This window comes from Bufo gargarizans, chromosome 4 (genome assembly GCF_014858855.1).
Source record: "Bufo gargarizans isolate SCDJY-AF-19 chromosome 4, ASM1485885v1, whole genome shotgun sequence".
Classification (NCBI taxonomy): Eukaryota; Metazoa; Chordata; class Amphibia; order Anura; family Bufonidae; genus Bufo; species Bufo gargarizans.
The window spans coordinates 37772247-37916425 of record NC_058083.1 but is presented as its reverse complement, the minus strand read 5'-3'; the positions used below and the strand labels follow the sequence as shown (position 1 = coordinate 37916425).

General features: G+C 44.1%; 1 protein-coding gene across 1 annotated transcript; it reads right to left on the bottom strand.

The window, feature by feature from the left end:
* Positions 1-37678: 37678 nt before the first annotated feature.
* Positions 37679-143806, bottom strand: LOC122934372 (cytochrome P450 2C14-like). Its single transcript, XM_044289784.1, has 10 exons — positions 143459-143806; positions 136096-136295; positions 118425-118587; positions 117774-117923; positions 99255-99415; positions 72031-72207; positions 67020-67161; positions 66600-66784; positions 53927-54068; positions 37679-40867 (listed from the first exon to the last, which is right to left on the bottom strand). The coding sequence occupies exons 2-10, from the start codon at positions 136261-136263 to the stop codon at positions 40689-40691; spliced, it is 1467 nt and encodes a 488-aa protein (XP_044145719.1). The 5' UTR covers positions 136264-136295; positions 143459-143806; the 3' UTR covers positions 37679-40688.
* Between the last annotated feature and the right edge of the window lie 373 nt (positions 143807-144179).

Below are 144179 nucleotides of genomic sequence, written 5' to 3'. Positions count from 1 at the left end.
TGTCCATCAGACAGGGTTCACGATCCGTAGCTGAATACGCCATTGAGTTTCGTACCCTGGCAGCAGAGGTGGGCTGGAATAATGAGGCTCTGGTCGCTGCTTTCTCTCATGGTCTCTCGGATGCCTTGAAGGATAAGGTTGCAGCTAAGGACCTACCAGTGGAGCTCGAGTCTCTTATTTCTTTCCTGATTTTGATTGACACCAGACTCAGGGAGAGACCTTCCTTTAAGGAGAGCCTGCGGAGGTCTTCTAACAGATTGGCGCCTACGTTTGCTGTCCCACCCGTGCCTCCCTCTCCTCCCACGCCTCCTGGGGATGACTTGTCTGGGGGTGAACCCATGCAGCTGGGGTTTGCTCGCCTGTCCGAGGGGGAGAGGGTACTCCGGAGACGCGAGGGCCGATGCATGTACTGTGGTCTCGGTGGGCATTTTCGGTTGGCATGTCCGAACCGTCCGGGAAACGCTCGCACCTGAGATCCTGTCGGGGGCAGATCTTGGGTGGAGTCTCCTCGTCCCCGGTTTCCCGTGTTGACAAACCACTGATCACTGTTGTCCTCTCCTGGGTCGGGGGCTCGGTGACGACCCAGGCGTTGGTGGACTCTGGTGCTGGTGGTTTGTTCATTGATAGTGTGTTCGCTGCCGCCAATTCCATTCCTCTGCAGCCTCGAGGTTCCCCACTGGCTCTTGAGGCGATAGACGGCAGACCCCTTCTGCTGCCACACGTGACTCATGAGACCCTTCCAGTGGGGATAGCCATTGGTGCCGTTCACAGAGAGTCGGTCCGTCTCCAGGTGATTTCGTCTCCACACTACTCGGTGGTCTTGGGGTACCCCTGGCTCCAGAAGCATAATCCGACTTTCGATTGGAGATCGGTCGAGATCCTCTCGTGGTCACCGCAGTGTGGGGCTAGTTGCATCCATGGGCCTGTCAAGTTGCTGTGTACTTCCTCGGACTCTCTGTTGCCTCCTGAATACGAAGAGTACCGGGATGTATTCGATAAGGTGCGCGCGGTTGCCCTACCTCCGCACCGCCCATACGATTGTGCCATAGAGTTACAATTTGGTGCCGTTCCTCCTCGTGGCAAAGTCTATCCACTGTCGGTAGCGGAGAATGAGGCCATGGAGGAGTACGTGAGGGAGGCACTTTCACGCGGACACATTCGCAAATCCTCGTCCCCGGCAGGGGCTGGATTTTTCTTTGTGAAAAAGAAGGGCGGTGAGTTGAGGCCTTGTATCGATTACAGGGGTCTCAATCGCATCACGATCAAGAACGCTTACCCGATACCCTTGATTTCCGAGCTGTTCGATCGCCTCAAAGGGGCCACGGTCTTTACCAAACTCGACCTGAGGGCGGCATATAACCTGGTAAGGATCAAGGCGGGCGATGAGTGGAAGACCGCGTTTAACACCAGGACCGGTCATTATGAATCCTTGGTTATGCCCTTTGGGTTGTGCAATGCGCCCGCAGTCTTCCAGGAATTCATCAACAATGTTTTCCGTGACCTGTTGCAGCAGTGTGTGGTGGTCTATTTGGATGACATCTTGGTATATTCTGAATCCATGGAGGCCCACATTATGGATGTCAGACGAGTGTTGCAACGGTTACGAGAGAACAGGCTGTTCGGTAAGCTTGAGAAATGCGAATTTCACCGATCCCAGGTAACCTTCTTAGGTTACATCATTTCCGCTGAGGGGTTCTCCATGGATCCTGAGAAGGTTTCGGCTGTCTTACAGTGGCCCCAGCCCAGTGGTCTCCGTGCCCTGCAGCGCTTTTTGGGCTTCGCCAATTATTATCGGAAGTTCATCAGGGACTTTTCTATGCTAGCCAAGCCTCTCACGGATCTGACCAGGAAGGGCAGTAATTTCCAGGTCTGGCCGCTCGAGGCCATCCGAGCTTTTGAGGCTCTAAAGTCCGCCTTTGTGTCGGCTCCGATTCTGTCGCATCCCAACCCTGGGTTGCCCTTTGTCCTCGAGGTGGACGCGTCTGAGACGGGAGTAGGCGCCCTTCTGTCTCAGCGTAGAACACCCGAGGGTCCTCTGCTTCCTTGTGGGTTTTACTCCCGGAAACTGTCTTCCGCGGAGTGCAACTATCAGATTGGTGACAGGGAGTTATTGGCCATCGTGCAGGCCCTTAAAGAATGGAGGCACTTGCTCGAGGGTTCGGTGGTTCCGGTTCTCATCCTGACGGACCACAAGAATCTGACCTACCTTTCTGAGGCCAAGAGATTGACACCACGTCAGGCCAGATGGGCTCTGTTCTTGTCACGTTTTAATTACGTGGTCTCCTACCTACCCGGTTCCAAGAACATCAGAGCGGATGCCTTATCACGGCAGTACTCCGAGCTGTCCGGGGAGGAGTCGATTCCGACTTCGGTCATACCTCCGAATCAGATCCTGGCCGCCATTCGCACCAGCCTGACCTCTCCCCTGGGTGAGCAGATTTTGGCGGCTCAATCTGGTGCTCCCTCTGGGAGACCCAACGGCAGGTGTTTTGTGCCTGAGGAGTTGCGCACTCGGTTGTTGCGAACCTACCATAACTCCAAGGCCGCGGGGCATCCTGGAAAGAATCAGCTGTCCTGGGCTGTTTCACGTCTGTTCTGGTGGCCTTCTCTACGTTCCGACATCGCCGCATATGTAGCGGCATGCTCCGTTTGTGCCCAGAGTAAGTCCCCTCGGCACCTTCCGTTGGGCCTTTTGCAACCCATAGCCACCGGGGAGCGCCCATGGTCATACCTGGGGATGGATTTCATTGTGGACCTCCCTGCATCCCGAGGCCATACGGTCATTCTCATGATTGTGGATCGGTTTTCCAAAATGTGCCACTGTGTTCCTCTCAAGAAGTTACCCTCTGCACAAGAGTTGGCCACGATTTTCGCCAGGGAGGTCTTCCGGTTGCACGGTTTGCCCAAGGAGATTGTGTCGGATCGGGGGAGTCAGTTTGTGTCCAGGTTCTGGCGCGCCTTTTGCTCCCAGTTGGGGATTCATCTCTCTTTCTCCTCGGCCTACCACCCTCAGTCCAATGGGGCCGCAGAACGATCCAATCAGGCCTTGGAGCAATTCCTTCGTTGCTATGTCTCCGATCACCAAGACAATTGGGTTGACCTCCTGCCTTGGGCTGAGTTTGCCAGGAACACGGCGGTGAACTCTTCCTCTGGGACGTCTCCCTTCATGGCCAATTATGGGTTCCAACCTGCCGTGTTACCGGAGGTATTCTCTCCCCAGGATATTCCGGCTGTGGAGGATCACCTTTCCATCCTACGTGCTTCTTGGGTACAGATCCAGAGGTCCCTTGAGGTCTCTGCGCAGCGCCAGAGACTCCAGGCTGATCGCAGACGAGCGCCCGCTCCTTCCTACCAGGTCGGAGACCGTGTATGGTTGTCCACCCGCAACCTCAACCTTCGAGTGCCCACTCCCAAGCTGGCGCCTCGCTTTGTTGGTCCCTTCCGAGTGCTTCGCAGGGTAAACCCGGTAGCCTATGCCCTTGCGCTTCCTCCTGGCATGCGGATCTCCAACGTGTTTCATGTCTCCCTGTTGAAGCCATTGGTGTGTAATCGTTTCACTTCCTCGGTTCCTCAGCCCTGTCCGGTCCAAGTGGGCAATCGTGAGGAATATGAGGTGAGCAATATCCTGGACTCACGCCTGGTCCGCGGTCGGTTGCAGTTTTTGGTCCATTGGCGTGGTTATGGTCCAGAGGAGCGTTCCTGGGTTCCCTCCGCAGATGTCCATGCTCCTGCTTTGCTCCGAGCCTTCCACGCACGCTTCCCTCAGAAACCGTTCCTTACTCCGCGGAGGAGGGGCCCTTGAGGGGGAGGTACTGTCATGGTCTTACCTTCTTACTGTTCTCCTTCGTTTGACATGTGCTGGCGGCCATCTTGGTTTCTGGGTTTCTTGTAGCCTCCCACCCTGCGGCTTCTCCTTCCCACTGGGAGGAGCTGGATGCCTAGCTCATATATATAGGAGGTCTGTGGCTTCAGTTCCTTGCTTGGTCCTCCTGTGTTCACATGCTTCTAAGACTGCTGCTGCTTCTGGTTCCTGATCCTGGCCTCGTCTGACTACCCCGTTGGTTCCTGATCCTGGCTTCGTCTGACTACCCCGTTGGTTCCTGATCCTGGCTTCGTCTGACTACCCTGCTGGTTCCTGATCCAGGCTTCGTCTGACTACCCTTCTGGTTCCTGACCTCTGTCTACGCAAGACCCTGCTTCGGTTTAGCCATCCGTTTGGACTTTTGCTTACAGCTTGATTTTCAATAAAGCCTTCTTATTTCCACTTATCTCCTGTTGTACGTCTGGTTCATGGTTCCATGACACTGTGGTATCTAACACTTGTATTTCACATTGACAGATGCAGCAAAGGTTGCAAATTTTGTATTTTGCCAAAAAGGTGTTTTTTAAAACCCAGAAAATTATTGCAGTATTACAAGATTAGATTTCACACTGACAAATGTAGCATAGGCCCCAGATATAGGGTATTGCCAGAAATGGGTGCTTTTTTAAACGTAGAAAATTATTGCAGTATTTCAAGCTTTTATTTAACAATGACAGATGCAGCAAATGCCGCAAATTTTGTATTTTGCCCAAAAAAGTGTGTTTTTTTAAAACCCAGAAAATGATTGCAGTATTTCAAGCTTATATTTCATACTGACAAATGCAGCATAGGCCCCAGATGTAGGGTATTGCCAAAAATGGTTGTTTTTTTAACCAAGAAAATTATTGCGGTATTTCAAGCTTGTATGGCAACAATGACAGATGCAACAAACGCCACAAATTTAGTATTTTGAACAAAAAGGGTGTTTTTTTTTTAATAGGAGAATATAACAGTGGTATCTAACGCTTGTATTTTACACTGACAGATGCAGCAAAAGCTGCACATTTAGTAGGTGCCCTTTTAAACCCAGAAATTTATTGCAGTGTTTTTAAAGCTTGTAATTAACAATGACAGACGCAGAATACCCTGCCCAAAAAGGGTGTTTTTTCAAACCCAGAAAATTATTGCAGTATTTCAAGCTTATATTTCACACTGACAAATGCAGCATAGGCCCCAGATGTAGGGTATTGCCAAAAATTTGTGCTTTTATTAAACCCATAAAATTATTGCAGTATTTCAAGATTGTATTTCACACTGACAAATGCTGCAAAGGCCACAGATGTAGGGTCTTGCAAAAAATGGGTGATTTTTTTTAAACCCAGAATATTGTTGCAGTATTTCAAGCTTGGATTTGACTGTCACAAATGCACATATGCTGTGCTGGTGCACTGAACTTGCATAAAATGGCCACTGCCGCCCACCTAACTAACAGATGGATAAAAGTTAGTTTTCTGGGTCACTGGGCTCAGGGTAGGGTAGAAAGATTGTGCACTGCACCCACAAAACTTAATCTAGGTAGATCACTGAGTTAACAAACACTTCAGATTAAAGATTATTTCCTATTCTCTTCCTCACAGCAGCGGCATCCTATCTCTACACTAATAAGAGTAGAGTGAAGTGCAGCGCTGCATGACTCCAGCTTATATAGAGGCTGGGTCACATACTACACTGGCCAATAACAGCCATGCCATTAGTATGCATGGCTGTAATGGCTTCTAAGGGCACAAGAGTAAAACACTTGTTGATTGTCTGCTCTGCAGCCTTTCAAAAAGCGCCATTAAATCACCGAACACCGAACCTGAATCCAAACTTTTACTGAAATGTTCGGGTCCGGGGTCCAAAAATCCTAAAGTTCGGTACGAACCCGAACTTTATAGTTCGGGTTCACTCAACCCTATTCTACACCGATCTGTAAATGTTGTAGATTTCAGTTTCTACGGAACAGACAGCACAAGATGTGACAACTTAAGAGGCGTGCTCCACTTAATAAATTTTGAACATTTTCCTTCAACAAACATCTTTTAAGACTGTCATATAAAAACACCAGTCTTTAGTTTATGTGCCGCAATGTGAGAAATCATCCTAAAGCCTCATGCAGACGTCCGTGGACTACGATCCGTGAGATACCGGACTGGCATTGCAGGAGCGCACGGCGTCATTGGTTGCTATGACGCCGTGCGCTCCCGCAATGCCAGTCCGGTATCTCACGGACCGTGTTCCACGGACGTCTGCATGAGGGTTAAAAGAGCAAGACCTTACATTACCTGTTAAAACGTTGCTTGGAACTCATCCAATTGGTTTCCACCTTTCTTCTATTTTAGCAACAGGATTCCTACTGAATTGTAATGCTAATGCTGTGTATAGGGAAGAGTAAAACCATGTGACATGATAACAAGAACATGTTAATAAATGTAAAACACGCAAAGCAATTAAAAAACTACCCCTCCCACACTTGCAGGAACTGTTTCACAATGAATAATCTTGTCTCATGCATATCTTTATACAGATGGGGCAGATCAGAGCAAAATTCTGTCCCATCCAAATTATAGGGTGTATTCACATGTTGCTTTAGCATCACAATTTTACGCAAAGTAATGCTACAAATGCTGCAATATGGTGGTGGGATCACTTTTGGAGTAGGCCTTGTTTTAGTGATTTAATCTCAATACAAATGTAATAAAACAAAGGAGTTTGGGGTTCTATGGGCAATTCAACTTGTCAGTGCAAATTGACCAGAGTATTTGATCTCATAAAAGTTTTAAAGAGATGGCAGGATCTAATGCTTTGCAGTAGGGCTGTAATATTGCGCACTGGCAACAGCCATCACTACACTGTTTTTAACTGAACTGTACTGAAGTCTTCAGTGAAGAACAAACAAGCCAACGTATGATAGTAGTAACAGTGGTAAGGAATAGTTTTAGGTCAGTGATGCTATATAATGTTTAGCAGGCGGTGACGGTCTGTCTTCATCGGCATGACCGTGGGCTGGGAGACTCTCTCTCCATCCATACGTGATCTAAGATCTCACCCTGTCTTTCTATTACAGTCCTTTGCACTGGGGCATTCAGTGATTCCCCTGATCTCATTGCATCGATCAACAAGGCAATTGCAAAAAGATAACAGTATGCGTGCACTCATCTAACAGTGCAGAAGCTGAATGTGCTCCTGGCCAAGTTATAGGTACTACAGTACCTCCCATTCCATGTGGTGGACTCTGCAACCAGGGGCATACATATAAATCACTGGGCCCCATGGCAAGAATCTGATTTGGGCCCCCTTGTGAGCAGTGTCGGACTGGGGTACCTAGGGCCGCCCACAAGTAAAATGTATTTTGAGGGCCCACCGTACGGATACATTCAAATATAATAAATAATCTAACAAGTTTTTTTTAATATGAACATAGGCTGGTTGAGGTGCTGTACATAGAATATATGTATATAGTGCAGTAAGTCTACTGTGTTATGTGCCACTTGTGCAGGGGGTAGGAGACTAGGGGCCCACCTTGCTCAGGGGCCCACCGGGGGATTCCCCAGTACCCCTGTGGGCCAGTCCGAGCCTGCTTGTGAGTGACCCATCACACCCCTTAGGCCTCTTTCACACGGGCGTGAGTTTTTTTGCCCGGATAAGAGCCGGGTGCGTTGCGGGAAAATGCGCGATTTTTTCTGCGCAAGTGCAAAACATTGTCATGCGTTGCACTCGCGTGAGAAAAATCGCGCATGTTTGGTACCCAAACCCGAACTTCTTCATAGAAGTTCGGGCTTGGGATTGATGTTCTGAAGATTGTATTATTTTCCCTTATAACATGGTTATAAGGGAAAATAATAGCATTCTGAATACAGAATGCATAGTAAACCAGTGCTAGAGGGGTTAAAAAAAAAATAATAATAATTTAACTCACCTTAGTCCACTTGCTCGCGAAGCTGGCATCTCCTTGTGTCTCCGCTGCTGATGAACAGGACCTGGGGTGAGCTGCTCCATTAAATAGAGCTTAAGGACCTTCGATGACGTCACTCCGGTCATCACATGGTACGTCACATGATCTTTTACCATGGTGATTCACCATGGTAAAAGACCATGTGATGACCGGAGTGACGTCATCGAAGGTCCTTAAGCTCTATTTAATGGAGCAGCTCACCCCAGGTCCTGTTCATCAGCAGCGGAGACACAAGGAGATGCCAGCTTCGCGAGCAAGTGGACTAAGGTGAGTTAAATTTTTAAAAAAAAATTTTTAACCCCTCTAGCGCTGGTTTACTATGCATTCTGTATTCAGAATGCTATTATTTTCACTTATAACCATGTTATAAGGGAAAATAATAATGATCGGGTCTCCATCCCGATGGTCTCCTAGCAACCATGCGTGCAAATCGCACGGCATCCGTACTTGCTTGCGGATGCCATCCGATTTTCACACACCCCATTCACTTCTATGGGGCCTGCGTCACGTCAAAATCGGAAAATATAGAGCATGCTGCGATTTCAACTGAACGCACAAGTGATGCGTTAAAAACATCGCTCATGTGCACAGCCCCATAGAAATGAATGGGTCAGGATTTAGTGCGGGTGCCATACGTTCGCCGCACGGATCGCACCCGCACGGAAAACTCGCCCGTGTGAAAGGGGCCTTAGGGTATGTGCACATCTACTGCAGAGGTTCCAGCAAAAGCCTCCGTTGTAGATTCTAGCAAAAACAAAGGGCAAAACAATCTTGAATGACCACATTATTGTGAATGGGATCCGGCAGGTGTCAGCAGTGTGTGGCATATGCTGGATCCGGCAATTCTGGAATTTTGCTGGTATGCTGGAACAGAATACCAAAATCTGATGGCAAGTGATTACCAAGCCTTACCCGATGAATTGTGCCCGCTGCTGCTACTTTTTATATTGTGTGTCATCCTTCTCCATAGACTGTGCCCGCTCCTGCTTCACCTCCTCCCCGATGCTGACTTACCGTTTGTGCTGCGTGCATGGGGCAGATCGTCACAGCACTAGTCTGGACTGGTGACGGTGCGGGATCAGGTCTGGACTGGTCAGTCAGGTCACAGTGTGACACGTGCTGGCAGAGGAACAGGACAGGGACATTTTTCCAAAGTGCAGACACAGAAATCTAAAGGATTTTATCCAGTCACAACTGATGTTTTTCTGACTGCTGCAGAATCTCCTAATACACACCTCAGCTGCTGCAGAACCTCCTAATACACACCTCAGCTGCTGCAGAACCTCCTAATACACACCTCAGCTGCTGCAGAACCTCCTAATACACACCTCAGCTGCTGCAGAACCTCCTAATACACACCTCAGCTTCTGCAGAACCTCCTAATACACACCTCAGCCAATGCAGAACTTCCTAATACACATCTCAGCTGTTGCAGAACCTCCTAATACACACCTCAGCTGCTGCAGAACCTCCTAACACACACCTCAGCTGCTGCAGAACCTCCTAATACACACCTCAGCCAATGCAGAACTTCCTAATACACATCTCAGCTGCTGCAGAACCTCCTAATACACACCTCAGCTGCTGCAGAACCTCCTAATACACACCTCAGCTGCTGCAGAACCTCCTAATATACACCTCAGCTGATGCAAAACAATACACATCTCAGCTGATGCAGAACTTCCTAATACACACCTCAGCTGATGCAGAACTTCCGAATACACACCTCAGCTGATGCAGAACTTCCGAATACACACCTCAGCTGATGCAGAACTTCCTAATACACACCTCAGCTGCTGCAGAACCTCATAATACACACCTCAGCTGGTGCAGAACTTCCTAATATACATCTCAGCTGATGCAGAACTTCCTAATATACATCTCAGCTGATGCAGAACTTCCTAATCCCCATCTCAGCTGATGCAGAACCTCCTAATACACAACTCAGCTGCTGCAGAACCTCATAATACACACCTCAGCTGCTGCAGAACATCATAATACACACCTCAGCCGCTGCAGAACTTCCTAATATACACCTCAGCTGATGCAGAACTTCCTAATCCCCATCTCAGCTGATGCAGAACCTCCTAATACACAACTCAGCTGCTGCAGAACCTCATAATACACACCTCAGCTGCTGCAGAACATCATAATACACACCTCAGCTGATGCAAAACTTCCTAATACACACCTCAGCTGATGAAGAACTTCCTAATACACACCTCAGCTGCTGCAGAACCTCCTTATACACACAGCTGCTGCAGAACCTCCTAATACACATCTCAGCTGATGAAGAACTTCCTAATACACATCTCAGCTGATGCAGAACTTCCCAATGCACACTCAGCTGCTGCAGAACCTCCTTATACACACCTCAGCTGCTGCAGAACCTCCTAATACACATCTCAGCTGATGCAGAACTTCCTAATACACACTTCAGTTGATGCAGAACTTCCTAATACACACCTCAGCTGCTGCAGAACCTCCTAATACACACCTCAGCTGCTGCAGAACTTCCTAATACACACCTCAGCTGCTGAAGAACCTCCTAATATACACCTCAGCTGCTGCAGAACTTCCTAATACACACCTCAGCTGGTGCAGAACTTCCAAATACACACCTCAGCTGCTGCAGAACCTCCTAATACACACCTTAGCTGATGCATAACTTCCTAATACACACCTCAGCTGATGAAACACCTCATAATACACACCTCAGCTGCTGCAGAACTTCCTAATACACACCTCAGCTGATGCAGAACTTCATAATATACACCTCAGCCACTACAGAACATCATAGTACACAGCTCAGCTGATGCATAACTTTCTAATACACACCTCAGCTGATGAAACACCTCATAATACACACCTCAGCTGCTGCAGAACTTCCTAATACACACCTCAGCTGCTGCAGAACCTCCTAATATACACCTCAGCTGATGCAAAACAATACACACCTCAGCTGATGCAGAACTTCCTAATACACACCTCAGCTGATGCAGAACTTCCGAATACACACCTCAGCTGATGCAGAACTTCCTAATACACACCTCAGCTGCTGCAGAACCTCATAATACACACCTCAGCTGGTGCAGAACTTCCTAATATACATCTCAGCTGATGCAGAACTTCCTAATATACATCTCAGCTGCTGCAGAACCTCATAATACACACCTCAGCTGCTGCAGAACATCATAATACACACCTCAGCCGCTGCAGAACTTCCTAATATACACCTCAGCTGATGCAGAACTTCCTAATCCCCATCTCAGCTGATGCAGAACCTCCTAATACACAACTCAGCTGCTGCAGAACCTCAAAATACACACCTCAGCTGCTGCAGAACATCATAATACACACCTCAGCTGATGCAAAACTTCCTAATACACACCTCAGCTGATGAAGAACTTCCTAATACACACCTCAGCTGCTGCAGAACCTCCTTATACACACAGCTGCTGCAGAACCTCCTAATACACATCTCAGCTGATGAAGAACTTCCTAATACACATCTCAGCTGATGCAGAACTTCCCAATGCACACTCAGCTGCTGCAGAACCTCCTTATACACACCTCAGCTGCTGCAGAACCTCCTAATACACATCTCAGCTGATGCAGAACTTCCTAATACACACTTCAGTTGATGCAGAACTTCCTAATACACACCTCAGCTGCTGCAGAACCTCCTAATACACACCTCAGCTGCTGCAGAACTTCCTAATACACACCTCAGCTGCTGAAGAACCTCCTAATATACACCTCAGCTGCTGCAGAACTTCCTAATACACACCTCAGCTGGTGCAGAACTTCCAAATACACACCTCAGCTGCTGCAGAACCTCCTAATACACACCTTAGCTGATGCATAACTTCCTAATACACACCTCAGCTGATGAAACACCTCATAATACACACCTCAGCTGCTGCAGAACTTCCTAATACACACCTCAGCTGCTGCAGAACCTCCTAATACACATCTCAGCTGATGCAGAACTTCCTAATACACACTTCAGTTGATGCAGAACTTCCTAATACACACCTCAGCTGCTGCAGAACCTCCTAATACACACCTCAGCTGCTGCAGAACTTCCTAATACACACCTCAGCTGCTGAAGAACCTCCTAATATACACCTCAGCTGCTGCAGAACTTCCTAATACACACCTCAGCTGGTGCAGAACTTCCAAATACACACCTCAGCTGGTGCAGAACTTCCAAATACACACCTCAGCTGCTGCAGAACCTCCTAATACACACCTCAGCTGCTGCAGAACCTCCTAATACACACCTCAGCCAATGCAGAACTTCCTAATACACATCTCAGCTGCTGCAGAACCTCCTAATACACACCTCAGCTGCTGCAGAACCTCCTAATACACACCTCAGCTGCTGCAGAACCTCCTAATATACACCTCAGCTGATGCAAAACAATACACACCTCAGCTGATGCAGAACTTCCTAATACACACCTCAGCTGATGCAGAACTTCCGAATACACACCTCAGCTGATGCAGAACTTCCGAATACACACCTCAGCTGATGCAGAACTTCCTAATACACACCTCAGCTGCTGCAGAACCTCATAATACACACCTCAGCTGGTGCAGAACTTCCTAATATACATCTCAGCTGATGCAGAACTTCCTAATATACATCTCAGCTGATGCAGAACTTCCTAATCCCCATCTCAGCTGATGCAGAACCTCCTAATACACAACTCAGCTGCTGCAGAACCTCATAATACACACCTCAGCTGCTGCAGAACATCATAATACACACCTCAGCCGCTGCAGAACTTCCTAATATACACCTCAGCTGATGCAGAACTTCCTAATCCCCATCTCAGCTGATGCAGAACCTCCTAATACACAACTCAGCTGCTGCAGAACCTCATAATACACACCTCAGCTGCTGCAGAACATCATAATACACACCTCAGCTGATGCAAAACTTCCTAATACACACCTCAGCTGATGAAGAACTTCCTAATACACACCTCAGCTGCTGCAGAACCTCCTTATACACACAGCTGCTGCAGAACCTCCTAATACACATCTCAGCTGATGAAGAACTTCCTAATACACATCTCAGCTGATGCAGAACTTCCCAATGCACACTCAGCTGCTGCAGAACCTCCTTATACACACCTCAGCTGCTGCAGAACCTCCTAATACACATCTCAGCTGATGCAGAACTTCCTAATACACACTTCAGTTGATGCAGAACTTCCTAATACACACCTCAGCTGCTGCAGAACCTCCTAATACACACCTCAGCTGCTGCAGAACTTCCTAATACACACCTCAGCTGCTGAAGAACCTCCTAATATACACCTCAGCTGCTGCAGAACTTCCTAATACACACCTCAGCTGGTGCAGAACTTCCAAATACACACCTCAGCTGCTGCAGAACCTCCTAATACACACCTTAGCTGATGCATAACTTCCTAATACACACCTCAGCTGATGAAACACCTCATAATACACACCTCAGCTGCTGCAGAACTTCCTAATACACACCTCAGCTGATGCAGAACTTCATAATATACACCTCAGCCACTACAGAACATCATAGTACACAGCTCAGCGGATGCAGAACTTTTTAATACACACCTGAGCTTCTGCCGAACCTTCTTATACACACCTCAGCCTATGTAGAACTTAATAATACACACCTCAGCTGCTGCAGAACCTGCTAATACACACCCCAGCTGCTGCAGAACCTCCTAATACACACCTCAGCTGCTGCAGAACCTCCAAATGCACACCTCAGCTGCTGAAGAAGCTCATAATACACACCTCAGCTGCAGCAGAACCTTATAATACACACCTCAGCTGCTGCAGAACTTCCTAATACACACCTCAGATGCTGCATAACCTCCTAATATACACCTCAGCTGCTGCAGAACTTCCTAATACACACCTTAGCTGATGCAGAACTTCCTAATACACACCTCACCTGATGCAAAATTTCCTAATACATACCTCAGCTGATGCAGAACTTTCTAATACACACCTCAGCTGCTGCAGAACCTCCTAATACACACCTCAGCTGCTGCAGAACCTCCTAATACACACCTCAGCTGCTGCAGAACTTCCTAATACACACCTCAGATGCTGCATAACCTCCTAATATACACCTCAGCTGCTGCAGAACTTCCTTATACACACCTCAGCTGGTGCATAACTTCCTAATACACACCTCAGCTGCTGAAGAACCTCCTAATACACACCTTAGCTGATGCAGAACTTCCTAATACACACCTCAGCTGATGAAACACCTCCTAATACATGCCTCAGCTGCTGCAGAACTTCCTAATACACACCTCAGCTGATGCAAAACTTCCTAATACACATCTCACCTGATGCAGAACTTCCTAATACACACCTCAGCTGCTGTAGAACCTCCTAATACACTCCTCAGCTTATGCAGAACTTTTAATACACACCTCAGCCACTACAGAACATGATAGTACACAACTCAGCTGATGCAGAACTTCCTAATACACACCTCAGCTGCTGCAGAACCGCTTAATGCACACTTCAGCTGCTGCAGAACCTCATAATACACATCTCAGCTGCTGCAGAACTTCATAATACACATCTCAGCTGCTGCAGAACCTCCTAATACATACCTCAGCTGCTGCAGAACCACCTAATACACACTTCAGCTGCTGCAGAACATCATAATCTGATGCTAGAGAACATAAAAGGCTTTGACCACATCTGTTTTGGGGCCTCATTCGCAGATCAGATCATAAATGCTGGACACAATTTTATAGCCTGGCAGATGGAAACCCGTCAGATCTCATCAAGATCGGCGGGATCCATCGATGTTGTCGTCCATGAAGTGCCAGATCCAAATCTGCAGTGATTTTCGTTGATTTGCTCCTATGACGGCAGAACAGTGAACATCACCAGCACAGATGTGAACAAAGCCTAATACACACCTCAGCGGCTGCAGAACATTATAATAGTGACAAGGGAACTATATGTCTCATCATCACCAGATTGTTATAATTGGAAATTAGGGAGCAACACAGGGAGAGGTAAAATGGAGAGAACTACAACTCCCAGCATTTCCAGGCTGTTATTATCGGATACAAGTAGATATTACACAGAGAGAGTATAAGGCCGGGTTTACATCACGTTTAGTTTTCCGTTCTTCTTATCTGTCAGATGAACAGAAAAATAAAGAAAAAACAGATCCTGTATTTCAAGCATCAGTTCTGCACATTTGGCATCCGTTTATGCCATTTCTGTCAGAGATCCGTTATTTTAGACGGAAAAAAGTCCTGCACGCAAAACTCCCAGCATGTCCAGATTATTTTAGGACATCATATAGTTGTACTAGGTCTGAGCTTTAAAAAGAAATAACTATAACCCCCAGTATGGCCAGAACAATTATGGGGCATCAGTATACATTACAGAGAGGGGGTATAAGGGGAGAGAACTACAACTCCTAGCATTGCCAAACTGTACTAGGGCATAAATTGAAATTACATGGAGAGGGAAATAATAGGACAGAACAACAACTCCCAGCTTTTCTAGGATGTTATGGGTTATCCCAGAACACCACTTACCTCTCCTCTAGGCCCCATACAGAAGATCCGCCCCCTCACAGGGATATGCCACAGGTCCTTCACCAGTCCTCTGCACTGGTCACATGATGATGACATCACCAAAGGTCCTTTAGACTTCTGCTGCTCTGCTATTTGTTGGCTTCCTGCACTGGTCACATGGTTGATGACATCACCAAAAGTCCTTCTCCACCTCTTACATTCTCAGGTAGCTATACAAATGTAATTAGTAGGCGGGGTCTATCCTCCACTGCAGGCCCCCTTCCCCAAGGGGCCCCATAGCAGCTGCGTGGTTTGCCTCTATTGGAGGTACGCCACTGTCTGCAACTTTCAGAGAACTGATGGTTTGTGCCGAGTCAAGGTGGAGAGTCCCAAGCCGTCATTTCTTCTCCAAAAAGGCTGTACCAGCCCTGCACACGTATGTTGAACAGGAGGATCTGTAACTATGGTCAAGGACAATATATGTCCTTTATGGTCCACTGAGTAAATGTGGTTCCTGCCCAGCACCCCAGCTATGTCAAGGATTGCTGACCCATGCACCCTGCATGGTGCACGTCTTTAATCTGGTATTCAAGCGGTTCCTGAAGTCTTCCACCCAACAGTAAGACATCCTGAAAATGGCCAAGAAACTGTACATGCACTTCAGCAACTCTTACACTGCAAAACATGCCCTCCTTGAACTGCAAAGACAGAATAGCGTTCCCCAACATCGCCTGATATGCAACGTTCTTGTTGGAACTCCACCCTCCACACGTTGAACCGACTATATGAGCAAAGGAAGGGCGTAAATGATTTCTTGATGATGGAGGCGGACAGGAGCACTCCTCTGTGTAATATGGACTTTAGCCAGTGGCAGCTCATGCGTGACACCTGCTATTTGCTCAGGCCCTTTGAGGAGACCACTTTATTTGTCAGTCGCCAGGACTACGGGATGAACAACGTCATTCCACTCCTTCATGTCCTGGAGCAGATGCTGATAAATCTGGCTGGCCAGGGGAGAGGAGACGTGGCGCCCATATCTCATGGCCACCTGACCCCTGTGGGAGGAGGATATACACACACAAGCAATGTGTACAAAATGGGTGATTTTTCTACACAAATGACAGGAGAGGAGCAGGAGGAGGAGGTAGAGGGTGATGAGGAAGACCAAGCAGGTGACCCTGACACACCATGGCAGTATGCAGTGGTGATGGAGGCAGGGAGTCCATCCAAGTCCCTTGCCCAAATGGCCAGATGTATGTTGAGTTACTTGCATAGTGCCATATTATCACCATTTGGCAGAGGGATGACTACTGGCTCTCCACCATGTTAGACCTTCACTACCGCTCCAAAATGGGGGCCATTTTTCCACCCGCTGAGAGGGAAGATAAACTCGTCTACTAGCTAGACATCCTATGTAGTCAGTTGGCCACTGCCTATATGTGCCATCACCCATCTTTATGGAGGTCTGACTGGTGGGTTCCCTGTGCCCTCACATTCCACTGACATTAATGCTGAAGGGGTGTGGGGGGCAGGAGCAGCACCAGCTCCATCAGCAGCAACTTAAGTGTGGAGTCTCTAATGAGGACTTTTCTTTGCCCTCCTACTCAAGAAACCACCCGCCAGCAGCACCAAGTCATGGAACAGCACTTGAACAAGCAGGTGGTGGCATACTTGGAATGCACCCTTCCACCCCACATCCAAGATTCCTTGGACTACTGGGCAGTCAAACTTGATTTGTGGCTGCAACTGGCCTAGTTTGCCCTGGAAAGATTTCCTGCCTGCCCAGTAGTGTGGCATATGAGTGGGTGTTTAGTGCAGCAGGGGCATAGTTACCCCAGGAGAACTCACCATTCCACCCAACATGTTGAGAGACTGACCTTTGTAAAGATTAATCAGGCGTGGATTAGCAAGGATTTCCACACGCCAGTGCCTGATGCATCATACTAGATCATTCTGGGTGCCACACCCAAACTTTGTGAAAAAAGACCTGTTTCTTTAGGACACCTGCTTCAGCCACGATTTTGATGCTGCCATCCGCCTGATGCCACACACCTGCTGCCATCTACTCCTACTGCCACCCACCATCTTGTGCTGTTACTGCCATTGCTGTTGCCCCCCACCTCCCCACTTTGTGACTGGGCCACTATGTTGACTCCTCATGCGGTTGCCACCCTCACCACTTAGTGACTGGGCCATTATTTATTTATTTATATTTTTTTTAAACAAGCTTTATTTGGAAGCTCAGCATTACAGTAAAGGTATATATAAACAATCAAAGAACATGAAACAGATGCCTCATCTGAGGTTACAGGTGTCGATTACAAAACAATCAAGTTATTTATGTGACATGGAATGCGCTCTAAAAGTATAGCATTTCAGAACCTAAATCCTCTATCCGAAGCTCTCCATTGAGCCTTAAATTTAGGGACGGTGCGGCTTTCTTTTGCCGTGATCTCTCTTCGAATCTATAGATGGAATCAGCTTTCCCAGTCTATTGATCGAAGGAGGGGAGATCAGATGAGAGCCAGTATCAAGGATCTAATACTCGTGCCGCTATGAGGAGTTTTTTTTTAAAAGAAAGGAGAGTTTGGCTGCGGTGCTGGAAGGTGGTAGGCCTAGGAGGGCTAGTTGAGGAGATAGCTGGATGCTGGTCTTGCAGATGTCATTGCATCTTTTAAAGCTCTCCACCCAACATTTCTGGATTTGGGGACAAGACCACCATACATGAAAGAAAGTGCCCCTTTCAACCCTACTGCACCAGCATGTGTCTGAATTCGAACCATCATCCATATGTAATATCAGGCATCTTATACCACCTTGTAAGGATCTTGTAACCATTTTCCTGTACTCTCACACATCTTGAAGAGGAGTGGGGCTCTATAAATAGTATATGTTCAGTTGGTGTAAAAGATGACCCCAGATCTCTCTCACAGAGACCGAGGAATGCTGGTTTAGGCATAGGTATAGGAGAACTTAGCCATTTATAAATCCTCAAAATCAATTTATTTGGTGGGGGGGAGGTCGAAAACCAGACTTTCAAACCATATAAGTAGTCTCAGGAGTACTTGTTTAAGGATATATTTGGTCAGGAAGGAACAGAGAAAGGATATCAAGGGGAGGTGAAACCTTAATCCTGGCAGTTTATGGATCAGGTCCTCCAATCCCAACACCCTCCTCTCTTCATTAAATAGTGATAGGATGGGGGCTTCCGATTGTCAAATTGAAGATGGGAGGCTCTGTCTTAACTCATGCAGAGTCAAGCCAGCTGTGTCCATTTGGGTAGTCTGTTTGGCATCCCAACTAGAAGGCTTCTGAAAGGTGACTGGAAATTCGAATCCTCCATGTCCACCCAAGATCTGTGTGGGAGTCATCTGAGCCAGTCAACTTTTCTCTATAGAAGAATAGCTCTACTGTACATCATCGGGTCTGGTAGGCCAATGCTCGGGGCCTCTGAAGGGCTGACATGGCTAAGCAAGATTTTTTCTTGTCCCATATGAAAGTGTGGATATGTTTGGATAGGGTCTGATAGAAGACCCTCAGTATTGGGATAAGTAGGACCTGTTTGTAAATAGTTTTGTGGCGGAAATAACCTTGCCGGGTTTTGGAGGGGCCTATTTGCCAGCCTTTTGTCTCAGAATTATATACTAAAACTTTGAAGGAGAAGTCTAAATCTGTGGAACTATTTTGGGCAGGAAAGCCATGCTTGCGGTCGGTCAAATGTGACTTTAATGGAATTCAAAACCCCTGCTCGAATCTGGATGATTTCTGGATATGTTGTTTGCCAAGTTCAGAGCTATCCAGGGATATAATATGTATGGGGATATGTGGAGCTTTGGAGTGTTTTCTGTGTTTTGAGGAAAAATATGTGTTTTCTGCCTGTGAGTGAATAAGTTAGCCCATTGTGTTTGTTAATTGTGTCACAGGCAGAGCCCATTGCGTTTGTTAATTGTATCACAGGCAGAGGGGGGGGGGGTTGTGTAACAATTGTTGGGAGTGTTTACATACTGTAAATCCATGTGATTGGCTAATGTAAAAACTGTCTCAGTCTTCCACAAGGTCCCCAGGGGAGTGTCCCTTGCTGGAAGACCTGCATAAAAGGCTGGCATGTAGCCCCATTAAAGAGTTCCTGTTTTACACTCAACATAGAGCCTCGTCTCATGTGTGTGGGGAAAAGGCTGCATCTACACTGGGGAATGATATACGCTGTATACTCCCCTGGCTATAATCCCTGAGCTCTTTTAAGAGCTTGTTCCTGCATTGCTCTCTGAAGGAAGAGAGGTTCACCCACTGGAACCTTGAACCCTTGTCGTAGGTCCAGGGGTGGGTAGAAGACGGCAAGATCCCAACCAAGCTGCGGCGGTCCGTGGGGTCGGCATTGCTTACAGTGTTAAGTGGAGTGCTTGGAGCCCTCGGGAAGCACTAGGAGCATCAATCAACGGAGGTACCCAGTCAGGGTGCCAGGAGATCAGTTACAAGTTTAATCTTGGTAACTAGGGTTAAGCGAACTCGAACTGTAATGTTCGGGTTCGTAACAAACTTTAGGATTTTTGGACCCCGAACCCGAACATTTCTGTAAAAGTTTGGGTTTGGCGATTTCTTGGCGCTTTTTGAAAGGCTGCAGAGCAGCCAATCAACAAGGTTTTAACTCTGTGCCCTTAGAAGCCATCACAACCTTGCCTACTAGCGCTGCATGTCACTCTGCTGTGCTTAGTGTAGGGAGAGGAGGCTGCTCCTAGGAAAGAAACTGTAATCAGAACTGCAAATGCACTCAGCGATCTACATAGATTTAGTTGTGTGGGTGCAGTGCACAATCTTTTTACACTGCCTTGAGCCCAGTCTGTTAGTTAGTCTGTTAGGTTTTTGGCAATAACCTTCATTTTTGGCCTCTGCCGCATTAGTCAGTGTGCAATTTAAGCTAGAAATACAGCTAAAATTTTCTGGGTATTAAAAAACAACCTTTTTGGGATAAATGCACAACTTTACAGCCCTTGCTGCATCTGCACGTGTGAAATTCAAGCGTTATGAACAGCTGTCATATTCTGTTAGTCAAAAAACACCCATTTTGGGCAAAAAACTTAATTTTGCAGCATTTGCTGCATATGTCATTGTGAGATAGATCCTTTAGATACTGTGGTTCTATTCTGCTATAAAAAAAAACACTCATTTTGGGCAAAAAAACTTAATTTTGCAGCCTTTGCTGCGTATGTCATTGTGAGATACACCGTTTAGACACTGTGGTTCTATTCTGCTATTTGAAAAACACCCGGATCAGACTGCCGGCGTGATGATGTGATGACATAGGACGTCACGCTCTCCCCTCCTCCTGCCGCTCGGCTACCTCGCTGACCGCCGGCTCCTGTTTGCGGCGTCTCTGCTCTCCTCTCCCTGCTTGGATCCCGGACCGACTCTCTTGGCTCGCCCGCCCACCCGGTGTCTCCGCTCTCTCCCCCAGCCTCCCAGCCTCCTTCTCGTGGACCAGGACCGCTTCTCCGTTCTCCTCTGCTCCCCTCTCCGTTTGGTATCTGGGACTGCTTGAATTTGGTCGTTTGGCGGCTCCGCTTCTCCCTTCTGCCTTTTCGTCTGGACTGCTTGTTGGCTGCCTGTTTCCACTGGCTTCTTGCTTCCCCCTGTGGCTACTGGGGTTTGCCGGTACTGCTTCCTCCCATTTGGACGGCTCCTGCTCCCACGTCCTGTGTGTTTTATGATGATATCGGAGCCTTGCTTTTCCTGGTAATCCCTCTGCAGCTTGCTGCTTAGCCATCCGGTTCCCTGAAATCTGCTGGTTTGCCTGAATGTGCTTTGCGTGTCTCCCAGCTGGGCCGGCTGATGGTCTGAAGACGAAGATCGGTGAGATTGTTCCTTTACTGCTTCTTTGATGACTAACTAACTAATTAACTAACTATTCAACTAACTAAAGGTTATTAATGTACTCCTGGTCTATTGGGATACCGTACGTAAAGAATTGAACTGCACGTGTGAGATACACCCTTTACATACTGTGGTTCTATTCTGCTATTAATAAAACATCCATTTTGGGCAAAAATCTTTAATTGTGGCCTAGTCTACATCTGGACGTGTGAGATACACCCTTTATATACTGCGGTTCTGCACCTTGATTTATCTTGTCACCCAATTTCTATTGCTTCTTTTCTGTCACTTTCTTATGCTTTCTGTTATGTTATGATGTTATGAAGCATTAAGTAATTTTTATGCTGAAGGTAAGCAGCAAATGATACTGTGAAAAATGTACTCACTTTATTGTGTGTGTCCTGGATGAACCCAGAAACTGGTGAACGCAAGTAATGGTTTTAAGGGATAATACTAACAGACAGTTGAGAAGGAAGTTGAGCATAGACATAAGTCCTCTACTCAGCTGACAGGAATTGTCGGAGCCTTTACGGTTCAGTACAGCCAGTCCTGGGGAGAGTTCTGCTCTGCCTCCGTCTCAATTCAGTTATAAGAAATGGGTGCAAAGCAAGGAAAGGTCTCTCCACCCCCTCCGAATGTAGGAGAAACATGTAAGGATTATGTAGCCCGGGTCTGTGGGACTGATTATTATTTAGTTACTCCCTGGGTGGATAATATGGCAAGATGGACAGAGGGGATGAAGAGTATAAATTTGTTCCCTCGGGAAGGGGCTAATGACACCTTCCATGTGGATATGGTAAAAGGGTTATGTTTGGGTGACACTGAAGCTTACCCACATTATGGTCCAGACCTCCAGTGGGACATGCAGTATATAAAGTCGGGAGGGGAAAATTGGCTTACTTATGCACCATACTGGTATGATAGACCAAATAAAAAGGTTAACAATCAGAAAGCAGAGAACCAGGAGGGATATAAAAAGAGACATGAGTTATAAAAAGAATTGATAAGGGGTTCATTACAGAAGCCCCCTCCTCCCTATTTAGGAAATATCCCACAGATATATCCATCCCTTTCAAAGGATGACTTAGATTTACTGGCTGGATATACTGCTACCAACATCCAACCACCTACTGCTCCCCAGCTCCCGCAGCCACCTCCGCAGTTGCCACAACCTATGCCTGATCAAAGTGGTCAGGATCCAGCGGCTGGTGCTGTTGGTGCTGGGGATGTCATAGCTCCCTTGCGCCTTAGATCACAAAAGTCTTTTCCCAAACCTGAACATATACCTCATCATGATGAGGACAGTGACCTTGAGGAACAGTTCCCTTTTATGACTGTAGGAGACACCTTGTTAAAGAAACCTATTGAAGTAGATGACATTAATAAGATTGTTAAACACTGCCCTAAACCCTCTTCATCTTCATCTGGGACATTTCATTATTTGAAGAGAGCTTGTAAAGGGAGATGTCTGACTCAGGAGGATATGCACCTTATAATAGATGGGATAGTTGGACACAATTCCCCCTGGGATTGGAGTAAGGTCCCTTCTATAAGCACTATAGAGCCTCCGAATACGCCGGTTGGAAATGATAAATTAAATACTGAGGCAGGCATAGACACAATGTGGGAAGAAATTAAGTGTGAAATAGAGAGGTGTTTTCAGACTAGGTCCTCATTGCCAACTGCTGTAGCCTGTAAAGAAAAATCAGGAGAGTCTGTTATAGACTTTTGGAAGAGGTTCAATGAAGTTTGAACTCTGGAAGCAGGAATGAGTATTCAGGATAATATGCATTCTATGCTCATTCAGACTTTCCTTACCAATCTACAGCTACATCTCCAGCTTACTGTTAAACAAATGATCTCCAAATGGCCTAGTCTTAATAAAGATCAATTCCAAAATAAGTTACTGGAGAAAGATACGGCGGGTTGTTTTGAAATAGTAAGACCTAAAGAGGCCCATTACCAAACTCAGGATAGGAATTGTCTCTCCAATCAGCTCAATAGGGAAAGTGGCAGAAGAAGGGGTAGAGGGCCATGCTCTGGGAGAGGAGGGAATAATAGAAATCGTCCTGCAGGTTGCTTTAATTGTGGTAAGACTGACCACTGGATCAGTCAAAGCCCTTACCGACTCAGGCAACCTGCCTCAAATTATACCCAAGCTCAAGGCACCCAACTTTACCCACAAGCTCAGATCCGAGATCTTCCCTCACCACTGCTGCAGCCCAGAATAATACCCCTCGTTTTCCCGTAGCCTGGGGGGAGCAGACATCACAATGAGGATGCCCGGGGGACAGTATCCTAGCATTCACTCTCATCACAAACCACTAAAAGGAATCACCACTGATTGTGTTAACCATAGAGGGACGTCCTCTCCCTTTTCTTGTGGATTCTGGTGCTACTAGTAGTACTATATGTGAGGATTATTATAGTGGTCCAAGAGAGAATGCTGAGCCCTCTGTGGGAATCAATGGGATACTGACCAGCTCTTATAAAACTCCTCCCCTCTCGATCCAACATCCATACCAGCACCAGTCAATGTTCACACACAGTTTTAGGATCATTCCAAATTGTCCTGTGAATTTATTAGGGAGAGATTTGTTTGTTCTGTTAAAGTTGCAGTTGGGGATTAGCAAGACGGGACACCTACATGTCACATCCTCAGTTATGCCCATTCATGTTCCAAAGGATAATTGTTTTTTATATTTGGAATGCCAACCTCAGGATCTGCTACTTGATCTGGTACCTCCTGAGGTTTGGGCAAATACTGCCCAAGATGTTGGCCTTATCTCTTGTACACCATATAAGGCAATGCTTAAGCCCGGCGCTGCACCTGTTTACATTAAACAATACCCCCTATCCCCAGAAAAAGAAAAGGGGATTGAGTCTATGTTGATGGAATTCCTAGAGGCAGGGGTTATTGAGGAAATTATCTCCCCCTATAATACACCTATCAACCTAGTGAGAAAGGCAGATAATACCTTTAGGTTTGTCCAGGATCTTAGAGCTGTAAAAGCACAGATCATACCTATAGCACCTGTGGTTCCAGACGTATCCTCTCTGCTATCAGCTCTTCCTGCCCATGCAGGAGTTTTTCTCTGTTATTGATTCATAGAATGCATTTTTTTCTGTCCCAGTTGACAAGGAGACACGGACACTTTTTGCTTTTACATTTAAATTTTGCCAGTATGCTTAACCAGCTATTGTTATACTGCAGCTCAATTACTCATTCTTGTATTTTGGATATTTCACACTCTTTTGGAGTGTACCCTATTAAAAAAAAATATATAAAAAAATGAAAACCAAAAACCAGTATTGGCTACCTCGTCCTCCTCCACCGACGCTTCCACCTACACCGCTACGTCCACTGCCTTCTCAAACTCCTACTCCATATGGAACTCCACCTCATAAATACATATTTTTTTTATTTGTACATATTTCATTTTATCATATTTTGTCATATTTTATATCATTTCACTACTTTTTCTGTTACATTTTCGGGTGAGATTCACCAATTTTTGGGTGATATGTACCACTGCTATATCTAGAAGACAGGTTTAAAAAAAATTGTCTGTTACATTTTTTGGTAAAATTCACCTATTTTTGGGTGTGATGTACCACTGCTATACCTAGTAGACAGGTAAAAAATAAAAATAAAAATTGTCTGTTACATTTTTGGGTGAAATTCACCTATTTCTGGGTGTGATGTACCACTGCTATACCTAGTAGACAGGTTAAAAAAAATAAACATTTGTCTGTTACATATTCGGGTGAAATTCACCTATTTTTGGGTGTGATGTACCAGTGCTATACCTAGCAGACAGGTTAAAAAATAAAATACATTTTTCTGTTACATTTTTGGGTGAAATTCACAAATTTTTGGGTGTGATGTACCACTGCTATACTTAGTAGACAGGTTAAAAAACAAATTGTCTGTGATCAGAACTAAACATGACGTACCGCTACGTCATGTGTTCTTAAGTATCGGGACATCATGACATACCGGTATGTCATGTGTCCCCAAGAGATTAAATGTGGTACTTGAGCCTTTCCTTGACTCTACATGTAAAAAACCTGCTCTGTCTTAAAGAGCCCTTTGCTTTCTCAGGAATAAGCTCTGAGATTCCTTTCTAATACATGCTTAGAGGATTTTCAATCTCTCATTGCTTGATTATATCTTCGTTTCGTGTATCCATAGCTGTTATCAGAGGTTAGATTCTTACTTGTTTCGAAGAAGCACTTTTCTCTCATACTGGAATTGGTTCTAGTCACCTCTCTGACCATTCTCCTGTAGTCATCACCATGTTCACACCACATCCACCTCCCAAGGCTTTCAAATGGTGTCTGAACAAACACCTCATTACCTCCAAAGATCTTAATGCTTGCACGCAGAAACTCTTGGATGACTTTTTCTCTCTTAATTGCCTTTGACAAATTTGTGATGCGCACAAAGCTTACATTAGGGGTTAGTTTATTAATATGGGCACACATATCAAAAAGGAGAAGAATGCCCATATGGATGTTTTGCATGTTAAAATTCAACATTTAGAATTCCTGCATAAGAAATCACTTATCGAGGTGCAGCTGGTTGAGCTTTCTGACTTTAGGGCTGAATTTAAGAACCTCCTTAATACTGCCTCTGCTAAGTACTTTCTTCACTTCTAACTTAAATACTTTGACCATTGCAATACGTTGTTTAAATTCATAATGCAATATACAGTATCAAAAGAGAATGCACAACTTTATACATAGAATATCAAGCCTCTTGGGTGGAGCCTTACTCTACTACTGCTATTGCAGACCAATTTAGGGAAGTTTACACATCTCTCTATAACATAGATGTCTCCTCCCAGACTGTCCAAAATTCTCCCTCTGACTATATCAATGTCTTTCTCCAGTCCCTTTCACTCTCTGCATTAGCAGAGACCCAAAAACATGCCTTGACGTCCGCTATTCATCAGTCTACTAAGGGGAAATGTCCAGGTCCCAATGGCCTGCCTATTACTTATTGCAGCTTGTTCTGTCACACCCCACTACCTCATCTATTAACAGTCAGCAATCATTCACTAAAAGGTACCTCCCTTTCGACTGACATGACTAGAGCACATATTATCTTCATCCACAAAGAAGAGAAGGATCCTTCACATTGTGCAAACTACTACTCCATCTCCTTATTAAAAAGTGACCTGAAACTACAGGGAGTGCAGAATTATTAGGCAAGTTGTATTTTTGAGGATTCATTTTTTTATTGAACAACAACCATGTTTTAGTTTTAGCTATTTTAGGGGGATATCTGTGTGTGCAGGTGACTATTACTGTGCATAATTATTAGGCAACTTAACAAAAAACAAATATATACCCATTTCAATTATTTATTTTTACCAGTGAAACCAATATAACATCTCAACATTCACAAATATACATTTCTGACATTCAAAAACAAAACAAAAACAAATCAGTGACCAATATAGCCACCTTTCTTTGCAAGGACACTCAAAAGCCTGCCATCCATGGATTCTGTCAGTGTTTTGATCTGTTCACCATCAACATTGCGTGCAGCAGCAACCACAGCCTCCCAGACACTGTTCAGAGAGGTGTACTGTTTTCCCTCCTTGTAAATCTCACATTTGATGATGGACCACAGGTTCTCAATGGGGTTCAGATCAGGTGAACAAGGAGGCCATGTCATTAGATTTTCTTCTTTTATACCCTTTCTTGCCAGCCACGCTGTGGAGTACTTGGACGCGTGTGATGGAGCATTGTCCTGCATGAAAATCATGTTTTTCTTGAAGGATGCAGACTTCTTCCTGTACCACTGCTTGAAGAAGGTGTCTTCCAGAAACTGGCAGTAGGACTGGGAGTTGAGCTTGACTCCATCCTCAACCCGAAAAGGCCCCACAAGCTCATCTTTGATGATACCAGCCCAAACCAGTACTCCACCTCCACCTTGCTGGCGTCTGAGTCGGACTGGAGCTCTCTGCCCTTTACCAATCCAGCCACGGGCCCATCCATCTGGCCCATCAAGACTCACTCTCATTTCATCAGTCCATAAAACCTTAGAAAAATCAGTCTTGAGATATTTCTTGGCCCAGTCTTGACGTTTCAGCTTGTGTGTCTTGTTCAGTGGTGGTCGTCTTTCAGCCTTTCTTACCTTGGCCATGTCTCTGAGTATTGCACACCTTGTGCTTTTGGGCACTCCAGTGATGTTGCAGCTCTGAAATATGGCCAAACTGGTGGCAAGTGGCATCTTGGCAGCTGCACGCTTGACTTTTCTCAGTTCATGGGCAGTTATTTTGCGCCTTGGTTTTTCTACACGCTTCTTGCGACCCTGTTGACTATTTTGAATGAAACGCTTGATTGTTCGATGATCACGCTTCAGAAGCTTTGCAATTTTAAGAGTGCTGCATCCCTCTGCAAGATATCTCACTATTTTTGACTTTTCTGAGCCTGTCAAGTCCTTCTTTTGACCCATTTTGCCAAAGGAAAGGAAGTTGCCTAATAATTATTCACACCTGATATAGGGTGTTGATGTCATTAGACCACACCCCTTCTCATTACAGAGATGCACATCACCTAATATGCTTAATTGGTAGTAGGCTTTCGAGCCTATACAGCTTGGAGTAAGACATGCATAAAGAGGATGATGTGGTCAAAATACTCATTTGCCTAATAATTCTGCACTCCCTGTATTAGCCAAAATGTTTGCCACCATATTATCTCAATTCTTACATTTATTGATACATAGAGACCAAGTGGGTTTTGTGTAGGGAAAAGAGTCCTAAATATTATTTTTCACTCCAGACACACTGTACAACCCCTAGTCCTTCTTGGCACAGGTACCGAGAAGGCTTTTGATAGAGTCAATTGAGATTTTATCAGACAGGTCATGCACAAATTCAACCTCCCAAACCCAGACCCTTATATTAGCACCATCTTCTCCATGTATTCTAATGTTTCTGCCTCTGTTATAATCAATGGAACTTTATCCTATCTTCTGAATCACCAACTCTTATTACGAGTGATTTTAATATCCCCATTGATGAACTCCAACTTTAGTAACTTATCCTTCCCATTTTTTGACCACAATCTTCTTTCATTTACCATAAAGACCTCTCACTTATGAGAATGCTTATGGAGAGAATCACGAATATCAGCAGACTTCCTCCATTATAAATTCATGCACAAAACATACAATTCAGCTCTCAACATTGTCAAACAAAAGTTATTCACCACTCTCAAATAACCCAAAACGACTCTTTGACACTTTTTATTCCCTTCTAAGCCCTAAAGTTCCAGAGCCTGTCACTAACCTCTGTGCTGATGCCATGGCCACTTACTTCAGAGACAAGATTGGCAGTATACGGCAGGAAATAATTTCCCAGTCCCCAAATAATTTCAATCCTCCTCCCTCCCATTCCTCCATATGCTCTCTCTCCTCTTTTGACCCTATAACAGAGGAATAAGTCTCCAGGCTTCTCTCTTCTTCTCGACCCACGACCTGTACCAGTGATCCAATCCCATCACACTTCCTCCAGTCCCTCTCCCTGGCTTTCATCACTCACCTAACTACAATTGTTAACCTCTCTCTCTCTCTTCCGGTATCTTTCCCTCCTCTTTCAAACACTCTACTACTAAAGAAATCATCTCTTTATCCGACCTGTACTGCTAACTACCGACCTTTTTCTAACCTCACCTTCATCTCTAAACTCCTTGAACATCTTGTCTACTCTTGCTAAATAAGCTATCTCTCTGCAAACTCTCTTCTTGACCCATTACAATCTACCTTTCGCTGTCTTCATACTACAGAAACTGCCCTTACTAAAGTGTCTAACGATTTCCTAACAGCAAAAAGAAATGGTGACTATTCTCTAATGATTCTGCTGGATCTCTCTGCAGCGTTTGATACCGTAGACCATAAGCTCCTCCTCACCATGCTCCACTCAATTGGCCTTAACAACACTGTTCTCTCTTGGTTCTCTTTCTATCTCTCTGGCCACTCTTTTAGTATATCATTCACTGGCTCTTCTTCTTCTCCTCTTCCTCTTGATGTTGGCATTCCTTAGGGCTCAGTACTAGGTCCTCTACTCTTCTCCCTCTATACAGCCCCCATCGGACAGACTATCAGTAGATTTGGCTTTCGATACCACCTCTATGCTGATGACACCCAACTATACACTTCATTCCCTGACATTACCCCTGCTTTACTCCAAAACACCAGTAATTGTCTGGCAGCTGTCTGTAACATCATGTCCTCTCTGTATCTAAAACTAAACCTCTCAAAAACTGAACTTCTTGTCTTTCCCCCATCTACTAACCCACCTAAACTTGATATTTCAATTTCGGTCTGCAGCACTATCATAACTCCTGTGCAACAGGCCCGCTGTCTTGGGGCCACATTTGACTCTGATCTTTTCTTTGTTCCCCATATTCAATCACTTACACGCTCTTGTCGTCTGCACCTCAAGAATATCGCCAGAATCCGCCCTTTTTGTTACGGTGGAAACGGTAAAAACTCTTGTTGTTACCTTGATTTATTCTCGTCTTGACTACTGCAATGCATTAATAACCAGTCTCCCTCTAACTAAACTCTCCCCCCTTCAGTCTGTCCAAATGCTGCAGACAGGCTCATCTATCCATCCAACCAACCGCTACACTGATGCGACTAGTCTGTGCCAGTCACTTCACTGGTTGCCCATCCACCACAGAATACAGTTCAAACTTCTCACCCTCACCCACAAAGCTCCCCACAGTGCTGCACCTCTATACATCTCCTCGCTCATCTCCATCTACCATCCTACTCATGCTCTCCGTTCTGTTAGTGACCTAAGATTAATAACATCCATAATTCATACCTCTCACTCCCGTCTTCAAGACTTTTCTCGAGCTGCACCTACTCTCTGGAATACTCTACCCTGAAATATTAGGTCAATTCACAACTTCTCCACCTTCAAACGTGCCTTAAAAACACATCTTTTAAAGCAGGCTTATCATGCTACCTAAACTGACTATTCCCCGACTAAACCTCTCCCCCACCAACTCCTCTGGCCTAAACTCGATCCTCTAGTAGTCCCAAACCTGAAACAGATCGGCCAGCACCACTCCTGTCTGTTCAATAATGGCTCAAATCCTACTTATCACAATCAACTACCTTATGTGTCACCCCCAATTCCTCATAGATTGTAAGCTCTTGCAAGCAGGTCCCTGACTCCTAGTGTTTCAGTTGCATATTAGCCAGTTAGTTTTGTTTTGTACATGAACCCTATGAATTTGTAAAGTGCTGCGGAATATGGTGGCGCTATATAAATACATTTTATTATTATTATTATTATCCCCTTTCCCTATCTTCAATGGTACTTGACCGGGATGCCATCTTTCCTCTTTTCTTTCCGTATTAGTTATGAAATCTCTCTTGTAAATGATAAGACAGAACACAAACATCAAAGGCATCACTCTTTGTGACCAGGAACACAAGGTGGCTGATGTCCTTCTGGTCATGACCATCAATCCAGTGATCCCTCTTTATAAAATCTATTTTTGTTTAGAGTGCATTGGCCCACTTTCAAACTTCAGAGTTAACATGAGGAAATCCCACAGAATAAGCATGGGTGTCACGGTGCGGTTCACTGTGACGTGCATGCTGGTTGCTACAGCCGGTATCGCAGCTTTTCAAGCTGAGGTTTCTTGTTACTCCTGACCTGTTCTGGTACCACCCTGTTTAGTTCTGATGGGGTTAATCTCCCTTTTTCGGTTCCTGGGTGTGTCCTTTCAGGTGCATTTGTTAGGCTGCTATTTCTGCCTTTGAGCGTGTATCGTGTGGAGTCAGTCTGTGTGCACTCTGTGGTCAGTTCTGTTAATTCAGGCTGCCCTGTGCTGTTCCAGACGTAGCTACTTGCTGGTCTGTACTGTTAATTCAGGCTGTTCTGTATCGTGCCATGCCTTCAGTCTGTCAGTCTGTCTTTGTCATGTCTTGTGGGTGTTTCACCTTTTTGTTCTGTCTGGTCTGTCTATGTTTTGCTTTGCCAGGTTTTGCCCTTTGCTACTGACTCATGGGGTCCAGCCATCTATGTCTCGGTAGGTGCCACCCGGTTCTGCATTGTTGTCTTCTGCCCCTGTTCTATACTATGTGTCGTACCATGCCTCGCTCTTGTACTGTACTATGCTATGCCTTGTCCTTGCCTGGTACCTTGCCTTGCCTCTTCCATGCATGTCCTGTTCCATGCCATGCCCTGTTCCTGTCTTGTATTCTATTGCTATGCCTTTTCATGTTTCTGTGCCATGTTCCTGTCTTTGTCTGGCAGTCCTTACTGCTCCTTGTGTTCTATTCTTGTTTGCTTCTATCGTTGTCATGTCCATGTAAATCTTTGGAAGAGGGTTCCTGTGTTCCCCGGAGGGGGAATGCCCTTTCTATTCTATTACTTGCCCTGATCAAACCTCGTCCCGGAGGCCCCCCGTATCTACGGCACGTGACAATGGGCCTCTCTCCTTCAGTTAGAAATGGTCTAGCTAGACAATCCCCTTTTAATTGGATGCCCCTTACCTCACATATGTAGGTGTTAAAATTAGATTTGAACCCTCAACTCTTTCCATCTTAATTATTTTCACGTTCGGAAATCCCTGCAGAACATATGACTACCCTAGACTTTCCTATGTTATCCTGGTTTGTTGCCTAAATCTTATTATGTGATTGCTGTTGTAGAAAATTCACATTTTTATTTGGGCTGGGAAAAAAGCATATATTTCCTCCAACAACCCTATGTAGAAAAAAAAAAAAAAAGCTGTTTGGGAAAATTGGATTGCCAAACCCTTAATTATATGGTGGGGCCATCCTCCTGTCAAGAGTTATGGACTGCCTGAGATCCCCTGCTCATAAGTCTTGGGTTGCTATGGAACAATCAAATTTTTTCAGCCAATTTTAACCACCTCCTTTTTGGAGGTGAGGATTTCTGTGTTTTTAACAAATAAGATATACATATCTATCATGCATGCACTTAATAGATAAAGAATAGTGAGCGCATACCAAACATTTTTGCCACAAAAAAACAAGAATAATAATTACCCACTTATCAGACTAAATATTTTTGGGTAAATAGAGGGAGTACAAAATCCTGGAGTCCTAATTACCGGTAAAAAAAAAGGATGGATCTTACTGGTAAGTAGAAGCTGCTTGAAGTCCTCCTATGGAGTACGGTATAAAAATACTTATACAAAGGGGGGCCCCAGAGCAGTTGAACACTGACCCTAATGTTCCCTGTCATGACTCGTGTTGATCGCGAATATTCTAATCGCAAATTTTTATTGTGAATATCGGCACTTCGAGAATTTGCGAAGATGTAGAATATAGTGCTATATATTCTTAATCACGAATATTCTAGATTTTTTTTTCATCAGTAACCTCCCTTCTTGCTTGTGGGCCAATGAGAAGGCTGCAATATCTTTGTCAGAGCTTAGCAACATCCCTAGCATCCAATAGGAAAGTTGCCTACCCCTTACTATATAAGAAACTCCCCAGCAGTAGTGATGAGCGGCAGGGGCAATATTTGAATTTGCGATATTTCGCAAATATTTTGTTGAATTAGTTATATTCTACATTCTTTTTTTAACTCGAAAATCGGCAAGGTAATTATCGCATAATATGTGAATATTATGTGATCAATACAGGCGTGGGTCAAAAACGAATATATAGCACTATAGAATATAGTGCTACGGTATATATTCGTTTTTCGAATATTTGTCATTTTTTCCATCTGAACACATGATTCCTCCCTGCTTCTTGCTTGTGGGCTAATGAGTCATTGGCCTAAAAGCAATTTAAGCAGGAAGGAATCATGACTTAAAGAGGACCTTTCATTATGATAAAAAATCTAAACTAAGTATACAGACATGGAAAGTGGCGCCCAGGAATCTCCCTGCACTTACTATTATCCCTGGGCGCCGCTCCGTTCTCCCGGTAGAGGCTCCGGTATCTTCAGATTTTCGGCTCAACCTGGAGGAGCCTGCTCCTGTTCTCCTGGGCATCTCCTTCTCCCAGGCTGTAGCTCTGGCCAATCGCAGCGCAGAGCTCATAGCCTGGGAGTTTTTTTTCTCCCAGGCTATGAGCTGAGTGCTGCGATTGGCCAGCACTCCATCCTGGGAGAAGAAGACGCCCAGGAGAACAAGAGCAGGCTCCTCCCAGTTGAGCTGAAAATCTGAAGATACCAGAGCCTATACCGGTAGAACGAAGTGGCGTCCAGGGATAATAGTAAGTGCAGGGAGATCCCTGGGTACCGCTCTCCATGTCAGCATACTTAGTTTCGATTTTTTATTGTAATAAAAAGTGCTCTTTAAGATGGAAAAAAAATATGAATTTTCTAAAAAAACTAATATACAGTATAGCACTATATTGAACATAGTGCTATATATTAGTTTTTTAGAATATTCGTAATTTTTTTCAATCTGAAGTGAACACTGTTAAAAATGACAAATATTCGAAAAGCAAATATATAGCACTATATACTAAATATTCTCAAATTTTCATAGTTGCAATATTCAAGATAAATATTTACTTTACGAATATTCACGCTGAACACTACCTAGCAGCAATTTTCTGCAGTTTTTTTTGCAGTTCTGAGATAGAGCAGTGACATTGCTGTGCTCTCTGCTTTCATCTGGACCCTATTCTTTATCCAATTACAGTACATTAGATAGATAGTTAGCTCATATACGTATATACTGTATAATACAGATAGTTAGTGGGAGATAGTCAGTGTAGGTTAGATAGTGATTTAGTGTAGCTGAGAGGTTCCAGTGCAGGGTGTAAGGTAGTGTGATAGGAATTACTGTTTCTCTGCTGTCCATACATACATACTACAGACATAGTGCTGTGATGTCACAACAATACTTATTGCACCAATCAGTAATATATACTCAGACCTGATAAAATGTGAAGTTGCATGTATTGCGCAAAAAATATGCACATCATTAGTGCCGATTTGCACAATCGCGGAAATAATGACTGGAGATCACGAATTCTCGAATTTGCTAATTTATTGCGAATATTATGCAAAAATTTTGCATAATATCGCGAAAACAAATATTGCCTATGCCGCTCATCATTAGTCAGGATTAGTATACCCCTGACAAGGGAGGCCCCGTCCAGATCCTTTCCCTATTAAGGAGGGAAAATTGTGTTAAAAAAACCAATTTGTCCAATATTTAATCTCCCAGAATCATCAAAGGACAAGGGGCATTCCAATGGTAAAGCAGTCCCAGACACATAAGTTAGGAAAAGCAGGTTAGTTTAGTGGTTTTCCGATATATAGATGATGGAGGGAAGTGTAACCCACCAGATATTTAACATAGGGGTAGTAATGTAACCCACCCTGGTTGGTCGTAAGAGCATAGGCCATTTAAACTACCATATACAGCTCTGGGGTGCTGCCAAGTCTGCAGCCTCCCAGCTATTCAAGACCAAGTCCTAATGGTTTAAATGAGCAACTAAATGTTGTTTGTTCCTCTGATTATGTGTATTCTTTATAATGTAAGCCTTCCCACAGTTCTTTATGACATAATTGTCCTTTACCTGCCCACATTTCTGTTAATCATGTTAACACCGGAGATTATTGCATACTTATTTACTTTGATGAGTAGTGAAATGAATAGCTGGGGCTGCAGTTGCTTGGCAGTGCCCAAGCTACATCGCTCTCTCTAACCATGTTCTCCTCCCTGTACCCACTCTGGACACCCGTACAATGCTAGTGAGGTGATGTCATCAGGACTGCAGGAGAGGAGGAGGAAATTGCACCTTTTATAGTTATTTACATCAGTGGAACAGCGTGTCATGCTGGCTTCCACAAGGCATTTACAGGGCTGCCATATGCACTCTTGAATAGCTGGGAGCACCCCATGGCTGTATATGGTAGTTTAAACAACCATACACTCTCACTACCAGCCAGATGATTTCTAGCTCTGCCCCTGTAACGTTATATTTCTCTACTTCGTAAGATTTCCCTACCTCGTCACTTCCGGTCGCACCAGACATGACATGAGGAGTAGGGAAATTTTAACAGCAGAGTTAGCTGGACACCAGCCAACTGGCCAGTGCGCAGGCGCGGTGATCGGATGTATGTTCTCAGCTGGACACCGGCCGACACTCCACATGCGCTGGGAGCCTCACCAGCGGTTAGGGAAGGGCCAATGCTTTTTCCCTACCCTAACCTCCCAGCGCATGCACAGTGTCGGACGGTGTCTAACTGAGAACATCCATCCGATCACCGTGCCTGCGCACTGGCCCATAATTTTTCCCTACCCTAACCGCTGGTGAGGCTCCCGGCGCATGTGCAGTGTCGGCTGGTGTCCAGCTAGCTCTGCTGTTAAAACTTCCCTACTCCGTCTTTATGCACCTGCGCGGCACACCTCCTCACTTCATGTCCGGTGCGACCGGAAGTGACGAGGGTAGGGAAATCTCACGAAGTAGGGAAATATAACGTTACACCCCTCCTTCTAAACTTAGATCTCAATTTAATAAGAGACTAAGCTCCCTAGTACCTATTGTGAAGCATTTATTGTCCTTTGGGAAAGTGAATTGAATATGTATTTTGCTCCAGCAGAGCTACCTTCACTTTTTCTTTCTCCATACTTTTATTCCAGATGTATGAGAATTCAGAAGAATGGTTACAAGTTCCTTACTTATTGATACAAAACGCCAGATGCTACATGCCAGAGCCAGTGAAGCAACTGAATAATCAGTCCCTAACTAGTGTTGAGCGCGAATATTTGAATATCGATTTTTTTTTTGCGAATATCGGCACTTCGCTAATTCGCGAATATTTCTAATATAGTCATATAAATTCGATATTTCGAATATATATTATTTTTATTTTTTTTTTGTTATATTTTTTTTCTTTCCCACTTCCCTAAAGTTGTTCTTACCTGTCCTTTGGATTCCTGGCTTCCTGGCTGCTCCAGTCAGTGCCCGTTGCCGCTCCTGCCGACTTCCGTGCTCATGGAGCGTCCCCATCACCATGGGAACGTCTCCATATACTAGAATGTACTGTCGGATTTGAGAATTACATTGAAATCGCAATTCGATTTTTTCAAGTTATAATAATCGAATTTAGATTTTAACTTAGCACTGCTATATTCCATATTCGTTCATTCTAGCCTAATATGGAATATAGCAGTGCTAAGTTAAAATCGAAATTCGATTATTATAACTTGAATTAATCGAATTGCGATTTCAACTTGGACCTGGTTTACTATGGTTGGCTTGGTAGAAGTAGCGAATATGACAAATGTATTCGTCATATTCCACAAAATGAATATAACGAATGTATTTGTTATATTCCACAAAACGAAGATAACGAAGTATTCTGCATCTTCGTTTTAGCTACCTATTCATCAACTTCGCTAATTCTAGCAATCATATAGGAAAGTTTACTATAGAGACAGCTAATTTTAATTCGCTATGCGATTATATTACTTAGCTTTTTTTTTATAAATAGAATAATTATAATAATTATCAGGTATTATAATTATTCTATTTTTTTTTTTTTTAAAAGCAGTCATATAATCGCATAGCGAATTAAACTTAGCTGTCTCTATAGTAAACTTTCCTATATGATTGCTAGAATTAGCGAAGTTGACGAATAGGTAGCTAAAATGAAGATGCAGAATACTTTGTTATCTTCGTTTTGTGGAATATAACAAATACATTCGTCATATTCGCTAATTCTACCAAGCCAACCATAGTAAACCAGGTCCAAGTTAAAATCGCAATTCGATTATTTCAAGTTATAATAATCGAATTTCGATTTTAACTTAAAGGCTACTCTCCTATTGAAATAGCAATGCGATTAATTCGTTATAATAATCGAATTTCGATTTTAACTTAGCACTGCTATATTCCATATTAGGCTAGAATTAACGAATATAGAATATAGCAGTGCTAAGTTAAAATCGAAATTCGATTATTATAACTTGAATTAATCACATTGCTATTTCAATAGGAGAGTAGCCTTTAAGTTAAAATCGAAATTCGATTATTTTAATCGCATATTAATCGCGATAACAAGAATAATGACGAATATTCGATTTCGACGAATATAAAACGAATATTCTGTCGACTATTCGCGAATTTCGTCGAAATCGAATATGGCACCTGCCGCTCATCACTATCCCTAACGGGTTCACTCTCACCGCTTTTCCACTCACTCGCCTATATGCTGGAGGTGACAGACAGAGGCTCCTTCTACCATGTGTGGTGTATTTGCTCTCTAGTTCAGGCTTGGTGATCAGAGAGTTTTAGCTAGAGTAACAAAATATGCAACTCTGTTATATGTTTACTTCTGGCCTGATTCTTCAAAGCACATTTCCACTGCATCAGGGAGCAACAACCTGAAGGAGCAAACCATGGCACAACATCTCATCAGGGCCACTACTATTCCCATCCATCTAAAGGACTTGCTGCAATAGCAAAAACAGTTTACAGCAAAAAGGTCTTTATTATATCCGTGTTATTAAACGGATATTGTATATTACTGCACGGTAACGTTCAGTTAGAGCAAAAGTATTTTACGGCAATAACACCATTTATACCCATGTTATTAAACACATAGTTCAAAAACACCACAAACCACAAACATTGCATTATTATATCTGGAGTAGCGAACGCTTTACTGCATCAGTCCATGTAGTTCAACAAAGACATTTCACTGCAAAATTTGCATTGTTATAATGTATCTGTAATCTAAACACATTAAACCACAAACACTGCATTGACGTTATACCCCTGTTACCAAATGCATCAAAGACATTTTACTACAATAATTGCATTGTTATACCGATGATAGTGACTGCATAGTTTGAAAACATTTTACCACAAAAGTTTAGTATTACCAAAGTAAATTTCCAATACCATTGTGCAATGTGTATGTAAAAGGAAACGGACAGTTAATTGAACCTCTGTATTTAAATTATGGGGAAAAAAAGACCCATTCCTTGTCCTCCCAAATTAAGAATGAGGGTAGTAGCAGCAGAAGCATCACCAACCATCAGGCCAGTAGTAGTAGTAGTGGCACCTGCAGCTATGACGGAGGCAGTAGGGGCAGTGGTAGCAACAATGGCACTTGTAGCAAATGCAAGGGAATCAGGAGGGGGACAAAGAGCACACAATGACATAACATAGTCACAGAAGTGGTGGAGAGGGTGAGGACTATGATTATGATTGTGTGTTGGCCAGGACCATGGACAGATTGGCCATACACCCTACAGGGAAATTTCCCTGTGTGCCAATGCCCAAAGGGCTGCCTGAGTCATCCTCACAGCCGGCCAGTGGAAGTTGTGGGGATGTATTTTTTGCTAATTGGGTTAGTATTTTGTGATGGACTGTGGTGTTTGGCTCTGTTGAGGTGGCATAATGTGCCACAATATGGTATTGCAGCCCATGCCTTCGATCAATTTGGACCCAACTACAAAATGGGGCAATTTTTTGTATTTTTTTCCAGGGCCACTTTTAAGTTCCCATTCCGCCCCTGGCCAGGACCTGGGAGCCGGATTGGGTGCTGCTGAAGAGGTAACATCAGAGGAGGAGGTAGCAGTGGCGGCAGTAAAAAGCAGAGGCAACTTATAGCCAAAACTTCCCCAAAAACTGGTAGGACCAGATCAGCTTCTATGGTGGTTAGCTTTGAAACTGGTGATGCCCCTGAAAATGTGCCATGCTAGCCTAAGCTCGGCTGCCTCTAGCTCTGTGTGAGCAATTCCCATAATTTGGACTTTTGTCCATAGTGGTGCAATTCCTTGCCTGCATCAAAAATTACATTTCTCCCCATGGAGAGGCTATGCAGTGCTCCTTTGGTAAAAAAAAATAAGTCCATTTTCTCTTTTTCCAAAAAATAAAAGAAAGCTGTGCCTCTGGTGCCATTACATTTATTAGGCATGAATCTTTATCTAAATACAGATGTGTCCTTCCTTCTATTATGTTCATGGGTAAACATATCCCAAGATGTACGGTGTCAGAGAACCAGCCTCGAAAAAAAAAAAAAAAAGAAGAAGATTTTGTCACACTCTGGAGATGTATGTTATCTGGGTAGCCACTGTAGTGACCTGTACTTGTAGGTGGGTCTGCAATGACAGATTTCACTGAATTCAACAGTTTAAAAGCCCAAATAATGCTTTATTTTCTATAAGACAAGATAGAGTTATTCAAGTTTAACATTCACTTTAGTGATTCCATGGCAAAAAAAGAAAAAAAAATGCCTACCTGGACCTTAGTTATACATCAGGTTTCCTCACCCATGTTCTTAGTAACTTGGTAGATGAGGCTTAGGCCCCTTTCAAATGAGCGAGTTCCACACTCCGGACTTACAGCGTGAGTATGAAGCAGCTCCTGTCCTGACCTCCCAGCAGGGCCAGGATTGCACAGAGTTATATTGATTTATGATGCTATGAACACTTAAAGAACAATGACATAATGCTGTTATCCAATACATTACATAACTCTAAGGGTTACATAGCATCATAAATCAATATAATGCTATGCAACCCCGTCAGTGCTGGAAGGCCAGGACGGGTGCTGCTTCATACTTACGCTGTCCGGAGTGTGGAAGTCACTCTTCTAAAAGGGGCCTTATACTGCAGACAACTTGCAGCTTCCAGGCATTGACACTGAGTTAAGCTTTCAGCCTTGTCTTTATCCCCAGCAGCTACACTTGGGTCTGCTTCAAGCTAAGAGAAAGTAGCGTACTGGAAGGGAATGGTACATCTCTCTACCAACACCTACATGTCATTCCATAAAAATCCAGCCCAAGAAATAACAAAACTGCCACCCCAAACTATGCTTTGCTGACAGTATTTTTCTGGATTCTTTCTACCTTACCCATCTGAGCATTCTGGATGAGATACACACCTCCTCCAGTACTTTACCACACAGTATTACACCATGCAGGGGTTGGGCTGGGAGTTTTAACCTGTTGAGAATTTTGGAAATATATTGTGATACTGTATTGTATTTGTGTCGTGCTATATTGGAGTCATTAACAAAACTTAAGAAAATTTAAGGGTGGACACACTGTAGGTCTAAAAATCTACACTGATTAATTTCTTAATATATCCTTATAATGGTAAGAAGTATTATTATTCTGTAACTATTGAAATATAGTAAAATTATAAAGTGCTATCTGTCTGAAGCCACCACTAGGGGGAGCTTAGGAGGTTCTTGTATACAATTTGTACACTGAACTCAGCAATACCCCAGAATGCAGTAAGCTCACAATAGACAAAATATTATCATTTGACTCTTTATCTAGGCAGGAGATTTAGAGCTTTATGACAGAAATCTCTTAGTAATTCAATTACATAGCAGTTAACCCTTCTCCAACCAGAAATGACTGATAACAGAGAGCAATAGATTCCACTTAAATTAATGCCACATGTAGACAATAAAGATAAGGCAAAGAATTATGATGACATACAACATATCTCATGGCAATGTTGTCTATGTGCGAGATATGGCACAGATCTCATAGGTTTGGGGGCCACTTGTAAACCCCAGTGCAGGTTCAAGGTCCAGTTTGGCTCCAGGCGGTGCATGGAAGGTGAATTTTTGTAATAGTGTTGTGAAGAACAGGAAGAGCTCCATTTTAGCCAAGGTTTCCCCAGCACAGCTACGTTTACCTAGAAGAAAAATAAATAAAAAAAGCATGAATAGAAGATTAAAAATTTGAGATTAAAATTTGGTTAAATTAGATATGGTGCTCTGTTACAGATTTAGCATTGGGACCCAGGAGCTTCAATTTACACACTCTCATTGCAATGACTCAACATTGTACCAGATCATAAATGGATGGTGACAGCAGGCTGTAGGAGTCACCTGCCTGAAAACATTTTGGGGTCATTCAATAGGCAAGGAACAACTAAATTAGACTTTGGCAGCAACTAGAGATGAGCAAAGTTTAAAAAAATTTAATTCGGTCACTTTGACTACTTTTTCACAAAAATGTGATTAGTTGCATATTCATTTATCACAAAGCACGTTAAATCAGGTCTATCCTAGCCTGCAGTTAAACTTTAGGGAGAATGAATCATGGTGTACATCACTGTGCAGTGCAGCAACATGCATAGCTTGTCTTTTGAGGTAGCGAAACAGTCACTGTGCATCAGAATGCCAGGCAGGTCACAGATATGGACGTGCACATTATCATACAGGCCACCAACATTCCTAGATAACCCCTAGCTAAATAAATAAAAAATAAAAAATAAATAAAAAAATGCACCATTCTTCAGTAAAGCAAAACAAAAAACTGTGCACCCCTGCAGGTGTCCCAATGACTCTTTAGTGGAACAATATAAGGACATGGAGGCAAAGCCAATAAAGTAGTAAAGAAAGGGTTCTTTTAATCCATGTTGTAGCAGTACAGACACATGCTTTTGAATCCCTTCTGTTAGCTGCAGAATGACTGCGCGTCACTATTAGGCAAAGTTCACACTTCGATTATTTGGTCAGTTATTCTCATGAGTTATTGTCAGCCCAAAGCAGGTGCGGGTCAAACCCAATGAGCAGGTGCAGATCTATGTATCATACCTGATCTATGTATCAGTGTATAGGCTTTGCTCCTAAATTTGCCCCAAATATGTAATGGAAATAATTGACCAAATAACAGAAGTGTGAACTCAGCCCTACATATCAATGTTAGCATCAGCTCTAATTTATCGGCATGGACTTAACTGTGCAGTGACCCAAGATTCAACTAATGGCCCGATGACAGTGGGGAGGGTGTTAGCAGTAAAGCTGTGTTTATATCACTATTTATTTTTCAATTCTTCTGATCCATCAGGAAAACAGGTCACCCCAAAGCAGATCCTATAGTTTGAGCATCCGCCTTCAAACCGTCAGTATTTGGTCAGCATTTAATCAGTATTGGTAAGGCAGAAACAGGAGTGTGTCCAAAACAGAGATATAAGTGATGGCAATATTTGCATGTCTTCAGTTTTGGATCCACTCCTGCTTTTGGCTTCCTAATCATGAATAAATCCTGGTGCAAAATACTGACCGTGTGATAGAGGCCTCATGCTCAATTTGCAGAGGTTTTGGCCATTTGCCTCTGAAATCAGCTTAATTCAGATGGAAAAGAAATCCTTTAATGGCCTTTATCACACGGTCTGTATTTAGTCAGTTTTTTGCATCAGTATTTACTCAGTATTGGTAAGGCAAAAACATAGAATGGCTCCAAAACAGAGATAACATGATGAAAATATTTGCATGTCTTCTGTGTTTTCGACCCACTCCTGCTAGTGGCCTTGCAACAAACTGGTAAAGGTGTAAAAAAGGCCCCCATTTTGGACCGGTAAAAAGGGTCTAACATTGTGAAGAGGCAGTAGTCATCCCTCTGCCGAATGGTGATAACGGGTCTGTCACTACTCAAGCAACTCAGCATACATCTGGCCATTTGCGCAAGGACTTGGAGGGACTCTGTGTCTCCATCTCCACTGCATACTGCCATGGTCTGTCGGGGTCATCTGCGTCTTCTTCGTAATTGCCCTCTAGCTCCTCATGCTCCTCTCCTGTCGCTTGGTCAGATAAACTATCTAGTTCTCTATAGAATTCCTGGATGTTTATGTCTTCCTCCTCATCCTTCTCTTGTGGCAGATCAGCCTAGGGCTCAGGTGGCCGTGAGATGTAGGCACCACGTCTTATGTTCCCTTGCCAGTCAGATTTATCAGCATCTCCTCTAGGATGTGAAGGAGTGGAATGATGTCATTCATCCCGTAGTCCCGGAAACTGACAAATAAAGTAGCATCCTCAAAGGGCCTGAGCAAACGGCAGGTGTCATGCATGAGCTGTCACTGTCTAACATCAAGGTTACACGAGGTAGTAATCCTGTCTGTCTGCATCATCAAGAGACTGGTCACTAGAGATAGCCTTGCGGTTCGCCCGGCGGTCGTTTCACGGCGAGCTTTGCTCGTTCGCCAAATAGGCAAATGTACGGCGATGTCCGCCGGAGCTAAAATTCTTTGCATTGTGCCGAACTTTGACCCATGACACATCCATCAGGTGGGGCAGGAAAGCCAATTGAGATGTTTCAGCACATGGACTCACCCCCTACCCTATAAATAAACCCGATCTGGCCGCCATTTTACATTCAGTTTTTTGCCAGTGTAGGCAGAGGTTGCTGTGTTGAGCAGAGACAGACTGTGAGAGACACCAAACACTAGCTAATAGGGCCACAAAAGTCCTTTTAAAGACTGGTATAGGTGTGCTATTGATAGGTGTGACATACTGATGGGTGTAATATACTTATAATATACTTTCTAACATAGAAAGTATATTATAGTGCAATTGTATTGTGCAGCAGTTGTGTGCGTTTCTGCTGAGATACCGCAGCTCTACAGACAGACAAACACCATTGGAACAACTAATTGCAACTTGTGTGATATACCAGTTGCCCCCCAAAAAATCTGATTGAGGCAGGGGTGCGATATACCTAGAATATAATTTCAATATAGAGCATTTGTATTTTGTTGAATTTGTGTGCGGTTCTGCTGAGATACCGCAGCTATACAGAGGGACAAATGCCATTGGAACAACTAATTGCAACTGGTGTGATATACCTAGAATATAATTTCTATATAGAGCATTTGTATAGTGCAGCATTTGTGTGCAGTTCTGCTGAGATACCGCAGCTATACAGAGGGACAAACGCTACTGAAAAAATGAATTGCAACCTGTGTGATATACCAGTTGCCCCCCAAAAAAATCTGATTGAGGCAGGGGTGTGATATACCTATAATATACGGTAGATTCTATATAGTGCATTTGTATTGTGCAGCATTTGTGTGCGGTTCTGCTGAGATACCGCAGCTATAGAGAGGGACAAACGTCATTGGAACAACTAATTGCAACTGGTATGATATAACAGTTGACCCCAAAAAAATCTGATTGAGGCAGGGGTGCGATATACCTATGATATAATTTGTATATAGAGCATTTGTATTGTGCAGAATTTGTGTGCAATTCTGCTGAGATACCGCAGCTTTACAGACAGACAAGCGACATTGAAACAACTAATTACAACTGGTGTGATATACCAGTTGCCCCCCAAAAAATCTGATTGAGGAAGGGGTGTGATATACCTATAATATAATTTCTATATAGAGCATTTGTATTGTGCAGCATTTGTGTGCGTTTCTGCTGAGATACCACAGCTATACAGAGGGACAAATGTCATTAGAACAACTAATTGCAACTAGAGTTGAGCGGACACCTGGATGTTTGGATTCGACGGGTTCAGCCAAACTTCACAAAAAAGGGCTGAAAATGTTATCAAAATGTGATCAATAGTATGGCAAGTGCTCTGCAAACAAATGTGGATAGGGAAATTACTTTAAATAACATAAAATATGTAAAAATAAAAAATAATAATTTTGATCTAGGAGGACGAGGTCCATATGGAGTAGCAGGTTGTGGAGGTGATGGATGTTGCGGTGTAGGTGGAAGCTGCGGTGGAGGAGGAGGAGGTAGCCTACACTGCTTTTTGGTTTTCAATTTTATTTTTTATTTTTTTTAATTAGGGTACACCCTAAAACATTGGGAAATATAACCTGTGATAACCACCTCCAGTCGTGCTAAACACACGTTGAGACAATACACTGGCTGCAGGGCAGGCCAGCACCTCCAAGGGGTAAAGGGCAAGCTCAGGCCATGTGCCCAATTTGGAGACCCAGAAGCTGCAGGGGCAGAACCATCAGTCAGTTTGTGTAGGCGTGTGCAAACATACTGCCCCACCATGTCGCACGTCCCCGTGATATCCACGATCCAACTTTCAATGTTCTTTTCTGTTCCTACCATGGTGATCACAGGTGGCGGGGAATCAGGGTTCCAGGCCAGAGAGGGAGCCTGAGAAAAGGATACCACATCTAAGGGAGGTCAATGGATGGAATTAAGTGTAATCGAGCGGAAATGTGGGACAAAGTATTGAAGCATAAGCTTCCAAGTTAAGGAGAGGGCGCGCGGCAATTACCCACTCCCGACTTAGGGAGGTAGTGACGATAAATAACAATATAGGACTCTTAAGATGCCCTGTTATTGGAATGATTAATAAAAAATTATAGGAAATGTCACTGGGGTATTTAGGATTTGGAAACGTTAGACAGGAGAGGCCCTGCTGCCGTTTTGTTGTTTCTAGATAACTACTGCCTGATCGCACGTTCCTGTGACATCCACCATCCATTTGAATATCTTCTCTATCAACTTTCGATGTTCTTTTCTGAACCTACCATGTTGATCACAGTTATCGGCGAATCAGGGTTCCACGCCAAAGAGGGAGCGTGAGAAAGGGAGACCTCATCCAAGGGAGGTCAATGGCTGCAATGTGATGGAGCGGAAATGTGGGACAAATTATTAAAGCAGAAGGAGCGAATGAAAGGGCCAATTAAAGACATTTTAGAAATGTAAGTCTCTGTCACCTATGCAGAGCAGGGGTTTTTCATCGCCAGAAATGGGTTACTGTCACCCACCAATGGAACAGATTATTTTTAAAAATTTCGGTCCATGTCACCTATGCAGAGAAGGGGTTTATTCACGGCAAAAATGGTAAAATGTCAACTCAAGAATGTAAAAGAAAAAATAGTGAAATTTATTAACCTGTTTACTAGGTAGAGCAGGGGTCTATCACAGCCGAAAATTGGTTAATTTCACCCGAAAATGTAACAGACAAATTAGTGTTTTTTTTTTTTACCTGTCTACTAGGTATAGGAATGGTATATCACACCCAAAAATTGGTGAATTTCACCTTAAAATGTAACAGACCAATTATTGAAGTGACATAAAATAAAATTAAATACATACAAAAAATAAAATAAAAAGCTTGATTTATGAAGTGGAGGTCCATATGGAGTAGGAGTTTGAGGAGGCGGTGGACGTATTGGTGTAGGTGGAAGAGGCGGTGGAGGAGGACGAGGTAGCCAACACTGGTTTTTGATTTTACAATTTTTTTTATTTATTAGGGTACACCCCAAAAGAGTGGGAAATATAAAAAATACAACAATGAGCAATTGAGCTGTAGTATAACAATGGCTGGGTAAGGCCGGTATACATGTCTATTGTGCACAAGGTACAGACAAGTCCTGAGGGATCCATGCCTGGTTCATTTTAATGAATGTGAGCTTGTCCACATTGGCTGTGGACAGGCGGCTGCGCTTGTCTGTAATGACGCCCCCTGCCGTGCTAAACACACGTTCAGATAATACACTGGCTGCAGGGCAGGCCAGCACCTCCAAGGCGTAAAGGGCAAGCTCAGGCCATGTGCCCAATTTGGAGACCCAAAAGTTGAAGGGGGCAGACCTGTCATTCAGTACATGTAGGCGTGTGCACACATACTGCTCCACCTGGTTGGTGAAATGCTGCCTCCTGCTAAGACGCTCAATATCAGCTGGTGGAGCTGGTTGTTGTGGCCTGCTGACAAAACTTTTCCACTTTTTTTCCATGCTAACCCTGCCTTCTGAGGTGCTGGCGGTGCCTCAGCTGCGTTGGCGATCTCTTCCTCCTCCTCTGCCTTTGCCTTGTGCTTCAAGGGGGTGAGGTGAAAGACTGATGGACATTGGCTGCAGGTGCCAACTGTGGTCTTTCAGCAGGAGACTGGGTGGGAGACAATGTGAAGGAACTGGCGTTTTTTAAAACCCACAAAATTATAGCTGTATTTCTAGCTTAAATTGCACACTGACTAATGCGGCAGACGCCCAAGATGGAGGGTATTGCCAAAAATGGGTGTTTTTCTCAAAGTCAGAAAATGATTGAAGTATTTTAAACTTGTTTTTAACAATCACAGATACAGAAAGGGCTGCAATATTAAGTATTTTGCCCAAAAAGGGTGTTTTTTTTACTAAGTGAATATGACAGCTGTATATAACGCTTGAATTTCACACGTGCAGATGCAGCAAGGGCTGTAAAATTGTATATTTTATCCATAAAGGGTGTTTTTTAAAATCCTGAAAATTATAACTGTATTTTAAGATTAATTTGCACACTGACTAATGCTGCAAAGGCACCAGATGTAGGATATTGCCAAAAAAGGTTGTTTTTTTTTTAAACCAGATTATTTTTGCAGTATTTCAAGCTTGGATTTGAATGTCACAAAAGCACAGATACAGTGCTAGTGCACTGAGCTTTCATAAAATGGCCGCCACCACCCACCTAACTAACAGACGGATAAAAGTTATTTTTCTGTGTCACTGGGATCAGGGCAGGGTAAAAAGATTGTGTACTGACTGCAACCACACAACTAAATCTATGTAGATCGCTGTGTTCAATTGGAGTTCTGATTAAAGATTCTCTCCTATTCTCATCCTCACAGCAGCAGCATCCTATCCCTACACTAAGCACAGCAGAGTGACGTGCGGCGTTATGTGACTCCAGCTTATATAGAGGCTGGGTCAAATGCTGCACTGGCCAATCACAGCCATGCCATTAGTAGGCATGGCTGTGATGGCTTCTAGGGGCATACCGTTAAACGCTTGTTGATTAGCTGCTCTGCAGCCTTTCAAAAAGCTCTAGGAAATCGCCGAACACTGAATCCGAACCCAAACTTTTACAGAAATGTTCGGGTTTGGGTCCGGGGTCCAAAAATCCTAAAGATCGGTACGAACCCTAATTTTACAGTTCGGGTTTGCTCAACCCTAGTAGATTCATGTCTGGATGTAGAAAGATGGACACAGGAGTTATAGATGGAGTAGCTGCTGCAGGCAAAGCAGAGTGGGGGGCATGGCCAGCCTGTGACTCATCTCTGTGCAGTGCAGCCAGGCTTGTGTATCAATAAAGTTATGTATTCAACAAAACAAGAAGGGGAGAAAATAAAGAGGTCTGCCAGGATTATGTGAAGACTTCCAGGGGGGTAGGAAAGCTCATGAAAAACAGATATTGGGGGCATATGTATAAATGGTGAGGGGTGTTAGGAGCACATCAAAATTTTTAGATTTTGGGACCGGACAACCTCTTTAAGTATTCCTTTTTGTACCCATCCAAATTGCGTATAATTTTCAATGGAGTAACAAATTGCAGATCCGCAAAAAAAGAAACGGATGACGTCTATTGTAAAAATGCCTAAAACGGACAAGAATAGGACATGTTCTATTTTTTTTTGTGGGGCTACGGAACGAACATACTGATGCGGACAGCCCACGGTGGGCTGTCCGCATTTTTTGCAGACCTATTGAAATGAATGGGTCCACATCCTATCCGCAAAAACAACGTTCGTGTGCATGTAGTCTAAGGCCAAAGGCGGGTCGGCAATACACGGCCGCCGGCCGTGTGCACCCTGCATCATGGATGCGGACCCATTCCATTGAATGGGTCCGCAATTCTGGAGATGCGGAACCGAGTCACGGATCGGAACACCGGCAGCACTACAGAGTGCTTCCGTGGTGTTTCTTTCCGTGGTTCTGCACCACAGAAAAAGATGTTGCCCGTGCATTGGGGACCGCAATTGTGGTCCCCAATGCACGGAACGGCTGCACAACGGCCGTGTGCATGAGGCCTAAGGAAAATAGATGGGCTATGCAAAAAGCAACTCAGGTTTACTCAGATTTTTTATTGAATAAGGCCCAGCAGACTTTTTTTTTCTTAGGGGAAAAAAATACTTTTCCAAAGCAGGGCGACCAGGTAAATAGTTAGTAACGATAATATCAGCTTCCAAAAAGATAAATACTAAAGATCCAGACACCACAGGGATTAATTATTCAGAACCCGGAACAAAATAAGTTATATTTTCTGAAGTATTTTTTCAGAGATTTATCAATCCGATAATAACATTGTCAAAGAGAAGATGGATTCTTATTTAGAATCTATTTTTCTCCCGAAGATTACAGAGGAACAGAAGATGGCCCTTGATAGTGATATCTCCCTTCGGGAGTTAGAGGATGCCCTTAGGGTGTGTTCAAGGAACTCCTCTCCCGGTTCAGAAGGTTTTTCATATGAGAGTTATAGGAAGTGTAGGGAAGTTATTTTGCCACGCCTACTGGGAGTTTTCATGGGATCTCTTGTGGATGGTAAGCTCCCAGAATCCATGCCAGAAGCAGTAATTACACTAATCCCTAAAAAAGAAAAAGACCCCTTGGACATGGGATTTTATAGACCAATATCGCTATCAAACACTGACTCACTCTGCAAGAGAATACCGATACTTTCTTTTCTTCCTCAGTATCTTTAGGTATTGAGGATTTATCTTTCTTTGGACGTTCTTCATGTAGTGGTGTAGGATGGCGTCCTTTGCAAACGCTGCATGTGGCCTTTTTCTTACACTCCTTAGTAACATGGCCTTTTTTTTAGGCATCTGAAACACAGTTGGTTATCCAGTTCTTTTCATCTAGGGATTTCTCCTTCAATTGTTGGCACTTGTGTATGGAGTGGTTCTCCTCTCCACTGAACATACATTTGAAGGTAGTCTGAAGATTTGTCAGTTGTGTCTCTTTAATGATCCCAGTAGTAAATTTGGACTTGCTCTCGTAGGTATCTGGATCTTTAGCTGCTGTGTTGGTTGCAAAGCTAGTTGCTTGTGCGCGTCTTATATCTCTTACAGGCATTTCTTCTAAGGATTTTAAGACGTAATATGCTGTTAATGAATTGCATGCTATCCGTTCTTCCTTATTGATGAACTGGGAGAACTCTTTAAAACTTGGGAAGTCCATACCTAGATCTAACTGTTCAGTCACATAGCGATTCCTTCTAGAATCCACTTCTTCAGGTAGCTTAGTTAGCATCCTGTGGTTTTCTAGATAGTCGTTCAGTACTTCTAGTCCTCGTACATGTGGGATGACATTGCTGCATGTATGCAGGAAGTCACCATACTTTTGGATTTTGAAGTGCTCTTTAGGACCTATTTTAGACCTGTTATTCAGTTTCTCTCTAAAGGCTCTTTGTACTAAGAAAGGATGACCATATCTTGCATTAAATTCTTCCCAAGCTTGCTTGTAGGCTTCTTCATCTCTTCTATAGAAGTTACCCTCAAGAACTTCCTTTTCTTCCCCACCAAGCATGTAGGGAAGTAGGAGTCTGCTTCTTCACTTAGTACAGATTTGAACCTATGACTACTCTGATTCATATCCTCCTCGTGTACTCCGAGTCTGGCTTCTATGATCTTAACTTCTTTTTGCCTTTCCAGACTTTTCAATTCAGTTTTCATTTGATGGCACTGTGCCTCCATTTCAGCTTCCATTTGATGGTGCTGTGCCTCCATTTCAGATTCCATCTGATGGCACTGTGCCTCCATTTCAGATTTCATCTGATGGGGTTGTACATCCTTTTCAGTTAGCGCTGCACCTCGATGGCAGATTTCATTGCAATTTCTGCTCTCTTGACAGCAAGTTGTACAGCTAATTCTTTTATTTTGGCTGAAGTATTTGAGAACTCTGATATATTTGTGGCACTTCTGCTAGCGAAGGATGTCACACTTGAGATTGTGGTACCACCTAAGGATTTAGCATAGTCTCTCATAAAAAGCTCGTTCATTCTACTTCTTGCTCTAACTTCATTATAATTAGCTGCAGAGGAAAGTTCTCTCATGAGCTTTACTAACTCTTTAGTGACTGAAGTACATGTGTCCATGTGCCTTACAATATCCTGGGAAGGTGTTGTAAATGACCGCAGGTTGACATATGCTGCCATAAGCTCTGATTAGGATTCTTCTACCTTCTCTACCATATCACTCAAGTTCCCTTTTATACTTTCTTGCTTCAGCTTTTTATTAATGTATAATTTCCACTTATCATACATTCTGGAGAACTTTTTTCCTTTCAGTGCTGCTTCTTGCTCCAAATTTTCCAGCATCTTTGGGGTCGGTTTTCTGACATGTGATGAACGTCTTAGTTCATCTGCTTGGGCTATATTTATTTGAGCCAAGACTAATGCTGCATCAGACTCTTCTACCTCAGACAGTATCCCTTGCTCTTCAACTTCTACTCTATTTATCTTTGTATCCTCGAACAGCGGCATGGTAATACTAGGCTCAGACATTTTACTTTAAGTGCTAACAATCAATAACTATCATTTTGAATATTAAAGGACCTTACACTTTAAATGCAATATTAAGAAATGCAGAAATGAATTACTTTCACTTTAAATGCAATAGCACTAGAAGACATACAGTAGTAGGGCTGGAGAGGGTTCAGAGAAGGGCAACTAAAGTAATAACTGAAATGGGTAGACTACAATACCCAGAACAATTATAAACAATAGTGTTATTCACTTAAAAAAGACAACTGTGGGGAGATTTAATAACTATGTATAAATATGTCAGTACAGAGATCTCTCCCATCATCTATTTATACCCAGGACTGTGACGAGGGGACATCCTCTGTGTCTAGAGGAAAGAAGGTTTGCACACAAACATAGAAGAGGATTCTTTACGGAAAGAGCAATGAGACTCTGGAACTCTCTGCCTGAGGCGGTGGTGATGGTGAGTTCACTAAAAGAGTTTAAGAGGGGTCTGGATCTATTTATGGAGTGTAATAATATTATAGGTTATAGTTACTAGAGATGGGCTGTTGATCCAGGGAGTTATTCTGATATATTAGACCACCTGTTGAGACTAAGTCTGACCGAACAGATTAAGAATGAATGGCGCAACAGATAAACAAGATGCACAGAGAGATTACACAGAGCCAACACTGTCCCCGCAGTCTCCCTATGCTCTTACTACAGCGTGTAAAAACTCTACCTATGATCTCCCTACACTGTCCACTATCCATTATTCTACAATTAAAAGCTTTATAAACCACTGTCCCTAGCATTTGGCATGTCTGTCACTATGCTCAGGTCACAATAAAATGGCAGAGACTTTTATAGAGCTGTGACATCACAGGGGATGGCTATCTGCTGATTGGCTGGCTGCATTGCATTATAAGTCATATCGCATTCCTGGGCTTCTTACTTTCACTTTGTAACACATGTAACCTCCATTTTAGGAAAATAACTATTTGTTACCATGAAGCGTGAGGAAATTCAGATTTATGACAAATAGCTCAACAGTAGCAGTAACCATAAAAACTCCCAACATTTATCCAAACAAAAAATAAATAAAAAACATGTATCACTAGGAAGGACGCAAGTCCTAAACATGTAGGCTGGCTATATGGGCTAAGGGACATGAACGTGTTTTCCTTTACTAAGTTTAGAGATTTTATGGTTTCTGAGTACTGTATTTCTTGTCTGTTAAATTTTAATACTTAAAGGGGTTAGCCAACATGAAAAAAGACCTCTAGACTTGGCAGACCTGCAGTGCTGATAATACTCATGTGGTCATTCCCAAACTGGATACAGTCTGCGTGGCTCCTCAAACAGCACTTCTGCTCCCCTGTGCGCCAACATCAACATCCATCAACGAGGGGGGGGGGGGGGGACACGTCACTGCTGCAGCCAATCACAGACAGCAGCAGTGACCTGCTTGCCTTGCATCACATTTGTGGCTCACATCATGTTCCCCCTTCCCTGTTAACTGATGTTGATAATGACACAGAGTGGAGCAAAAGTGCTGTTCCAGGAGCCACATAGGTCGAATCCAGTGGCGGTGACCAGGTAACTATCATCCCTACTGGGGGTCTGCGGGTCTGTTGTCATCTTGGGTAACCCGTTTAAATTATTTTATTGTTCATTTAATTTTTTTTATGTAAAACTAAGAAAGAGGGCCATTAAAATTTTTAATACATTTTTTTTATATATATATATATATATATATATATATATATATATTATTTTTTTACCCTTTTTTATTTTTTGTCCCCCTAAGGGATTGTTTGATTGTTTATACCGCAGGCACAGCTTCTGTAGAGCCTCATCTCATCGTTCTCCAGCAAGCAGCCTCATCCTATAATATCTCAGTATTTGAATGTGTATTCATTTATTGAGGTTTAGGGTATGCAGGAACTTGTGGTACTGCAGTGTTCCAGGATGCCACTCTTTAATTCTAATCCATTCACCTTTGACTCATCTTCTAGCTCCTAACATCTAAACTAAGTACCATCAGTAGACAAAAGATGGTGAGGGACATCACAAGTTGTGACTAATCCATTCACAAACACTATTAAAGAGAGTGTCGCAGACTACTACTTCCTGCAAGTCTAAAAGTTATGGGAATAATAGTTTACACCTAGATCAACAAAAGAATTGGGGGCTGCATATTTATCCCTGACATATTCTGTGACAGCCACATCTGTCAATCTGTTTAAACAGTCTCAACAAGCACAGAATACATAGCTCCTAAATCACACTTTTGTTTGAAGTCACGCAATCTAAACAGAACCACTTCTACCTAAACTGGTATTTTTTGGATAAAAGATGGCAACTAGGAAACATTTTGGAAATAAGGTGTCCATCCAAGTTCTATTGAAATCTCCAGTCTGATTGTCAGACCATTACACAATTTCTTAAACATTTTTCATTGAGACTACAGTAATTTTGGGCAATACTAAATTGATAGAATTGTAGAGTAGTATCTAATCCGGTCATAGTTGCTTTAGAGAACCTTGATATTGCTTTAGAGTACCAAGAACACATTGGAGTCTGACACCAATATGGTATATACTGGAAATTAAAAATGTGTGTTGGACTAAACAGCCACTAGTTGTTATACGTTAATATTGAAACCATACTATGCAGAAAGTTAAACCTTTTTAATAATGATACTATAAGCTGAATGAGATGTGGTCATCTGGACTTTCATGATGTGGTTGCTCCCATATAAACATTACCTATTGAGAAGGGTATGAAGGCCTCATTCTTTGTGAAATTTCCTTTAGAATCAAGAAAGTGTTCTGGATAAAACTCATTGGGTTTCTCAAAGTAAGTTTTTTCTCTGAGTACAGAGTGCAGCAATGGGATAACAGCAGTGCCCTGGATGAGAAAAAAAAAACCTGTTATGATGTATAAACTTTATAGAAAAAATATATAATGAAATAAAATCAACTAAATCTGCAAGTAAAACAACTTCCATGTTACAACGGCACATAAGGTTATGCAGTGACCTGCACGGGAGGAATGAGGTGGAGAGGATGGAAGCAGTAGTCTAGCGCTCATGATGGTGGGGATCCTGCTTCATCGCTCTCTGAGGTAGGGGTGCTCAAACTGCCACTGGGTACACTCTGGCCCAAGTGGAACGCTGTGATCAGCCTTGTGATGAGGTGTAAGAGAGGGGTCTGAGGGCTGGCGGATAATTCAGAAAGGCTAGTTTAGTAATACAATTAACTTTACTAAAAGTCTCTGCAGTCTCCAAATACATTTGCTTGTAAATGTAGGTTTAGTTTCTTTAAGGCCTCTTTCACGCGAGCATGTGTGGTATAGTGGATCTGTCAGCTCTCCTGTGTGGTGTGGTATAGTGGATCTGTCAGCTCTCCTGTGTGGTGTAGTATAGAGGATCTGTCAGCTCTCCTGTGTGGTGTAGTATAGAGGATCTGTCAGCTCTCCTGTGTGGTGTGGTATAGTGGATCTGTCAGCTCTCCTGTGTGGTGTGGTATAGTGGATCTGTCAGCTCTCCTGTGTGGTGTAGTATAGAGGATCTGTCAGCTCTTCTGTATGATGTTGTAAAAAGAAATTGTTAGCTCTCCTGTGTGGCGTAGTATAGAGGATCTGTCAGCTTTCGTGTGATGTAGTTTAGAGGATCTGTCAGCTTTTCTGTGTCGTTTAGTATTAAGGATCTGTCAGCTCTCCTGTGTGGTGTAGTATAGAGTTTCTGTCGGTTCTCCTGTGTGGTGTAGTATAGAGTTTCTGTCGGCTCTCCTGTGTGGTGTAGTATAGAGTTTCTGTCAGCTCTCCTGTGTGGTGTAGTATAGAGGATCTGTCAGCTCTCCTGTGTGGTGTAGTATAGAGGATCTCTCAGCTCTCCTCTGTGGTGTAGTACAGAGGATCTGTCAGCTCTACTGTGTGGTGTAGTATAGAGTATCGGTCAGCTATCCTGTGTGGTGTAGTATGAAGGATCTGTCAGCTCTCCTATGTGGTATAGTATAGAGGATCTGTCAGCGTTTCTGTGTGGTGTAATATAGAGAATCTGTCAGCTCTCCTGCTTGTTATAGTATAGATGATCTGTCAACTCTCCTGTGTTGGGTAGTATAAATGAACTTTCACCTCTCCTGTGTGGTGTAGTATAGAGGATCTGTCAGCTCTTCTGTATGATGTTGTGTAGAGGATCTGTCAGCTCTCCTGTGTGGTGTAGTATAGAGGATCTGTCAGCTCTCCTGTCTGGTGTAGTATAGAGGATCTGTCTGCTCTCCTGTGTGGTGTAGTATACAGGATCTGTCAGCCTTCCTGTGTGGTGTAGTATAGAGGATCTGTCAGCTCTTCTGTGTCGTTTAGTATTAAGGATCTGTCATCTCTCCTGTGTGGTGTAGTATAGAGTTTTTGTCGGCTCTTCTATGTGGTGTAGTGTAGAGGATCTGTCAGCTCTCCTGTGTGGTGTCGTATAGAGGATCTGTCAGCTCTCCTGTGTGGTGTAGTATGGAGGATCTGTCAGCTCTCCTGTGTGGTGTAGTATAGAGGATCTGTCAGCTCTCCTGTGTGATGTAGTATAGAGGATCTGTCGGCTCTCCTGTGTGATGTAGTATAGAGGATCTGCTCTCCTGTGTGATGTAGTATAGAGGATCTGCTCTCCTGTGTGATGTAGTATAGAGGATCTGTCAGCTCTCCTGTGTGGTGTAATATAGAGGATCTGTCGGCTCTCCTGTGTGGTGTAGTATAGAGGATCTGTCAGCTCTCCTGTGTGGTGTCGTATAGAGGATCTGTCAGCTCTCCTGTGTGGTGTAGTATGGAGGATCTGTCAGCTCTCCTGTGTGGTGTAGTATAGAGGATCTGTCAGCTCTACTGTGTGGTGTAGTACAGAGGATCTGTCAGCTCTACTGTGTGGTGTAGTATAGAGTATCGGTCAGCTATCCTGTGTGGTGTAGTATGAAGGATCTGTCAGCTCTCCTATGTGGTATAGTATAGAGGATCTGTCAGCGTTTCTGTGTGGTGTAATATAGAGAATCTGTCAGCTCTCCTGCTTGTTATAGTATAGATGATCTGTCAACTCTCCTGTGTTGGGTAGTATAAATGAACTTTCACCTCTCCTGTGTGGTGTAGTATAGAGGATCTGTCAGCTCTTCTGTATGATGTTGTGTAGAGGATCTGTCAGCTCTCCTGTGTGGTGTAGTATAGAGGATCTGTCAGCTCTCCTGTGTGGTGTAGTATAGAGGATCTGTCAGCTCTTCTGTATGATGTTGTGTAGAGGATCTGTCAGCTCTCCTGTGTGGTGTAGTATAGAGGATCTGTCAGCTCTCCTGTCTGGTGTAGTATAGAGGATCTGTCTGCTCTCCTGTGTGGTGTAGTATACAGGATCTGTCAGCCTTCCTGTGTGGTGTAGTATAGAGGATCTGTCAGCTCTTCTGTGTCGTTTAGTATTAAGGATCTGTCATCTCTCCTGTGTGGTGTAGTATAGAGTTTTTGTCGGCTCTTCTATGTGGTGTAGTGTAGAGGATCTGTCAGCTCTCCTGTGTGGTGTCGTATAGAGGATCTGTCAGCTCTCCTGTGTGGTGTAGTATGGAGGATCTGTCAGCTCTCCTGTGTGGTGTAGTATAGAGGATCTGTCTGCTCTCCTGTGTGGTATAGTATGGAGGATTTGTCAGCTCTCCTGTTTTGTATAGAGGATCTGTCAGCATTCCTGTGTGGTGTACTATAGAGGATCTGTCGGCTCTCCTGTGTGGTGTAGTATAGAGGATCTGTCAGCTCTCCTGTGCGGTGTAGTATAGAGGATCTGTCAGCTCTCCTGTGTGGTGTAGTATAGAGGATCTGTTGGCTCTCCTGTGTGGTGTAGTATAGAGGATCTATCCGCTCTCCTGTGTGGTGTAGTATAGAGGATCTGTCAGCGTTTCTGTGTGGTGTAATATAGAGAATCTGTCAGCTCTCCTGCTTGTTATAGTATAGATGATCTGTCAACTCTCCTGTGTTGGGTAGTATAAATGAACTTTCACCTCTCCTGTGTGGTGTAGTATAGAGGATCTGTCAGCTCTTCTGTCTGATGTTGTGTAGAGGATCTGTCAGCTCTCCTGTGTGGTGTAGTATAGAGGATCTGTCAGCTCTCCTGTCTGGTGTAGTATAGAGGATCTGTCTGCTCTCCTGTGTGGTGTAGTATACAGGATCTGTCAGCCTTCCTGTGTGGTGTAGTATAGAGGATCTGTCAGCTCTTCTGTGTCGTTTAGTATTAAGGATCTGTCATCTCTCCTGTGTGGTGTAGTATAGAGTTTTTGTCGGCTCTTCTATGTGGTGTAGTGTAGAGGATCTGTCAGCTCTCCTGTGTGGTGTCGTATAGAGGATCTGTCAGCTCTCCTGTGTGGTGTAGTATGGAGGATCTGTCAGCTCTCCTGTGTGGTGTAGTATAGAGGATCTGTCAGCTCTCCTGTGTGATGTAGTATTGAGGACCTGCTCTCCTGTGTGATGTAGTATTGAGGACCTGCTCTCCTGTGTGATGTAGTATTGAGGATCTGCTCTCCTGTGTGATGTAGTATAGAGGATCTGTCAGCTCTCCTGTGTGGTGTAATATAGAGGATCTGTCGGCTCTCCTGTGTGGTGTAGTATAGAGGATCTGTCAGCTCTCCTGTGTGGTGTCGTATAGAGGATCTGTCAGCTCTCCTGTGTGGTGTAGTATGGAGGATCTGTCAGCTCTCCTGTGTGGTGTAGTATAGAGGATCTGTCAGCTCTACTGTGTGGTGTAGTACAGAGGATCTGTCAGCTCTACTGTGTGGTGTAGTATAGAGTATCGGTCAGCTATCCTGTGTGGTGTAGTATGAAGGATCTGTCAGCTCTCCTATGTGGTATAGTATAGAGGATCTGTCAGCGTTTCTGTGTGGTGTAATATAGAGAATCTGTCAGCTCTCCTGCTTGTTATAGTATAGATGATCTGTCAACTCTCCTGTGTTGGGTAGTATAAATGAACTTTCACCTCTCCTGTGTGGTGTAGTATAGAGGATCTGTCAGCTCTTCTGTATGATGTTGTGTAGAGGATCTGTCAGCTCTCCTGTGTGGTGTAGTATAGAGGATCTGTCAGCTCTCCTGTGTGGTGTAGTATAGAGGATCTGTCAGCTCTTCTGTATGATGTTGTGTAGAGGATCTGTCAGCTCTCCTGTGTGGTGTAGTATAGAGGATCTGTCAGCTCTCCTGTCTGGTGTAGTATAGAGGATCTGTCTGCTCTCCTGTGTGGTGTAGTATACAGGATCTGTCAGCCTTCCTGTGTGGTGTAGTATAGAGGATCTGTCAGCTCTTCTGTGTCGTTTAGTATTAAGGATCTGTCATCTCTCCTGTGTGGTGTAGTATAGAGTTTTTGTCGGCTCTTCTATGTGGTGTAGTGTAGAGGATCTGTCAGCTCTCCTGTGTGGTGTCGTATAGAGGATCTGTCAGCTCTCCTGTGTGGTGTAGTATGGAGGATCTGTCAGCTCTCCTGTGTGGTGTAGTATAGAGGATCTGTCTGCTCTCCTGTGTGGTATAGTATGGAGGATTTGTCAGCTCTCCTGTTTTGTATAGAGGATCTGTCAGCATTCCTGTGTGGTGTACTATAGAGGATCTGTCGGCTCTCCTGTGTGGTGTAGTATAGAGGATCTGTCAGCTCTCCTGTGCGGTGTAGTATAGAGGATCTGTCAGCTCTCCTGTGTGGTGTAGTATAGAGGATCTGTCAGCTCTCCTGTGTGGTGTAGAATAGAGGACCTGTTGGCTCTGCTGTGTGGTGTAGTATAGAGGATCTGTCAGCTCTCCTGTGTGGTGTAGTATAGAGGATCTGTCAGCTCTCCTGTGTGGTGTAGTACAGAGGATCTGTCGGCTCTCCTGTGCGGTGTAGTATAGAGGATCTGTCAGCTCTCCTGTGTGGTGTAGTATAGAGGATCTGTCAGCTCTCCTGTGTGGTATAGTATAGAGGATCTGTCGTCTCTCCTGTGTGGTCTAATAGAGAGTATCTGGCGGCTCTCCTGTAATAATCTAGACTATACTGTATATTCCTTGTTCATTGCTAATTGCTGTCCCTTTAATGCACCTTTAATCATGGCCTGTTGCTGGTATGGAGTTTGACTGGTTAGGTGGGGGAACAATAAGCATATTATTGCTGTTCTTGCCTGCAATCCCCTGCAAGTTATTTGATAGTAAACCATTTCTGTAAAGTATTAAAATGTACGGGTTCAGATGAGTCGAAATTATTTATTTGCAAAGTCGATCGAGTGTGGATTAACTTCTGTAGTTGATTTTTAAAGTGGAAAACCACTTTAAAACTTGGAACTGAACTCAGCTTTGGTTCTGACTGATATTTCAGGGGTGCAGACTTGATGATATTGGTTGGCATTGGAATAATGAAGGCTTCCATCTTATTATTATTTAATTATATATCATAGTTTACGGCTGATGTAGTAATAAATAAATGTAGGAAAAAAGAAACAAAACTGAGGCAGAATAAGGGTCCAGTCACACGTCTGTTTGTATTTTGTTTTATGTTTTCTGAATTTTGCAGGCCTCACATCGCCGGCAATGACTTTTCTTGCCTGCAATTGCTGATAAGAATAGGGCATGTTCTATTTTTTTGCGGAACGGAAGTGCGGATCCGCAAATGCGGACAGCACATTCCGGCCCCATTGAAAATGAATGGGTCCGCACCTGTTCAGCAAAATTGCGGAATGGATGCAGACCCATTTTGCGGACGTGTGAATGGACCCTTACTGTCCCTGCACTTTCCCTGTGTCACAATCAGGGAGCCTGGCAGACCAGAACATATCGCAAACAAGACACAAGCAGATTACAGACAAGGAACCAGGGGGGGGCTGGCAGCCTTAGTCCTACGGGCAAATCCAGTCAAGTGGCCAATTTCTAGCCCCGCCCATTATTGAAAGCCTCTCCTACATATATTAGGCCACTCCCAACAAACACTGTAAAACTGTAATGTTATTGTTGAGGCCTGTCTCTACACAACATACGGAGAGGGGGGGCCTGTCCTGGCTGCACTGCCTGCTTCACATTATACAATAAACAGCAGGCTACAGCCAGGAAGCTCCTCCGCTCTCCTCCCTCCCCAGACCCTGCTCAAGGCCTGTGGCCCCCCCCACCATCTGCCACCCGCTCGTGGACTGCTGCCCCCTTTGGCCGTCCTCACCCAGCTCTGAATCCTCCTTCTGCAAATGGAAGGGGCAGGAGCCGGAGCATCTCCTCTCCTACATAGAGCTAATAGTATAAATATAATGTCTCCAAAAAATAATTGTGCTAAGCTGATACTGTGCTAGGGTGCCCCCCAAGGTAACAGTTCTCCCCAAAATCCCACCAATAGAAATAATTATCTGCCAAAACACACTTAGTAGTAATAATGCCCCTATAGTGCCCATACTAGGAATCATGTTCCTCGTAGCCCCCCAGTAGTAGTAAAGCTCTGCATAATACCACCAAGTAGTAATAATTCTCCCTATAATATGAAAGTACATGAAATACCCCCGCTTAGTGCCCACAGTTGAGCTAATGTCTCTATAATGTATGCCAGTATAAAATATCTCTATATAGTGCCCCAGTAAATGCCCTCACAGTGCGCCTCTCCCCCTTCCCCATAGTTTTCCCCATAATATGCCAGTAAAAAAATGCCCCTTCTTAGTGCCACCAGCAGATGTCTCTAAAGTGCTCCTCTCCCCCATAATGTGACAGTAAAAAATGCCCCTTCTTAGTGCCACCATATGCCTCAATAGTGCTCCACTCCCCCATAGTGCCCCCAAATAAAGCACTATAGTGCCGCTCTCCCCTATAGTGCCTCCCATAATGTGCCAGTAAAAAATGCCCACTTAGTACCACTAGATGCCATAGTGACCCCATAATGTGTCAATAAAAAGGCCCCTTTAGAGCCCCCACTTCCCCATAGTGCCCCCAACTAATGCCCCTATAGTGACACGAGATGCCCCATAGTGCCGCTCTCCCCTATAGTGCTCTTCATAATGTGCCAATAATAAAAAAAAGGCCCCTTTAGAGCCCCCAGATACCCCCATAGTGCTCCTCTCACCCATGGTGCCCCACCATAATGTGCCAGTAAGAAATGCTACCATAGTGCCCTCCCCAAAATGGGCAAGAAATATATGCCCCCAGAATGCCACCCCCAAAAAAATAGGGCTATAAGAAATGCCAGCTCCCCATATAGTGCTAGTCCCCCCCTCCATTGTGCCAGCCCCCCCATAGTGCCAGCTCCCCCCATAGTGCCAGCTCCCCCATAGTGCCAGCTCCCCCCATAGTGCCAGCTCCCTCCTATAGTGCCAGCTCCCCCCCATAGTGCCAGCTCCCCCCCATAGTGCCAGCTTCCTCCCATAGTGCCAGCCCCCCCCCCCAATAGTGCCAGCTCCCCCCATAGTGCCAGCTCCACCCACAAAGAAAAAAGAAAAAAAACACACTAATACCTCCATCAGCAGCGATGCGATGCAGGCCTCTTCCGGCCTATGTCCCATGCTGTGTGCTGCCCGGCTCAGGCGGCGCGATGATAATGACTTCATCGCGCCGCCTATCAGAAGAACAGGGGAGGGACATGCCTCTCCCTCCACTGCCCCACAGCACAGCCATCTGTATCGCTGTCCTGAGGACGGCGATACAGATGAATATGGAGATGAGCGCTTCCACAATGCCAGGCTATACATGAAACAGTCTGGATCAGAAGCAGTGGAGCACTGCCAGACTATACATGGAACAGACAGGATCAGAAGCAGTGGAGCACTGCCAGGCTATACATGAAACAGGCTGGATCAGAAGCAGTGGAGCACTGCCAGGCTATGCATGAAACAGGCTGGATCCGAAGCAGTGTAGCACTGCCAGGCTATACATGAAACAGGCTGGATCAGAGCCAGTGGAGCACTGCCAGGCTATACATGAAACAGGATGGATCAGAGCCAGTGGAGCACTGCCAGGCTATACATGAAACAGGCTGGATCAGAAGCAGTGGAGCACTGCCAGGCTATACATGAAACAGGCTGGATCAGAGCCAGTGGAGCACTGCCAGGCTATACATGAAACAGGATGGATCAGAGCCAGTGGAGCACTGCCAGGCTATACATGAAACAGGCTGGATCAAAAGCAATGGAGCACTGCCAGGTTATACATGAAACAGGCTGGATCAGAAGCAGTGGAGCACTGCCAGACTATACATGGAACAGGCTGAATCAGAGCCAGTGGAGCACTGCCAGGCTATACATGAAACAGGCTGGATCAGAGCCAGTGGAGCACTGCTAGGCTATACATGAAACAGTCTGGATCAGAAGCAGTGGAGCACTGCCAGGCTATACATGAAACAGGCTGGATCAGAAGCAGTGGAGCACTGCCAGGCTATACATGAAACAGGCTGGATCATAAGCAGTGGAGCACTGCCAGGCTATACATGAAACAGGCTGGATCAGAAGCAGTGGAGCACTGCCAGACTATACATGGAACAGGCTGGATCAAAGCCAGTGGAGCACTGCCAGGCTATACATGAAACAGGCTGTATCAGAGCCAGTGGAGCACTGCCAGACTATACATGAAACAGGCTGGATCAGAAGCAGTGAAGCACTGCCAGGCTATACATGGAACAGAATGGATTAAGATACAGGAGAGGTACAGAAGATCAGCAAAGGCATGGGCAAGGATACAACAACAACACTGCAATACCAGGCTACACCACACAGAAGGGTAGATGCAAAACCCCCTGGGTCAGCAGCAAGAGGCCACACCCAGCAAGCAGTGTTGGAATGGGGTGCCTACGGCCCACCAGTAAAATTTATTTTGGGGGCCCACAGTACAGATACACTCAAATATTACCTGCTCACACAGCAGCAAAATGCTACCAGATAATTGAATATGGGGGTCCCTGAAGCAACCTTGAGAAGGTAGGTCATGGGAAAAGGAACATACTGTCATGGACGTACCAAGACATACAGACGTTACCATGACAGGTGGCAAGAGATCTGTGAGACTGTGTGACGTTTTACTTTTGGATCAAATGATGTCTCTGTTGTTTCTGGTGCTTGCCATACCTACTCTCCCCAGGTGTTGGTATTGTGGTCATTTTACCTTCTCTATTTATTGTTGTTTCTCCCACTATGTTATGCAGTTTATAGTTTCTGTTGGACTTGTGGTTACCTTGTGTTCGGTTCTCGGCTGAGTTCCTGGTGTTACCCAAGCTTCATTGAAGATAAGTGTTTTCTTTCCCTTTTGTATTTTGTTTATATACCGTATTTTTCACCCCGAAATAAACACTTTTTTACCCCAAAAAATTGGGGGGGGGGGGAATGCTCCTGTGTCTTATGGGGCGAATGCTGCCATTTTTACTCCACTTGATACATCGCCGGCTGCGATGTATTAGCGGGGAGGGAGGAGGGGCTGGAGGCCGGCAACTCGCGGCGGGGCCTGGTGCAGTCTCTATACTCTAATACACCGGGCCCCGCACACACCAGTATTCATATATAAACTGTAGGCAATCCATATGTAAACTGCAAGGTAGTACTCACTATGAAACGCCTGTACTAGCAGGCAGGCTGGCCAGTCCCTCATTTTCTTCATGCGCATGCTCTTCCCACTTTATTAATGAGCAGGCGGAGCAGGCGCATGATGATGTGTGTGACCGGCCAGCCTGCAGTGCCTGCTAGTACGGGAGTTTCATAGTGAGTACTATGTGGATTGCGCTACCTTGCAGTTTACATATTGATTCCCCACACTTTAAATATGAATACTGGTGTGTGTGCGGGGCCCAGTGTAATAGAGTACAGTAACTGCCCCGGGCCCCGCTGAGATTTCAACACCAGTTGCCAGCCTCCACCCCCTGTATTGGGGTCACTATTTACTGTACACAGGGACACTGTTATGGGGGATATCTGTGGATGACACATATATAGAATAATATGCTATACGGTATGTGTCATCCACAGATTCCCCCCATAACAGTGGCATCCACAGATGCCCCCATAACAGTGGCATCCACAGATGCCCCCATAACAGTGGCATCCACAGATGCCCCCATAACAGTACCGTTCACAGATCCCCCCATAACAGTGCCATCCACAGATTCCCCCCATAACAGTGGCATCCACAGATGCCCCCATAACAGTGCCATCCACAGATCCCCCTATAACAGTGCCATCCACAGATCCCCCTATAACAGTGCCATCCACAGATCCCCCCATAACAGTGCCATCCACAGATCCCCCCATAACAGTGCATCATCCACAGATCCCCCCATAACAGTGCGTCATCCACAGATCCCCAGATCCCCACATAATAGTGTCATCCACAGACCACCATTAGTTCAAAATGCACCAAAATCACACCTTTTGGTTCAAATTATTTTTTTCTTATTTTCCTCCTCAAAAAACTCGGTGCGTTTTATGAGCAGATGCGTCATATAGGGTGAAAAATATGGTATACGTGTGTCTTGCCTTTCCCTGTTGTTTGTCATTAGGCCTGAGGGAGACTCCTGTTCGCCCTTCCCTTTGCAGAAACAGGTAGACTCAGTTCTGACATTAGTTCCGGGGTCCTATAGGGTGTGATAGGATTCTAGGTATTTGGTGCATGACCTTGCCTACCTTTGTGGCCTGTTCATACTGGTAGTCTGTCAGGACTGGAGTTAGGGTCATCTCTAGTTGGTGTCCATCTTCCTTCCCTAGTTTCCAGGCCTTATTCCGGTATCACCTTTCCCTCCTATGCTCAGTGTGGTGTTTTCCTCCCACACAGGAGCGTGACAGATACTCCGCTTGCTTTCTTCTATAACTAGAAGTCATCTCAAAGTAGCAAAAAGACAGCACTCCACATGGGTGAATAAAAGCATTTTCTTCATTTTTTTTACTGATTTTGGAGTGCTGCCTTTTTGCTACTTTGTGTATTGGGCAATAGTTTAGTCCCTTCGGGCGTGCACCCCATTTTGTTCCAGTTGGATGTAGTGCTGCCAGAGTTTTGCATTAGAACTCATCTCAGCTCTGATCGTGTCTATAATAATAAACTGGGTAGTTTCTTTAATAATCTATCAAGTTTTTTATATGAACATAGGCTGGTTGAGGTGCTGCACATTGACTATATATACATGTAGTGCAGTAAGTCTACTGTGTTATATGCCACTTGTGCAGAGGTGGGAGACTAGGGGCCCACCAGGGGATTCACCTGTACCCCTGTGGGCCAGTCCAACTGTCACAGTAAACCGCAACGTGACACCCTGCACCCTCCCTCTCCAATGTTCTTCTATTAATCATTTTCAGCCACACTGTTCCTAGCGCATGAGCGCTTGCCACGTCCCCCCTATGCTCATCTCACAGGACAATGGAGGAGACCGCGCGGGATGAGGGTTTTATAGGGCTGTGACATCACAGGGGATGATTATCTGTGGATTGGCTGGCTGTACAGCATTATGGGTAATCTTGCGCTCCTGGGCTTGTCTTCTCTACTCTTAGTTTCGCTTTTTAACATGTGCAGCCGCCATTTTATAAAAACTCATTTGTTACCAAGAAGTGCGAGGAAATTCAGATTTGTTTCAGATAGAAGTTTTCGAGAAACTTTGAAATGAATTCCGCTTTGGATGCTTCACTTTGTGCAACACTAGTAACAATGCCTATTCTTGTCCTCAGAAAACCTTTTTTTGTAGGGCTGCGGAACAGACATACGGATGCGGAAAAACACGGTTTGCTATCTGCAGTTTTTGTGGCCCCATTGAAATGTATGGGCCCGCATAAAATCTGTGGCTTGAATGCAAACTCAAAATACGTTGTGAATGAGATCTTAGACTGTGTAGGGACATAGCCATTTGGCAAGGAGAATGGTAACACTCATTTGGTTATTTAGTTCTACATTTTCCGTAGGAATAACAGAAAAGCCTCAGGAGCTTCAAATTAAAAACCAACTTAGTAAATAAATTTTAGTGACAGAGTTGGAGCTAGGCTTTCCTTCACTGGGGCTGAAAATGAGGTTTGCCACCATGGCCCGGTATCTAAATTCTGTAGCTAAAGGAGTGGGGCTTAATGGTTCCGCTAGTTGCACTTAACTACAGGGCATATGATCACTAGCATTCCTCTCTGGCTATGCCAGCTTGGACGTCTCCAGTATAAGGCCTCATGCACATGACCGTATGCATTTTGCGGCCCGCAAAAATGGATCTGCAAAAAATACGGATGACGTCCATGTGCATTCCGTATTTTGCGGAACGGAACAGCTGGCCCCTAAAACAGTATTCTTCCTTGTCCATTATGCAGACAATAATAGAATATGTTTTATTTTCTTGCGGAACAGAAATATGGACATATGGAAACAGAATGGAGATGGAGTAACTTCAGTTTTTTTTGCGGACCCATTGAAATGAATGGTTCCGTATACGATCTGCAAAAAAAACGTAACGGACAAGGAAAGAAAATACGTTTGCGTGCATGAGGCCTAAAGTTGAGCATTGTTTCTTACCTTTGGTATAAAATACCCTCTGAATGTCACATCTTCAGAAGTTGCATGTGGGAGATTATTCGGTACAATATCACCAAAGCGTTGGATTTCATGAACGACGGCGTCTGTATACGGCATTTGTTTCCTATGCTCCATTTGAGGTTCTGCTGATCCAATCACCCTTTCAATTTCATTATGGACTTTTTCTGCCAGGAAAGGGATAAAATGCCAGATGAATATTTCAGATTTGGATTACTGCTGTGTGATAGAGGGAACGTCTCCAAGAAGTAAACCAAAAGTATAGAAAATAAAATTAGAATGACAATACAATGTTAAACGTGCCATGTACTAGTAACCTGTGCATAATTTTTTGGCCATATAATCTCTTTAATCCTTTGATATTGTAAAACTTTTACTTGGTGTCATAAATATGATTCTTACGTTGAATTTCTGGGTATTTTATCATGAGTAGAAGTCCCCATCTCAATGTGGTTGATGTGGTCTCCATTCCAGCTGCGAAAAGGTTTCCAACCAAAATAGTTAAGTTTTCATTGTGGAAATACTCGGTAGATTCAGGCTTTCCCTGAAAAAACACAAAAGAATAAAATCATATTGAATACTGGATGATGTTTTACCAGGAATCTGTCACCAGGAAATTGACTGTAAAACCAGGTCCAATGGCTTGTATGGATAGCTCAGCGGAATGTAATTAAACCATTGAGTTATTCTGGAGAAAAATTAATTTTAAGGCCAAATGCACACGGCCATGGAACACAGACGTGAGCGGTTCGTGGTATCCCGGCTTGGCATACTGCTGACCTCAGGAGCACACGGCGTCATTAGTTGCTATGACGCTGTGCACTTCATGCCGCCGCTGCACTACAGTAATACACTCGTATAGATCATACGAGTGTATTACTGTAGTGCAGCGGCGGCATGAAGCATACTGCGTCATAGCAACCAATGACACCGTGCGCTCCTGCTGTCAGCAGGATGCCAGGCCAGGATACCACGAACCGCTCATGTCCGTGTTCCACAGCTGAGTGTATTCGGCCTAATCCATACGTAAATGATCAATTAAGTGCACCCTTGCTCCTCCTGCTTCTTCTACTAGCTTCTCCCTCAGTTTCCTGATTGACAGGTCCAAGCGAGATGACTATCCAGGAACTTGGTCCCATCAGTAAAGAGGTATGGGCTTACAGAGGAAGGAGGAGCAAGTGTACACAGGGTGGCTTGGACCCTCGGTGCACTTAACTGATCTTTTGCATATGGATTACAAGCAATTTTGATCAGTGGCAAGTAATACGTCAATGTCAACTACTAAACTATGGTGGAAAGCTCAAAGTTCTCAGATCATTCCCTGGCTGAGGGAATTGCCTGTGTACTCTCCTGCTCGGCTAAGCAGGCACAATAATGTAACCTTTTAGAGCCTTCTGATAGAAAGAGCAAGCTCTGTGAGGTTCAGGACCTGTTCACATCCCATTTTTGCTGTACATCATGTGGATACGTTTAGATATACAGTAAAAAAATATATACAAATGTATGCAGTTTTGAAGTGATTTATCCCTTCTTTTAACGTGTACTTGACCTGATGTGCATAGGTTTTAATACATAGTTACATAGTTAATACGGTTGAAAAAACACATAAGTCCATCAAGTTCAACCAAGGGATAGGGATAGGTGGGGATTCAAATCCCAGAAGGAATTGAAACTCATATTTCTACACATTTTTTATAAGCATTAATGTTGTTTACTTTTAAGAATTCGTCTAAACCCTTTTTAAAACTGTCCACTGTTCCTGCTGTGACCATGTCCTGAGGAAGTCTAATCCACAGATTCACAGTTCTTACAGTAAAGAAGCTTTGACGCTTTCAGAGACTGAACTTTTTCCTCTCCAATCGAAGGCAGTGGCCCCTTGTCTTTTGAGCGCATTTTACATGGAACAGTTTTTCACCAAATTTTTTGAATGGCCCATTTATATACAGTCCTGATCAAAAGTTTAAGACCACTTGAAAAATGTCAAAAAAATCATATTTAGCATGGCTGGATCTTAACAAGGTTCCAAGTAGAGCTTCAACATGCAACAAGAAGAAATGGGAGTGAGACAAAACATTTTTTGAGCATTCAATTTAATGAAAACAACAAATAAACTGAAACAGGCTGTTTTTCAGCTGATCAAAAGTTTAGGACCACCCATTAAAAAATCTCTAAACCCTCCCAAAACAGAAATCCAACTTCCAAACATGAACTCAGTAATGAGTAGCTTCACCGTTTTTGTTTATCAGTTCAAAAATTTGTTTTGGCATGCTTGATGCAAGCATTTCCATGAGGTGAGTGGGAACATTTCTCCAAGTGGTGAAGACGGCCGCACAAAGGCCATCTACTGTCTGGAACTGTTGTCCATTTTTGTAAACTTCCCTTGCCATCCATCCCCAAAGGTTCTCAATTGGATTTAGATCAGGGGAACACTAAGGATGGGCCAAAGAGTGATGTTATTCTCCTGGAAAAAGTCCCTTGTACTCCGATCATTGTGTGCTGTAGCGTTGTCCTGTTGAAAAACCCAGTCAGTACCACACAAACGAGGGCCCTCAGTCATGAGGAAATCATCAGAGAATAAAACTTTCTTCCACCTTTGAATGTCCCTTGTTTGGTTCTCTCTTGCAAAGTACAAACGAGCAGTTCTGTGGCATTCAGGGAGACGAGGTCTTTGAAGACTTTTTTTGTTTTTGAAGCCCTTCAGTCTCAGATGCCGTCTGATGGTTATGGGGCTGCAGTCAGCACCAGTAAGGGCCTTAATTTGGATCGAGGATCGTCCAGTGTCTTGATGGACAGCCAATTGGATCCTCCGACTTAGTGATGATGAAATTTTTTTGGGTCTTCCACTGGACTTTTTTGTTCCATAACCCTCAGGATCATTTAAGAAATTCCAAATTACTGTCTTACTGCGTCCCACCTCAGCAGCGATGGCGCGCTGTGAGAGACCCTGCTTATGCAGTTCAACAACTCGATCACGTTTAAAAAGGGAGAGTTTTTTTTGCCTTTGCCATCACAACGTGTGACTACCTGACAGAATATGACAATGAATCCACATCTTTGGACAGATTTGGCCTTTTAAAGGCATGTGGTCCTAAAATTTGGATCAGATGAAAAACAGCCTGTTTCAGTTTAATGGTTTAAGATCCAACAATGTAAAATATGACTTTTTGGTCGTTTTTCAAGTGGTCTTAAACTTTTGATCAGGACTGTACAATTTAATCATGCCCCCCCCCCCCCTTAGACGTATATTATCAAGACTAAATAAATTCAATTATTTTAATCTTTCTTCATAACTATGACCCTCCATGCCCCTTATCAGTTTAGTCGCTCTCCTCTGTACTTTTTCCAGCTGCAGTGCGTCCTTTCTATGGACTGGTGCCCAGGACTGAACTGCATATTCCAGATGAGGCCGCACCAAAGCTTTGTAAAGTGGTAATATAACATCCCTGCCCTGCGAGTCCATGCCTTGTTTAATGCATGACATTATCCTGGTGGCCTTAGAAGCAGCTGATTAACATTGTATGCTGTTATTTAATCTACCATCCACAAGGACACCCAAATCCTTCTCTATAAGTGACTCTCCCAGTGTTACATCCCCTAGGACATATGAAGCATGGAGATTATTACTACCAAGATGCATAACTTTACATTTATCCACATTGAACCTCATTTGCCAGAGTGTTCAAGTCAGCTTGTAGTATATGGACATCCTCCATAGACTGTACAGTTCTACATAGCTTAGTGTCATCTGAAATGGTGCTATTAATCCTGTCCTCAATATCATTAACAAATAAATAAATAAATAAATAATAGAGGGCCCAGCACTGAACCTTGGGGTCACCACTTATAACCCGGGACCATTCTGAATAGGAATCATTGACCACAACTCTCTGAACACGGGCCTTCAGCCAGTTTTCAATCTAATTAGAAACTATACTTTCCAAGCCTATAGGTCTATAATTACCTGTGAAGGACCTTGATACTTTTTTGAATATGGGCACCACGTTTGCCTTGCGCCAATTACTTGGCACTGTACCGGAGAATCTTTAAAAATTATAAACAGGGGCGCAAGAGCTCTTTAAGCACTCTTGGGTGTAATCCACCTGGACCTAGAGCCTTGTTCACATTTACCTTATTTAACTTATCTTGGACCATATCTACAGTAAGCCAATTGATTATATTACTGGATGTACTAACAGCCCCAGCACCACAGATATCAGCTCCTTTATCTCCTTTTGTATGTACCGAGCTAGAAAACCCATTTAACTAAAATACAATTGTGTAAGGTATACTGTATGTTTCTCTATGTTTTTTTTTTTTTTTTTTGCAGAAACGTGTGGTATGCTTTGCTATTCAATCCTGCAAAAAAAATAAAAAATGTAAAATGCAGAAACGGAAACAATAACACACTGAATCAAAAGAGTGCACTTTTGAACTGTGTTTGCCCAATTATAGTCTATAGGAACATCAAGCCATCAGTTTCTATATATTTTTTTCTGTTGTTGGCGCACAAAGGGAGTACAACTACTGTGTGGATGTGATTTGTGGGCATATCTACCGTGTGAGGACACTAATAGGGTATAAGTACTGTTTAGGCACACTAATGGAGTATAAGTTCTGTGTGGTGGTACAATGGTGGAATAACTACTCTGCGGGAGCACTATGGGGGTATAACTACTTTGCATGGGCACTAAGGGGGCATGACTACTGTGTGGACACACAAATGGGGCAAACATACTGTGTGAGAGCAGTAGTTAAGGGAAAAGAAGGGAAAATAGCTACTGTGTGGAGACATTAAGCAGGCATTATTACTGTGAAGGGGGGCACTAGGGGGGAATAACTACTATCTGGTGGCACTAACAGAGCAATCTTATTGTGAGGGAGCACTAAAGGGAAATACTACTGTGTGGAGCACTAGGGGGACATAACTACTGTGTAATGGTACCAAGGGGGCATAACTACTATTGGGCACTAGGGGGGCTGTGAGGGACTTAAAGTCTGTAGAGAGGCACTGGGTGGAGTTAGTGGTATAGGTTAGTAAAATAAAAATTGCCATGGTTTGCTTGGCATGCCGCTGCTATTGTCTATTCTTGGACTTTTTATAAGTTGGGAGATATATGATAGAAACCCTTGTGCCTCTGTACAGCCTCCATTCATTAGTGAGTGTCCCAATGAATAATTTCACCCTTCCCCCTTTGCTTAGGAGTAAAAGGTGCGGCTCCTGGGTGACAACTCCAGATGTCTGTGCACTTATGGACATTAAGATTTCTCACTCGCATTCAAGTAATGTTCATGTACAGCCATCTCTGCTGCTACTGGTCACAAGGGAGCAAATATTTGTAGCCAGGACCGTGAGCTGGATTGTGGGATCCTGGGTAATGTACACCACTGAAACAAATTTGGATTTTTCACATACCTCTTGTTGCTTGGCTAGGAAAGCATCAATAAGGTTCCTCTGGTCATTCACATCCAGTTCTGTCTTCTGTTTCGTAAAGGTCGCTCTTATAAATTTCTGAAACTCCTTGATGTTCCCAAAAATAGTTCTGTGAGCTCCAGGTAGCCAGTCCATCAGTAATGAAAAACTGTTATACAGCTAAAGATCACAAAAACACAAATATAAGGAATTTTCATGATTTCTTTTTTTATTTTTTCTTGCTATTTTCAACCCCTTATGGACTAGGCTATTTTTGTTTTTGCATTTTGGATTTTTTTTTTCTCCTCACATTCCAAAAGCCATAACTTCCAAGTTTTATTTTTAAATGGCACCATTTATTTTACTCTATGTTCTATTGGAAAAATAGGAAAAATATATTTGTTGGGTCAAACTTAAGAACACATAATTCTGCCAAGGATTTTTGTTTTGTTTTAGTATTATGGTGTTCACTGTGCACAAAAAATGATGTGATGTCCTTATTCTATGGGTCAGTCCGATTGCGGTGATGCACACGTTTGTATCGTGTTTATTTTGCTTTATTACAAAAAAAAATGAAAACCTTTTTGATCATAAGAGATGAGCAAAGGTTTCAAAAATTCTATTTGGTCGCTGTGCAACTTTTTTTTTAAAAATTTGCTTCAATCAGAATTCATTTGTCATGAAGCACGTTTAATTGAGTCTACCCCGGCCTGTAGTTAAACTTTAGGGAGAATTTATTCTGGTCCTGGTGTGCAGAACAGCAACATGCATAGCTAGTCCTTTCTTGTAACAAAACAGTTACAGTGCATCTGAATGATTTACAGGTCACATGTTTGGCCATGCACATCATCGTACAGGCCACCAGCATTCCTAGCTAACCCTTAGGCTACATGTACACAAACATAATTTGCTTCCGTGTCTGTTTCGTTTTTTTTTGCGGATAGGATACGGACCCATTAATTAAAAAAAACACTGTGTACTATCCGCATCCGTATGTTTTTTCTGTAGCCCCGTAGAAACAAATAGAGCATTTCCTATTCTTGTCCGTTTTTCGCTTTGGTGGATGTCTGAGCTGACCCTCACTATGGAGGTCACTTGTTTGGTTTTTCTACTCCCAGTCGCCCTCCTCGTATGAAAATTCCTCCTGACCTGGCTGACCGGACCCCAACTGAGCACTGTGTGCTGTCCGCATCTATTCCGTCCCCATAGGAAATGAATTGCGGAACGGATGCAGACCTATTTACGGACGTGTGAATGGACCCTAAGGTGGAGGAAACATTGAATTCCCCCAAGTTGATGGGATGGAGAGAGTGGAGAAAGGAGAACTATCCACTGTTGAATCTTGCCCTTTAAAAGAGATACTGCTGGCAGTCAATAAAATGGGGAATTAATACAGGATATGTCAATGCAGCTTGGGTCAATCCAGTCTGATGTAACCCTGATAAGGGATGATGTTTTGAAGATTCGGGACAGAGTTAATGCCATAGAAAAGTCAGTGGGCACTCTACAGAATGAACTTAAAACATCAAAAACTGAAATCTCTACCCTAAAGACAGATCTTAACATCCTTAGAAAAAAAAGTTTTAGACTTAGGCCCCTTTCACACGGATGAGTTTTCCGTGTGAGTGCGATGCGTGCGGTGAACGCATTGCACCCGCACTGAACCCTGACCCATTCATTTCTATGGGGCTGTGCACATGAGCGGTGATTTTCACGCATCACTTGTGCGTTGAGTGAAAATCGCAGCATGCTCTCTATTGTGCGATTTTCACGCGAAGCAGGCCCCATAGAAGTGAATGGGGTGCGTGAAAATCGCATTGCATCCGCAAGCAAGTGCGGATGCGGGGCGATTTTCACGCATGGTTGCTAGGTGACAGTCTATTCACTGTATTATTTTCCCTTATAACATGGTTATAAGGGAAAATAATAGCATTCTGAATACAGAATGCATAGTAAAACAGCGCTGGAGGGGTTAAAAAATTAAATAAAAGTTAACTCACCTTCTCCTCTTGATCGCGTAGTTCCCGGTCTCTTCACTTCTTGAATGATGAGCTGTGGGCTAAAGGACCTGTGGTGACGTCAGATCACATGCTCCATCACCACGGTGATGGACCATGTGATTGGAGCATGTGATCTGACGTCACCAAAGGTCATTTAGCCCACAGCTCTTCATTCAAGTAGTAAAGAGACCGGGAACTACGCGATCAAGAGGAGAAGGTGAGTTAACTTATTTTTATTTTTTTTAACCCCTCCAGCACTATTGTACTATGCATTCTGTATTCAGAATGCTATTATTTTCCCTTATAACCATGTTATAAGGGAAAATAATACAATCTTCAGAACATCAATCCCAAGCCCGAACTTCTGTGAAGAAGTTCAGGTTTGGGTACCAAACATGCGCGATTTTTCTCACGTGAGTGCAAAACACATTACAATGTTTTGCACTCGCGTGGAAAAATTGCGTATTTTCCCGCAACGCACCCGCCTCTTATCCGGGCCAAAAATAAGACACCCGTGTGAAAGAGTCCTTAGAGGACAGGTCAAGGAGATGTAACGTGATAATCCTGGGGTTACCTGAGGACGCTGTGGAAAAAAACCAGCTCAATTGATACACAGACACTCCTGGTGAAGATATTAGTCTTGCAAAACAGAGATATGCTATTGAGAAGGGCAAGGGAGTATTCTCCTATTCTATACAACGGGAATAAATTGGTGTTTTTACCCGATTTCTCCAAGGAGATTCAAGAAAAGGGACGTACTTTTACTGCGGTTAAAAAAACATTTACAAGAAAAGGATATTAAGTATTTATTTGTTTATCCACCTAAACTTTGGATAATGTTTAAAGGGTTTCTACCACTTTGGTTTCACATATTTAGCGGTCAGACACTAGCGATCCGCTAGTGTCTGCTCTGCCCAACCATCCTAATATAATTGCTTTTGGGGCAGCCGTTTTGCTAAAAAAAGAACTTGTATTAATATGCTAATGAGCCTCTAGGTGCTATGGGGGCGTCATTAGCACCTAGAGGCTCCGTCTACCTTCAGAAACTGCCGCCGCCCAGCGCGTCCCTCCAGCCCGCCCATCTCCTGAATGCGATCCTCCTTGTGAGCGCCTGTATTCGGCGCATGCGCAGTGAATGTCTGACAGCTTCCCTGCTCAGACATCTCCACTGCGCCTGTTCCTCGGAGCACTATGGCGTCATCGCGCAGGAGATGTCTCAGCAAGGAAGCGGTCAGACATTCACTGCGCATGCGCAGAATACATACGCTCACAAGGAGGATCGCATTCAGGAGGAGATGGGCGGGCTGGAGGGACGCGCTGGGTGGCGGCAGTTTCTGAAGGTAGACGGAGCCTCTAGGTGCTAATGACGCCCCCATAGCACCTAGAGGCTCATTAGCATATTAATAAAAGTTCTTTTTTTAGCAAAACGGCTGCCCCAAAAGCAATTATATTAGCATGGTTGGGCAGAGCAGACACTAGCGGATCGCTAGTGTCTGACAGCTAAATATGTGAAACCGAAGTGGTAGAAACCCTTTAATGATGGAACCTACAAACCGGACTCCAAAAAAGTTGGGACACTAAACAAATTGTGAATAAAAACTGAATGCAATGATGTGGAGATGGCAAATGCCAATATTTTATTAGTAATAGAACGTAGATGACAGATCAAACGTTTAATCCGAGTAAATGTATCATTTTAAAGGAAAAATACGTTGATTTAAATTTTCACGGTGTCAACAAATCCCCAAAAAGTTGGGACAAGTAGCAATAAGAGGCTGGAAAAAGTGAATTTGAGCATAACGAAGAGCTGGAAGACCAATTAACACTAATTAGATCAATTGGCAACATGATTGGGTATAAAAAGAGCTTCTCAGAGTGGCAGTGTCTCTCAGAAGCCAAGATGGGTAGAGGATCACCAATTCCCACAATGTTGCACAGAAAGATAGTGGAGCAATATCAGAAAGGTGTTACCCAGCGAAAAATTGCAAAGACTTTGCATCTATCATCATCAACTGTGCATAACATCATCCGAAGATTCAGAGAATCTGGAGCAATCTCTGTGCGTAAGGGTCAAGGCCGTAAAACCATACTGGATGCCTGTGATCTCCGGCCCCTTAAATGACACTGCACCACAAACAGGAATGCTACTGTAAGGGAAATCACAGAATGGGCTCAGGAATACTTCCAGAAACCATTGTCAGTGAACACAATCCACCGTGCCATCCGCCGTTGCCAGCTGAAACTCTACAGTGCAAAGAAGAAGCCATTTCTAAGCAAGAGCCACAAGCTCAGGCGTTTTCACTGGGCCAGGGATCATTTAAAATGGAGTGTGGCAAAATGGAAGACTGTTCTGTGGTCAGACGAGTCACGATTCAAAGTTCTTTTTGGAAATCTGGGACGCCATGTCATCCGGACCAAAGAGGACAAGGACAACCCAAGTTGTTATCAACGCTCAGTTCAGAAGCCTGCATCTCTGATGGTATGGGGTTTCATGAGTGCGTGTGGCATGGGCAGCTTGCATGTCTGGAAAGGCACCATCAATGCATAAAAATATATTCAGGTTCTAGAACAACATATGCTCCCATCCAGACGTCATCTCTTTCAGGGAAGACCCTGCATTTTTCAACAAGATAATGCCAGACCACATTCTGCATCAATCACAACATCATGGATCCGGGTACTGAAATGGCCAGTCTGCAGTCCAGATCTTTCACCTATAGAGAACATTTGGTGCATCATAAAGAGGAAGGTGCAACAAAGAAGGCCCAAGACGATTGAACAGTTAGAGGCCTGTATTAGACAAGAATGGGAGAGCATTCCTATTTCTAAACTTGAGAAACTGGTTTCCTCGGTCCCCAGACGTCTGTTAAGTGTTGTAAGAAGAAGGGGAGATGCCCCACAGTGGTGAAAATGGCCTTGTCCCAACTTTTTGGGGATTTGTTGACACCATGAAATTCTGATTCAACATATTTTTCCCTTAAAATGGTACATTTTCTCAGTTTAAACTTTTGTTCCGTGATTTATGTTCTATTCTGAATAAAATATTAGAAGTTGGCACCTTCACATCATTGCATTCAGTATTTATTCACGATTTGTATAGTGTCCCAACACATGTTTTTTAGAATCCGGTTTGTATTTTTTTGATACTGCTGATCTTGCCATGAATTGGCTTGACTAGAATAATATTGATTAGTTTTATTTTCCTTTTCTCGATTGGTAACAGTGGTGGGGTTATGTGGTGCTGAGAGGGAGAGGGATGGTCTTAGTTGAGAGATCTGTTGCAGATGTGGCGGATCCGGTGGTTTGGGGGGTACATTTTTTTTTTTGGGGAGGGTTTTAAAGCGTCTCATAGGATGGCAGAGGGGAGATAGGATCATTGAAAATACAGTTAGGGAGTTTCGGTGACCGACTTAATGTCAGTTAGAATTTTGACCTGGAATGTGCGGAGTCTGGGTGATAAATTAAATAGACAGGCGGTTTTTGATCTTGTCCAGAGACATTTACCAGCGATTGCTTGGTTAAAACTAATTTTACCCAGGAGACCTCCCTGCGGTTTGGCAGGGTATGGGCTGCGCAGACGTATCATTCTACCTTTACTAGTTACTTGAGAGGAGTGACAGTCTTTATTTATATGGCAGTTGACTTTTTCTGCGCGGCATCCTCTGTTGATAAGCAGGGGAGATTTGTTTTTTGTATTGCAAACTTGCAGGCAAACTATGTATTTTAGATTTTGTTTATATCCCACCCTCTTTCTCCTTAAATGTGGTTAACTCTTTGTTAACTTTTATGAAACAATGGCCTGAATGCCCCTAGTTAGTTATTGGGGACTTTAATCAATCCTGCAATACACAGGATCTCCATGGGGAAACAGAAACTTGCCCAAGGGTCTCCTTTGGCAAGTTTCTGTCAGGAAGCTGGTTTTGGGGACATTTAGGGATGGTTAGGACATGGGAAAAGCGTTTACTCCTGTATAAGTAAATCTGGAAAATCTATGTCTTGGTTAGAAATCGTCTTAATAAAAAAAAAAATATGAGTTATGTAAAGCGGATGAAATATGAGGCAAGCTCTCTTTCGGACCATGTACCTTTGTCTCTTGAGTTTTGTATGGCCCAATATGAAGATATGGTAGACCCCCATTTAGACTAAATCCTTATTGGATGTCAGTAATGGAGAATCATGAATTAATACAAGAGCAGATTGTATGTTTTTGGGATACTAATTATAATTCAGCCAAAACTCACGTAGTCTGGGATGTGTTTAAGGGCAAAACATTCATGAGAGGGATTTTTGCTAGTAATATTCCTAATCTAAGAAAAGGATATAGTATTAAGGAGAATACCTTAAATGAAGCAGCAATACAGGTCCTTCTCAAAGAATTAGCATATTGTGATAAAGTTCATTATTTTCTGTAATGTACTGATAAACATTAGACTTTCATATATTTTAGATTCATTACACACCAACTGAAGTAGTTCAAGCCTTTTATTGTTTTAATATTGATGATTTTGGCATACAGCTCATGAAAACCCAAAATTCCTATCTAAAAAAATTTGCATATCATGAAAAGGTTCTCTAAACGAGCTATTAGCCTAATCATCTGAATCAACTAATTAACTCTAAACACCTGCAAAAGATTCCTGAGGCTTTTAAAAACTCCCAGCCTGCTTCATTACTCAAAACCGCAATCATGGGTAAGTCTGCCGACCTGACTGCTGTCCAGAAGGCCATCATTGACACCCTCAAGCAAGAGGGTAAGACACAGAAATAAATTTCTGAACGAATAGGCTGTTCCCAGAGTGCTGTATCAAGGCACCTCAGTGGGAAGTCTGTGGGAAGGAAAAAGTGTGGCAGAAAACGCTGCACAACGAGAAAAGGTGACCGTACCCTGAGGAAGATTGTGGAGAAGGACCGATTCCAGACCTTGGGGGACCTGCGGAAGCAGTGGACTGAGTCTGGAGTAGAAACATCCAGAGCCACCGTGTACAGGCGTGTGCAGGAAATGGGCTACAGGTGCCGCATTCCCCAGGTCAAGCCACTTTTGAACCAGAAACAGCGGCAGAAGCGCCTGACCTGGGCTACAGAGAAGCAGCACTGGACTGTTGCTCAGTGGTCCAAAGTACTTTTTTCGGATGAAAGCAAATTTTGCATGTCATTCGGAAATCAAGGTGCCAGAGTCTGGAGGAAGACTGGGGAGAGGGAAATGCCAAAATGCCTGAAGTCCAGTGTCAAGTACCCACAGTCAGTGATGGTCTGGGGTGCCATATCAGCCGCTGGTGTTGGTCCACTGTGTTTTATCAAGGGCAGGGTCAATGCAGCTAACTATCAGGAGATTTTGGAGCACTTCATGCTTCCATCTGCTGAAAAGCTTTATGGAGATGAAGATTTCATTTTTCAGCATGACCTGGCACCTGCTCACAGTGCCAAAACCACTGGTAAATGGTTTACTGACCATGGTATTACTGTGCTCAATTGGCCTGCCAACTCTCCTGACCTGAACCCCATAGAGAATCTGTGGGATATTGGGAAGAGAAAGTTGAGAGACGCAAGACCCAACACTCTGGATGAGCTTAAGGCCGCTATCGAAGCATCCTGGGCCTCCATAACACCTCAGCAGTGCCACAGGCTGATTGCCTCCATGCCACGCCGCATTGAAGCAGTCACTTCTGCAAAAGGATTCCCGACCAAGTATTGAGTGCATAACTGAACATCATTATTTGAAGGTTGACTTTTTGTATTAAAAACACTTTTCTTTTATTGGTCGGATGAAATATGCTAATTTTTTTAGATAGGAAATTTGGGTTTTCATGAGCTGTATGCCAAAATCATCAATATTAAAACAATAAAAGGCTTGAACTACTTCAGTTGTGTGTAATAAATCTAAAATATATGAAAGTCTAATGTTTATCAGTACATTACTGAAAATAATGAACTTTATCACAATATGCTAATTCTTTTAGAAGGACCTGTATTAGCTACACATTCCTTTTTTAGGAATAAGACAGAAGAAAATAGAAAAAATATGCAGAAGGCAAGCCGAGTCTATTCTGACTTTTTGTTGGAGAAGGCTCAACAGAGGCTATTCTTCAAGGGTCAAAAATAGTTTACTGAAACAGGGCATCCGCGAAAATTGTTGTCGAGAGTGATTTCTAATCAGGATAATAAAAAACAGATAGGTAACATCTATTTAATAGATGGTAAAATAGTCAATGATCAGGATCTTATAAAAGGAACTTTTCTGAACCATTTTTCAGACCTATACAAACCAGATAGCAATATTACGGATGAAATGATGGACTCCTATTTGGATGCCATTTTCTTCCCAACCATTACTGACATCCAAAGAGATTCGTTTGAGGTGGATTTTTCTATACAGGAATTGGAAGCAGAAATTAAGGCATGCTCTGGTAACTCCTCCCCTGGATCAGATGGGTTTCCATATGAATTTTACAGTAAATATAGGGAAGTTATTTTCCCCAGGCTTTTGAAGGTATTTGATGAGTCATTGGAGAATGGGAGTCTACCGGAGTCAATCACAGAAGTTGTAATAATATTAATTTTGAAAAAAAGCAAGGACCCCATAGAATTGGGGTCATATAGACCAATAATGTTATTGAATATGGATGTGAAGCTACTCTCAAGGATTCTGGCTACAAGGATCTCTAGGGTTATCCATTCAATTATACTCATTCCATTCTGTCTTTGGATGCCTTTAAGGCCTTCAACAGGGTGGAATTGAGATTCCTCTGGAAGATTTTGGGTAGGATGAGATTTGGAGATAGATTTATAGATATGATTAAATTGTTATATAGATCCCCCTTGGCGAGACTGAACAATAATGGGAGTTTGACATCTAGCTTTACTTTGAATAGGGGTACTCGCCAAGGTTGCCCATTATCCCCATTGTTATTTATATTGAACCCTTAGCCGTGGCTGTTAGGCAGGATACTAAAATTGAAGGGTTTGGAACCTTAGAGATAGAGGATTATATTTCTTTATACGCGGATGATGTCTTATTCTTTATAGAGCATACTGATACAACTCTTCCAAGACTCATCTGAATAGTTAATTCCTTGGGCAAAGTAAAAAACTACTCTAATGCCAGTTGATAGCTTTGTACCCTCCAGTGAGGGACTTTTGAGTAAGTTGAATGTTGCCGATTCCTTTCAATATTTAGGTATGATTATATCCCCCAAGATTGAAGATTTTTTTACAGCTTAACCTGATCCCATTGTTGACTAAATTGAGATAAAAAATCAGTGTTTGGCTGCGACTCTTATCTAGAGCTGACCGAGTATCCCTGGTTGAGATGGTGATCCTACCCCAACTCCTCTATATCCTTAGGAACTCACCCATATGGATAGAGGACACGTTATGGAGAGAATGATTCATTATTTGTTGTGGGGAAGAAAGCAGGTAAGGCTTAAAGGGAACCTGTCATGTGGATATTTGATTCTAATCTAACTAATTATATACAATCATTAACTACTAAAAAGTACCTTAAATGTATTCACTTACTGGTGTGACAGATGGTTACCTCATAATACACACACAAAGATGCCACATGCCGCATGCTAATGAGCTGATTTGAGTCCAGCGTGATGGCATTGAGTCCAGCGTATATTTAATTCAGAGCTATTGCCACTCCCCTGCCCACCTGCTGCTGATTCATATGGAAAAAAACTGTCATTCAGCAGCAGGTGAGTCAGGAGCTCATGAATATTCATGACTCATCATTATCAGATGGAGCTTTTCAATATAAGATGTTGGCAGATTGACTGGGTCAATTAAAGAAAGTGACCCAGCATTTTGCGAAGAGAATCAGTCACTTATTTATGTTGCCCTTAGTTAGGACACCATAAAACTGGTGACAGTTACCTTTAAATTGGGATATCTATATAATCCGATGGAGCAGGGGGGCTTGAATCTTCCCTACTTCAAGGGCTATTTTATAGCTGGGCAGTTATGGTTATATCATGAATGGGAGAAAATTGCATTGTGTACGACTCTGGTGAGGAGGTCTTCGTACAATATATGTACTTTATTAGAATCTGGGCAATGTGGAACAGGACTATAGAGAGGCTAGAAAGTTGTTATCCAACTCTTGGTAGACAATTAGATCATGGATGGGGATAAAAGGATCGCTCCAATGCACTCCTCTTTGGTATAATTTCCATCTACAGGCTCTAGATGGAATTGCCGAAGATCAGTTTTGGCAAAAAATAATATTCTATATGTTACACAGGTGATGAAGAATAGAGATATATTGTAGTTTTCAGAGTTAGCACAAAGGGAGACTTTGGATAATTTGTCCTGGTTCAGATATTTTCAGTTGCGATTGGCACATTTAATGTAAAGGATAAATCAATTATTTAAATGATTTGAAAAAACAATCACCAGGAAAAAGGGCAAGGGGAGTTGATTGTCCAGGTATTCAATTAGAGGGATGGGGCAACAGATTTTAAAATTTAAGTTAGATTTTTCACAATTTTAATCATGTTTTGGTACAATTTAATATTCTGCATAGATTATATGTTACACCCTTATGGCTTAATAAATGTGGGTTAAGAGATAGTTCAAATTGTCCACGGTGTGAGCTACCTGGCACTGAGCATCTGCATATGCTTTGGTCTTGTCCAAATCTAAACGACTATTAGAGTGCGATTAATAATTTTCTTATTCGTAAATTGAGATTGCAGATTCCTTTCATGGTAGAATGTTGGATACTGAGTATGGATGAGCGAACCTGAACTGTATAGTTCGGGTTCGTACGGAATTTTGGGGTGTCTGTGACACGGACCCGAACCCGAACATTTTCGTAAAAGTGCGGGTTCGGTGTTCGGCGCTTTCTTGGCGCTTTTTGAAAGGCTGCAAAGCAGCCAATCAACAAGCGTCATACTACTTACCCCAAGAGGCCATCACAGCCATGCCTACTATTGGCATGGCTGTGATTGGCCAGTGCAGCTGGAGTCACGTAGCGCCGCACGTCACTCTGCTCTGATCAGTGTAGGGAGAGGATGCAGCTGCTGCTGTTAGGGCGAGATTAGGCAGGGATTTACTCAGCAAAAACACTTAATGAAGTGATCGATCTACAGCTGTGAATCATTCAACTTCTGCTATTTAATTGCTCACTGTTTTTAGGCTGCCCAGAGCGTTTTTCTGTCACTTTTTTCTGGGGTGATCGGCGGCCATTCTGTGTCTTGTGGTGCGCCAGCACAAGCTGCCACCAAGTCCATATAACCATCAATAGTGTTTTTTATATTTTTTTGCTATATCCTACATCAAGTGCTTGGCTGTGCTTGCTATTTTATTGAGGGGTGAAATACAATTGCCAAAATAGCAGTACCCTAAATCTGGTGTTTCAGCGGTGGCTAGCCAATTGTAATACTGTCTGCTGTCTGGCAAAGGATATATTTTTGTTCTGGGTTGAAATACAATTCCCAACTTAGCAATTCCCTAAATCTGTGGTTTCTGCTGTATCAGGCCAAGTTTAAATCTATCCATAAAAGGGTATATTAGTTTGAAGGTGCGGATAGGGTCATCCTCAATAACTTCACACGCTACCGTGCATTTCCAAGTCTAATTCTGTCTGTAAACGTATACCTGTCACCCAGCGCCTAAATACTAGGCCTACAATTTATATTCAGCTAAATCTGTGGTTACTGCTGTGGCTGTATTAGTGTAATACGGTACCTAAATAGATAGCCAGATAGTGTTAGGTGCCTGTAAAAAAATACATTGGGCCAAATCATTTTTTTCTTATTGGGGTTAACGGTAACAATGAGGAAAACATCTAGTAAGGGACGCGGACGCGGACATGGTCGTGGTGGTGTTAGTGGACCCTCTGGTGCTGGGAGAGGACGTGGCCGTTCTGCCACAGCCACACGTCCTAGTGTACCAACTACCTCAGGTCCCAGTAGCCACCAGAATTTACAGCGATATTTGGTGGGGCCCAATGCCAAAACCAAGCCCATCAGTCTCTCACATCACCCCCATGCATATCAGGGAAACTGTCTGAGCCTCAAGTTATGCAGCAGTCTCTTATGCAGTTTGAAGACTCTGCTGGCAGGGTTTCCCAAGGGCATCCACCTAGCCCTTCCCCAGCGGTGGAAGACATAGAATGCACTGACGCACAACCACTTATGTTTCCTGATGATGAGGACATGGGAATACCACCTCAGCACGTCTCTGATGATGACGAAACACAGGTGCCAACTGCTGCGTCTTTCTGCAGTGTGCAGACTAAACAGGAGGTCAGGGAGGAAGACTGGGTGGAAGATGATGCAGGGGACGATGAGGTCCTAGACCCCACATGGAATGAAGGTCATGCCACTGACTTTCACAGTTCGGAGGAAGAGGCAGTGGTGAGACCGAGCCAAGAGCGTAGCAAAAGAGGGAGCAGTGGGCAAAAGCAGAACACCCACCGCTAAGAGACTCCGCCTGCTACTGACCGCCGCCATCTGGGACCGAGCACCCCAAAGGAAGCTTCAAGGAGTTCCCTGGCATGGCACTTCTTCACACAATGTGCTGATGACAAGACCCAAGTGGTTTGCACGCTGTGCCATCAGAGCCTGAAGCGAGGCATTAACGTTCTGAACCTTAGCACAACCTGCATGACCAGGCACCTGCATGCAAAGCATGAACTGCAGTGGAGTAAACACCTTAAAAACAAGGAAGTCACTCAGGCTCCCCCTGCTACCTCTTCTGCTGCTGCCGCCTCGGCCTCTTCTGCTGCTGCCGCCTCGGCCTCTTCTGCTGCTGCCGCCTCGGCCTCTTCCTCCGCCTCTGGAGGAACGTTGGCACCTGCCGCCCAGCAAACAGAGGATGTATCACCAACACCACCACCTCTGTCACCAAGCATCTCAACCATGTCACACGGCAGTGTTCAGCTCTCCATCTCACAAACATTTGAGAGAAAGCGTAAATTCCCACCTAGCCACCCTTGATCCCTGGCCCTGAATGCCAGCATTTCTAAACTACTGGCCTATGAAATGCTGTCATTCAGGCTGGTGGACACAGACAGCTTCAAAAAGCTCATGTCGCTTGCTGTCCCACAGTATGTTGTTCCCAGCCGCCACTACTTCTCCAAGAGAGCCGTGGCTTCCCTGCACAACCAAGTATCCGATAAAATCAAGTGTGCACTGCGCAACGCCATCTGTGGCAAGGTCCACCTAACCACAGATACGTGGACCAGTAAGCACGGCCAGGGACGCTATATCTCCCTAACTGCACACTGGGTAAATGTAGTGGCGGCTGGGCCCCAGGCGGAGAGCGTTTGGCGCACGTCCTTCCGCCGCCAAGGTTCGCAGGGCAACATTCTTTGCCTCCTGTTGCCTCCTCCTCCTCTTCTTCGACCTGCTCATCCAGTCAGCCACACACCTTCACCACCAACTTCAGCACAGCCCGGGCTAAACGTCAGCAGGCCATTCTGAAACTCATATGTTTGAGGGACAGGCCCCAGACCGCACAGGAGTTGTGTCGGGGTATAGAACAACAGACCGACGAGTGGTTGCTGCCGGTGAGCCTGAAGCCCGGCCTGGTGGTGTGTGATAATGGGCGAAATCTCATTGCAGCTCTGGGACTAGCCGGTTTGACGCACATCCCTTGCCTGGCGCATGTGCTGAATTTGGTGGTGCAGAAGTTCATTCACAACTACCCCGACATGTCAGAGCTGCTGTATACAGGGAGTGCAGAATTATTAGGCAAGTTGTATTTTTGAGGATTAATTTTATTATTGAACAACAACCATGTTCTCAATGAACCCAAAAAACTCATTAATATCAAAGCTGAATATTTTTGGAAGTAGTTTTTAGTTTGTGTTTAGTTTTAGCTATTTTAGGGGGATATCTGTGTGTGCAGGTGACTATTACTGTACATAATTATTAGGCAACTTAACAAAAAACAAATATATACCCATTTCAATTATTTATTTTTACCAGTGAAACCAATATAACATCTCAACATTCACAAATATACATTTCTGACATTCAAAAACAAAACAAAAACAAATCAGTGACCAATATAGCCACCTTTCTTTGCAAGGACACTCAAAAGCCTGCCATCCATGGATTCTGTCAGTGTTTTGATCTGTTCACCATCAACATTGCGTGCAGCAGCAACCACAGCCTCCCAGACACTGTTCAGAGAGGTGTACTGTTTTCCCTCCTTGTAAATCTCACATTTGATGATGGACCACAGGTTCTCAATGGGGTTCAGATCAGGTGAACAAGGAGGCCATGTCATTAGATTTTCTTCTTTTATACCCTTTCTTGCCAGCCACGTTGTGGAGTACTTGGACGCGTGTGATGGAGCATTGTCCTGCATGAAAATCATGTTTTTCTTACCTTGCAGACTTCTTCCCGTACCACTGCTTGAAGAAGGTGTCTTCCAGAAACTGGCAGTAGGACTGGGAGTTGAGCTTGACTCCATCCTCAACCCAAAAAGGCCCCACAAGCCCATCTTTGATGATACCAGCCCAAACCAGTACTCCACCTCCACCTTGCTGGCGTCTGAGTCGGACTGGAGCTCTCTGCCCTTTACCAATCCAGCCATCTGGCCCATCAAGACTCACTCTCATTTCATCAGTCCATAAAACCTTAGAAAAATCAGTCTTGAGATATTTCTTGGCCCAGTCTTGACGTTTCAGCTTGTGTGTCTTGTTCAGTGGTGGTCGTCTTTCAGCCTTTTTTAGCTTGGCCATGTCTCTGAGTATTGCACACCTTGTGCTTTTGGGCACTCCAGTGATGTTGCAGCTCTGAAATATGGCCAAACTGGTGGCAAGTGGCATCTTGGCAGCTGCACGCTTGACTTTTCTCAGTTCATGGGCAGTTATTTTGCGCCTTGGTTTTTCCACACGCTTCTTGCGACCCTGTTGACTATTTTGAATGAAACGCTTGATTGTTCGATGATCACGCTTCAGAAGCTTTGCAATTTTAAGAGTGCTGCATCCCTCTGCAAGATATCTCACTATTTTTGACTTTTCTGAGCCTGTCAAGTCCTTCTTTTGACCCATTTTGCCAAAGGAAAGGAAGTTGCCTAATAATTATGCACACCTGATATAGGGTGTTGATGTCATTAGACCACACCCCTTCTCATTACAGAGATGCACATCACCTAATATGCTTAATTTGTAGTAGGCTTTCGAGCCTATACAGCTTGGAGTAAGACAACATGCATAAAGAGGATGAAGTGGTCAAAATACTCATTTGCCTAATAATTCTGCACGTAGTGTAAAGTGTGGGCAGTCTGTTTCGCGCTTCCGGCGTTCACATCCTGCCGCTGCTCGCCTGTCTGCGCTACAGCGTAACTTCGGCCTTCCCGCTCACTGCCTCATATGCGACGTGCCCACCAGGTGGAACTCCACCTTGCACATGCTGGACAGACTGTGCGAGCAGCAGCAGGCCATAGTGGAGTTTCAGCTGCAGCACACACGGGTAAGTCGCACTGCGAAATAGCACCACTTCACCACCAATGACTGGGCCTCCATGCAAGACCTGTGTGCCCTGTTGCGCTGTTTCGAGTACTCCACCAACATGGCCAGTGGTGATCACGCCGTTATCAGCATTACAATACCACTTCTATGTCTCCTTGAGAAAACACTTAGGGCGATGATGGAAGAGGAGGTGGCCCAGGAGGAGGAGGAGGAGGAAGAGGGGTCATTTTTAGTAGTACTGTTCTCATCAGTTTAATCCCTGTTACGTCCCATATCAGAGTGGGATTGCCTTTTGTGAAAAAAGATTTAGGCCGGGTACCTTCGACTGCCTTCACAGTGACAGACCAAACTCTGATACACCAAACTGAATTGATTTTAGGAACCGGGAGATGGAAAAAGCAGCTTGGTCGGTCCTCTTACTCTCAAGTTGGGGCACTGCGCGTGCACGGAGCAATGTGCTGTGACACCCTATATGAGTGGTGTCTTAACTAGTACTATTCCTATCAGTTTAATCCCTGTTACGTCCCCTATCCGGGGACGTGTGTCGAATTGATTAACCATTGTCGAATTAACGAACCATTACGACATCCTGGAATAATTTAGTTCTGAGCTTTGTACTTGATTTGTATTGGAATTGATGAGGATTTCTTAAATTGTCTGCATTATTTCTAATAAACTATTAAGAGACTTTATTATGATTTTTTTATTTTATGTATTAAAAACCCATACAACTTAAAAAAATTAAATAAAAAAATAAAAATAAAATTATATGAAAATACATCTAGCCGTCCCGATCGCTTTTGGTCTGATCATAATGAAGCAACGTCCTTATCATCTGGGGTGTGGCAACATTGCCAACACACTCATAGAGGTGATGATCGCTTCATTGTGATACGCAAGCCCCTTCACCACAACAAGGTAACGATCACGAAAGGGGAATTGACACATGTATGTGCCTTTTTTTTGTTTTGTTTTTGCAGCCACAGTGCAGCACCAGAGGCCAGAAACATTAGGCATGTACACATGCCTGAAAAACAATGTTATTGTTGCAGCGGCTGTTGTAGCAGCGGCCGGAAAAATTGCTGTAGAAAGGTGACTAAAACATTGCGGCTTGAACCCTAGTTGGTGGTGGAGAATTCACGAAAGTCATCCAGTATGCAGACATTAAATACAGCAGCGTGGGGACCATTTTGAGGCCAAGGCATGTCATCAGGCTTTTGTTAGTAAAACTGTCAGTCCCTTCGGGATCCATGCCTCATTCATCTTAATGAAGGTAAGGTAATCAACACTTTTTTGACCGAGGCGACTTCTTTTGTCAGTGACAATGCCTCCTGCTGCACTGAAGGTCCTTTCTGACAGGAAACTTGAAGCGGGGCAGGCCAGAAGTTCTATCGCAAACTGGGATAGCTCAGGCCACAGGTCAAGCCTGCACACCCAGTAGTCAAGGGGTTCATCGCTCCTCAGAGTGTCAATATCTGCAGTTAAGGCGAGGTATTCTGCCACCTGTCGGTCGAGTCGTTCTCTAAGGCTGGATCCCGAAGGGCTGTGGCGATGTGTAGGACTGAAAAAGCTCTGCATATCCTCCATCAACAAAACAACTGTAAAGCATCCTGTCCTTGCCGCCGTGGTCGTGGTAGGAGGAGGATTACTTTCACCTCTTCCCAGTTAGATTTCCGTTGTGCTGTGACATCCCCCTTATAAGCTGTGTAAGGCATATTTTTAGTTTGGTTTTGAACTGCTGCATCCTTTCTGACTTCCGGTAATTTGGTAACATTTCCGCCACTTTCTGCTTATACCGGGGGTCTAGTAGCGTGGCCACCCAGTACAGGTCGTTCTCCTTCATCCTTTTTATGCGAGGGTCCCTCAACAGACATGACAGCATGAAAGACCCCATTTGTACAAGGTTGGATGCCGAGCTACTCCTTTCCCGTTCCTCCTCCTCACTGATGTCATTGACGGTCTGTTCTTCCCCCCAGCCACGTACAACACCACGGGTCCCAGATAGGTGACAACAACGAGCACCCTGGGATGTCTGCTGTGGTTGGTCTTTCTCCTCCTCAAAGCCACATTCCTCCTCTGACTCCTCTTCCTCATACTCCTCTTGCTGCGTTGCCGCAGGTCCGGCAAGCGATGATGACAAGGCTGTTTCTGGTGGTGATGGTGACCACAACTCTTCCTCTTCCCGCTCATCTACAGCCTGATCCAGCACTCTTCGCAGGGCACGCTCCAGGAAGAAAACAAATGGGACGAGGTCGCTGATGGTGCCTTCGGTGCGACTGACTAGGTTTGTGACCTCCTGAAGAGGACGCATGAGCCTACAGGCATTGCGCATGAGCATCCAGTAACGTGGCAAAAAAATTCCCAGCTCCGCAGAGGCTGTCCTAGCACCCCGGTCATACAAATACTCGTTGATGGCTTTTTCTTATTCGAGCAGGCGGTCGAACATTAGGAGTGTTGAATTCCAACGTGTCGGGCTGTCGCAAATCAAGCGCCTCACTGGCATGTTGTTTCGGCGCTGAATGTCTGAAAAGTGCGCCATGGCCATGTAGGAACGCCTGAAATGGACACACACCTTCCTGGCCTGCTTGAGGACATCCTGTAAGCCTGGGTACTTAGACACAAAGCGTTGTACAATGAGATTCAACACATGTGACAACTTGCCCAAATTCAATGCCGCCAACAAATTGCTTGCATTGTCACACACCACTTTCCCAATCTCCAGTTGGTGCGGGGTCAGCCACTGATCCACCTGTGCGTTCAGGGCGGACAGGAGTGCTGGTCCGGTGTGGCTCTCTGCTTTCAGGCAAGTCAACCCCAAGACAGCGTGACACTGTCGTATCCGGGATGTGGAATAGCCCCTGGGGAGCTGGGGGGATTCAGTTGATGTGCAGCCAGACGCCGCAGCAGAAGAGGACTCAGCCGAGGAGGTTATGGAAGAGGATGGAGTAGGAGGAGTAGAGGAGGTGGCAGTAGGCCTGCCTGCAAGTCGTGGCGGTGTCACCAACTCCGCTGCAGAGCCACGCATTCCATGCTTGGCAGCCGTCAGCAGGTTGACCCAATGCGCAGTGTAGGTGATATACCTGCCCTGACCGTACTTTGCAGACCAGTTATCAGTGGTCAGATGGACCCTTGCCCCAACACTGTTTGCCAGAGATGCCATGACTTCCTTTTCAATCACTGAGTAGAGGTTTGGGATTGCCTTATTAGAAAAAAAAATCATCCGGGTACCTTCCACTGTGGTGTCCCAATAGCGACAAATTTTTTGAAGGCCTCAGACTCCACCAGCTGGTATGGTAAAAGCTGGCGGGCTAAGAGTTCCGTCAAGCCAGCTGTCAGATGCCGGGCAAGGGGGTGACTCTGTGACATTGGCTTCTTACGCTCAAACATTTCCTTTACAGACACCTGACTGTGGGCAGATGAGATGAAACTGCTCAAGGTGAGAGGTGGAGTGGTGGGTGGTTGAGAGGGGGCAAGGAGGACAGCAGTGGTTGACGTGGCTAAAGATGCTGGACCAGGAGGAGGATGGTGGTTTTGAGCTTGTGTGCTGCTTCTACTCGTCATCATGTGTTGATCCCATAGGCGTTTGTGATGTGCGATCATGTGTCTTCGCAAAGCAGTTGTACCTAGGTGGGTGTTGGATTTCCTACGACTCCGTTTCTTTTGGCACAGGTTGCAAATGGCATCGCTGTTGTCAGAGGCAGACACACAAAAAAAATGCCACACTGCTGAGCTTTGCAATGACGGCATTCTGGTGGTGGCAACAGCATGCGTTGATTGGCGTGCTGTCTGGCTGACCCCGGGTGCCGTTACATGCTGTCTGACTGTGCCACTAGATCCTTGCGACGACCTCCCCCTGCTTCCAACTCGTCTCCTCCTTCTCTCTGTCTCCCCTTCTGAACTTTCCCCCTCTTCTTCTTCTCTTCGAGCAGGCACCCACGTGGCATCCACGGACACAATGTCATCATCAACCACTTCACTTGTATCTGACTCCTCAGCAAAGGAAGCAGCAGCGAGTACAACATCATCATCATCATCATCACACTGTACGTCCATGTGTGTAATGCTGCCAGACTGAGACATATCCCTGTTATCTACATCCCCTGGCAATAATGGTTGCGCATCACTAATTTCATCCAACTGATGTGTAAATAACTCCTCTGAGGGATCAAATGAAGCGGCTGTGGTGGTAGTGGTGGTGGTGGCGGCGGGCAGGAGAGTGGTAACTTGAGAGCAGGTGACCAAAGCTGAGCTGGAGGAGGATGGTGCGTCAAGGTTCTTAGCGGAAGCTATTGAAGATTGGGTGTCCTGTGTAAGCCAGTCAACTATTTTCTCCGAATTTTTTGGGTTCAGGGTACATGGCCTCTGAACACTGGGCATTATTCCAGGGCCAGTGGAAATCACAGCACCACAAACACGACGGCCCCTGCGGCGTGGCCTGCCTCTGCCTGTCATTTTTTATTAGATAAGTGTTACTATGCGTGCAAGGTACTGTGCCACCCTATATAAGTGGTGGTCAGGGCCTGACACACACAGGCTTGCAAATGTGATTATATCACAGAAAATTTTTCAATATAATTTTTTTTATCTGCAAGGTATTTGGGTGAATGACACCCTGTAACGGTATGAGTGCAGGCCTAGACACTAGCCAGTGGGCACAATACAGTATGTGTGGGCCTGACGCACACAGGCTTGCAAATGTGATTAGATCACCGAAAATTTTTAAAATCAATTATTTTTTTCCTGCAAGGTATTTGAGTGTATGACACCCTGTAATGGTATGAGTGCAGGCCAAGACACTAGCAGTATACAGTATGTGTGGGCCTGACACACACGGGGTTGCAAATGTGATTATGTCACAGAAAAATATTAAATATCATTTTTTTTTTATCTGCAAGGTATTTTCTGTCACACCCTGTATGAATGGTGTGCACACAGTGCTGTCTGTGACTGAGCCTGCAGCCTCTCACACACGGGCAGCCAGGCAACTGCAATATATATATATGAAAGAAAAAAAAAAAAGCTCACTGATGTACCAGCTCTGAAAAGGGCTTTTTGGGGTGCTGTCTGGATGCTGTCCTTACAGCAGATGAGTCTGTGGACACAGAACAATGCCCTAGCTAACGCTTTACCTATTGAATCAGCAGCAGCACTCTCCTTTCTCTCACTGTGAATGCAGTTTCAGAATAAATCTAAAATGGATGCTGTCCAGGAGGTGGGAGGGTCTGTGAGGGAGGGTCTGCTGCTGATTGGCTGGAATGTGTCTGCTGACTGTGAGGTAGAGGGTCAAAGTTTACTCAATGATGATGTATAGGGGGCGGACCGAACATCGCATATGTTCGCCCGCAGCGGCAAACGCGAACAAGCTATGTTCGCCGGGAACTATTCGCCGGCGAATAGTTCGGGACATCACTAGTAATAGATAAAAGTATGAATGGCGTAGCACATACAGTTGCAAGAAAAAGTATGTGAACCCTTTGGAATGATATGGATTTCTGCACAAATTGGTCACAAGTCACAACAATAGACAATCACAGTCTGCTTAAACTAATAACACACAAATAATTAAATGTTACCATGTTTTTATTGAACACACCATGTAAAAATTCACAGTGCAGGCGGAAAAAGCATGCAAACCCTTGTAATTAATAACTGGTTGAACCTCCTTCGGCAGCAAAAACTTCAACCAAACGTTTCATGCAGTTACCACTCCAGTTGGGCCACTCCAGAAGGCGTATTTTCTTCTGTTTAAGCCATTCTGTTGTTGATTTACTTCTATGCTTTGGGTCGTTGTCCTGTTGCAACACCCATCTTCTGTTGAGCTTCAGCTGGTGGACAGATGGCCTTAAGTTCTCCTGCAAAATGTCTTGATAAACTTGGGAATACATTTTTACTTTGATAGTAGCAATCCGTCCAGGCCCTGACACAGCAAAGCAGCCCCAAACCATGATGCCCCCACCACAATACTTCACATTTGGGATGAGGTTTTGATGTTGGTGTGCTGTGCCTCTTTTTCTCCACACATAGTGTTGTGTGTTTCTTCCAAACAACTAAACTTTGGTTTCATCTGTCCACAGAATATTTTGCAAACTGCAAACGTGCAGCAATGTTTTTTTTTTACAGCAGTGGCTTCCTCTGTGGTATCCTCCCATGAAATGCATTCTTGTTTAGTGTTTTACGTATCGTAGATTCGCTAACAGGGATGTTAGCATATGCCAGAGACTTTTGTAAGTCTTTAGCTGACACTCTAGGATTCTTCTTCACCTCATTGAGCAGTCTGCGCTGTGCTTTTGCAGCCATCTTTACAGGACGGCCCCTCCTAGGGAGAGTAGCAGCAGTGCTGAACTTTCTCTATTTATAGACAATTTGTCTTACAGTGGACTGATAAACAGCAAGGCTTTTGGAGATACTTTTATAACCCTTTCCAGCTTTATGCAAGTCAACAATTCTTAATCTTAGGTCTTCTGAGAGATCTTTTGTGCGAGGCATCATTCACATCAGACAATGCTTCTTGTGAAAAGCAAACCCAGAACTGGTGAGTGTTTTTTATAGGGAAGGGCAGCTGTAACCAACACCTCCAATCTCATCTCATTGATTGGACTCCAGTTGGCTGACATCTCACTCCAATTAGCTCTTGGAGATGTCATTAATCTAGGGGTTCACATACTTTTTCCACCTGCACTGTGAATGTTTACATGGGGTGTTCAATAATAACATGATAACATTTAATTATTTGTGTGTTATTAGTTTAAGCAGACTGTGATTGTCTATTGTTGTGACTTAGATGAAGATCAGATCACATTTTATGACCAACTTGTGCAGAAATCCATATCATTCCAAAGGGTTCACGTACTTTTTCTTGCAACTGTATACTAGAAAAACCCTACTATATATTACACCACCTGTTGACAAATTAAAGAAAAAGTATTTTCAAAAAGAGTACAATGCAATAATAAAAAATAAAAAAAATGCCCAAAGGTGTACATAGCCTTTAATAACAAAGGGGCACTGCTGTATCTATATAGCAACAAACATATCCATGCTGTCACAATACATATATACAGTCTATTTTTTTAACTTCTGTTAGTGGTTCTTGAATTAAAAATGTTGCACTACATTTTAGGCTGCAGTCGTCATTCTTTTATTCATTTCAAGACCCTCTGATAAAAAGAAGAACAGGAGGCAGAGTCATATGTGTAGGATTAGTGTAAATTAAAGGGAATTAAATAGGTTAGGGTACGCTTACCGTCCCAGGTTGTGAGGAGTCACAACCACTGTTTAGAGCCTTGCTGGTGATTCTTTGACGACCAGCACAACGGCATATTCCAGACCGCGGCGGTCACTATGTGGGGCCTCAAGAGGTGAGGTATGCACAGGGAAAATTGCAGGAAACCGTAAAAAAGGATTTTTGGACCGCTTGTCTGTAGGAAATATTCACCAGGATCACTGGTAGGGTGAAGTAGATAGATTTATTAGCAGGATAGTCAACGCGTTTCGGGGGTGGAAAGCCCTCTTCTTCAGGACAATCAGAAGCGGTCCAAACATTTGTTTTTACTGTTTCCTGCTCCTAGTTTCAGAATATATTCAAGTGGATAGGTCCCTCTCAGTAATGAATGCTAGTTGTGACATCTGTTTGTTCAGAATGCACCTGACTTCATTAGCTTCCATGTATTACCACAGCTTAATTCATGGACTCATTTCTCCTTCTACTGCTCAGAAGTGATATCTTCTCCCTTTTTCTGACATTCAATAATGCTGAGGAATGTTTGATTTCCCTCTCCTTACTCATGCATGTTCTGCCATGGGTGCTCTCTTCTCTCTCTCTTTTTTTTTTTCTCTCTCTCTCTCTTGCTACACAGATATATATATTTTTTTTTTGGGGGGGGTTTAAAATTTGTATTGAATAAATCAGTACAATGCAAAGATAGAGCAGAAGAGAAGTAACAAACTCCTCTACTCTTACATATAATAAAAACAGAATACAGGTCTGTCGAATATTAATTATACAATAAGTATGATGAGACGGCATCCAAGGGGTTAATCGGTATAGAATATCCCATGGAAAATATGGAAAATATACTTTAGAAAAAGCACATTTAAAAACCAGGTGGCAATTATTGATCTAAAATGTCTGTTAATTACCTTAAGTCTTAGTGATATGATCCATCTGAGACGGTCCCAAGCGTGAGCAGCAGCACCATCTGAGCAACTCAACGTCCAACAATATGAGAAGGGTTAGGAAATAAGTAGATGGGAAGATAGATGGGGCAGGCCCTAGATGCTGTATATCTAAGGATAATGTTGATTGTGCTATTCCCTGTCTAATAGCCTCTAAAGGAAATCCATTGACTCCAGTTCTTTAGAAACTTATGATGGGATCTCAGTTCCTATGAGGATAACTCCTCTAATCGGTAAATTTGATCTATTTTCTGATACCATTGGTCCAAAGAGGGAACCTCGGAGGATAACCATAGTGTAGGGATTAGCAATTTTGCAGCATTCACTAGATGTTTGAAAAGAAGTAGATTAGGGGGGGAGGGGTTACGAGGATAAAGATTCAGGAGGGCAACTTCCGGAGACGGAGTAATATTGGAATTGCAAATCTTGTTACCGATTTGAAAAACCTTTTCCCACCAATTAAGTAAAATTGGACAGGTCCACCATATGTGGATAAAAGCGCCCCTTTCTTTTAAGCATCTCCAACATGTGTCAGATGCTGAAACTGAGTATAAGCATGTCTTGTCGGGGGTTTTATACCATCTTGTGATGATTTTGTAGTTATGCTCCTGAATCCTGACACACCTTGAGGTTTTATGTGAAGAGCTATATATGATGCAGGTATCCTCCGGTGAGAGACTTATATTTAGGTAATTTTCTCAAAGTCTTATGAAAGCAGGCGTTAGGGCTTCAGGAGGAGTTCTCAACCTGTTATACCATTGTGACATCAGTTTCTGTGGGGTGGAATCACGAGAGATAACATGTTCAAACCAGGTAATAGGGCGTAACAGTGTATGTAATTGTACGTTTTGAGACATGTATGCTCTTAAGAAATGGAGCCCATTAAAACTTGAGAGTGGACTTTTTAAGAGATCACATATTTCTTTTATGGAGAGTAGTTTGCCTTCTTTGTATAGATCTATCAGTTTCAGACTAGACTGAGCAATTTCAGTGGGAAGACTGCTCTGTAAGGCCTGGGGGGCTAAGTGGAAAATATCATCTATTTTGAGGACAGGAGATAGGAGATGGGAGTGGGGAGCTTAAGGGGGATTTTTGTAAGGTGTACCACACATTTAGAGTGGCTTTCATAACTGGAGTAATATTAGGATGGGGGGGCAGTGGAGACATGCGTCCCAGTAGAGCCGCTCTGAACGGAAGTTCCAACAAGGATTCTTCCATTGGGACCCAAGATTTCTGCTTGGGGGCCGTTAACCAGTCTACTACTCTAGTGAGTAAAATGGCTCCACCATAGAGTTCAGGGTCTGGTAAAGCTATTCCTCCCCTCTCTCTCGGGTAAGACAAAGATTTGTAAGACGTTCTGGCCTTTTTCTTATTCCATATAAAGGAACGAAACATGGACTTGAGTTTAGAATAGTATGTGGAAGGGACGGGAATTGGTAAAGTTTGTTGGAGGTAGGTAAGTTTAGGGATGATGAGTGACATTAATATGTTTTTCCTCCCAAACCATGAGAGTATAGGGATATCAAGAGAAGTTAAATAGTTAAATCTTCCGCCAATTTATTTTGGAGGAGAGGGATATAGTTCAGGTTAAAGAGTTGATTGGGATCTGTACTCATTTTGATGCCTAGATAGGTTAGATAAGGAGAGGACCAGTTAAATGGCAAACACGCTTCTAGATGAATCTTCAAAGACTTTTTAAGTCCTGTGGATTCTATTAGTGATTTATTGTGATTCACCTTGAAATTAGAAAGTGATCCATATGTTTCAAAATGGTCATAAATTTTAGGGAGAGCCATTTCGGGGTTACTTATTATTAAAAGCAAGTCATCCGCAAATGCGGCTACTTTGTGTTGTTGGTCACCTAGATTTATTCCCAATATGTCAACATCCATCCGAATAGTCTGTAGAAGAGGTTCTAAGGCGAGAACAAACAGGAGGGGAGATAGAGGGCAGCCTTGCCGGGTGCCATTACTAATTCTAAAGGAATTTGACAGGGTATCGTTGATCCTAACTGAAGCTGAGGCATGTTGATACATTGCTTTTATTGCTGCTATGAAGGGGAGCGGGAAATTACGAGATTGCAGCGCCGCGTACATGAAGGACCAATTGACTCTGTCAAATGCCTTCTCAGCATCAGTGCTGAGAAGGACCAGAGGTAGGCCTTTTCTCTTGACATAGTGTATAATGTTGAGGATACGGGCCGTGTTATCCTTCTCTTCTCTTTTTTTCACGAAACTCACTTGGTCCCTGTGGATTAATCAGGGGAGAAATTTTGATAATCTGTTTGCGAGCATCTTAGCTAGAAGTTTTAAATCAATATTGAGAAGAGAGATTGGTCTGTAGTTGGAACAAAGAGAATGGTCTTTACCTTCCTTGGGTATTAGGGTGATGTGAGCTTTGGTCAAATCAGTCGATAATGGCATACCCTGTAAGGTGCTATTGTATACTGGTATAAGATGTGGGATTAGTACTTCATGAAAAGACAAGTAGTAGGGTATAGGGAACTCATCTGGGCCTGGGCATTTCCCTTTAGGGGAATTTTTAATGGCTTGTAAGTGTTCCTCTGAAGAAAATGGGGAAGCTAAGTGAACTTTATCTTCTTCCGAGAGAGAGGAGAGGGCCAAACCACTAAAATATGAAGTAAGAGGTGGCGGGACCACTGTATCACTAGAGGAAGATTGCGTCAAGTAAAAATTGTAGAGGGATTCGTAATAGTCTCTAAATAAGGAAGCAATTTTACTTGGTTCAAAGGTTAGAGCACCCTCTGGGGTCTTTAGTTTATGTATATAATTACTTAGTTTCCTACGTTTAAGTCTGGACATCATATATCAGGAAGCTTTATTTCCGTGGGCAAATATTTTATATTGGGAATGTAAGTAAAGTTTTGCAGAGGCCGTGTTTAACAGATTTTTGATAGCCGCCCTACATGAAGAGAGTTCCATTAAGTGTGATTCTAATTGTGATTTTTTTTGTGGCCACTCTCCAGGTGACTAATTTTTTCATAGAGGGCATCTAACTGTTTTTGTCTCTCTTTTTTGAGATGAGCCCCTAAACTAATACAGTGGCCCCTTATAAATGCTTTATGGGCATTCCAAATTGTTTGTGGCGAAACCTCGGGGGTACAGTTTGTTTTGAAATATTCTTCAAAAAGGTCTTTTAGTTTAGATTTAGTGGCTGGTAGATTTGTGAGTTGCTCATTGAATCGCCAATGACTGGAGGGTTTGCTACACAGATACTTACCTTCCATGAAGATTTAGATGATTTCTTCCTTACCTACATTCTAATCTGCTGTGTGCATTCTCCTCCCCTTCCTCTTGGTATTTCTAACATTAGACTACTATAAGAGCCAAGAGCAGTGTAATGTCAACGCTGTGTCTGAAGCAGCTAGCTATGTACAAGAGTGACAGGCTTTACAGTAATAGATTTTAGGAAATAGATTTTAGGAAATGATTAATGAACACTTTTTAGAAAGTGGCTCAAGTTTGCATTTAGAAGGTGAAAAGAAAAATTAGTTGGCCAAATGAGCTTTTAGCCAACAGCCATCTGATGTGTATAGCCATCCTTACCATTCTACTTTATCAAGGCCTCCAGTGGTCATAAAATCCAAGATATTTATGACTTACCCTCACCCATGGGCTTCCGAAGAGTCGTAGATTTTCATTAATTACAGCCATAAGTTTCAGTATGGTCGGATCCTCATAGTCAAATCTATGACTGAGCAGTATGGTCACAATTATGTTGGCTACTGCAGCATTAATAATGGTCAGATTATCAAATGGCTTTCCTAAAAAATATAAATAAAATATTATTTTAAATGAAAAGCATGTTTTGTAGTTTTGTATCATAAAAAATATATTTAATAGCAGAAACCTCTCCAGTTTCTCCCAGTTTTTTTTGTTTGAATGCCATTGCACCCCCATGATTTTCAATGGCAAGGCAAGGAAATTGTATATGATAAACTCTACTTCTTTTTAAATCCTACTCTACTTTTGGATTTAAAAACTACATCAAAATGGCACATAGAAAATAACCCATAGGCTGGAATCACACAAGTATTTTTGATGATGTTTTTGAGACAAACTTAGCAGTGGATAAAAAAGAGAGAAGTACCAGTTATTCAATTTTTCATTAGTGTTGCTCGAGCGCCATAGTGCTTGGGTGCTCAGGGGCTCGGGGCGAACACCTCGGGATGCTCGGGTGCTCTACCGAGCACCTGAGCACAATGGAAGTCAATGGGAGAACCGAGCATTAAACCAGGCACCCCCTGCTCTGAGGAGGGGAGGGTGTCTGACTCATACGAAAAGTTCCTAAATTGATTAGAACACCACCGAAATGGTTCGGGAACAGCATGGGGTGGATGTCTGGATGCATCTTGGACTCCCAGGTCGCTGGTGGGAACGATGTTGTCCGAATAGTATGCCACTTTTGCAGACTGATAATAATATCGATTTTAAAAGGAGAAAACATTGTTAGGAAACATTCTTTCCTATATATTTAATTGTATATAAAGTGAAAGTGCTGCCAAAAATTACAAGGAAGAGGCACTCCGATACAACCTGTATATCATATAAATGAGGGCCTCATTCACATTGTGGTACAATTGTTTAGGTAGTGGGACTCCTACACTCATAAAGCCTATACACTAAGTGAAAGGGCTGCCAAAAGGGCTGCCAAAAATGACAAGGAACCGGTGCTCCAATAAACCTTTTATTACACATAAAAGGAGGGCATCATACACACTTGAAAAAATATGATGGATGGCCTGCTGGTGAGCTGACCCTCTAAAACATTATATGCGAGGGCCTGCAGGTGAGCTGACACTGTAAAATATTTTAGGTGCAGGCCTGCTGGTGAGCTGACCCTGTAAAACATTATATGTGAGGGCATGCAGGTGAGCTGACACTGTAAAATATTTTAGGTGCGGGCCTGCTGGTGAGCTGACCCTGGAAAAGATTTTAGGTGTGGTTCTGCTGGTAAGCTGACCCTGTAAAACATTATATGCGAGGGCTTTCAGGTGAGCTGATCCTCTAAAAAATTATATGTGAGGGCCTTCAGGTGAGCTGACCCTGTAAAAGATTGTAGGTGGGGGCCTGCTTGTGAGCTGACCCTCTAAAAAAATTATATGCGAGGGCCTGCAGCTGAGCTGACCCTCTAAAAAATTATATGTGAGGGCCTGCAGGTGAGCTGACCCTTTAAAACATTATATGCGAGGCCTGCAGGTGAGCTGACCCTGTAAAACATTATATGCGAGGGCCTGCAGGTGAGCTAACCCTGTAAAACATTATATGTGAGGGCCTGCAGTTGAGCAGACCCTGTAAAACATTATATGTGAGGGCCTGCAGGTGAGCTGTCTAAAATGCGTAAAACACGAAAGGCAGCCTAACATATATGCGAGGGCATTATATGCAACAAATAAGCACGATAATATGATGGAAGAGGAGGATGAGAAAAGGAATATTTAAGTATATACCCTTTTTTGTGGTGGGAGAAGTGCATGGGAATACAGTGTATTCAGTACATTACAAACAACACATTTAAAGTGCCTTTATGTTCAGCCGCTTTCCTTTGGTGTAGTCAAGAAGTCATGGTCAATCCAGGCCTTGTTCATTTTTATAAGAGTCAACCTGTCAGCATTTTCAGTTGACAGGCGGATATGCTTATCTGTTATAAATCCACCAGCCGCACTAAATACCCGCTCAGACAAAACACTGGTGGCAGGGCAGGCAAGCACCTCCAAGGTGTAGAGCAGCAGTTTATGCTAAGTGTCCAGCTTGGACACCCAGGAGTTGTAAGGCACTGAATTGAGGAATCTGACACAGTCTGCTATGTACTCCTTTAACATCTTCCAAAATGTTTCCCTCCTTGTCACATTGGGCCACTCATCAGGGTGAGGGTGTTGGCAGGGTGTCATGAAACTGTCCCAGGCGTTGGAGAGTGTTGCCCTGCCTCTGTTAGAACTGCTGTGTGTTCCCCTTGTCTCCCCTCCTTGGTTGCCCAAGTAACTAAAGACTCTGCCACCAGTGTTGTCAGATGGAAATCTTTCAACAAGAGCCATCTGGTATTGCACCATTTTGCTCATCCTCTCCACCGGAGAAATGAGAGATGAAAAGTTATCTTTGTAGCAGGGGTCGAGAAGGGTGAACAACCAGTAATCCGTTTTGTCTAAAATGCGTATAACGTGCGGGTCGCGGGAAAGGCAGCCTAACATGAAGTCAGCCATGTGTGCCAGAGTACCAACAGGCAAGACTTCGCTGTTGCCATCAGGAGGATGACTCTCAATCTCCTCATCCTCCTCATCCTCTTCCTCCTCTTCTGTCCACCCACACAGAACAGATGGAATTAAACTTTCATGGGTACTACCCTTTGTAGTGGAGGCAACCGTCTCCTGCTCCTCCTCATCTTCATCGTCCAATTCACGCTTAGAAGACGAACGGAGGGTAGTCTGGCTATGACCGTGTGCAATCTCTTCCCCCATTTCCACCTCTTCCACATGCAAAGCATTGTCCTTAATTATGAACAGCGAGTGAGTAGACACAGAAGTGGGATGGGAAAGCTCATAAAAGCGTTATCACCGCTCACTATCTGTGTTGTTTCCTCCAAAGTTTCTTAAAACCTCACAGAGGTCCGACATCCATGCCCACTCCTCGCTTGTAAATAGCAGAAGCTGACTGGAAAGGCGACGACCATGCTGTAGCTGGTATTCCACTACTGTCCTCTGCTGCTCACAAAGCCTGGCCAACATGTGGTACGCGGAGTTCCAGCGCGTGCTCACGTCACACAACAGCCGGTGTGTCACAGTCGTTACCTCTGGCTGTGACCTTCTGTCTATGCTCTCGCTGCAACTCTGTTCCTGTGTGTTGTTTGTGGTTCTTTATGGGTTAACTCCCCTGTGTGCCTATTAGGAGTTAATCCTCTCTGTCTGCTCCATGCGTGTGGCCTCTCTGCTGCACTCAAGGAATCTTTATATAAGGCTGATTTTCCCTTAGTTCTGGGTCAGCTCTTCTTGTATGTGTTTGTCCTGTCCTTCTCTTGGTTTGTATTTTGCCTCCCATGCTGCTGACCCATGGCATCCGTGTCTGTCTGTGTTCTATGAGTTCGCCCTTTTGTTCACTGTCGTCCTTTTTCCTGTGTTTCTGTTATCAGGGTTGCCAGTTATGTTTGAGTTCCCATGTGTTTATTATTATGCCTTTATGCCTCTGCACTTATTTGTCTTGCCTATCTTGTATAGTGCCTGTATTCCCCTATTTCATATTCGTTCCTCCGTATGGAGGGTTCTGTCTCTGCTTTAGGGAATATTCTGTTCAGCAAGCCCTTGCTGCACCTTTCTTCGCATGCCATGGGCAAGGCCATACAGTTTACTTCTGGAGGAGTAAGTCCTCCTCTGCTCATTGTCACTCATGTTTCCTTGCTATGTACTCCTGCTTGTGTTATTAGTTGCCCTGTTTGTATTTGCCTATCTATGTTATGTTTGCCTATGTGCCGTCGGTACCTTCTGGTACCTGTTGTGCGTTCGTTCTTGCTGTTACTGTCTAGTTCACGCTCTGGAGTGGACCCTGGCAACTTCCTGCTGCAAAGTCTAACCCTACCATCTGGGGTCCTAGTGAATACCAGGAGTTGCTTAGTCACACCCCCCTGGAGTATTACTAGACAGTGGCGCAGTGGGGGTTTTCTCCCACTGTGCTGACGGTACATAGCGCTCATGCTTTGTCTGTGCTGCCTTCCCTGGTTTTTGTTTGTGCAATAAACTCTTGTGTGTCTGTACTTGATTTCCATTTGTTTATTTCTTGATGACGCAGAGGTCCTTTGCTGGATCTCTAACTCGTGACACTGTGAGCTTGCAATTTCCAGCGCTGCTGCAGCGTTGACAGACCGGCTGAAGCTGTCGATGACTTGCGGAAATGTGTACACATGCGGCGCACCTTCACCAGTAGTTCAGGCAAATTGGGGTAGGTTTTGAGAAACTGCTGAACCACTAAGTTTAAGACGTGGGCTAGACATGGGATATGTGTGAGCTTGCCGAGCTTTAAAGCCGCCACCAAGTTACGGCCATTATCAGACACAACCATGCCTGGTTCTAGGTTGAGTGGCGAGAGCCAAAGCTCAGTCTGGTCTCTTATCCCCTGCCACAGCTCTGCGGCAGTGTGCTGTTTGTCACCTAAGCAGATCAGCTTCAGCACGGCCTATTGACGCTTCCCCACTGCAGTGCTACACTGCTTCCAGCTACCGACTGATGGCTGACTGGTGCTGCAAGAGGATAATTCGGAAGTGGAGGAGGAGGCGGAGGAGGAGAAGTGGGGGTTGGAGCCACTAATGTAGGTGGTGGCAGAAACCCAGATGGAATTAGGGCCCGCAATCCTTGGCGTCAGTAGCACCTGTGCCATCCCAGGGTACGACTCGCTCCCGGCCTCCACAACGTTCACCCAGTGTGCGGTCAGGGAAATGTAGCGTCCCTGGCCTAATGCACTTCTCCATGTGTCCGTGGTTAAGTGGACCTTCCCAGTAACAGCGTTGGTCAGGGCACGTGTGATGTTACGGGACACATGTTGGTGAAAGTCGTGCACGGCACACCTTGAAAAATAGTGGCGGCTGGGGACTTTGGACGGCCTCCGAAATCAGGCTGTGGAAGGCTTCAGTGTCCACAAAACTAAATGGCAAGTCATTTGGAAAGTTGCACATTTAGTGCTATGGCCTGTCAGTGGCTGGCTAGGTATTTGCGCTTGCATTCAAATGCCTGGGGTAAGGACATTTGTATGCTGTGCTGGAGCACGGAAGCAAATGTGGTCGCTGATGGTGCTTGCGAAGGTCCAGGTGCAAGGTGGGTGGCGCCTAGGTCTGCTCCTTTGACAGGGGATTGTCTAGCACGTAACACAGGGGAAGAGAAGGCAGAGGTGTGACCTGCAGACACTGACTGTGGACCCAGGCGTTTGGCCCACAAATGATGGCGCTTGGATGCCATGTGGCAGATCATGCTGGTGGTGTTGAGGTTGCTAGTGTTCACGCCGCGGCTCATTTTAGTACGGCACAGGTTGCAAACTACTATTCTTTTGTCGTCCGCTCTTTCCTCAAAAAAGAGCCATACCGCAGAACGCCTACACCTTGGCAAGGGAGATTTCTGCAAGGAGGTGCTCCGTGGAACAGTTGCGGGCCTGTTTGGTGTGGCCCGCCTTCTCCCTTTTGCCACCCCACTGCCTCTTCCAGCCTTTTGCAGTGCAGTAGATCTCTGCCCCTCTGTACTGCTGTCCTCACTCCGCTTTCCACCTTCCTAGGTTGGGTCAGGGACTTCATCGTCCACCACATCCTCTTCCACTTCCTCACTCTGCTCATACTCCTGATTTGTTTACCTAACCAAAACTTTAGTGATTGACAACTGTGTCTCATCCTCTTCATCAACCTCTTGAGACTTAAATTTGCAGTTGACTTATTAGCAACCGTGTCTCATCATCATCCACCTCATTAAACAGTATCTTCTTGTGACTGGGGATGCTCAAGAGTTTAGGAATCAGGGCACAAGATCTGTCCCTCTTCAAGGGTGCTTGGCGAGAGGGACAAGTCAAGGAATGGTGCAGAAAATAGCTCCTCGGAATATCCGAGTGTAGGATCACTTGTTTGCCCAGACTCTCCAGGGTGGGAGGAAAGAGGATAAGGGTGAGGATTCTTGGCTACCGAGACTGGACTTGGTGGAAGACAGGGTGGTGCTTAAGTGTCTGGAAGCATTATCTGCTGCAATCCAACCGACCACCTGGTCGCACTGGTCTGACTTTAAGAGTGGTGTCCTGCGCTGCCCTGCAAACTGGGACATGAAGTTAGGTATGGTGGATGATTGTTTTTCTTGTGCTCTGGTAGCAGGCACGGTTTCAACGCACCCAGGGCCACGTCCTCTGCGTGCACCATCAACATCACTGCCACTTCCCCGTCCTTTACTGATCGCTTTCTTCATATTAAATGTTATATATGATTGAAAGTATGTCACACGTACAGTAGCGTAGGATTTGGAAGTGTATGTGCAAAAAAATGTAAAAAGATATTTGGGAAGTGGAAACGTCACACAAGAGATGTCCCGCAGATAATGTGAATGCTGTCACCAGCGGCTAATAAAAAATTACAGGGAATGTCACAGGTATTTGGGATGAGGAAACGTTATACAGAAGAGGTACCACCATGTCACTGTCCAAAGCGTCTACGTAAAAAGTACTCTGTATGTCACAGATAAAAAAATTTAAGCGCACATGTTACACTGGAGATGCGGCACTGGTAATGTCACTGTCAGAAGCGGACACCCTCTATTGAAAATGTACACTGGATGTCACAGATTTGTTTTGGATGCGCACACTTTACACTGGAGAAGTGGCGCAGCTAATGTCGCTGTCTGCAGCGGCCTAACTATTGTACGTTATTTAGCGCAGGATGAGCTAAAAATAGATATTACTGCCACACACAATAGTCCATAGAAGCACTATTGGATTTGTAAAGTTTCTGGTGTTCGGCTGAGCATGCTTTGGTTCAATCTGTGTGATTCCAGCTTTATCCTACAATGCTTTTCACTTCAGCAATGTTTGGTTGGGTCGGGAACATGGTTGTAATTTTGGTTCCCCCATTTGTGAGACACAACTCTAGTGGAGTTGAGTTTTCCTTGTGACTGTCACAACCAGACAGCTGAGAAGCTCTGACAGAAGCCTTTCAGAACCTCCTCCTTGAGTTTTCTTTGTTTTGAATTTCAGTTCCTCATCTCGTTAGCCTCTCTTAGCTGTCATGTAGTTGGACTGATTGCATCCCTTTAAATTCCTCCCCATAATGCATTAGTGTGCGGCTTATACAGCTTCCTGGAGTGTGTGTGCATGCTGATCCTATTTTCCAGCCTTCTACAAGATAAGTGCTGTACATTTATTTGTGATTTTCTGTTTGCTGGATCCCAGGTGACCCTGACTCCCTCCGTGTCTAGTGTAGGGAGCCGGTGGTCGTGTCCCCTCACTATTGTAGGGTGTTCAGGTGGTATATAGTCGAGGTACGTGGATATGCGATCATCCACCATTGGGATTTTCGCATAGGCTGAGCAGACAGGGAGAGTGCCAGGTCTTATGCAGGGGTCTCCATTTTGTTCCTTAGTTTTGGATCCAGTGAGTCATATATTCATTTTGCATTGTCTTGTTTCCTGTACACCTTCCGTGACATTATAAGCCGCCAAAACCGTCTCAAGCATGGATCCGGTTTTACTTTTGACTGAACGCTTCCAGGGTCTTTCATTGGAGGTAGCTGATCTCCATAAGACTATTTCTCAGTTTCTAGTGACCGGTTCAGCTTGCGTTCATGGAGTTTGTTCTGAGCCTAAGATCTCGCTCCCGGATACGTTCTCCGGGGGTAGTGAGAATTTTGTGCGTTTCAGAGAGGCTTGCAAACTCCATTTTCACCTTCTTCCCCATTCCTCTGGTGATGAGGAACGGAGGGTGGGTAACATTATATCGCTGCTCAGGGGTAACGCTCAGTCGTGGGCCTTTTCGCTGCCGGTGGGGGCATGGCCCCTCCGTTCAGTGGATGATTTCTTTTTAGCCCTGGGTCAGATATATGATGATCCGGATCGTGTTTCTTTGGCTGAGTCTAGACTACGTCTGTTATGCCAGGGTAAACAATCCGCAGAGATATACTGCTCAGAATTTCGGAGATGGGCAGCTGATACTGGTTGGAATGATGCTGCACTCCGAAGTCAATTTTGCCATGGTCTTTCAGAGGGATTGAAAGATGCACTTGCCTTTCATGAGAGGCCTATCTCCTTGGACTGTGCTATGTCTCAGGCCGTTCGTATTGACAGGCGTCTTAGAGAGAGAGGAGAGATCTCTCCTTCCTGTCATACTCAGTCCCAGGACAGTGCAGCGGTCTCATTCTATGCGCAGGGGTTTCAGTCGCTGTCAGCCCCTTCTGAGCAGGAGCCCATGCAGCTGGGGTTGATTGCCTCTGACAATAGAAGATTCAGCCCGCATGGGAAGGTTTGTTTTTGTTGTGGAGGTATAAATCATTTGGCAAATGTTTGTCCCTTTAGGAGATTCAGGCAGTTTTCTGGGAGTAATAAAGAAACAAAAAGGAAAAAATCTTTAAAAAATGTTCCATCTGTTACTATTGGCAGGGTTGAGGCGGAAATTTAAGGTTTTCCGTTTGCTTGTAGTTTCCGTTTTGTCCTGCCTGCCAGGGTGGCGCTAGAGAGCAAGAACATTTTTTGTGAGATTTTTGTAGATAGTGGAGCAGCTGTCAATCTCATTGATAATCATTTTGCGATAACTCATGGTTTCCAAGTGTGTACTTTGGGAAAGGATATTCCTGTTTTTGCTATTGATTCTGCTCCACTTTCTCAGAAATCATTAAAGGGCATAGTTCACGATATTCGTTTAATTGTGAGTGATGCTCATGTTGAGGATGTGTCATGTTTCGTCCTTAGCGGATTACCTACTCCTCTTGTGTTGGGGCTACCCTGGCTCACTAAACATAACCCCACCATTGATTGGCAAGCGAGGCAAATAAATGGTTGGAGTGACTTTTGCAGAGAGAATTGCTTCACGACATCTGTTTCTGAGGTTTCTACTAAGACTGTACCACCTTTTCTCTCTGAATTTTTGGATGTCTTCTCTGAGAGTGGAGTTCAGGATTTGCCCCCGCACAGGGAGTACGATTGCCCTATTAATCTCATCCCTGGCGCCAAGCTCCCTAAATCTCATTTATACAATCTTTCCCAACCTGAAAGGGTCGCTATGCATGCTTATATCTCGGAGAGTCTGAGAAAAGGACACATACGACCCTCAAAGTCACCTGTTGCTGCTGTTTTTTTCTTTGTTAAGAAAAAAGATGGTTCTTTAAGACCTTGTCTGGATTTCAGGGAGCTGAACAGTATCACTATTCATGATGACCCTTATCCGCTTCCTCTGATCCCGGACCTGTTTAACCAGATTGTTGGGGCTAAAGTATTTTCCAAATTAGATCTAAGAGGGGCATACAACCTGGTCAGGGTCAGAGAAGGAGACGAATGGAAGACGGCCTTCAATACCCCTGAGGGCCATTTTGAGAATTTGGTTATGCCTTTTGGTTTGATGAATGCCCCAGCTGTTTTTCAGCATTTCGTGAACAGCATTTTTTATCAATTAATGGGAAAATTTGTATTAGTGTATTTGGATGACATTTTGATTTTTTCTCCTGATTTCAAAACTCATAAGGAACACTTACGTCAGGTCTTGCTCATCCTGCGGGAGAATAAATTATACGCGAAACTGGAGAAATGTGTGTTTGCGGTTCCAGAAATTCAATTTCTGGGGTTTCTTCTCTCCGCTTCTGGTTTTCGCATGGACCCCGAGAAGGTCCGCGCTGTGCTTGAGTGGGAGCTTCCTGAGAATCAGAAGGCGCTGATGCGTTTTTTGGGCTTTGCCAATTATTACAGGAAGTTTATTTTGAATTATTCCTCTATTGTTAAACCACTCACTGATATGACCAGAAAGGGGGTAGATTTTACTTCCTGGTTGGTAGAGGCGCGTAAGGCTTTTTCTAATATCAAGGAGAGTTTTGCTTCCGCTCCCATCTTGGTACAACCTGATATTTCTCTACCCTTCATAGTTGAGGTTGATGCTTCTGAGGTGGGTGTGGGTGCGGTCTTGTCTCAGGGTTCCTCTCCTGCCAAATGGCGACCGTGTGCCTTTTTCTCGAAGAAACTCTCCTCCGCAGAGAGAAATTACGATGTGGGAGATAGGGAATTGTTGGCCATCAAGTTGGCTTTTGAGGAATGGCGCCATTGGCTAGAGGGAGCCCGACACCCTATTACCGTGTTTACTGACCATAAAAATCTGGCCTACTTGGAGTCAGCCAAGCGTCTGAACCCGATACAGGCCAGATGGTCTTTGTTCTTTTCAAGGTTTAATTTTGTTGTCACGTTCCGCCCTGGGGTTAAGAATGTGAAGGCAGATGCCCTGTCACGTTGTTTTCCGGGAGGGGGGAATTTCGAAGACCCGGGTCCCATTTTGGCTGAAGGTGTGGTGGTCTCTGCTCTTTTTCCTGAATTGGAGGCAGAGGTGCAGGCAGCCCAGTCAGAGGCTCCTGATCTTTGTCCTCCTGGGAGGTTGTTTGTGCCTCTCGCTTTAAGACACAAGATTTTTAAGGAACACCACGATACTGTCCTTGCTGGGCACCCGGGGGCAAGAGCCACAGTGGATCTCATCGCTCAGAGATTCTGGTGGCCTGCGCTTCGTGAGTCGGTTGAGGGTTTTGTGGCAGCCTGCGAGACTTGCGCTCGTGCCAAAGTCCCTCATTCACGGCCATCAGGTCCTCTCCTTCCCTTACCCATTCCTTCCCGTCCTTGGACACATCTGTCCATGGACTTCATAACGGACCTGCCTCGTTCCTCGGGGAAGACTGTGATTCTGGTGGTGGTGGACCGTTTTAGCAAAATGGTGCATTTCATTAGTGATGAGCGGCAGGGGTCATATTCGAAATTCGCGATATTTCGCGAATATTTTTTAGAATATTCGTCGAATATTCGAAAATTCGAAAATTTACAAAAAAAAATTCTTGGAAAAAATCGGCAAGGTAATGATTGTGTAATATGCGAATTTTCGTAATTCGCATTTTCAGATTAGAATTTTTATTGTGAATTTTTCAACTTACAACTATTAGACAAAGAAGATTATAGCACTATATTAGCTAAATTGCTCTATATTTGATTTTTTGAATATTCGCTATATTGCTATAACAGTTTTTTCGAATATTCGTAATATATAGCAATATAGCGAATATTCGAAAAAAACTAATATAGAGCAATTTAGCTAATATAGTGCTATAATCTTTTTTTTTATAGTTGTAATTTTTTTCCAATCTGAACTTCAGATGAGAAAAAAATTACAATTAGACAAAGAAGATTATAGCACTATATTAGCTAAATTGCTCTATATTCGTTTTTTTCGAATATTTGCTATATTGCTATAACTTCGTTTTTTCGAATATTTGTAATATTCTAAAACAAGAATATATAGCAATATAGCGAATATTCGAAAAAACAAATATAGAGCAATTTAGCTAATATAGTGCTATAATCTTCTTTGTCTAAAAGTTGAAAAATTAGCAAGAAAAATTAGAATCCGAAAATTCGAATTACTAAAATTTGCATATTACACAATCATTACCTTGCCGATTTTTTCAAGAAAAAAAAATCGTGCATTTTCGAATATGACCCCTGCCGCTCATCACTACTCCTAAAGTCAAGTATATTGCAGCCTTCTTATTGGCCCACAAGCTAGAAGCAGGAAGGGATCATGTGTACTAAAAAAAAAAAAAAAAAAACGGAAAAAAAAAATTAACGGAGCAAAATCGGAAAAAAAATCGAATATTCGAAATTACGAATATATATAACTATATTCGAAATATTCGCGAATTTTCGAAGTACCTATATTCGCGATAAAAATTCGAAATTCGAATATTCGTGATCAACACTACATTTCATCCCTTTTCCTGGTTTGCCCAATGCTAAGACGCTGGCGCAGGCATTTATTGATCACATTGTCAAATTGCATGGTATTCCTTCAGATATAGTCTCTGATAGGGGGACGCAGTTTGTTTCCAGATTCTGGAAGGCTTTCTGTTCTCGCTTGGGGGTTCGGTTGTTATTCTCTTCTGCTTTCCACCCGCAGTCGAATGGCCAGACAGAGCACGTCAATCAGAATCTGGAGACATATCTGCGCTGTTTTGTGGCGGAGAATCAGGAGGATTGGTGTTCTTTTTTGTCCCTTGCTGAGTTTGCTTTAAATAACCGTCGTCAGGAGTCCTCTGATAAGTCACCATTTTTTGGTGCATATGGGTTTCATCCGCAGTTTGGGACTTTCTCGGGAGAGGGGTCTTCTGGTTTACCTGATGAGGACAGATTCTCCTCGTCTTTGTCTTCTATTTGGCAAAAGATTCAGGATAATCTAAAGAGCATGAGTGAGAGATATAAGCGTGTGGCAGATAAGAGACGTGTGCCTGGTCCGGACCTGAATGTTGGTGATCTGGTGTGGTTGTCTACCAAGAATATCAAATTGAAGGTTCCCTCCTGAAAGTTGGGTCCTAGGTTTATTGGGCCTTACAAAATCCTGTCTGTCATCAATCCTGTTGCCTACCGTCTTGATCTTCCTCAGACTTGGAAGATCCATAATGTTTTTCATAAGTCCTTATTGAAACCTTATGTTCAACCCATTGTACCCTCGCCTTTGCCTCCTCCTCTGATTATGGTTGATGGGAATCTTGAATTTCAGGTCTCTAGGATTGTGGATTCTCGTGTTGTCCGCGGTTCTCTCCAGTACCTCGTTCATTGGGAGGGTTATGGTCCTGAGGAGAGGATGTGGGTCCCAGTGACGGACATTAAGGCCACTCGTCTCATCAGGGCTTTCCATAGGTCCCATCCTGAGAAGGTGGGCTCTGAGTGTCCGGAGTCCACTCGTAGAGGGAGGGGTACTGTCACAACCAGACAGCTGAGAAGCTCTGACAGAAGCCTTTCAGAACCTCCTCCTTGAGTTTTCTTTGTTTTGAATTTCAGTTCCTCATCTCGTTAGCCTCTCTCAGCTGTCATGTAGTTGGACTGATTGCATCCCTTTAAATTCCTCCCATAATGCATTAGTGTGCGGCTTATACAACTTCCTGGAGTGTGTGTGCATGCTGATCCTATTTTCCAGCCTTCTACAAGATAAGTGCTGTACATTTATTTGTGATTTTCTGTTTGCTGGATCCCAGGTGACCCTGACTCCCTCCGTGTCTAGTGTAGGGAGCCGGTGGTCGTGTCCCCTCACTATTGTAGGGTGTTCAGGTGGTATATAGTCGAGGTACGTGGATATGCGATCATCCACCATTGGAAAAAAGATGGTTCTTTAAGACCTTGTCTGGATTTCAGGGAGCTGAACAGTATCACTATTCATGATGACCCTTATCCGCTTCCTCTGATCCCGGACCTGTTTAACCAGATTGTTGGGGCTAAAGTCTTTTCCAAATTAGATCTAAGAGGGGCATACAACCTGGTCAGGGTCAGAGAAGGAGACGAATGGAAGACGGCCTTCAATACCCCTGAGGGCCATTTTGAGAATTTGGTTATGCCTTTTGGTTTGATGAATGCCCCAGCTGTTTTTCAGCATTTCGTGAACAGCATTTTTTATCAATTAATGGGAAAATTTGTATTAGTGTATTTGGATGACATTTTGATTTTTTCTCCTGATTTCAAAACTCATAAGGAACACTTACGTCAGGTCTTGCTCATCCTGCGGGAGAATAAATTATACGCGAAACTGGAGAAATGTGTGTTTGCGGTTCCAGAAATTCAATTTCTGGGGTTTCTTCTCTCCGCTTCTGGTTTTTGCATGGACCCCGAGAAGGTCCGCGCTGTGCTTGAGTGGGAGCTTCCTGAGAATCAGAAGGCGCTGATGCGTTTTTTGGGCTTTGCCAATTATTACAGGAAGTTTATTTTGAATTATTCCTCTATTGTTAAACCACTCACTGATATGACCAGAAAGGGGGTAGATTTTACTTCCTGGTTGGTAGAGGCGCGTAAGGCTTTTTCTAATATCAAGGAGAGTTTTGCTTCCGCTCCCATCTTGGTACAACCTGATATTTCTCTACCCTTCATAGTTGAGGTTGATGCTTCTGAGGTGGGTGTGGGTGCGGTCTTGTCTCAGGGTTCCTCTCCTGCCAAATGGCGACCGTGTGCCTTTTTCTCGAAGAAACTCTCCTCCGCACAGAGAAATTACGATGTGGGAGATAGGGAATTGTTGGCCATCAAGTTGGCTTTTGAGGAATGGCGCCATTGGCTAGAGGGAGCCCGACACCCTATTACCGTGTTTACTGACCATAAAAATCTGGCCTACTTGGAGTCAGCCAAGCGTCTGAACCCGATACAGGCCAGATGGTCTTTGTTCTTTTCAAGGTTTAATTTTGTTGTCACGTTCCGCCCTGGGGTTAAAAATGTGAAGGCAGATGCCCTGTCACGTTGTTTTCCGGGAGGGGGGAATTTCGAAGACCCGGGTCCCATTTTGGCTGAAGGTGTGGTGGTCTCTGCTCTTTTTCCTGAATTGGAGGCAGAGGTGCAGGCAGCCCAGTCAGAGGCTCCTGATCTTTGTCCTCCTGGGAGGTTGTTTGTGCCTCTCGCTTTAAGACACAAGATTTTTAAGGAACACCACGATACTGTCCTTGCTGGGCACCCGGGGGCAAGAGCCACAGTGGATCTCATCGCTCAGAGATTCTGGTGGCCTGCGCTTCGTGAGTCGGTTGAGGGTTTTGTGGCAGCCTGCGAGACTTGCGCTCGTGCCAAAGTCCCTCATTCACGGCCATCAGGTCCTCTCCTTCCCTTACCCATTCCTTCCCGTCCTTGGACACATCTGTCCATGGACTTCATAACGGACCTGCCTCGTTCCTCGGGGAAGACTGTGATTCTGGTGGTGGTGGACCGTTTTAGCAAAATGGTGCATTTCATTAGTGATGAGCGGCAGGGGTCATATTCGAAATTCGCGATATTTCGCGAATATTTTTTAGAATATTCGTCGAATATTCGAAAATTCGAAAATTTACAAAAAAAAATTCTTGGAAAAAATCGGCAAGGTAATGATTGTGTAATATGCGAATTTTCGTAATTCGCATTTTCAGATTAGAATTTTTATTGTGAATTTTTCAACTTACAACTATTAGACAAAGAAGATTATAGCACTATATTAGCTAAATTGCTCTATATTTGATTTTTTGAATATTCGCTATATTGCTATAACAGTTTTTTCGAATATTCGTAATATATAGCAATATAGCGAATATTCGAAAAAAACTAATATAGAGCAATTTAGCTAATATAGTGCTATAATCTTTTTTTTTATAGTTGTAATTTTTTTCCAATCTGAACTTCAGATGAGAAAAAAATTACAATTAGACAAAGAAGATTATAGCACTATATTAGCTAAATTGCTCTATATTCGTTTTTTTCGAATATTTGCTATATTGCTATAACTTCGTTTTTTCGAATATTTGTAATATTCTAAAACAAGAATATATAGCAATATAGCGAATATTCGAAAAAACAAATATAGAGCAATTTAGCTAATATAGTGCTATAATCTTCTTTGTCTAAAAGTTGAAAAATTAGCAAGAAAAATTAGAATCCGAAAATTCGAATTACTAAAATTTGCATATTACACAATCATTACCTTGCCGATTTTTTCAAGAAAAAAAAATCGTGCATTTTCGAATATGACCCCTGCCGCTCATCACTACTCCTAAAGTCAAGTATATTGCAGCCTTCTTATTGGCCCACAAGCTAGAAGCAGGAAGGGATCATGTGTACTAAAAAAAAAAAAAAAAAAACGGAAAAAAAAAATTAACGGAGCAAAATCGGAAAAAAAAATCGAATATTCGAAATTACGAATATATATAACTATATTCGAAATATTCGCGAATTTTCGAAGTACCTATATTCGCGATAAAAATTCGAAATTCGAATATTCGTGATCAACACTACATTTCATCCCTTTTCCTGGTTTGCCCAATGCTAAGACGCTGGCGCAGGCATTTATTGATCACATTGTCAAATTGCATGGTATTCCTTCAGATATAGTCTCTGATAGGGGGACGCAGTTTGTTTCCAGATTCTGGAAGGCTTTCTGTTCTCGCTTGGGGGTTCGGTTGTTATTCTCTTCTGCTTTCCACCCGCAGTCGAATGGCCAGACAGAGCGCGTCAATCAGAATCTGGAGACATATCTGCGCTGTTTTGTGGCGGAGAATCAGGAGGATTGGTGTTCTTTTTTGTCCCTTGCTGAGTTTGCTTTAAATAACCGTCGTCAGGAGTCCTCTGATAAGTCACCATTTTTTGGTGCATATGGGTTTCATCCGCAGTTTGGGACTTTCTCGGGAGAGGGGTCTTCTGGTTTACCTGATGAGGACAGATTCTCCTCGTCTTTGTCTTCTATTTGGCAAAAGATTCAGGATAATCTAAAGAGCATGAGTGAGAGATATAAGCGTGTGGCAGATAAGAGACGTGTGCCTGGTCCGGACCTGAATGTTGGTGATCTGGTGTGGTTGTCTACCAAGAATATCAAATTGAAGGTTCCCTCCTGAAAGTTGGGTCCTAGGTTTATTGGGCCTTACAAAATCCTGTCTGTCATCAATCCTGTTGCCTACCGTCTTGATCTTCCTCAGACTTGGAAGATCCATAATGTTTTTCATAAGTCCTTATTGAAACCTTATGTTCAACCCATTGTACCCTCGCCTTTGCCTCCTCCTCTGATTATGGTTGATGGGAATCTTGAATTTCAGGTCTCTAGGATTGTGGATTCTCGTGTTGTCCGCGGTTCTCTCCAGTACCTCGTTCATTGGGAGGGTTATGGTCCTGAGGAGAGGATGTGGGTCCCAGTGACGGACATTAAGGCCACTCGTCTCATCAGGGCTTTCCATAGGTCCCATCCTGAGAAGGTGGGCTCTGAGTGTCCGGAGTCCACTCGTAGAGGGAGGGGTACTGTCACAACCAGACAGCTGAGAAGCTCTGACAGAAGCCTTTCAGAACCTCCTCCTTGAGTTTTCTTTGTTTTGAATTTCAGTTCCTCATCTCGTTAGCCTCTCTCAGCTGTCATGTAGTTGGACTGATTGCATCCCTTTAAATTCCTCCCATAATGCATTAGTGTGCGGCTTATACAACTTCCTGGAGTGTGTGTGCATGCTGATCCTATTTTCCAGCCTTCTACAAGATAAGTGCTGTACATTTATTTGTGATTTTCTGTTTGCTGGATCCCAGGTGACCCTGACTCCCTCCGTGTCTAGTGTAGGGAGCCGGTGGTCGTGTCCCCTCACTATTGTAGGGTGTTCAGGTGGTATATAGTCGAGGTACGTGGATATGCGATCATCCACCATTGGGATTTTCGCATAGGCTGAGCAGACAGGGAGAGTGCCAGGTCTTATGCAAGGGTCTCCCTTTTGTTCCTTAGTTTTGGATCCAGTGAGTCATATATTCATTTTGCATTGTCTTGTTTCCTGTACACCTTCCGTGACAGTGACATGATCAGCTATAATCTGCCTAACCTGAAAGTAATATTCAATGAGGCAGCTGAAGGGCAAATGCCTCACAGATCAAGGATTCCCTTGGCAAAATCAGTGGCAATTAGTCGGACCGATCTAACCCTGAATACAGCCTTATGACTTGACCTCATACTCTAATTTGCCCCAAAATATAGTATATGACTGCCATATTTTCTGCCACCAGCCTGCACCATCTCACACCAGTCATTTATAGAATATTTATTGATGGAACTGCTGCCTGCAACTTTTAGACATCTATGACCAAATCTCCAAGAGGGGGTGTTTTAAACTGCAGATAATCCTACAGCGAGTTAAAGGGGTTGTTTCCTCTGATAATTGTCTGATAGGTGTGGGTCCCAGCACTGGGACTGGCACCTATCTCCTAAACAGAGCCCCAAAAGTGGTGGAGGGTGCACTACGCATGTGCAGCTGCCCTCCATGCATTTCTATGGGGCCACCGAAAATACCCGAGAACTGAGTTGGCTAGTTTCATCGAGCCCATAGAAGTGAATAGAAGTGGTGCCTGCTCATGCACGTTGCACTGTCATTCACTTCTATGGGGAAAGTGCTTGGTGAGTCCTCCAGCCACCACTTTGGCCCGCTCAATTCTCGATATAGCCGCTGTGACCTGCACCTATCAGACAATGGGCATATCCTAGCAATATGCCCCCATTGTCTCAGATGAGACAACCCCTAAAGAGGCTTCTGCTTCACTACTGCCAGTGGTATCCACCTGTAAGAGGGTTGAAATGAAGTACACCTGAAAAGCATATCCTATAAGTTTGGTACCGTTGCCATGACTTACTGTGTGACCCTGTTGCAGTGGTCCCTCCACCTAGTTGAAGTGTTGAACTATTTAAACACTGCATAATTATATTACGACATGATGGATATGTAATATGAGATGTGTTGCACATAGGTTATAAACAGCCTGCAATAGCACATTGTATCACTCTGTAGGAGCAATATGCCTTGGGCATGATGTTATGGACATTTCAGTTGAGCTGTGCACGAGACAGTGGGAAATTTCCCTGAGGCTGTACTATACTGTGATATTAGTCTAATACGCAAGAAAAGTGAGAATGCACTGTACAGTATAAAATATAACTCACCTTCATATGATTTCAACTTCTGTACTAAACACTCGGCCTCTTCAGTGATCTTATTTTCTATGGTCTTCTTGCCCATTCCATAATCTCGTAGTGTGGAGAGTGTGAATCTTCTCATCACTTTCCAGTTCTCTCCATTGGAAAAAATAACACCTAAAAATATGAATACATATTATACCCATCCATAACACATGGGACTTAGTGAAGTCCAGTGTGAAAAAAGCCTTAGAGAACAGGACCCACCAATGGTGAACTGAATGACAGCAGTTACCATTGAAGGAAGCTGTTAGTGGGACCTCCTTGTAGAAGCTCTCTGTTCTGGCATGGGGCTCCCTATATGTAGTGTCAGCCTGGTATTCCAGGAGCCCACCAGAAGACTTTTGTTGGACCTTTTTAGAATCTTTGTTTGTCAGAGTCTAAACCCTCTGAAGGGTCTTCTGATACTGGTCTGACTCTGTCCATATGCACAAACAGGTCATAAAGATAAGAGTGACTTAAACCAACCCCTTTGGTACGCAGAAATCTTCTGTAAATTAACATCATCATGACTAGCTGAAAAATAAAATAGTCTTGGACAAATAGTTCCACCGTCAGCAGATTGACAAAGAAGGTGGGATAGTGGGGAACAAGTCAGTATTCATAATAAATGGTTACCATTGTTCTTTGCAAATTTTGCAGTCACCGGAGCATAAGGTCTATCAGAAAAGGCATCGGCATGATTGATGAGCGCATCCTTAACAACTTCATAGCCACATAGGACAACTGTTTTTGTCATGCCAATCTGGACACTAAAGACCGGGCCGTATGTTGTAGAAAGCTGTGAATACAAAATATGTTATGTTTAACTTCAACTGTATCTGTAACTTACAGCTTCTTAAAGGGGTTGTCCTACCATTTTAATTTATCATCTTGTCTTATGTCTATGAGATTGTTGTACAGTACCCAACTCTCTCCAGCATTTTCACAAAGTATGTACTCTGCCAATCTATGCATTCTTATGAGTGGGGGTCCAGTAGGTCAGACCCTCACCATTCAGGCACTTTTCCTCTATCTTGTGGATAGGGTCAACCTCTTTATAAAGCAATTGGAGATATGTACACACTTCTAAAGGGATTATCCCACAAGTTTAAATATATATCTGGAGTAAAGCACACCATTATTGTAATTGTATCAGTGCAAAACCACTGCACTCTAGTCAAATGTGTCACCTTTTTAACCCTTTCCGGACTTCTGCTGTATATGTATGGTGGAAGTCCGGTCTTTTTACTGCCAGGTTTCAAACAGGGGACACCCGGGGCTAATGTAAAACTATATAAATGTGGTATAGTTGCAATTGCACTGACCCAGAGAATGAAGGGAACAAGTCAGTTTTACTGCATAGGGAACAACCCTAAAAACTAAACCTTTAAAACTGTGGTTGAATTGTGTTTTTTTTTTTAGCAATTCCTCCAAATTTGGGATTTTTTTTTTCTAACTACCCCCTCCATCGTATGCAACAGTAGATGGTGCCATTAGAAAGTATAACTTGTCCTACAAAAAACAAGTCCTCATATGGCTATGTAAATGGAAAAAAAATAAAAAGGTATGACTCTGGGAAGGCAGGGAGTTAAAAACAAATGCAAAAATATAAAATTGCAAGGTCCTGAAGGGGTTAAGCTTCTTTATTCAACCTTCAGCAGTTCTTCACTTTCTGTGGGTTGGCAGGAGCTTATCACATATGACCATCAAACCCCTGCATTTACCAAGTACATTGCAATCTTCTCTGGCTCCTTTCCTCCCTCTTTAGAAGTAGGGATTAATGACCGAAAGGTGACTTGGCTTCACCTGCTTCTCTAAGAGATCATTACAGGGATATAAGAGGAGAATACAGCGGCACTGCTACAAAATATCAGCCAGACAATTCAGCCACTGCTTATGGCCATGCACCAACAATGTGATATTGGACAACTTCGTGTGTGGTGCTCCGCAATGAGAGGAGAAGTGGAGTCAATGCAAACAAATGTAGGGAAGGTAAAAGAGATATGCAGCACTCACCGGAGTAGAAAAAGTGGTTATTATTTATTCATTCCTCTTGGGGAAGGTAATAAAGCTGGGTGCTGGGGCGGACACAAAGTTGCAGATAGTAGCGGCTAAGGCCGTTTCACGTTTACTATCGCACTTCTTCTGGCCGCTGTAATCGTCATCGCGCAGTGCTGCGCTTTATACAGGCGGCGCTACATGGCCGGAGTCATCAGCTGCAACTATGCGCCGCTAAATTAGTGACATTAAAAACCATGTAACGTAGAAAAGGACAAATACATGCAGGTCCGCACCAGTAATTCATTCCAGATACTTCAATGTAGTACACATTACCGTGCAATGACATTGCTTAGTCATCCAATACACAAAAGTGATAATAATTGCAAAAATACATAAGGTCAGGTTCTCCAAACAACAAAGGGATCTAATGGTATCCAACCGCCACAAGGATGGGCTTTTTAAAGTGCGACCTCTAATTTAAAAGGAACATGGACATGTCATTCCTATCATTTAACCCCGCTGCTCCCATGGCTTTCGTAAGTAAAATCCACCTTGCTTCCCTCTCCAGGAGCAGACGGTGCCGATCCCCTCCCCTAGGGATGGGTCGGACTTGTTCCACTCCTGAAAAGGAAAGACAACGCGGACGACCGTCATGGGCTACTCTAATATGGTCAATCAAGCTTGGACATCCTCTACCTGAACGGATAGAATTGACATGCTCACGTATCCGTTCAAAAAGGGGACAAATTGTTTTGCCTATGTAAAATCTCTTGCATGGGCAAAAGACCACATAAACAACATATGGCGTGCGACATGTGATGAAATCTCGCACTGTGTGCTTGATTCCTCCTATCTGTAACCACTTGCTACATGCATTTAGTGCACAAAAAGAACAATGCCCACACTTGTGGTTCCCTCTTGGTTTATTACTCGTCAGCCAGGTCTCCCCCTGAGATTTACGGAGGACGCTACTGACTAATTTGTCTTTGAGAGTGGGGCATTTTCTGAACGTGAACAATGGCCGCTGGCTAGAAACATTGTTCAAAGCTGGATCCCCTTTCAGGAGATCCCAGTTCTCATTAATAACTCGCCTAATGACATCTGCCGCGGGGCTATATTTAAATGCGAAGGCGAAGCATGATGGTTCACGGTTGTTACCCCTCTACGGTTGTTACCCCTCTCCGCCAGCAATGTTTCACGCTCAAGTTTAGCTGCCCTGTAAAGGGCTGCTGAGACTGTTTTCAGTGGGTAACCCCGATCCAATAGTCGGGCTCTAAGCTCCTGCGCTTGTCTGAAAAATCCGGCGTCGGTATCATTGATCCTTCGCAGACGGACAAATTGTCCGTATGGGACGGAACATTTTACCGACGGTGGATGGAAACTGGCCTGGTGGAGCAGCGAGTTAGTCGCGGTGGGCTTGCAAAAACCCGTGGTGTGCAATACACCATCTTTTACTGTCACGCGCAAATCCAGGAAGTCCAGCGACGGTGAATCGCATGTTCATCCTGTTGCGCAAATTAATATCCACCACAAAATTGTTGCACGATTCCTCGCTGCCCGACCAGACCAGGAAAATGTCATCGACATAGCACAAAAATAGATGTATGAACTGCAGAAGGGGGTTACCTATTGAAAACACATACGTCTCTTCAAATACCGCCAGGTACAGGTTCGCAAACATGCACGAAACTGAGAGGAGGGAAGCTAGTGAGCATGTTAGTCCACCATTCAATGCAGAAGAGGGTGGATCAGAATTTAAGCCAAATGAGAAACACTAGGGGGTCCTACCGGAGAATAAAATGTAGTGTGCATTTTTATTGTATGTTTATTGCATTAATACTTCACTGGAAATGCTCTGTTCATTGCATAGTAAAACCTTCCATGGCATAACCCCCGTCACATAATTCTGGCTGCCTGCAGCTATCATTAAAAGGGGCTTAGAAGCTTATTGTGTTCTGCTTTTACATAATTATTAGAGATGAACACATTTCTCAAAAATTTGATTCATCCAGTTCACCGAATTTTTCAAAAAAGTTCTGTTCGATGCAAATTTATTCACGAGAAGTTGTATAAAAAACTTCTATTTCCCGGCTGCAGAGAGCCTTTATAGTGTGTAGAACACTGAGCCTTGCAGTAACACGCATAGGGAGTCTGCTGTGGTAGTGAAATAATACTGTGAGTACGTATGACATGCAGATGACAGGCGTCGCTCTTAGAAGCACACTTCAACAGTTTGTGTTGAAAAAGGAAATTAAAACACCCCAAAAAAGTCTGTAATTTTCACACTTCACCACACAATGGCAAATAAGCCCTTTTTTCCCACTAATACAAGCCAAAAAATGCTTTAGAACATATAACTGCACCTCTGAACGGCAAATAGGCCCTTATTTTTTTCCACTTTTTCACTCCACATAATACTTTAGAACATTTAACTGAAACTTTGAACGGCACATAATATATATTTTTGTGTCACTAATACACGCCAAAAAGTTTTCTCACTTAACCACACAACGGCTAATAAGCCCTTTTTTTCCCCACTAGCATAAAATGCATTAGAACATATAACTGCACCGCACAAGGGCAAATAAGACATAGAAATATTTTCATGTAATAAACCCTGTTAATGGCTGTATCAAACAGCACTTGCACCCCAATAATAAGAACGGTTTGCTGGAATTACAGAGCTGTATAATGGTAATTTGGATCCATAGTCAGTGCAGCAAGGTGTAATAGGATTGTTCCTATTACCCAGGCTGTAACCTCCCTTACTGAACACTGTTCAACATAAATGCTGTGGAATGATTCCTCCCTATCCTTTCCCTGAACTTCTATACAGCAAAATAACATTTTTAAAGTCTTTTCTACCACTGTCCCTAGCGCCTGCTGACGTTTCTCCCTGCACTAAATACACTGGAAAATGGCTGAATCCAAGATGGCTGAGGCTATTTATAGGGCTGTGACATCACAGGGCTAGCTGATGATTGGCTGCATGCATGGCATTGTGGGTGATCCCTTGTTCCCAGTTCCTTGCTCCATGTCCTAACATGTGCAGCAGCCATTTTAGGAAAAAATGTGATTCGTTACCTCGAAGCGTGAGGAACTTCAGATTCGGTGCAAATCAAATTTTCCCTGAAATTTGGATCGGATTCCATTTCATCAACTTTGATTCGCTCATCTCTAATATTTATACAGTATGCAGTAAGCATGGTTGTGTTGGGAAAGCCCTAGCTGGACAACCTGTCAGGGTGACTGGAAGCCAATATAATCAGTTTTCTGACACTGTGTCCGATCTCACAGCTAGGTAGGGAATTTGAAGGGAATGCTCTCAGGAGCACGTCTACCAGCGTGCGTCTGTAGTCGCGCATCTTCCGATCATGCTCCAGTGAGGGCATTAAGGACGGCACATTGTCTTTGTAACGGGGATCCAGCACGGTGGCCACCCAGTAGTCAGCACTTCTGAGCCCACGTCCAGACCCTGAAGGTGGGAAAAAAACGTGTCCTCATGCCTAGGCTGAAGATTCCCTAGAATCCCTAAAATGGTAAAAGGGGAAAAGAGGCAGCCTGCTCCCTCGAGACCTGGAGGGGGCAGGCGTCTCTCTAACAGCCTAGACAGACAACCACAAGAAAACAAAACCATCTTATCTTTACTGAGCAGGAATAGCAAATCCTTCCTTCTTCTGAGCCAGAAGAAGCTATAACCCGCACAGGACACTGGGAGTGGGCGTAATTTAAACTCAAACCAAGACCCCACCCAGTGCACCTGAAGGGAGGTGGATATAGCTCAATTCCAAAACAAAAACAAAAAGGCTACACACGTGCTGCTAACCTGGCAGAGCTTTGCACATAGCCTGAGCAGGGCATGACACAGGGCCAGGGATCGAGGGTGGCTAGGTGGGAATTTACGCTTTATCTCAAAGGTTTGTGAGATGGAGAACTGAACGCTTCCGTGTGACATGGTTGAGATGCTTGGTGACGGAGGTGGTGTTGTTAGTGGCACATCCTCTGTTTGCTGGGCGGCAGGTGCCAATGTTCATTTGCATTTGGTGTGCTCGGTCCCTGTTGACGGTGGCCAGTAGCAGGCGAACTGTTTTGGCGACAGCTGCCCTGCTTTTTCACCCTACTCCCGCTTTTGCTACGCTGTTGGCTCGGTCTCACCACTGCCTCTTCCTCCGAACTCTGAAAGTCAATGGCACGACCTTCATTCCATGTGGGGTCTAGGACCTCATCGTCCCCTGCATCGTCTTCCACTTAGTCTTCCTCCCTGACATCCTTTCGGGTATGCACACTGCTAAAAGACGCAGTAGTTGGCACTTGTGTTTCGTCATCATCAGAGACGTGCTGAGGTGGTATTCCCATGTCCTCATCGGGAAACATAAGTGGTTGTGCATCAGTGCATTCTACGTCTTCCACCCCTGGGGAAGGGCTAGGTGGATGCCCTTGGGAAACCCTGCCAGCAGAGTCTTCAAACAGCATAAGAGATTGCTGCATGACTTGAGCCTCAGACAGGTGCCCCGATATGCACAGGGGTGATGTGACAGACTGAAGGGCATTGGTTTTAGGCTCCACCTGTGCGCTTTCTGCAGAAGACTGGGTGGGAGATAATGTGAACGTGATGGATCCACTGTCGGCCGCCCAATTGACTAGCGCCTGTAATTGCTCAGGCCTTACCATCCTTAGAACGGCATTAGGCCCAACCAAATATCACTGTAGATTCTGGCGGCTACTGGTACCTGAGGTAGTAGGATTAGTAGGACGTGTAGCTGTGGCAGAATGGCCACGTCCTCTCCCTGCACCAGAAGCTCCACCAACACCACCACCACGACCATGACCGCGTCCCTTATTGGATGTTTGCCTCATAGTTAGCGTTCACGAAGCAAAGTAAAAAGTGGTTAAGTATGTTAAAAATAATTAACCGCCAATATAAACCCTGATGTAGGGTATTGCACTCTATTATTATTTTTTAAACTCTATATGACAGCGGTATTTGTGGCCTAAATGTGACAGTTACTTATGCAAGTCTAATCCCAGATGTGCAGTATATCAGAGGGTTTTTTCACCCCAGTAACCAAAAAGCTGTATTTCTGGCCTAAATGTGACAGTCACTTATGCATGTCTAATCCTAGATGTGCAGTATATCAGAGGCTTTTTTCACCCCAGTAACCAAAAAGCTGTATTTCTGGCCTAAATGTGACAGTCACTTATGCTTGTCTAATCCCAGATGTGCAGTATATTAGAGGGTTTTTTCCCGCTAACCAAAAATTTGTATTTCTGCCCTAAATGTGACAGTCACTTATGCTTGTCTAATCCCAGATGTGCAGTATATTAGAGGGTTTTTTCACCCTAACTAAAAAGCTGTATTTGTGTCCTAAATGTGACACTTGTGCATGTGTAATACCAGATTTGCAGTATATGAGAGACTTTTCCCCCCAGTATGCCAAACCTGTATTTCTGGACTTGCAGACATGCAGATAGCCTGTGCTGGTGCACTATCTTTGCATAAAATGGCTGCCGATCATGTATTGCTATTGACTAACTGAAGAAACAAAAGTTAGTTTTCAGCAGTAGATGGCTCAGGGCAGACTTAAAAAAATAAAACAGTTCTTCATCAGATTTCTCCCTGATCTCTCCCTCACAGCAGCTGCAGCCTCTCCCTACACTAATCCGAGCAGCGTGATGGGCGGCGCTACGTTACTCCAGCTTAACCGCCTCCGGACTGCCTAACGCAGGATTGCGGTCCGGAGGCGGTCGTTTCATTCCTCCTTGACGCGCCGGCGCATCATGTCTTGAGACGCGAGATTTCCTGTGAACGCGCGCACATAGGAGCGCGCGTTCACAGGATCGGGAGGTAAAAAAGTGCATCTACAGCCTGCCACCCTTGAAAGGTATATCAGACGCTGTTTTGTTAACAGCGTCTGATATACCTGTTACCTGGTCCTCTGGTGGTCCCTTTTGCTTGGATCGACCACCAGAGGACACAGGCAGCTCTGTAAGTAGCACCAAACACCATTACACTACACCCCCCACCCCCTGTCACTTATTAACCCCTTATTAACCCCTGATCACCCCATATAGACTCCCTGATCACCCCCATGTCATTGATCAACCCTCTGTAAGGCTCCATTCAGATGTCCGTATGTGTTTTGCGGATCCACGGATCTGCGGATCCGCAAAACACGGACACCACGGATCTGCAAAACACGGACACCGGACTTATTTTGTGGATCCGCACATTGCCAGAACTATATTGAAAATACCTTTTCTTGTCTGCAACTGCGGACAAGAAAAGGACATGTTCTATAGGCTCTACAAAAAACGCAGTGTTCGCCCGATCAGGCCTGATCTTGTGCGCACACTTGCGTTCAGTCCGCCCCACCGCAGTGACTAAATTATAATTTTTTTCTCTGATCACTGAAAAACACTGTAAAATTGCTGCCGCGCTATAAAAAGATCACTTTTGAGGGGCATGGCGAGTTCATAGAAGTCTTGTTTTTTCGTACAAAGTCTTATATTCCACTAACTTGTGACAAAAAAGAAAATCTCACATGAACTCACCATACTCACCAACTAGTGCCAAAAAATATATAAATATTCTAGGAACTCGCCATGCCCCTCACGGAATACCTTAGGGTGTCTTCTATCCAAAATGGGGTCACATGTGGGGTATTTATACTGCCCTGGCATTTTAGGGGCCCTAAAGAGTGAGAAGAAGTCTGGAATCCAAATGTCTAAAAATGCCCTCCTAAAAAGGTACTCATTGGCATTTGGGCCCCTTTGTGCACCTAGGCTGCAAAAAAGTGTCAGACATGTGGTATCGCCGTACTCAGGAGAAGTAGGGCAATGTGTTTTGGGGTGTATTTTTGCATATATCCATGCTGGGTGAGAGAAATATCTCTGTAAAATGGCAACTTTGTATAAAAAAAGGGAAAAGTTGTCTTTTACAGAGATATTTATCTCACCCAGCAAGGGTATATGTAAAAATACACCCCAAAACACATTGCCCTACTTCTTCTGAGTACGGCAATACCACATGTGTGACACTTTTTTGCAGCCTATGTGCACAAAGGGGCCCAAATTCTAAAGAGAATCTTTACGATTTCACAGGGCATTTTTTACGCATTTGGATTTCAAACTACTTCTCATGCTTTCGGTCCCCTAAAATGCCAGGGCAGTATAACTACCTCACAAGTGACCCCATTTTGGAAAGAAAATTTTTATTTTTGTCACAAGTTATTTGAATATGAGACTTTGTAAGAAAAATAAATAAATACAAAAAATTAATCATTTTCCGCTAACTTGTGACAAAAAATATAAACTTCCATGAACTCACTATGCCCATCAGCGAATACCTTAGGGTGTCTACTTTCCGAAATAGGGTCATTTGTGGGGTGTTTCTACTGTCTGGGCATTGTAGAACCTCAGGAAACATTACAGCTGCTCAGAATGTCAGAGCTGCTTCAAATTGCGGAAATTCACATTAGTTTGTAAACGCTATAACTTTTACCCAAACCAATAAATATACACTTATTGTATTTTTTTATCAGACATGTTGAAAAATAAATGTAGAGAAAAATATATAGAGAAATGTAGTTTTTTTTAAAAAAAATTACAACCGTAAGTGAAAAATGTCATTTTTTTGCAAATATTTTCGTAAATTTTGATTAATATAAAAAAAGTAAAAATGGCAGCAGCAATGAAATACCACCAAATGAAAGCTCTATTAGTGAGAAGAAAAGGAGGTAAAATTCATTTGGGTGGTAAGTTGTATGATTGAACAATAAACCGTGAAAGTAGTGTAGTGCAGAATTGTAAAAAGTAGTCTGGTCATTAAGGGGGTTTAAGCTAGGAGGGCTGAGGTGGTTAAATAGAGGCTGGGTCACATGCTGCAGTTTGCCAATCACAGCCATAGCAATAGTAGGCATGGCTGTGATGGCCTTTTGGGGCAAGTAGTATGACGCTTGTTGATTGGCTGCTTTGCAGCCTTTACAAAAGCGCCATAAAAGTCACCGAACACCGAACCCAAACTTTTACGCAAATGTTCGGGTTCGGGTCCGGGTGCCGAAAACCCTAAAGTTCGGTACGAACCCGAAACTTTACAGTTCGGGTTTGCTCAACTCTACTCATGAGTCCTCACAATGTATTCCACTGCCGATTTATAGGTACACAGGGTGGGAACCAGTGTAGTGTATAGTAAAAGTGGTGCTTCATACTCACTTGCGTTTTAACGCTGTGCTTCCACAAACCAGCAATAAAATGCATTGAGGCAACTCTTCTTTGAGTCCTCTCCATTATGTGAGTGAGTTTGGGAGTCCTCTCAATGCATTTTACTGCTGGTTTGCTGGAGCACACCATTAAATTGCAAGTGAGTGTGAAGCTAAAAATTACATAATTAGACTCAGCACCACTTACACTATACACTGAATACTCTAGTTTGGGGGGTGTTCTCTAAGTAACCACAGAAAGTAGGGCCAGGAGACAGCAGGGGTGTGCATTTTCTATTAAGCCTAGGTGACTTCGTGACTAGGGAAGAGCGAACCCGAACTGTATAGTTCGGGTTCGTACCGAATTTTGGGGTGTCCGTGACACGGACCCGAACCCGGACATTTTCGTAAAAGTCCGGGTTCGGGTTTGGTGTTCGTCGCTTTCTTGGCGCTTTTTGAAAGGCTGCAAAGCAGCCAATCAACAAGCGTCATACTACTTGCCCCAAGAGGCCGTCACAGCCATGCCTACTATTGGCATGGCTGTGATTGGCCAGAGCACCATGTGACCCAGCCTCTATTTAGGCTGGAGTCACATAGCGCCGCCCGTCACTCTGCTCTGATTAGCGTAGGGAGAGGTTACGGCTGCGACAGTAGGGCGAGATTAGGCAGATTAACTCCTCCAAAGGACTTGATTAATTGATCGATCTGCAGCTGTGGATCATTGAGCTGCTGATACTCAATTGCTCACTGTTTTTAGGCTGCCCAGACCGTTTGTCAGTCACTTTTTTCTGGGGTGATCGGCGGCCATTTTGTGTCTTGTGGTGTGCCAGCACAAGCTGCGACCAAGTGCATTTAACCCTTAATGGTGTGGTTGTTTTTTGGCTAATTCCTACATCAGTGTGAAGCTGTCACACCAAGTGCATTTAACCAACAATAGTCTGGTTATTTTTTGGCCATATACTACATCAGAGGCAAGCTGCGCCTGTCACCAAGTGTATTTAACCCTCAATGGTGTGGTTGTTTTTTGGCTAAAGCCTACATCAGGGTGAAGCTGTCACACCAAGTGCATTTAACCAGCAATAGTCAGTTTATTTTTTGGCCATATACTACATTAGGGGCAACCTGCGCCTGTCACCAAGTGCATTTAACCCTCAATGGTGTGGTTGTTTATTGGCTAAAGCCTACATCAGGGTGAAGCTGTCACACCAAGTGCATTTAACCAGCAATAGTCTGTTTATTTTTTGGCCATATACTACATCAGGGGCAAGCTGCGCCTGTCACCAAGTGCATTTAACCCTCAGTAGTGTGGTTGGTCAAGCTGTCACACCAAGTGCATTTAACCAACAATAGTCTGTTTATTTTTTGGCCATATACTACATCAGGGGCAAGCTGCGCCTGTCACCAAGTGCATTTAACCCTCAGTAGTGTGGTTGGTCAAGCTGTCACACCAAGTGCATTTAACCATCCCTAAAAGGGTATATCAGATTCAAGGTGCACATAGGGTCATTCTGAATAACTTCACACACACGCTACTGTGCATATCCCAGTCTAATTCTGTCCGTAAAACGTATACCTGTCACCCAGCGCCTAAATACTAGGCCTCAAATTTATATCCTGCTAAATCTGTCGTTACTGCTGTACTGTTGTGGCTGGGCAAGTTATTTAGTGTCCGTCAAAGCACAGTTTTTGTTCTGGGTTGAAATACAATTCCCAATTAGCAATTTCCTTATTTAGTGGTTTCTGCTGTATCAGGCCTACTTTAAATTTATCCCTAAAAGGGTATATCAGATTCAAGGTGCACATAGGGTCATTCTGAATAACTTCACACACACGCTACTGTGCATATCCCAGTCTAATTCTGTCCGTAAAACGTATACCTGTCACCCAGCGCCTAAATACTAGGCCTCAAATTTATATCCTGCTAAATCTGTCGTTACTGCTGTACTGTTGTGGCTGGGCAAGTTATTTAGTGTCCGTCAAAGCACAGTTTTTGTTCTGGGTTGAAATACAATTCCCAATTTAGCAATTTCCTAATTCAGTGTTTTCTGCTGTATCAGAGCTTTTTTAAATCTATCCCTAAAAGGGTATATCAGATTCAAGGTGCACATAGGGTCATTCTGAATAACTTCACACACACGCTACTGTGCATTTCCAAGTCTAATTCTGTCAGTAAACCTATACCGGTCACCCAGCGCCTAAATACTAGGCCTCAAATTTATATCCAGCTAAATCTGATGTTACTGCTGTACTGTTGTGGCTAGGCAAGTTATTTAGTGTCCGTCAAAGCACATTTTTTGTTCTGGGTTGAAATACAATTCCCAATTTAGCAATTTCCTAATTTAGTGGTTTCTGCTGTATCAGAGCTATTTTAAATCTATCCCTAAAAGGTTATATCAGATTCAAGGTGCACATAGGGTCATTCTGAATAACTTCACACACACGCTACTGTGCATTTCCAAGTCTAATTTTGTCAGTAAACCTATACCTGTCACCCAGCGCCTAAATACTAGGCCTCAAATTTATATCCAGCTAAATCTGTCGTTACTGCTGTCCTGTTGTGGCTGGGCAAGTTATTTAGTGTCTGTCAAAGCACATTTTTTGTTCTGGGTTGAAATACAATTCCCAATTTAGCAATTTCCTAATTTAGTGTTTTCTGCTGTATCAGAGCTATTTTAAATCTATCCCTAAAAGGGTATATCAGATTCAAGGTGCACATAGGGTCATTCTGAATAACTTCACACACACGCTACTGTGCATTTCCAAGTCTAATTCTGTCAGTAAACCTATACCTGTCACCCAGCGCCTAAATACTAGGCCTCAAATTTATATCCAGCTAAATCTGTGGTTACTGCTGTGCTTGCATTAGTGTAATACGGTACCTAAATAGATAGCCAGATAGTGTTAGGTGTCTGTAAAAAAAGTCCTGAATTTGAATTCAATACATTGGGCCAAATAATATTTTTGTTGTTGTGGTGAACGATAACAATGAGGAAAACATCTAGTAAAGGACGCGGACGCGGACATGGTCGTGGTGGTGTTAGTGGACCCTCTGGTGCTGGGAGAGGACGTGGCCGTTCTGCCACAGCCACACGTCCTAGTGTACCACTACCTCAGGTCCCAGTAGCCGCCATAATTTACAGCGATATTTGGTGGGGCCCAATTCCGTTCTAAGGATGGTAAGGCCTGAGCAGGTACAGGCATTAATCAATTGGGTGGCCGACAGTGGATCCAGCACGTTCACATTATCTCCCACCCAGTCTTCTGCAGAAAGCGCACAGATGGCGCCTGAAAACCAAGCCCATCAGTCTGTCACATCACCCCCATGCATACTAGGGAAACTGTCTGAGCCTCAAGTTATGCAGCAGTCTCTTATGCTGTTTGAAGACTCCGCTGGCAGGGTTTCCCAAGGGCATCCACCCAGCCCTTCCCCAGCGGTGGAAGACATAGAATGCACTGACGCACAACCACTTATGTTTCTTGATGATGAGGACATGGGAATACCACCTCAGCATGTCTCTGATGATGACGAAACACAGGTGCCAACTGCTGCGTCTTTCTGCAGTGTGCAGACTGAACAGGAGGTCAGGGATCAAGACTGGGTGGAAGACGATGCAGGGGACGATGAGGTCCTAGACCCCACATGGAATGAAGGTCGTTCCACTGACTTTCACAGTTCGGAGGAAGAGGCAGTGGTGAGACCGAGCCAACAGCGTAGCAAAAGAGGGAGCAGTGGGCAAAAGCAGAACACCCGCCGCCAAGAGACTCCGCCTGCTACTGACCGCCGCCATCTGGGACCGAGCACCCCAAAGGCAGCTTCAAGGAGTTCCCTGGCATGGCACTTCTTCAAACAATGTGCTGACGACAAGACCCGAGTGGTTTGCACGCTGTGCCATCAGAGCCTGAAGCGAGGCATTAACGTTCTGAACCTGAGCACAACCTGCATGACCAGGCACCTGCATGCAAAGCATGAACTGCAGTGGAGTAAACACCTTAAAACCAAGGAAGTCACTCAGGCTCCCCCTGCTACCTCTTCTGCTGCTGCCGCCTCGGCCTCTTTCTCCGCCTCTGGAGGAACGTTGGCACCTGCCGCCCAGCAAACAGGGGATGTACCACCAACACTACCACCACCTCCGTCACCAAGCATCTCAACCATGTCACACGGCAGCGTTCAGCTCTCCATCTTACAAACATTTGAGAGAAAGCGTAAATTCCCACCTAGCCACCCTCGATCCCTGGCCCTGAATGCCAGCATTTCTAAACTTCTGGCCTATGAAATGCTGTCATTTAGGCTGGTGGACACAGACAGCTTCAAACAGCTCATGTCGCTTGCTGTCCCACAGTATGTTGTTCCCAGCCGGCACTACTTCTCCAAGAGAGCCGTGCGTACCCTGCACAACCAAGTATCCGATAAAATCAAGTGTGCACTGCGCAACGCCATCTGTGGCAAGGTCCACCTAACCACAGATACGTGGACCAGTAAGCACGGCCAGGGACGCTATATCTCCCTAACTGCACACTGGGTAAATGTAGTGGCAGCTGGGCCCCAGGCGGAGAGCTGTTTGGCGCACGTCCTTCCGCCGCCAAGGATCACAGGGCAACATTCTTTGCCTCCTGTTGCCACCTCCTCCTACTCGGCTTCCTCCTCCTCTTCTTCCACCTGCTCATCCAGTCAGCCACTCACCTTCACCACCAACTTCAGCACAGCCCGGGGTAAACGTCAGCAGGCCATTCTGAAACTCATATGTTTGGGGGACAGGCCCCACACCGCACAGGAGTTGTGGCGGGGTATAGAACAACAGACCGACGAGTGGTTGCTGCCGGTGAGCCTCAAGCCCGGCCTGGTGGTGTGCTATAATGGGCGAAATCTCGTTGCAGCTCTGGGACTAGCCGGTTTGACGCACATCCCTTGCTTGGCGCATGTGCTGAATTTGGTGGTGCAGAAGTTCATTCACAACTACCCCGACATGTCAGAGCTGCTGCATAAAGTGCGGGCCGTCTGTTCGCGCTTCCGGCGTTCACATCCTGCTGCTGCTCGCCTGTCTGCGCTACAGCGTAACTTCGGCCTTCCCGCTCACCGCCTCATATACGACGTGCCCACCAGGTGGAACTCCACCTTGCACATGCTGGACAGACTGTGCGAGCAGCAGCAGGCCATAGTGGAGTTTCAGCTGCAGCACGCACGGGTCAGTCGCACTACAGAACAGCACCACTTCACCACCAATGACTGGGCCTCCATGCGAGACCTGTGTGCCCTGTTGCGCTGTTTCGAGTACTCCACCAACATGGCCAGTGGCGATGACGCCGTTATCAGCGTTACAATACCACTTCTATGTCTCCTTGAGAAAACACTTAGGGCGATGATGGAAGAGGAGGTGGCCCAGGAGGAGGAGGAGGAGGAAGAGGGGTCATTTTTAGCACTTTCAGGCCAGTCTCTTCGAAGTGACTCAGAGGGAGGTTTTTTGCAATAACAGAGGCCAGGTACAAATGTGGCCAGCCAGGGTCCACTACTGGAGGACGAGGAGGACAAGGATGGGGAGGAGGTGGAGGAGGATGAGGATGAAGCATGGTCACAGCGGGGTGGCACCCAACGCAGCTCGGGCCCATCACTGGTGCGTGGCTGGGGTGAAAGGCAGGACGATGATGATACGCCTCCCACAGAGGACAGCTTGTCCTTACCCCTGGGCAGCCTGGCACACATGAGCGACTACATGCTGCAGTGCCTGCGCAACGACAGCAGAGTTGCCCACATTTTAACGTGTGCGGACTACTGGGTTGCCACCCTGCTGGATCCACGGTACAAAGACAATGTGCCCACCTTACTTCCTGCACTGGAGCATGATAGGAAGATGCGCGAGTACAAGCGCACGTTGGTAGACGCGCTACTGAGAGCATTCCCAAATGTCACAGGGGAACAAGTGGAAGCCCAAGGCCAAGGCAGAGGAGGAGCAAGAGGTCGCCAAGGCAGCTGTGTCATGGCCAGCTCCTCTGAGGGAAGGGTTAGCATGGCAGAGATGTGGAAAACTTTTGTCAACACGCCACAGCTAACTGCACCACCACCTGATACGCAACGTGTTAGCAGGAGGCAACATTTCACTAACATGGTGGAACAGTATGTGTGCACACCCCTCCACGTACTGACTGATGGTTCGGCCCCATTCAACTTCTGGGTCTCCAAATTGTCCACGTGGCCAGAGCTAGCCTTTTATGCCTTGGAGGTGCTGGCTTGCCCGGCGGCCAGCGTTTTGTCTGAACGTGTAATCAGCATGGCAGAGGGCGTCATTACAGACAAACGCAGCCGCCTGTCTACAGCCAATGTGGACAAGCTGACGTTCATAAAAATGAACCAGGCATGGATCCCACAGGACCTGTCCATCCCTTGTGCAGATTAGACATTAACTACCTCCCCTTAACCATATATTATTGTACTCCAGGGCAATACCTCATTCAATCCTATTTTTATTTTCATTTTACCATTATATTGCGAGGCTACCCAAAGTTGAATGAACCTCTCCTGTGTCTGGGTGCCGGGGCCTAAATATATGCCAATGGACTGTTCCAATGTTGGGTGACGTGAATTCTGATTCTCTGCTATGACATGCAGACTGATTCTCTGCTGACATGAAGCCAGATTGTCTGTTACAGGACCTCTCTCCTCTGCCTGGGTGCCTGGGCCTAAATATATGACAATGGACTGTTGCAGTGGTGGCTGACGTAAAGCCTGATTCTCTGCTATGACATGCAGACTAATTCTCTGCTGACATGAAGCCAGATCCTCTGTTACGGGACCTCTCTCCTCTGCCTGGGTGCTGGGCCTAAATATATGCCAATGGACTGTTGCAGTGGTGGCTGACAATATATGCCAATGGACTGTTGCAGTGGTGGCTGACGTGAAGCCTGATTCTCTGCTATGACATGCAGACTGATTCTCTGCTGACATGAAGCCAGATCCTCTGTTACGGGACCTCTCTCCTCTGCCTGGGTGCTGGGCCTAAATATATGCCAATGGACTGTTACAGTGGTGGCTGACGTGATGCCTGATTCTCTGCTATGACATGCAGACTGATTCTCTGCTGACATGAAGCCAGATTCTCTGTTACGGGACCTCTCTCCTCTGCCTGGGTGCCGGGGCCTAAATATCTGAGAATGGACTGTTCCAGTGGTGTGTGACGTGAAGCCAGATTCTCTTCTATGGGACCTCTCTCCAATTGATATTGGTTAATTTTTATTTATTTTATTTTTATTTTTATTCATTTCCCTATCCACATTTGTTTGCATGGGATTTACCTACATGTTGCTGCCTTTTGCAGCCCTCTAGCCCTTTCCTGGGCTGTTTTACAGCCTTTTTAGTGCCGTAAAGTTCGGGTCCCCATTGACTTCAATGGGGTTCGGGTTCGGGACGAAGTTCGGATCGGGTTCGGATCCCGAACCCGAACATTTCCGGGAAGTTCGGCCGAACTTCTCGAACCCGAACATCCAGGTGTCCGCTCAACTCTATTTGTGACTAAATGATAACTTCATAGCTGCTGCACACAGTGCTCTACCAAGCTGTAAGAGGATGCAGAAGTCATAACTGGCTAATATAGTTAAAAAAATATATAGCAAACAATAATAAATCAGGAATACTTCTTAAGTGAATTAATGTCCACCCTTTCTATCTAAATGGACTACAAATTCTGGACTGTTTAAAAGGATTTGTGCAGGATTAAGAAAATATGACTAATTCCTAGTTGTGTTGGGTATTGCAGCTGAACTCCATTAAATTGAAAAAAGCTGAGCTACAATGCTACACAAAATAGAAGGAAAGCTGTGACACAATTTCTAAAAGAAAGCAGCCACATTTTCTTAATCCTGGACCAAACTCCTTCCAGTTTCGTATTTAAAAATTCAATATAATGCAATAATATAATTGCAACATATTATCAAACCCCAGGGCAGGCTGAAATTCACAACAAAACCACAGGGTGACCAAAAATTTAGAAATGTACATAGACATCTTATGACAGAGTATGACAAAATAATTTTATTTTCCAAGCTGGTCATCTTCTGCCACATATCTTGGGATATTTTGAGCAAAAGGTAAAAGATATATTAGTATGAGATAATTTTACCTCCATGAATGTTTTATGAGGTTTTGACATGTCCAGCATGAGAACATTTCCAATGATCGGTAAAGGCTTTGGTCCAGGTGGAAAATTTTTGTACTTTCCTTGATTCTTAAAAACAATGGCCAAAAAAAGGATGACAACAAATGAGAGCAGAACTGTGATCAGGTCCATGGTGAACGGGAGCTCTGTAAAATTTAGACGGTCTGTAAAAGAAAACAGGACAAGAATGATTCTTGTTTGGAATTTAATTTTCCTTTTTGTGAGACTTTTAAATATGAAACAAACTGAAAGGTTTCCTCTTAAATTTCTATATTATTGATAACAATAGTGTGTCTACTTTTTCTACTGTTGATTTCCCCGATGTATATAAAAAGCAATTTTGCAGAGTACTAAATGATCAATATCCTAGATTTTTGGTTTGAACCTCCTATGCAGACCTATGTGTCCGTGGTTACAGACTACAAACAAGCCTTGTGTACTTATGTGTTATCCTGCTCTTTCTTGCCCCTTCTTTTTGATGGATATAGAAGATTGGGGGCCAACTAGCCACATTACCTTAGTCAGAGTAAAGTTTGACATAAAGATTAGATCTATGTTGACTAGAGATGGCCTTGTGGTTTGACCCGGCGGTTCGCCGAACAGGCGAACATATTGCGATGTCCGCCAACGCCATATTCTTTTGAATTGTGCCGAATTTTGACCCATGACACATCCATCAGGTGGTACAGGACAGCCAATTAAGACGTTTCAGCACATGGACACACCCTCTACCCTATAAATAAACCCGATCTGGCCACTATTTTACATTCAGTCTTTTGCCAGTGTAGGGAGAGGTTGCTGTGTGGATCCGGGACAGACTGTTAGAGACACCAAACACTAGCTAATAGGGCCACAAAAGTCCTTTTAAGGACTGGTATAGGTGTGCTATCGATAGGTGTGACATACTGAGGGGTGTGATATACTTATAATATAGTTTCTAACTCAGAAAGTATATTATAGTGCATTTGTATTGTGCAGCAGTTGTGTGCAGTTCTGCTGTGATACCGCAGCTATATAGAGGGACAAATGGTATTGGAACAACTAATTGCAACTGTTATGATATTCCAGTTGCTGCCCAAAAAACTGATTGAGGTAGGGGTGTTATATACCTATAATATAATTTATATATAGTGGATGTGCAGCATTTGTGTGTGGTTCTGCTAAGATATCACAGCTATACAGAGGGACAAACGCTACTGGAACAACTAATTTCAACTGGTGTGATATACCAGTTGCCCACAAAATAAACTGATTGAGGCAGGGGTGTGATATACCTATAATATGATTTATATATAGTGCATTTGTATTGTGCAGCATTTGTGTGCGGTTCGGCTGAGATACCGCAGGTATACAGGGGGACAAACGTCATTGGAACAACTAATTTCAACTGGTGTGATATACCAGTTGCCCCCCCAAAAAACTGATTGAGGCAGTGGTGTAATATTCCTATAATATAATTTCTATATAGTGCATTTGTATTGTGCAGCATTTGTGTGTGATTCTGCTAAGATACCGCAGCTATACAGAGGGTCAAACGCTATTGGAACAACTAATTGCAACTGGTGTGATATACCTGTTGTTGCCCCCAAATAAACTGATTAAGGGGTTTGCTATACCTGCTTCCAGCATATACTCATTAAGGGGATTCTATATGCCTGCTTCCACAAATACTGCTCTTCTATAGGGACTTAGTCACAGAGTCATTTTGAAAAGGACAGGCAGAGGAAGAGGCAGACTATTCCACAGGGGTGGTAGGAGTCGGGCAGGTGCACCAGGCAGGAGCCTAAGTTGGAAGTTGGAGAAGGTGCGTGTGATTATGTCAAAGAACGCACCAGAGTTGGTTCAGTGGCTCACTCAGCCTTCTGCTTCTGCACCCTCCTCATCCTCTGTATCAGCACCCTCCTCACTCTCTGCTGTGTGCACCCCCAAAGACACCACCACCACCATAGCCCCTCCACTCGAGTCAGAGGAATTATTTCCCCATCAATTTCCAGACCTTACCGATGCACAGCCATTCTTGGCATTGGATGAGGAAGAGGAGGTAGCAACAGCCGCCACCCAGCGATCTGACGACAGTACCCAGATCAGCCTCTGTTGCTGCCTACTCCGAGATCTCTAATGTCGGTGTTGGTGAAGGTGACAATGATGACGTGTCAATGGACGTCACGTGGGTGCCCACAAGAGAGAAACAGGAGGGGAGTTCAGAGGGAGTGACGGAGCAGCAGATAGGGAGGAGAAGGAGGAGAAGCAGGCAAAACTCTTAGTGCACAGGGGGCAAAAATCTGACTACAAATGTATCTGGAGTGAGCCATCCACCATGCACGGTCACATCTGGCGCTCCCAGGATGCCGGCAGATGGCTCCGTAGTGTGGGCTTTTTTTAACGTGTCAGCTGCTGACAATAGTGTTGCCATCTTCAGACTGGGCTGTCAACGCATAAGTCGCGGTAAGCCCAACACTCACCTAGGGACGACCGCCTTAAGAAGGCACCTGGCCTCCCATCACCGAGCCCAGTGGGAGAAACACAGTCAGAACCCACAAAGCCACACTCCCGGCACTCCACGTCCTACCTCTTCTCCTCTCTCCTCCCATTTGTCCTCCACTCCACCTTCCACCGTGCTGTCATCGTGTTCATCTGGCAAAAGGCAGGCTTCCGTGGCCCAAATGTTCAAACATATAAAGTTGATGATGCCGGATAATCCCGCCAACCACTGCCATATAAACTGGTGGACTCGGAGGCCTTTAGAAAATTTGTGGCCATTGGCACACCGCAATAGCAGGTCCCCGTAAGGAAATATTTCTACCAGAATGGCATCCCAGAGCTATGTGGCCATGTTCAGCGACAAGTGAATGTATATCTTGCACACAGTGTCGGTGCCAAGATACATCTGACAAGAGACACATGGTCTAACAAACAAGGGCAGGGAAGGCACATAACTTTTACTGCCCACTGGGTGAACCTTCTGATGGCCATCAAGCATGTAACCCGTGGCAGTCATGTGGATTTGGTGTTACCTCCACGGATGGCATGCAGGCCTGCCTCTTCTTTTCTTCCTCCTACTCCATCCTCCATCTTCTCCTTGGCTGACTCCTCCTTTTCCACTGCTACCATGTCTTTTGCTGCACCTCCCAAGCTCCCCAGAACCTATATGACATGCCAGGTGAGATGTTACCATACTGTGCTGCGGCTGTTGTGCCTGGAAGTCAAGAGTCACACCTGTCCTGCACTGTTTCAGCATTGCGGTCACAGGCTGATCAGTGGCTAACCCGGTTTAATTTGACAGTTGGTAAAGTGGTGTGTGACAATGGTGCCAATCTGCTGAGCGCGCTAAAACAGGGAAAATTGACACACGTGACGTGAATGGCACACATCCTGATCTTAGTCACGCAGTGATTCGTTGCCAAATACCCGGGAACCCAGGACATCTTGCGGCAGGCCAGGAAAATCTCTGGCCATTTTAGAAGATCTTACATGGCCATGGCTCGACTTGCTGACGTTCAGCGGCGACACCACTTGCCCGTCAGAGGTCTGATTTTTGACTGCCCAACGCGCTGGAACTCCACCTTGTATATGCTTGATAGACTTCTCCAGCAGAAACGTGCCGTTAACCTCTACCTGTACGAACTCTGTAGTAGGACAGGTTCTGGGGAGCTTGGTTTTTCTCTACCTCGCCAGTGGCTGCTCATGCGCGATGCATGCAGACTTCTGCGGCCATTTGATGATATCACCAAACTGGTCAGTCGCAGCCAGGGCGCTATCAGTGATATTGTACCTTATGCCTTCTTTCTGGAGCATGCATTGCATTGTGTCATTGATCAAGCCATCGAGGAGCAGGAGGATGAGGAAGTCCCAATGCTGAATGAATTCAAGGGGGGGGGGGGGGCGACTCCATCTGAGACAAGTCAGCAGGAGTCTGAAGAGGAGTCAGAGGAGGATGGTGCCTGGGGGGGGGGGGGGAGCAAGAAGAGCAGGCTTTAAACTTTTCTGGGATCCCTGGAGTTGTCCATGGATTGGGGCAGGAGACAGAGGATTACATTCTCCTGGGCAATGAGCAGGAGCCAGGCCGCTCCACCACTTCCAATTTAGTGTAACTGGGGGCCTTCATGCTCCAGTGTTTGAAGAGTGACCCCAATATAAAAAGCATAAAGGGCAAGGACCAGTACTGGGTAACACCATACTTAGACCCCCGGTACAAACACAAAATGGCAGACATGTTACCAGCATCACAGAGGGCTGTCAGAATGAAGCATTTCCAGGCTTTGCTTCGAGAGATGCTGCATTCTGCTGTTGCGGGCGCTGGCAAAGGAATTTCAACCCACAGAAAAACAGTTGTGAGTACCAATCCTACAGCGCATGCAAGAAGAGGGCGTTTTGAAGATGTGTTAATCACTTCAGATATGAGATCATTCTTGCAACCAACCCATCGACAGCCGCCCTCCTGATCCAACCTCAGGGAATGCCTAGACCGACAGGTGTCTGACTACATGTGGAAGCTCTGAGAAGCGAGGAACCCCTTGACTACTGGGTGTGCAGGCTTGACCTGTGGCCAGAGCTGACACAATTTGCCATAGAACTCTTGGCTTGCCCTTTGTCGAGTATCCTGTCTGAAAGGACATTCAGCGCAGCAGAGTGGATCGTGACCAATAAATGCACTCGCCTATCACTTCTAAATATGAATGAGGCATGGATCTCGGAGATATTCAACACCTGTGATGACCATGTTTAATTGAATTTCCTCATGCCAGCCCACAGATATCCGCCACCACCCAGAACAAAGAATGGTCCCTGTCTTATGTAAATACAGTGGCCTAAAAGGCCTTTTCGGTTGGCCCTAATGGTTGGGACCTTGGAGGAATTCAACACCTCTAATGACCACGTGTTATCGAATTTCAACTATTATTATTCGGTTTTTTTAAGAGGGGGGATTTTGTTAGCCATGTTTTTATTCCAATTTTATATTTTTTGTTCTTTTAAACATATGTATTTGACATATACATTTTACTGCATGCCAGTACAAATATATCTATTGACCGTCTAATATTCCTCCGGCCACTTAATCACTTGATCTTTTCTGTACGGTGAAAGCATAATTTTTGGGACCTGTAATCTAACTGGCCAACAGTAAAATTATTATATGGTGAACTCCAGATTATCAATTGTTCTTTTCTGTACGGTGAATTAATAATTTTTGTGGCCTGTAGTAAAATTGATATACATTGACCGTCTAATATACCTCACGCCACATGATCACTTGATCTTTTCTGTACGGTGAATGCCTAATTGTTGGGGCCTCGGAGGAATTCAACACCTATGACGACCATGTGTTATCGAATGCAACCTATTATCATTTGGGGTTTATTCAAGAGGTGGGATTTTGTTAGCCAATAGCCATGTTTTTAATCAATTTTTTTTATTTTTAGTTATTTTAAACATATGTGTTTGACATGTATTTGTACTGGCCTGCAGTAAAATTGATATCCAATGACCATCTAATATACCTCGAGCCAAATAATCACTTGATGTTTTCTGTCCGGTGAATGCCTAGTGTTTGGGGCCTGTACTCCCGTGGCCTAAAATAACATTTTTCTAGGGTCCAGCATGGCACATTTTTGATAGTTCCCTGCATAAAAATGGCACTTGGTTAAAATATATATTTTAGGGGGATTTCTTGCCATTGATCCCCCTCTGGTATGTCACTGTCTATGTTGTGGGACGATTTGTGCACTTCTTGTAAGTATTTGGTGGCTGCAAATATGACCTGAAGGTTTTTCAGGTTTTCCTGCTATTAAAGTGAATAGGGCCCACAGCTAACTTGCGGTTCGAGAACATTTGATCGTGCTTGCAAATCGTCCCGGTCGATGTTCGTCCATCACTAATGTTGACTGCATTCGCCAATTTCACCAGGTATAGTATCTCCAGGCTCTCCCCTGACATCAGCCATTTAATTTCAACATCTCATAATTTTGTACTTAAATGGCATAGGTACCTATTGCCCCCTCTAAGACACCAGGGCTCAGGTGGGAATACTAACTCTACACTCCCTATAGCTGCATTGAACTCTATTGCTGTACAGTATTAGTATCCCAGGCACAGACAATAAACAGTGCATGTGCAAGAACAGGACCTTGTACCCTCAAATGCCTACAAATTAACCAGTAATTGTGAAATAAGTAAATAATTAGTTCACTGCCTTCCATGCATTCTAATAGAAAGTAGAAAGCTTGCAGCTACTTTCATGGTGGTAGTGTGCCTACATTATTGAGTAAATTTAAGTAATTTGATTTACAAAAAATTAAGAGCATTAGGGTAAATTTATCAGGGCCTGCATCCCAGAATTCTGACTTTAAAAACTCTCAAAATATGAAAAAAAAAACTCTCAAAATAGGGTTTTGAGCCTTTTGGGACTTATTTGCTCAACCATTATGAGACATTTAGCATTTTATACTCACTCCAGTTTTAAAAAGTAGCTGGGAAATTGGCTATGGCTAGCCTGTCGAGCTGATTTAACACAGATTTATAATTTGCAACCTTTTAAAAAGTCTGCAAAAATAGTGCAATCTTACTCCAGTAAAAGGTTGGTGTAGAAAATGGAGTAACATCTCAAGACAGAAGTGTTAGGCTACTTTCACATTTGTGTTTTTGCTGTACGCTTACAGCGGCTTTGTGTCCGACATGGGAACACAACAAACCAGAACAGAATAATTTCTGGTGCACTCCCTTCCAGTTTGTTAAGCTTTGTCCCTATTGACAATGAATGAAGATCTGTTTCCATACACCATTAAAATGTACAAGCTCCTCTGTACCTCAGTAGTTTATTTTTTTAAAGTGGAAAACCATTTTAAAACTTAGAACTGAACTCAGCTTCGGTTCGGAGGTACCAGTTCGAGCCAAAGCCAAGTTTGGTTCCAAGTTTTAAAGTGTCTTTTGACTTTAAAAATCAACTACTGAAGTTACTCAAAGAAGAAGTCCTGTGTGACTTCTCCAATAACTGACTTCAGATCATCAGAGCCTATACAATTTAATGTTCTATGGAGACGGATCTCCATACAGTATTAACCCGAAGTTTTGCACATAGGTAGTAGGTACTTAACATTCGCTCAACACTATTACCCATCAAATATGCTGAGAAGAATTGGTCGGACAAAAAAAACAGCTCACAACATTTTTTTTCAGCTGATTCCTGGCATTCTATGCCAGAACAGACTTCTGGAGAGCACAACCACATGTAAAATTAACCTAAATTTGGATCAAATTATAGCAATACATACACCCTCAAAACTGACTTGAAAATCTCCCTTCATGATAAAACTTCCCCTGTGTGCCTTACTTTGTGCAGTGTGGAGAGTTCAAAAGAAAAATCCTCCAGTGGAGACAGTGCGGAGAGTTCAGAATAACAATCCTCCGGTGGAGACAGTGTGGAGAGTTCAGAATAACAATCCTCCGGTGGAGACAGTGTGGAGAGTTCAGAAGAACAACCCTCTAGTGGAGTCAGTGTGGAGAGTTCAGAAGAGGAATCCTCCGCTGGAGACTCTTATTTTCTGTCCTCACGTTGCTTTTAATGCTTTCAGAGAATATTTAAATCATGAGCTTATGACTTGATTAGATTCTTAACATCTGCAGAACCTGCTCCACCACCCTACCAGGGGAGACAGGACAGACAGGTGAGGAAATAAGTCAGTGATTTCTAGTATCATTACTCTCTGTTGTTGCATAAGTTAACCCTTTCCTTTCCAAAATCAGATGTGGATCATAACAGGAAAGAAAGTGTTAAGTGCAGATATTTCTCCATTGTTTTCAATCCACTCCTGCCTTTCACTTAAAAAACAGCATAAAAAGACCTGAACGTGTGGCAGCACCCTAAGTGATTTAATTTTGCTAATATTGTCGAATATCTTTGTGTAAAGCAGTTTATAGCCACGGCTGCAGACATCACTCCCTCCTACTCCTATTACCAGACACAACTCAAAAAAGGTTTTTTACCAAAATATTTTTCTATATCTGGATTCCTAACATTTAAGCACTAAGGAATAATATTAATTAGCTGACTA

Coding starts and splice junctions, on each gene's coding strand:
- LOC122934372 (XM_044289784.1), bottom strand. CDS start 136,263: ATGGACCTGATCACAGTTCTGCTCTCATTTGTTGTCATCCTTTTTTTG. Junction 117,924..118,424: donor AAAATTTGCAAAGAACAATG/GTAACCATTTAT, acceptor TCATATTTTTAG/GTGTTATTTTTTCCAATGGA. Junction 99,416..117,773: donor GAAGTTGAAATCATATGAAG/GTGAGTTATATT, acceptor TATATTTTTTAG/GAAAGCCATTTGATAATCTG.